A 144,179-nucleotide genomic window follows, 5' to 3' on the forward strand; every position below is an offset into this window, starting at 1 on the left:
TAGAAGTCGCACATGCATTAATGGCTGAAAAGAATATGCCCAAACATTTTTGGTCTGAGACTATCCATACTGTTGTCTACATTATTAACAAAACTCCCACAGTTGCAGTTCATGATGGGATGACTCCAGAAGAATGCTTTACTAGCAAGAAGCTTGATGTATCACACTTGAAGTTATTTGGTTGCATTGCATATGTTCATGTGCCAGATGAGCTACAGAAGAAGCTTGATCCAAAGGTAGAAAAATGTATTTTAGAGTAGAAGGAGTATCACTGTTATAACCCTATCACATGTGAGTTCAAAGTGAGCAGGGATGTTATCTTTAATGAGACGAGTAGCTGGTATGAACTTACTGTGGTGATGTATTATATAATGATAATGATCAGGATAGCTATGTGTAGAAATAAAAACAATAATCAAGGAGTCTTAGAGTACCAAAAATATCATCAAAGCATTGGATGGTGTATCTACCATCCATTTGGGATTTGATGGAGATTGTAGTGATTTATAGAGTTTGGATGATGAGCTTGGTATTCCTTCAGTCAGGACACCAGGTGTAAAGAGAGCTCATAGTAATGTAAAGGCTCCATTGAGTGATCCGGTGGTATGCAGATCTAGCAGGGTCGGATACCCTGTTAAAAGATTTAGTTTTGAAGGTTATGCACCTCACCATTATTCTTATATGGTAAAACTAGTTGAGGATGTTGAGCGCACTTGTTTTGAGGATGCTGTTCGTCATGCTCATTGGGATGCAGTAATGGATGAGGAGATGGCTGCATTATAAGCCAAAAGGACTTGGGATTTGATACCCTTACCTAAGGGTAAGAAAGCTATTGGATGTAAGTGGATTTACAAAGTCAAGCATAATGCAGATGGTTCAGTTAGCAGGTATAAAGCTAGTTGCAAAAGGCTATGCTCAAACATATGGCATAGATTATGAAGAGACATTCAGTCCAGTTGCTAGGATGGCAACTGTTAGATGTGTGATTGCCTTGGCAGTATCCAAAGGTTGGAGTTTGCAGCAAATGGATATTAAGAATGCCTTCTTGCATGGTGAATTGCAAGAAGAAGCGTATATGGAGCAGCCAGCCAGGTGATGAGGATTTAGAGCATCCCACATATGTGTGCAGGTTAAAGAAGGAGCTCTATGGACTGAAGCAAGCACCTAGAGCATGGTCTGACAAGATTGGAGAGTATCTTATCAATATTGGATTTTGTATTTCTGATGTTGATCACTCACTTTATGTGAGAAAGGGAGATGCAGGTTTGGTCATCATAGGCATCTATGTGGATGACTTGATTATTACAGGTGACAATGACAATGGGATTGCTGAAGTTAAGGAATTATTGAAGAAGAAGTTTGAGATGTAAGATTTGGGTGAGCTGAGATACTTTCTTGGTATTGAGGTGATCAGATGTGATGATGGTATATGGCTATCCCAAAGGCAGTATGACTTGGATATGGATAGCATGTAAGCCTCTTTTAGTACCATTGGAGCAAAATGTGAAGTTGTGTGCCGACTTTGGGGATGAGATAGAAGACCCTACTATGTTTAGGAGGATAGTAGGGAGTTTGTTTTACATAACTACCACAAGGCCAGACTTGAGCTATGCTGTTGGCCTTGTCAGTCAGTTTATGTAGATGCCTAGAAAGCCTCATTTGGATGCAGTTAGACGGATATTGAGGTATCTGAAGTCCACTTTACATTATGGACATTTTTATGAGGCAGGTAAGGACATATAGATCTTTGGATACACTGATGCAGATTGGGTTGGTAGTATGTCAGACAGAAGATCTACTAGTGGATTCATATTTTCCCTTGGTAGTGCAACAATTACATGGAGCAGCAAAAAGCAACCTACAACTGCTTTATCGAGTATAGAGGCTGAGTATAGAGGCGTTCATAGGGTAGCATGTGAGGCAGTATGGCTGCAAAAGTGATTATGCGATTTGGATGTACAAGGAGATGGTCCAATTTTCAATCATTGTGACAACATGAGCAGCATATAGCTACCTAGGAATCCAGTGTTCCATGGTAGGATAAAACATATTAAGGTACACTACCACTTTCCGAGAGAGAAGGTACTTGCAGGAGAGATTGACTTGGTATATGTCAGCACATAGGATCAAATAGCTGACATTTTCACAAAGGCATTAGGTCCAGAGAAGCTTCGAAAGTTCTGAAGCTTACTTGGAGTTGCAGAGATAGAGTTGAGCTTGAGAGGGAGTGTTGAGATGGCAAGCTCAACACATGCGAACATTGATGATCGACCGCCTGGCTAGATGGGTCTGCATGTCTATACTTAGCATGTTGGTGGTCATTATGATACTCACATGGCCATTGACTTATCACTTATTATATTTAGGTTGTTACACCTACCTACAGCTAGCAAAGGTATAGCGCCAACCGATTAGTGTAGTCGGTTATGCACTGTTTGACTTAAAAGGCCACTTTCCTTTATGTTGTATCTTATCTATACTTTGTGTACATTGTATAGTGTGTGGAAGAAGAAGAAGAAATCAACAAGAAAACATTGTTTGCCTCTTTATTTCTTCTTGTGTTCCTGAGTGAGCTTCCTCTTGTGTATACAGTGTCCGTTTGGCACAGTAGCTCAAGCAAATCCCCCCATCACGCGATTATTGACATAAATTGCCCCGTGTATTTCTAGAGTAAGGCATCATGCGATCGCGATTGGTAGTACAAACTGCCACAAACGAGGAAGCATTATGAGCAATGACTACACTCCAAATAGCAAAATACGCATGCCACTTACAATCCATTCGTAGTACAAACCTAATATATATTATGCCAATCATGGGATTCTAGCCTTGATGATTAGTTGTCTTTAGAAAACGTGGACATGAGAGAATGCATTATACCCGTTGAAGTGTAGATAGACTTGACTGTTTACTTCACAATGTGCTCTTCTTTAGTGGACAAAACCCAAGGAGCGCAAGGTAGCTGCAAGTGACCATCAGCACTCGGTTGTGGCCAAAGCGCCTCCATCTTGCCTACCTCCTTCAAATCCATTTGTGCCCCTACAATGTCTCTCTTTCCTGTGATATGGTCCCATAGCAAGCTGCTCACATTCTTCAAAATATGCATGGGATCCAACAAGTGGTTGATCTATAAGTGGGTCCAATATGGCAACTCGTAGAAAACTGAGAACCGTTGCATTCCGTTTAGATGTGACTCCATGTGGACCATTTTTAGCTCGTACTGGCTTTGGGTATTCATATGTGCTGGAGTTTTTCCAATGAAAGCTTCCCTGAGTTCATGACCCTCTAGCAGGAAAGTAGTGTCTCCTTGATGTACCATCTTCTTCATGATTCATGACCTTCGGGAGTCTAATTGTGGCCCACACAATGGACATACATGATAACTTGAGGTAACCAGACCTGTCCCAACATATCTATCCAGTGAATACAAACTTGAACGAGCTATGATAGATATTACCAATGAGAACGGAAGCCTACTTTATATGAGCACTCTCCGAATCCCGAAAAGTCATGCATGGTCCACATGAGAATGGCTCGAATATTAGTAGACCGCCGTCGACCATCATGCTTGCTCATATCTTGCACGGTGACCCCTTCTTGCCACAAAATCTTAAGCTCATCAACTAATGGATGAAGAGACACCCATATCTTTGACTTTGTAGCGGCCAGGAACGAGCAAGCTAAGGATGAGATGTCCTTTTTTCATAGAAAGCCATGGATGGATATTGTAGTTGACAAGGACTATAGGCCACACACTGTAAGAAGTTGAGCACAGACTGAATGGGTTCACACCATCCATAACAATACTGAACCGAAGATTCCTTGGCTCTCGAGAAAAGCCTAGGAAGGTAGAGTCAATGTGGCTCCATACGCGTGAATCCGCTGATATTCGTTGAACTCCATCTATGGACCTATTCTGTGCATGCCATGTTGTCAAGCTCGCCATGTCAGATGTACGAAACATGTGGTTTATGTGGGGGATAAGTGGAAAGTGTCTAAGAACTTTTTGAGGGATGGTCCACATGTGAGCACCGCACTTTGGACATGTCTCTATAGTCTCGTATTCTCCTCGAAACAGTATGCAATCATTGATACATGCATGGATGCTATTGTAGTCCATGCCAAGCTTTCATAAAACATGTTGCATATCATCATGAGACTGAGGTACGGTATTTGCAAGTGGTAATATATGATACTTTAGTAACCTGAAAAAAAATCATAAAACACCTTGAAAAAGTGCAAATGTTTTTAATGATAGTGTTGAAAAAAAATCAACGAAGCATACGTACAAGGTATCTAAACAACTCAGTCACACTCATATTGCTCCATCCATATCTTGCTTGCACACTTAGGAGTGCAAGCAGTGTCTTCAGGTGAGATACACAACACCCATCATATAATGGTATTGATACTTCCTCTCTAAGCAGATCAAAAGTCTCGACATCCATGGGTATCAATGCATCAATCATTGCCTCCATCTCAAGCTCCAAGATTGTAGGTAAGTCTGGAAGGCTGTCTGTCTCCTCTAGTATTGATAGTATAGATTGGGTAGTACCTTCCAAGTGGTGTATTGGCTCAGGCACTCCATCCATTGCAAACCCACAAACTCTTCTAATTGGCCATGAAGGGTGCACTCCTCCTTGGGACAAGACGCCACCTCCTTGGATAAAAAATTTACCAACCACACCCAATGTTTTTGTATATGTTATTCAATTAGCTTGTGAATACAATGCATGATTAATATAGACTTTTCTTACTATTTGCTCAAAATCTGAGATCACCTGATCAATGATCTCAAATTGAAACTCACCAAAGCATCGTACGTATTCTATAGACAATTGACATTTTTGTCTAATTGCCAGCTTGCATTGAGAGCAAGGACATGGGACACGTTGATTAAGATATGCCTCGCGATCTTGAACATCACGACCTTCATCATTTTCTATTTGGTCTACGTTACGACAAACAATTTGTTTTTTTTATCATTTTTTTTTTCTTTCCTAAATTGTTTAAGAAGGGATTTCTTCTCTTGTAACTCAACAAAATTAACGTATGTAAAGTCTCCACCCACCCACAAATTAATGTATGTTAGAGTGTTTTCCATCTCGTGGTACTTCAGCGGACCTCGCCACCACTCTCTCTTTGTTTTTTATCCATTCATTCTCTTCTCTCCTTCCATCTCTCTCTCTTTTCTCTTTTTTTATTATGTTGTATGTTTATTCCCTCTCTCTCGTTCCTTTTTCATTTTTCTCTTCCTCTCCCTCTCTCATTTCCTTTCACAAAACATCTCTCTCTCTCTATTGCTATCACTACCACTACCACTACCACTACCACTACAATAAACAAGAAAGAAAAAACAACAACAACAACAACAACTACTACTAGTAGTACTACAATAACAACAACCAAGAAAAGAAGAAACAACAACTACTACTACCACTACTACAACAACAACAATAAACAAGAAAAGAAAAAAAACTACTACTACAACAATAACAACAACAACAAACAAGAAAACCACTACCACTACCACTACCACTACCACTACCACTACAATAAACAAGAAAAGAAGAAAAAATAACAACAACAACAACAACAACTACTACTACAATAACAACAAACAAGAAAATAAGAAAAAACTACTACTACTACTACTACTATTACAACAATAACAACAACAACAACAAACAAGAAAACTAAAAAACAATAAACAAGAAAATAAAAAAAACTACTACTACTACAACAACAACAAATAAGAAAAATGCTATTACTACTACTAGTACTACTACTACAATCATAATTACGATGACTACAACTACGACTACAACTACCATAACAACAACAAACAAGAAAAGAAGAAATTAAACAACAACTACTACTACTATCACTACCACTACCACTACTACTACTACGACTACCATAACAGCAACAAACAAGAAAATAAGAAATTAAACAACAACTACCATTACCGCTACCACTACCACTACTGTTATCGCTACCACTACCACTATTACCACTACCACAATAACAACAAATAAGAAAAAAAGAAAAACAGAAATAAAATAACAACAACAATAACAACAACCTCTCCCTCCCTCTCTCCCTCCCTTTCTCCCTCCCTCCCTTCCTCCCTCTCCCTCTCTTTCTCTCTTTTTCTATTATGTTTAATGTTTTCTCCCTCTCTCTCTCGTTCCTTCTTTCCTTTTCTCTCTTCCTCTCCCTCTCTCATTTCCTCTCTTTCTCTCTCAATATACATGTTTTTTAACAAAAACACGTAAAAGAAAAGGAGAAAAAAAAAACAAAGAAAGAAGGAACAATGCACTCACCGTAAAGGCCCGAGGATGGATTCGGTGGCTCCTCTTTACGACGGCGGTTCCTCTTCGCCCTCCATACACTTCGTCCTCTTCTTTGCAAATGGCAGTGGCGGCAATGAGAAGCTTTCCTTCTTTCTCTTTCTCTCTTTCTCTCCCTCTCCCTCTCAAATGCAAGATGGAGTTCCCTCTCCCTTTTTCTCTCTCTTTTGTTCGTTCGCGCAAAATAACATGCTCGGGTTTAGGCCCGCGTTTTTTCGTCTGAGCACCATTGCTATTTGTGTCGCATTTGCGATGCAAATAGTGATGCTTCTATTTTGCGTCGGAAAGCACCGTCGCTATGCATCCGTATCCTTGTAGTGAGAATTTGCATAGGACCTACATCCAATCCTTAGTCTAAGCCTAGTAACCAAGTCAATCGACTGTTCAAGAATCCATTGTTCTACAAGGGCCAATTCGATTTGGTTTTCAAAACCCGGATGGGAATAATCCTCGGCAAGCTCACATTTTGATGAGTGGTCTTTTTGGGTATTTCATGACTTTGATATTAATTTATTTTATTTAATTGACTTACAAGAAAAGTTGAAGCAGGAGGCCCAACCCTATCAAGGAGCTCATGGAAGGCAAGGAAGGACAAAGAATCAAAGATGAGGTCTTGATTACCATACAAAGCATCAAAGATGAAGTCCTAAAAGAGGAGGACCTCGCAAAGAGTAACCCTCAGCAAGAAGGCCACCACCCAAGAATAGCCCCCATAAAGCCGCCTCAAAATTTTCCTTGCCTAAAAAAGCCACCTTCGCCACCAACATCTCCACCAAACACTCCCTTCTGAAGTCAAAGGGACAGAAGCACCTACAAGAAGAAGACCCCCAATAGGGAAACAAGCCCCTTGCCATAGCGATAAAAAATCCCATAAGCCATAGCACCACCCTTATTACTACCCACAGCCCCTCCCCAATATCAGGCCTATATCCTTGATCCTCATCCTCTAAGAGTTCAATTAGGAAATGGCTCTCTAGTCATTGAAATTCATGAATCAGTTCTTTACTTGGTAGCAACACTAGTGGTAGGAGCTTGCCATGCACGTCGACCCCCTAAAAAAGGTGAACATTGCCCTCTTGGGGCAGCTTACTACTACCCTCCATGACCATCGGCAATGGCTGAAAGCATGCCAAATTTCCCAACTCACCTTTGTCAATGATGCTGGAGAGTAGAACCCAACAGTAGGAGAGAATGTGTTTCTCCAAGCTTGAATGGTTGGAGGGAAGAATTTGGATAGTGTGATCCCACTTGCCCTAGAGATCATTAAGGAAATCTAATAGAACTATGAGTGGGAGTGGATCGACCCACTCAAAGAAGCTAAAACATGAGGTCTACACTGCCATGACAGACTCTTACTCCAAGCTCCCATCTCTATCTTTATCAAAACCTTAGATTTTTTAGCTCTTGTGTTAGTTGAATCTTTGATACTTCATTGCCAAGTGTAGAAGCACCAAAACACTGAGGAAGAGCAGTGGATTCAAGTCCTACAACAAGTTGTCTAGACTTAAATCATGACTTGAAGGCAGAATTCAATCTTCTTTGGTGGAATATCCCAAAGGAATAGTGGGTTAGAGTAGCTTGGGAGATGAAGAAAGTCAATATCTATTGGCCTGCGGTCTGAATTCAACTAAGACTCTCGCCCTCCACCAAGCACCATCAGAGTGCTTACCTCTATCGCAAGCTTAGGATCAAGCACAAGCCACACTCTGATCAAGGGGGATAGATCCCCCTGATCATTAGGATTTGAAAATAAATCTCCAAATCCTAATGATCAAAGCTAGGGTCAAGGAGGTGGAGATTCTCACCTTAATGACTTGTTGTTTAAAAACACCTCTACTCCCACCCATGACATAATGAAATTAGCCTCTAATGCTTAGCTTTAGGCTTAATTGATCAAATTCAAAGCCATCTCCTTTAAGTGATCGCACCACATTCATGCCCTCCATAGTACCAAGACCATGCACAAGCAAGAGTTGAATGGCATGCATTCATGCCTTACTCGAGTGTCCTTTGAGGTACAGATGGCCAATTTGCAAAGAGTCTCATCATATTCTCTCTCTCTTGCAGGAGTCTTTTTTTTAAATTTCCTTGTTTGGTGTTTGGGGACGGCAAACTTCCCTCACTCCTAAACACTTTCTTGATAACATATAACGTTCCTTCACTACAAGTTATAGGCCTCATACCGACGTTCAAAGCAACAAAAATGTTTATAAAAAAATTTTCCCCCGTCGTCGCTAAAATTGTCAATATTAGCAATGCCATAGAATCCTCACTATAAGTGTCATTATGGGTGTCGCTATTTGCATTGCTATCAGTGTCGCAAATACGACGCTGATAGCAACGCAAATAAGGATGCCCATGTTGGAAATTGCGAGGAAAACGAGAGACGAAAGGAAGAGAGGAGAGAAGAGAGATATGTGACACCGGAAGTGGAACCCTAGAAGTGTGTCAACTGAGCACACATGATAGGAATATATAGAGGGGACCTGGGGCACTATATATAGACAGACTATATATAGTGGACCTGGGGCACTATATATAGACAGACTATATATAGCTAACAGCCCATAGCAATGATTTACGATACTAATAGCGATGCATGCAATAAATTTGTGACACTAATAGCGATAGTTATATAGGTTTTTTTTGTGGTAGGGTAGTAAGCTATCCTACCACAAATAGCACTATGTGCTTTATTTGGGCAATACCAAATATTTATAGTAAAGTATACAATGCTTGTCAAAATGAAGGTAAAGTGTACTTGAAACCATAAGACTCATACATAAATAAAGACAAGATCGCGTAATGAAAGCGAAGGTAGAATCATGGCAAGATATAAATGATGATAATAACATAGTGCATAGAAAATGCCTACATAAATCACATAACCAAAAAAGAAGAGGATGTGCACTCCACGAATCCAAGGGTGAGCTATAGATCCTTGCCATCCGAAAGCTCGTCCTACCGCAAAGGAGCATCGAATGGACTCTACAAAAAAAGAAACAACTACACATCAATCCACCATACAATAATGCATTTTAATTAAAATTAGTAACTATCGACAAGAAAGATGAGTAACTACACATCAATCCACCATAAAATAATGCATTTTAATTAAAATTAGTAACTATGGACAAGAAAGATGAGTGACTTACTGGGCGACCGTGTGCATACAATGGGTTGATCAATGGAGTGAGACCATGTCTCTCTGCATATCGAGTCTCTAGGCTAGTGGGATCGCGGTTTGTAATGAAGTGCTGCAAAGAAAATAAAATACAAGAGTTAGAAACAGGATTGTTAATACAAGGGATATTGCAAAAAAATAAGCGAGAAGAACAAAAGAAAATCTTACAAAGTCCTCTAGATAAGTCCTGTGGTCGCCACTTCCAAGATGATGGACCACTCTTACATCCACTCATACCCTCGCTACCTTACACTATTATCTTCAACGTCCTAGAGAATCTGTAGCCTCCTTCATGAGTTGGTACTATTCATCTACATCTAGCCACTTAGGCTTTGAGGCCCCACTCTTAAGTGCCTTCCGTGCATCCAATCGTCTGTGTGACATGTACGTACACATGCGCTCCATCATCCAGCCCTATGGAAAACCTATCTGCTGTGGTGGGTATCAGAAACTCCTCATGCAAGGATGTATTATGTAGTCCTTACTCCCCTTTGGTATGTTCTTCCAATGATCCAAGACATTGTGCCAAAAAACTTATTGGTACAACTCTCTCATACGAGCCATCACCCTTCTCCCCTCATCATTCATGATGATGGCTCCTATCCTATTATCTACAAGGTATCCATACCCCTCTAGGATATATCTAAGATGTGTCCTCTCGCACCTACGACTATGCTCTTGGGTATATCCAGGAGACCCCTTTATATTTGGTGTACCTACAAGGGTGGTATCTCTCAGAGTAGCACCCATAAGGGTGCCACCTTACGGACGGCTGAGTAGAAGCTGGAGTGACTAGAATAGACATTCCCATAGGTGTGACAAATCCCACAGGTGTCGCAACTCTAGCAGAATGACAAGACAAAGACATTGTCGGTACATCCACAACAACCACCTCAGCCACCCTCTCTCTAACCTGCACGAGAGCAAGGAGTAGCACCTATATCTCAAGTCAACCGTGAGCACACTGAATCCACGTCTCCGCAGCATCCCCCAGAACCACACTGATTCCTTGGCTCTCGAGAAAAGCCTAGGAAGGTAGAGTCAATGTGGCTCCATACGCGTGAATCCGCTGATATTCGTTGAACTCCATCTATGGACCTATTCTGTGCATGCCATGTTGTCAAGCTCGCCATGTCAGATGTACGAAACATGTGGTTTATGTGGGGGATAAGTGGAAAGTGTCTAAGAACTTTTTGAGGGATGGTCCACATGTGAGCACCGCACTTTGGACATGTCTCTATAGTCTCGTATTCTCCTCGAAACAGTATGCAATCATTGATACATGCATGGATGCTATTGTAGTCCATGCCAAGCTTTCATAAAACATGTTGCATATCATCACGAGACTGAGGTACGGTATTTGCAAGTGGTAATATATGATACTTTAGTAACCTGGAAAAAAATCATAAAACACCTTGAAAAAGTGCAAATGTTTTTAATGATAGTGTTGAAAAAAAATCAACGAAGCATACGTACAAGGTATCTAAACAACTCAGTCACACTCATATTGCTCCATCCATATCTTGCTTGCACACTTAGGAGTGCAAGCAGTGTCTTCAGGTGAGATACACAACACCCATCATATAATGGTATTGATACTTCCTCTCTAAGCAGATCAAAAGTCTCGACATCCATGGGTATCAATGCATCAATCATTGCCTCCATCTCAAGCTCCAAGATTGTAGGTAAGTCTGGAAGGCTGTCTGTCTCCTCTAGTATTGATAGTATAGATTGGGTAGTACCTTCCAAGTGGTGTATTGGCTCAGGCACTCCATCCATTGCAAACCCACAAACTCTTCTAATTGGCCATGAAGGGTGCACTCCTCCTTGGGACAAGACGCCACCTCCTTGGATAAAAAATTTACCAACCACACCCAATGTTTTTGTATATGTTATTCAATTAGCTTGTGAATACAATGCATGATTAATATAGACTTTTCTTACTATTTGCTCAAAATCTGAGATCACCTGATCAATGATCTCAAATTGAAACTCACCAAAGCATCGTACGTATTCTATAGACAATTGACATTTTTGTCTAATTGCCAGCTTGCATTGAGAGCAAGGACATGGGACACGTTGATTAAGATATGCCTCGCGATCTTGAACATCACGACCTTCATCATTTTCTATTTGGTCTACGTTACGACAAACAATTTGTTTTTTTTATCATTTTTTTTTTCTTTCCTAAATTGTTTAAGAAGGGATTTCTTCTCTTGTAACTCAACAAAATTAACGTATGTAAAGTCTCCACCCACCCACAAATTAATGTATGTTAGAGTGTTTTCCATCTCGTGGTACTTCAGCGGACCTCGCCACCACTCTCTCTTTGTTTTTTATCCATTCATTCTCTTCTCTCCTTCCATCTCTCTCTCTTTTCTCTTTTTTTATTATGTTGTATGTTTATTCCCTCTCTCTCGTTCCTTTTTCATTTTTCTCTTCCTCTCCCTCTCTCATTTCCTTTCACAAAACATCTCTCTCTCTCTACTGCTATCACTACCACTACCACTACCACTACCACTACAATAAACAAGAAAGAAAAAACAACAACAACAACAACAACTACTACTAGTAGTACTACAATAACAACAACCAAGAAAAGAAGAAACAACAACTACTACTACCACTACTACAACAACAACAATAAACAAGAAAAGAAAAAAAACTACTACTACAACAATAACAACAACAACAAACAAGAAAACCACTACCACTACCACTACCACTACCACTACCACTACAATAAACAAGAAAAGAAGAAAAAATAACAACAACAACAACAACAACTACTACTACAATAACAACAAACAAGAAAATAAGAAAAAACTACTACTACTACTACTACTATTACAACAATAACAACAACAACAACAAACAAGAAAACTAAAAAACAATAAACAAGAAAATAAAAAAAACTACTACTACTACAACAACAACAAATAAGAAAAATGCTATTACTACTACTAGTACTACTACTACAATCATAATTACGATGACTACAACTACGACTACAACTACCATAACAACAACAAACAAGAAAAGAAGAAATTAAACAACAACTACTACTACTATCACTACCACTACCACTACTACTACTACGACTACCATAACAGCAACAAACAAGAAAATAAGAAATTAAACAACAACTACCATTACCGCTACCACTACCACTACTGTTATCGCTACCACTACCACTATTACCACTACCACAATAACAACAAATAAGAAAAAAAGAAAAACAGAAATAAAATAACAACAACAATAACAACAACCTCTCCCTCCCTCTCTCCCTCCCTTTCTCCCTCCCTCCCTTCCTCCCTCTCCCTCTCTTTCTCTCTTTTTCTATTATGTTTAATGTTTTCTCCCTCTCTCTCTCGTTCCTTCTTTCCTTTTCTCTCTTCCTCTCCCTCTCTCATTTCCTCTCTTTCTCTCTCAATATACATGTTTTTTAACAAAAACACGTAAAAGAAAAGGAGAAAAAAAAAACAAAGAAAGAAGGAACAATGCACTCACCGTAAAGGCCCGAGGATGGATTCGGTGGCTCCTCTTTACGACGGCGGTTCCTCTTCGCCCTCCATACACTTCGTCCTCTTCTTTGCAAATGGCAGTGGCGGCAATGAGAAGCTTTCCTTCTTTCTCTTTCTCTCTTTCTCTCCCTCTCCCTCTCAAATGCAAGATGGAGTTCCCTCTCCCTTTTTCTCTCTCTTTTGTTCGTTCGCGCAAAATAACATGCTCGGGTTTAGGCCCGCGTTTTTTCGTCTGAGCACCATTGCTATTTGTGTCGCATTTGCGATGCAAATAGTGATGCTTCTATTTTGCGTCGGAAAGCACCGTCGCTATGCATCCGTATCCTTGTAGTGAGAATTTGCATAGGACCTACATCCAATCCTTAGTCTAAGCCTAGTAACCAAGTCAATCGACTGTTCAAGAATCCATTGTTCTACAAGGGCCAATTCGATTTGGTTTTCAAAACCCGGATGGGAATAATCCTCGGCAAGCTCACATTTTGATGAGTGGTCTTTTTGGGTATTTCATGACTTTGATATTAATTTATTTTATTTAATTGACTTACAAGAAAAGTTGAAGCAGGAGGCCCAACCCTATCAAGGAGCTCATGGAAGGCAAGGAAGGACAAAGAATCAAAGATGAGGTCTTGATTACCATACAAAGCATCAAAGATGAAGTCCTAAAAGAGGAGGACCTCGCAAAGAGTAACCCTCAGCAAGAAGGCCACCACCCAAGAATAGCCCCCATAAAGCCGCCTCAAAATTTTCCTTGCCTAAAAAAGCCACCTTCGCCACCAACATCTCCACCAAACACTCCCTTCTGAAGTCAAAGGGACAGAAGCACCTACAAGAAGAAGACCCCCAATAGGGAAACAAGCCCCTTGCCATAGCGATAAAAAATCCCATAAGCCATAGCACCACCCTTATTACTACCCACAGCCCCTCCCTAATATCAGGCCTATATCCTTGATCCTCATCCTCTAAGAGTTCAATTAGGAAATGGCTCTCTAGTCATTGAAATTCATGAATCAGTTCTTTACTTGGTAGCAACACTAGTGGTAGGAGCTTGCCATGCACGTCGACCCCCTAAAAAAGGTGAACATTGCCCTCTTGGGGCAGCTTACTACTACCCTCCATGACCATCGGCAATGGCTGAAAGCATGCCAAATTTCCCAACTCACCTTTGTCAATGATGCTGGAGAGTAGAACCCAACAGTAGGAGAGAATGTGTTTCTCCAAGCTTGAATGGTTGGAGGGAAGAATTTGGATAGTGTGATCCCACTTGCCCTAGAGATCATTAAGGAAATCTAATAGAACTATGAGTGGGAGTGGATCGACCCACTCAAAGAAGCTAAAACATGAGGTCTACACTGCCATGACAGACTCTTACTCCAAGCTCCCATCTCTATCTTTATCAAAACCTTAGATTTTTTAGCTCTTGTGTTAGTTGAATCTTTGATACTTCATTGCCAAGTGTAGAAGCACCAAAACACTGAGGAAGAGCAGTGGATTCAAGTCCTACAACAAGTTGTCTAGACTTAAATCATGACTTGAAGGCAGAATTCAATCTTCTTTGGTGGAATATCCCAAAGGAATAGTGGGTTAGAGTAGCTTGGGAGATGAAGAAAGTCAATATCTATTGGCCTGCGGTCTGAATTCAACTAAGACTCTCGCCCTCCACCAAGCACCATCAGAGTGCTTACCTCTATCGCAAGCTTAGGATCAAGCACAAGCCACACTCTGATCAAGGGGGATAGATCCCCCTGATCATTAGGATTTGAAAATAAATCTCCAAATCCTAATGATCAAAGCTAGGGTCAAGGAGGTGGAGATCCTCACCTTAATGACTTGTTGTTTAAAAACACCTCTACTCCCACCCATGACATAATGAAATTAGCCTCTAATGCTTAGCTTTAGGCTTAATTGATCAAATTCAAAGCCATCTCCTTTAAGTGATCGCACCACATTCATGCCCTCCATAGTACCAAGACCATGCACAAGCAAGAGTTGAATGGCATGCATTCATGCCTTACTTGAGTGTCCTTTGAGGTACAGATGGCCAATTTGCAAAGAGTCTCATCATATTCTCTCTCTCTTGCAGGAGTCTTTTTTTTAAATTTCCTTGTTTGGTGTTTGGGGACGGCAAACTTCCCTCACTCCTAAACACTTTCTTGATAACATATAACGTTCCTTCACTACAAGTTATAGGCCTCATACCGACGTTCAAAGCAACAAAAATGTTTATAAAAAAATTTTCCCCCGTCGTCGCTAAAATTGTCAATATTAGCAATGCCATAGAATCCTCACTATAAGTGTCATTATGGGTGTCGCTATTTGCATTGCTATGAGTGTCGCAAATACGACGCTGATAGCAACGCAAATAAGGATGCCCATGTTGGAAATTGCGAGGAAAACGAGAGACGAAAGGAAGAGAGGAGAGAAGAGAGATATGTGACACTGGAAGTGGAACCCTAGAAGTGTGTCAACTGAGCACACATGATAGGAATATATAGAGGGGACCTGGGGCACTATATATAGACAGACTATATATAGTGGACCTGGGGCACTATATATAGACAGACTATATATAGCTAACAGCCCATAGCAATGATTTACGATACTAATAGCGATGCATGCAATAAATTTGTGACACTAATAGCGATAGTTATATAGGTTTTTTTTGTGGTAGGGTAGTAAGCTATCCTACCACAAATAGCACTATGTGCTTTATTTGGGCAATACCAAATATTTATAGTAAAGCATACAATGCTTGTCAAAATGAAGGTAAAGTGTACTTGAAACCAAATAAAGACAAGATCGCGTAATGAAAGCGAAGGTAGAATCATGGCAAGATACAAATGATGATAATAACATAGTGCATAGAAAATGCCTACATAAATCACATAACCAAAAAAGAAGAGGATGTGCACTCCACGAATCCAAGGGTGAGCTATAGATCCTTGCCATCCGAAAGCTCGTCCTACCGCAAAGGAGCATCGAATGGACTCTACAAAAAAAGAAACAACTACACATCAATCCACCATACAATAATGCATTTTAATTAAAATTAGTAACTATCGACAAGAAAGATGAGTAACTACACATCAATCCACCATAAAATAATGCATTTTAATTAAAATTAGTAACTATGGACAAGAAAGATGAGTGACTTACTGGGCGACCGTGTGCATACAATGGGTTGATCAATGGAGTGAGACCATGTCTCTCTGCATATCGAGTCTCTAGGCTAGTGGGATCGCGGTTTGTAATGAAGTGCTGCAAAGAAAATAAAATACAAGAGTTAGAAACAGGATTGTTAATACAAGGGATATTGCAAAAAAATAAGCGAGAAGAACAAAAGAAAATCTTACAAAGTCCTCTAGATAAGTCCTGTGGTCGCCACTTCCAAGATGATGGACCACTCTTACATCCACTCATACCCTCGCTACCTTACACTATTATCTTCAACGTCCTAGAGAATCTGTAGCCTCCTTCATGAGTTGGTACTATTCATCTACATCTAGCCACTTAGGCTTTGAGGCCCCACTCTTAAGTGCCTTCCGTGCATCCAATCGTCTGTGTGACATGTACGTACACATGCGCTCCATCATCCAGCCCTATGGAAAACCTATCTGCTGTGGTGGGTATCAGAAACTCCTCATGCAAGGATGTATTATGTAGTCCTTACTCCCCTTTGGTATGTTCTTCCAATGATCCAAGACATTGTGCCAAAAAACTTATTGGTACAACTCTCTCATACGAGCCATCACCCTTCTCCCCTCATCATTCATGATGATGGCTCCTATCCTATTATCTACAAGGTATCCATACCCCTCTAGGATATATCTAAGATGTGTCCTCTCGCACCTACGACTATGCTCTTGGGTATATCCAGGAGACCCCTTTATATTTGGTGTACCTACAAGGGTGGTATCTCTCAGAGTAGCACCCATAAGGGTGCCACCTTACGGACGGCTGAGTAGAAGCTGGAGTGACTAGAATAGACATTCCCATAGGTGTGACAAATCCCACAGGTGTCGCAACTCTAGCAGAATGACAAGACAAAGACATTGTCGGTACATCCACAACAACCACCTCAGCCACCCTCTCTCTAACCTGCACGAGAGCAAGGAGTAGCACCTATATCTCAAGTCAACCGTGAGCACACTGAATCCACGTCTCCGCAGCATCCCCCAGAACCACTCCCTCCATCCGGCCTAGGTTTGGAATATCAATCTCGTCTATTGGAAACTGAAGCATCAGAGCGTACCAAAGTAGATCTAATAGAACAGCTTGATCATGTTCGAGACAGCTCTTGGTCTGCCATATCTCTGAATTGAGCCATCTGATTTGAAAAAATATGTGGGAAAATCTCATGTAGCTCATCATCGCTCATCCCTTGGCTCATAGTGCAGATCCAAGTATCCATAAAGATCACCTACACAAACAAAAATTGATGTTAGCATAATCATTATAAATAAAGAAAAATATGGTAATATAAATCTTTAAAAAATGATCTTACTTAAAATGCATATCTTATGTGCCCTTATAAGGGATTCATCAATGAATTGAGTGGGTGGATCCTCCAAGTATGACATACACTATGGTCCCATGTCAATCTCCTAACGCTACTCCACATACACTAGAAGGTCGATAGAAATGTCACCACAAAAGGATGAGTCCACCTCGTTCTCAAAGAATGGTCTCCTGTCTTTCCATCATTGGTAAGCGATTTTGGCTCCTCTACATGCTCCAAGATTTTGCGACTTCCACCCCTTGCAATATCCACCCCTCCATTTGCATATTGTCCTCATCTACGCTGGGAATATTGCTTTCATTATATACTCTCACACTTCAGGGACCTAAAGGTACAACATACCACCATCGAGGTTGTCGTGGGTTCGGATAGAAAATTACATGTTTAAAATCATGTATAAGAGAGATTTAACTTTTGTGACATGTACCATGTCATAATAAAATTAAAAATAACACGAGTTCATGCACATGTTCACAATGGGCCGTAATACAAACGTATTGTGCAAATCCATCCATCTTTTTTTTGGAATCTATTTCGAGAAATCAAGATTGACCTTGTCAAACTCTTGCCCTGGCTCCTTGTAGTATCACTTTGAACCACTACAGATCGAATAGGATCATGGAGAAGCAACGATAATTCCACAGTGATAAATACTTTGAAAATTTTCAAAATATTGCATCTCATCTATAACGGTGTTTGGATCCATTGCTCTCCTTGGTTCTCTTACTCAAACTTTGCCATGATACCACAATTTGTTGTGGAGCGCATTTTGTTTATATGCTCCACATGGAAATGTCATCCGCATGACCATGCCACACTATATATTTTATACTGTACACTGAAATAGATAATTAATTGTCACATATAAAATCTAGATATGATAGCGTATAAAACATGTCATTACCATTGGACTATATCCCCTTGAGAATTTCCACTCCTTAGTTGAGATATCCGCTCCTTTGCGAGAGGCTATGGTTAAAGCTCCATGCAACCATCGCATTGACATAAACCGCAGTATCTCCTCTATGCCCTCGGGCTATCAAATCAGTCGATGGCGTATACTACGTCAGAATTTAGATCGTGCTTCTTTTCGATCTTTCCTGGCTTCCTCGTACATAGCGAGCCACGTCTCCATGGAGTATTGGTGCAACATACAAAAATGATTCACTTTCTCCTCCATTGCAGCATCCATCATTTTTTCTACCAATCATAGGATTTTAGCCCTGAATTGATCTTATCTTAAGAAAATGCAGACCTAAGAGAATGCATCATACCCGTCACAGTGCAGAGAGACTTGATAATTTACTTCATAATGCGCTCTTCTTTAGTGGACGAAACCCAAGGATCATGAGATAATTATAAGCGACCATCAATACTCAATCACGGCCAAAATGCCTCCATCTTGCTCGCCTCCTTCAAATCCATTCGTGCCCCTGCAGTATCTCTCTTTCCTGTGATGTGGTCATATAGTAAGTTGCCCATATTCTTAAAAATATACATGGGGTTGATCTTTAAGTGGATCCAATATGGCAACTTGTTGAAAACTGAGAGCCATCACATTCCATTTGGATGGTACTCCGTGTGGACCATTTTTTAGCTCATACCAACTTTGGATGTTCATTTGTATTGGTGGTCATCTAAGAAAACCTTCCCTCAGTTCATGATCCTCCGGTAAGAAAGCGGCATGTCCTTGATATATCATCTTTTTCATGGTTCGTGACCTTCAAGAGTCTAACTGTGGCCCACACAATGGATATGCATGATAACCTCAGGCAACAAAACCTATCCCAATACTTCTATCGAGTGAATACAAACTTGAAGAAGCTATGATAGATATTACCAATGAGACCAGAAGCCTACTTACCTGAGCACTTCCCGAATCCCGAAAAGTCATACATGGTCCACATGAGAATGACTCGTATATTGGTGGACCGTCGATCATCATGCTTACTCATATCTTCCACGCCGACCCCCTTTTTCCACAAAATCTTAAGCTTATCGACTAATGGATGAAGATACATGTCCATATTGTTGACTTTGTAGTAGCTAGGAACGAGAAGCTAAGGATGAGGTCCAAGCAGTGTCTTCAGGTGAGATACTTGCCACCCATCATATAATGGTATGGATGCTTCCTCTTTAAGAAGATCAGATGTCTCGACATCCATGGGCATCAATGCATCGATCATTGCCTCCATCTGAAGCTCCAAGATTGTAGAAAAGTCTGAAAGGCTGCATGTCTCCTTTGGTATCGACGATATAGATTAGGTAGTGCCTTCCAAGTGGTGGATTGGCTCAAGCACTCCATCCATCGCACACCCACAAACTCTTCTAACTGGTTGCGAATGGTGCACTCCTCCATGCGATGAGATGTCACCTCCCTTTAGTAAATTTTACGGCCACATCCAATGTCTTTGTATATGGTATTTAATTAGTTTGTGAATACAATACATGATTGATATATGATGGGATCTCAAATGAGCCGACACTTTCTATGGCACTAACCGGACCCCATACTTATGACAGACAAACACACCCACACGGCCTCATGAGCCAGGAGTGTCTATTTGCTACTAAAGAACTAACTGCCCTAAAGCCTAATCTATGTGTTTATAGTTTTATAGTTTTATAGTTTTGTAGTTCAACGTTTCCCTTTCTATAAACTCCACAGAGGGAGAACCCTTACACATTGGCAATAAATGCCACGATAATCACATACATATACCATTCAAACATCCCAATCCCCTGCGTTTAGATATTGCTTTCGTTGCATAAGTGTAGAGGTTCATTTTGTCATGTTTTGATGTATAAAACACGGTAAATCATAAACTTTGACAAGGAGGTAGGGAAAACTGAGGCTAAACCTCATGCTTTAGCTCTACCACACATCCACAAATAATCATTATATTTTTTCTTATTTTTGTAACACTTATTCTATTTTTCAGCTTTTTTTTAATTTTCTTGATTTATTTATCAATAAAATATGTTATTTTTCTTGTTCCAATGACTTCAACATACTAACATTCAATTTATCTTCCATTTTTCTCCCATGGGAACACATTTTACCCACCTGAAACAAAAAAACTACTATTTTACCGCTTAAAAATCCCATTTCAGGTTTACGGGAATTAAATAGAGCATATAAATCATTGCAAAATCAAATTTTTTTGATACAAGTAATTACTCATGATGCAAACAACACACAAATAAATTTTCATCCAATAAGAACATAATTATCATCAGAAACTATAAAAAATCCTTCATTTTTCTTCATAAAAATGATCATACCGTGTTTTTACGTAACTCGAGATGCCTTGAATGACTGCATAACCATCAAACGGAGCCTCCATTTCTCTCAATCCAATGTTGTACATCAATCTTCAGCATCCCCATTAAACTTCATCACCATTTCCTTTATTCTCCCTTCTCGATTCCTCCTTCAAGATGGTACACATGAACAACCCACACAGAAGAGAGAGAGGGAGGAGAGAGAAAGACTAGATTCTGTTCTCTTCATCAGGACAGCCATTCCTTGCGTGAAGACCGGCAATATGATTAGCCAAGAGAGAGAAGTTGCCGGGTATCATCGGTAAGATAGGTTGCATTCAACCTCCATTCATGGGGGGAGATGATAGCGCATTTTTCGGCGCCTGTTGCTGTCGCCTTCCTCCACACCATCACGTTTTTTTTCCATAAAAAAATAAAGTGGAGGGGAGGTCAAGGTCCCAAAGGGCACCCCCCTTTAGTCTAAAATTTTATCCACCTCTTCGAATCTTGGCCAATTTTTGGCCTCTTTCTCGTCTGGGCTCCGTTTTGAGCTCTAAAAAATCTTGCACGTCCGTCTTGGAATCCCGCACTGACTGGCAGCTCCTGACATCCCTCACGTCAGTCAGAAAAATTATAAAAAATTCACAAATCTCGCTCGGATGCCTTTTAAAAGCCATCTTTCACTTGGTGCTTAAAATCGTCCTAGCTGCAGCAGCCGCCGCCTTCGATGTTGAATATTTTTTCCCTAAATTCCAGATGTTTTGGCAAATTTTAGGTACATCCTGGGCTCAAAACTCTACTCTCATTGGCAACCATGGGAAAGGGAGACTCCGTCCGTTGAATACCACAACAGATCTGCACAAAACAACCAAATGAAGCATCAAGCGGATACAAAATAGACACATATTAAAACAGAACACAATGCTCACCTACCCCCTGACAAAACCAAGGCATAAAATCCACAAGGAGTAGGCCTAGCATAATCTGACAAAAGGTCAGAAGCTAGTCACTAACTGACTGCTTCAACACGGCCAAACTAAAAAGAACTATCAAAGAGGTCGCCCTAAGTGGTGGTCTGAACTACCTGCCTAACTAAGGACAACACAACCAGGAGCTCCTATTAGGTGAGGACTCCTATAGCCTGATCAAGAAATATTTTCTTTTAGTGCATTTCTTCTTTTAGGTTTTTATTTTTCCATACTCGGGCATGCAAAAAGGAGGGAGCTAAGCGTAGTGACCCAAGGAGAACATGGCATCGGCCTCAGGTCCTGCCTCGGTACCCAAGAACCTACCAAGCCCTCACTAGGCGACACTTAATCCTTTTCTGACGCTCACTTTTATTTTTGCTCCAACCTTCCTTACTTTGTTCTTTTCCAGCAAGACGCCACCCCTAGGAAGACAAGGCATCGGCCTCGGGTCTGACTCATCCCCAAGAACCTACTTGGCCTTCACAAGGCCATGATCAACTGCTTATAAAATTTCCTTTCTTTCCTATTCTATTTTTATAGGGGTTAGAACCTCTTTTTACACACCTTTGTATATATCTATTTCTTTGTGATATTCAGGGTTTTTTTCCTCTACCACCATCATTTTCCTCCAGTAGGCTTCTCTAACTGCCTCACAACTAACAATAACTCCTAGAACGGCTGCCTAGCAAGACATTGCCAGGCATTGGAAGACCTATTTTAGAAGGCAGTCCTAGTGACCCTGTTCTGCTAGCCTGCCTAGAACGGCAGGCATTGGAAGACCTATTTTAGAAGGCAGTCCTAGTGACCCTGTTCTGCTAGCCTGCCTAGAACGGCTACCTAGCAGGCTAGCAGAACAGGGTCACTAGGACTGCCTTCTAAAATAGGTCTTCCAATGCCTGGCAATGTCTTTATAGGAGGCAACAACTACTCAGACCTCCCTCATACATACCTAACCTAAACTTGGGATTTCATGCCTCAGACCCTGGTCCTCAACAAGAAAATAAAATCCCCTACAAGTACATAGACGCATATAGCATAAAAACCATGGTACAAGAAGTCTCCACGCGACACAGGCTCCTTCCAAGCTCTTCTTTGAACATGTCTAGCACAGGACTAAAACAAGAAACCATTAACTGCACATGTACTAAACAAACGACTGGCCCTCTTGGCCTAATGAAATAAAGCATTTCACTACAAACACTGATCGGCCCTCTTGGCCTAATGAAACAAACCACTTAAAACCTCACAAAACTGGCCCTCTTGGCCTAACGAAATCAAACAGAATAGCATCTACACATTCCTCCCCGAAATAGTACAGATATACAATAATATGCTCCTTTCCAAGGAGGAAAAATAGGGCTCGCAGCCCTAAGCTAAATGCATAAGGTTATGACCCATCCCTCCTGCATATATAGCAACAGGCGTATGCATAACATGTTGTCTAATCATCCTATGGGTCCAGGATAATAACGGTAGATGGGTCTCGGCTACTCTTTGCATCACCTATATCAACCATTGCCTACCATATATTGCATGCTCCGATAACATTCCCCACAACCGACCGAGTCCTGTCTCATTATTGATAGCAATATCAAACTAGGACCACAGTTGAAGAAAAGGTCTTCTTCATAAGCAAGATTTGCTAGCGAATCCGCAAACTAATTCCAATGACGTGGAATCAATTGAAGAGATACTCTCTCAAACTCCTCAAGTAGGGTCATCACAGTTCGATGATACATACAAAAGATGGGATTCCGCACTGTGTATGTCCCATCTAGTTGATTCAAGATCAACTAAGAATCCCCTTTTACTAACAACCGCTGAATATCACCTTGTTTGGCAATATGTAGTCCCATAATCAAGGCTTTATACTCCGCCATATTGTTAGTGAATCGTACCCCGAGATAAGCAGCTAACTTCATTGTAACTCTACGTCAAGGATCTCGGATTACTACTCCAACACTCCCTTTTTTATTAGGGCCCCTAGATGCTCCATCAAAATATAATGTGTACGTCCACAATGGGTCTACACAGCCTACCATCACAAACTCCTCTATTCGTAATTATGATAGTCAAAATTTAACATGTTTAGAGGGTGAACTGACGGCTCCATCCCACCTTCTTCATTAAACTCAACAGGAATACTTGTCAACAGTCATAAGTAGTGATGGCAGAAGACTTTGATCTCCCATACAAAGGTTCCATCTTCTTGCTCAATCACTTTGTATCCTTTGCTCCACCAACTAAGTTTCCCCTGATGGTATCTCTGCTCCAGATATGGGTGCTCCAAATAAGCAATTAACCACCCCATTAACCAGCTTTAAGCTCTTTCGCAAGTCTCAAATAAGCCCTAGCATGGATCTACAATGCATTGCTCCGTGTTAGTATACTTAGAAATAATAAGGCTTAATCTTATTAAGATTAACCTTATTTTTAAATTCTACTCCATGCAGATCAGCTAGTAGAGCCGTAGACCTATTTTTTCCTATCCTGACAATCTTGTAGGGGCCATCCCATCTAGGTTCAAGCTTCCCTGGAAACAGCTCCCTACGCGCATCGTAGTACAAAACTAATTGCCCTTTTTTAAAGGTATACTTCTTTGCTTTAAGGTCGTGCAACTACTTCATCCAACATTTAGCTACCTCCTGGTGTAATAAGCTCTGCAATTTCAGCTCATCCAGGTGGGCTATGGTCATGAAATGTTCAAAGAGTGCATCCTCATCTCCCAACGAGTGGTTAATTGCAAACCGTATGGTTGGCAACTCAATTTCAAGGGATAACACACACTTTTTCCCATAAACTAATTTAAATGGAGTATGGCCAGTAGCTCGCTTGAACGTTGTATTGTATGCCCATACTGCCACATACAACTTCATGTCCCAGTCTCGTTTCTTCTCCGAGACTATTTTAGACAAGCTACCCACAAGTTGCTTATTAGTACTTTCGACTTGCCCGTTGGCTTACGGATTATAGGGGGTTGTTTTGTTTTGCTTGATTTGCCAAGCTTCAGTCAGGCTTTTGATCACTTTATTCAAAAAGTGGGTTCCATGGTCCAACACTAGTTCCTTTGGTGGACAGAAATGATAGATAATCTGCTCTAAAAGAAAACTTGCAGTATCTTTTGCATTGTCTTGCCTCGTCGCGCGCTTCTGACCATTTTGTAAAATAATCAGTTACTACTATAATGTACCTCTTCTGGGTCGTAGACGACGGCATAATAGGCATAAGTGGGCGTTTCCTATTCTCTCTGCTGTCATGTCTTTGATAGGTATCACATCTCTTAACGTACTCAAAGGAATCTTGGAAGATGGACGGCCACCAATATCTAGCTCTTAAAGCTTTTTGTGCCTTTAACCGTCCAACAAAGTGCCCTCTATATGCAGAGTCATGGCACTCTTCCAAGATGAAAGGAACCTCGTCAAGCATCACACATCGGTGATAGATATCATCAACACCCTGCTGATATAGTGTTCCTATGATCAAAGAAAACTTCAAAGCCTGTTGTCTGATTTTCCTCTTTTTAGATTTTGATAGACCAGCTCCAGTCTCTCCCATTGATAGATAATGCGTGATAGCAGCATATCAAGATGGGATACAAGCTGTATCAATTTCAAACATTTCTTCAATATCACTTCCTTTAGCCAAAGTCTCTTTCGACTCCCCGAAATCCACAAAGCATTCCACAATCCCCTGCAAACTTGGTGGCTTACTCTTAATCTCATAATCGAACTCCTGCAAAGTGATTAACCACTTTGCCAGATGATCAGGCGGTGGTAGCTTGTTCATAAGCAATCTAAGCCCTTTCGCCTTCGTATAGAAAACTACCTTCTTATAGAGGATGTAGTGCTTGAATTTTTTAGTCACAAAGACCATCTCAAGGCACAACTTCTCCATGTAGGTGTAGTTAATTTATGATATGCCCAATTTTTGACTAGCAAAAGCTATTGGATGATACCACTTTTCCTCTCGGATTTGGGCTAAACACCAGCTGATATTATGCATGGTGGCTGTTAAAAATATGTAAAATACCTCGCCTCTTTTAGGTGCTTTTAAAATTGGTGCTTTTACTAGCTCCTGTTTCACATCCTCGAAAGCTACCTTACAAGGGTCGCTCCATACAAATAGACAGCTAAAGGATAATAAGTTCATTAGTGGCAACGTCCTTTCTACCAAGGCTTTTATAAACCTCTGATAGTACCCTATCAATGACAGAAAGTTATGTACCTCTTTCGGAGTGCGTGGTAGACTCATAGCGACTATAACCTTGATCTATTCAGGGTCAGTTGCGATCCCTACTGAACTGACCACATGGCCTAGCAATAGCCCATATGGCACTCCAAAGACACACTTCCGTGGGTTAAGAGCGATACAAAATTGTCTGCAGCACTCAAAGCACTTTCTTAAAATAATCAACATCCTTTCCCTTACAGTGGCTGCCCCCCCCAAGTTATCGATAAATACTTTCAACTCATCTGGGGAGATGTCACCAAAGGTCTTGTCTGCTGTTTGTTGCCATGATCCAGGTGCATTGCACAATCCAAAGGCCATCACATGGTACGTAAAAGTACCAACGACAGTAATGAAAGTCGTTTTCAACTTTTTCTCTTTTGCAATTGCCATTTGGTTATATCCTGCAAAGCAATCCATAAACAAATATATTTCGCTACCCACTAATTGATCCAAAATTTGGTCAATAAATAGCAATGGGTAGAAATCCTTAACCATCTGCTTATTTAGCTCTCTAAAATCTACACATAGTCGGATCTGGTTGTTTTTCTTCTTTCTGATGACAACTGGTGAACATCATTCTATGTGTTGTACAGGGAAAATTAAACCAGCTTTCCATAACTTCTGTAACTCCTCAAACAGCCTGTCCCTCAATTCAAAAGGCATATGCCGTACTTTTTGACGCACAGGACGAGTTCCTTCTTTTACATGAATAGTATGAATAGCCAGGCTGGGAGGAATGCCTCTCAGCTCGTCATAACTCCAAGCAAAGATGTCGCGGAATTCTTGGATTAGGGACACATAGTCCTCCCTTTCTGCTGAACTGAGCATGGAACCTAATTTAATTGGCTGCAAATCATTCGGCGTGCCAATTTCCAACTCAATCACATCCGCGTCTCTTATCCTATCTTGCAGCTCTATCGGCTCATTTAGAGTTATTTGATAAATATCCTCTGTAGTGGACCCCTCTTTAGATTCATCGCTGGATGATGTCTCACTACCAGATGGATCATCTGATGTCTCTAATTCAGTGGAGGATAAAGGAGCTCTCTCACTCTGAGGAGACTCAGGGTAAGCATCGACTATTACTCGATTAGCACCTCTACCTAGAACCACTCGACCGGTAGGTATATCGACTTGGCGGTCGGTTCATAAGATCCAAGGCCTACCTAGCATGACTCGATAGCTAGGACGTCCAGCAAATCTTATTACCCTAAAGTCCAAGAAGCATTCTACACTTGCAACTGTAACATGGGCTTTAGTAACGCAACCTTCTGGTTACCCTAGACTATCATCAGCCATTCTAAGAAGGGTGGAGCTATCTTTTTGGATGCCTAGACCCAACCTCTCCATCAACTAGAGAACGCATGATATTGTCGGAGGACCCAGTGCCTACGATAGCATGCTCTACTAATATTCCATCCATGTATGCTGGAACCTAGGGCAATTCTTTTCAGCATGATCAAACCAATCTTTCCCTACTCGTGCTATGCCCAAAGGTTCTACAATATAGCCAATATGCAGGATCTTCTTGAATTCCTTGCGTACTCCTGGAGATAATTTAATCAACTGTAAGAGGTTTACATCTAGTTTGACTTCACAAAGAGAACTTGCTAAATCAAAATCATGATAGGTAGCCAAAGCTCTCTTTTCTCGCCAAACCATTCTCTCTTTCGGTCTCGGGACCGGCTTTGGTGCTTCTTTTTTAGCTCTTGCCTTCTTTCTTGGCACTTTCTCATCCTTCTTAGGATTGACTCTTTTGTCAACAGGCCTTAGAGGTCCACCTTCCACGCCAGGATTCAGGACTTGCGTCCCATTATCCCCTTGCGTAGGGTTTTCCTCAGGGTTTTCCTCGACCGGTTTTGCATTATCTTTATCACCCTCTTTAGCCTTTTGGCCTCTTGTCACGGCTCGTAAGTTAGAGGTTTTAGCCATTGACGTGTACAGCCTCGATAAGGCTGACTCCATTGCCTTGTGGCAACTCTTCTAGAGAGGTCTTTCTCCTTTGCAATATTTGCCTTGGTCCATCATTTTGCTGGAGGTTATTACCTTGCACTCTATGATTAAGTGGACCTGGCTATTTACTCCCTTGTTTAAGGGAACTAATCTTATTCCAACAAGTAGCAGCTAAGTGGCCTGACTTCCCATAAATATCACATTTAACATTTAGACAGTTTCTAGGGAAATGTTGTCCACCACACCACTTACAGCTGAATCTTGAGGGACCACCCTCTTCAGGGCGTCGACTCCCTATCATATTCTGCTGCTTCTTCAGGAAATTGACATCAACAGCTATTTGCCGATATTGTTCAGAAATCATATCAGTGTAGTGCTTCATCATATCCTTAACTTCGCCAAGGACATTAGATGCACTCAACTCATAGCCTTGATTGTCTATCCGTCGTTCCATTGGCCTAACAATTCGATTGGGCACTGGTTTTTGACTCACAGGAACAACATTAGGGTTCGAAACTTGGCCTCCAACATTTGGTGGAGCCAACTGACTAGCCATAGGCATAGTCACAGTGGGAGAAGTTGGCAGCAAAGGTACATTTTGAACCATGCTTCCTCTCCCATTAGGGTTATTCATAGACATCCCTTGACTTCCATTTATCAATGGTAAATTGCCTCGAGATACTAAACCTGGATTAAGATTTATCCGAGAGGAGTAGGCTATTTGTAATCATGACTCTACTCCTTCTGCCTGCGCAATGGCGATGTCTATATCAGCTAAAGCCACACTGCTCAATTGTACCTGAATATTGAAATCCAATCCATGCAAGAAGTATTGCAATTGGGTAGCCACGGCGGAATGGGAATGTAAGTTTGTAACTTACGAAACACTTTCCTAAGCTTCTTGGCATAGGCTTTCACATTCTCATGGGGGTCTTGGCGTGTTACATTCAAAACACCCAACCAGTATTGGCCACCTCTTTCAGGGGCATATTCTCCTCGGAAAACTGCATAAAATTGGTCGATTGTAGTGATGGTTCCAGTCTCTATGCTATGATACCATACTGCAGCCCTTTCTTTTAACATCATGTTAAAGAACATCATGAGATGTTCCTCATCTTGGATGCGGTAATTAAACATTAATCTTTGGAATTCACAAATGTGAAACTCCCCGTCTTCTTCGGCTAACCCATTAAAAATGGACAAAGGAACTCCTAAAGCTGGCAAATTTGGTGTCCCTGAAGGAATTGCAATGGGTTGTGCCATGACAACAATCATATTGACAATAGGAGTTTGGACTGATGGAATCACTCCCCCACTTGAAGTGGGTTCACTTTTGCTGGAAGAGAGAAATAACTTGCGCTTCCTCCTGCACCTGAAGGACTATGTGCAGCAAATGGGTTACTAAGACTACTGCCTTTTATGCGTATCGGGCTACTTCTTTGAGGAGAATAGCGACTTACAATCTCCGACTGCCGTCTAGCCCTCTCAGCATGTTCTTCTTTTTGTATTTTTGCTTGACGGTCCTTGTTAGAGGACATAAATCAACTTTTTGGTCCCTAAAAACCCTAGATTCGAAAACCACCACTTGTTGGCAGTTCCCCGACTATGCACCACTGATGGAACCTCAAATGGGCCGGCACTGACTATGGCACTAGCCGGACCTCATACTCATGATAGAAAAACACACCCACATGGCCTCGCGGGCCATGAGCGTCTATCTATTGGTAAAGGATGAACTGCCCTAAAGCCTAATCTATGTGTTTATAGTTTTATAGTTTTATAGTTTCGTAGTTCAACGTTTCCCTTTCTATAAACTCCACAGAGGGAGAACCCTTATACATTGGCAATAAATGCCATGATAATAACATACATGAGAGGCACCCTCTCGGTGGAAATCACCGTGGCCTCATTGTAGCTCTCCTACACCGCAGGGATTAGCCCCTTGATGCACTACTCAACATATAGAACAAACGAACAAACTCCACTCTCTCATCTTGAACACATTCCAGGAGATACCATGTTTCCTTACCAAATAATCCCCCAAGAAACCAACATCTATCCTACGGCTTAGGATACCTTTCCACGCTCAAGCGTGGGTCATTGTAATCGAAAATAGGTGCTATGCATCCAGTCTTTTGTATTCTGATACCATAGTTGACATGCACATGCAAAGTGAATGATCCTAAAGTGCTCAAACATAATTTTCAAATTAGAAACATGTGGTGTACAACCAGGCTTTCCAATGCATTTACTAACCCATTGCGGCGATGTAAGGATAGCACCGAGACAATACTCGTGCTACTATCCTTTTAATTAAAATACCACAAACTCTATGTCATGATATGCATAAAAAAATCAGCAACAATCATCATGCAAATCACACCATTCAAACATCCCAACCCCCTATGTTTAGGTATTGCTTTCGTTGCATAGATGTAGAGGTTCATTTTGTCATGTTTTGATGTATAAAAATTGGTAAATCACAAACTTTGACAAGGAGGTAGGGCAAACTAAGGCTAAACCTCATGCTTTACCACTACCACACATCCACAAACAATCATTATATATTTTCTTATTTTTGTAAGACGTATTTCTATTTTTTCCATTTTTTGATTTATTTATTAATAAAATATGCTATTTTTTGATTTTTCTTGTTTCAATCACTTCAGCATACTAACATTCAATCTATCTTCCATTTTCCCCCCATAGGAACACATTTTACCCACCCGAAACGGAAAAACTACCATTTTACCGCTTAAAAATCCCATTTCGGGTTTACGAGAATTAAATGAAGCATGTAAATCATTGCAAAATCAAAATTTTTTGATACATAGCAATTACTCATGATGCAAACAGTACACAAACATATTTTCATCCAATAAGAACATAATTATCATCATAAACTATAAAAAATTCTTTATTTTCTTTCATAAAAATGGTCATACCGTATTTTTACGTAACCCTAGACGCCTTGAATGACTACATAACCAGTAGACGGAGCCTCCATTACTCTCAATCCAATGCTGTACATCAATCTTTAGCATCTCTATCAATCTTCATCACCATTTCCTTTATTCTCCCTTCCTGATTCCTCCTTCAAGATGGTACACATGAACAGCCCATAGGGAAGAGAGAGAGGGAGGAGAGAGAAAGACTAGATTTTGTTCTCTTCATCCAGACAGCCACTCCTCGTGCGAAGACTGGCGATATGATCAGCCAAGAGGGAGAAGTTGCCTGGTATTATCAGTTAGATAGGTTGCATTCAGCCTCCATTCATGGGGGGGGAGGGGGGGATGATGGCGCATTTTTCGGTGCTTGTTGCTGCCGCCTTCCTCCACGCCATCAAGTTTTTTTTCCATCAAAAAATTAAGGGGGGGGGGGGGGGGGGGTCGAGGTCCCAAAGTGCACCCCCCTTTAGTCTAAAATCTTGTCCACCTCTTGGAATCTTGTCCAATTTTTGGCCTCTTCCTCGTCCGGGCTCCGTTTCGAGCTCTGAAAAATCCTGCACGTCCGTCTTGGCATCGCGCACTGATTGGCATCTCTTGACATCCCTCACATCAGTTGAAAAAATTATCAAAAATCCACAAGTGTCACTCGGGCGCCTTTTAAAAGCCGTCTTTCACTTGGTGCTTAAAATCGTCCTAGCTGCAACCGCCGCCTTCGTTGTCGAATATTTTTTCCCTAAATTTCAAAATTTTTGGCAAATTTTAGGCACATCGCGGGCTCTAAACTCCGCTCTCAATATACACTTTTCTTATCGTTTGCTCAAAATCTGAGATCGTGTGATTAACGATCTCTGATTAAAACTCGCCGAAGCGTTGTACGTGTTTTATAGACAATCGACATTCTCGTCTAATTGCCAACTTACATTGAGATCAAAGACATGGGACACGTTGATTGATATATGCCTCTCGATCCTAAACATCATGGCCTTCATCGTTTTCCATTTGGTCTATGTTACGACAAACAATTTCTTTTTGTTATCATTCTTTTTTTCTTTCTTAAATTATTTGAGAAGGGATTTTTCTCTTGTAACTCAACAAAATTAACATATGTAAAGTCTCAACCCACCTACGGATGGGCTGACAGTATATAAAGTCTAATATGCTATGTATAGGGGTGAGGGACTAGCTATCCCATGTCGAAGTGTTCCCCGTCTCATAGTATTGCACTAGACCTCGCCACCCTTTTTCCTTTGTATGCGACTTGATATGTAGAGCATAGGAGGAGGTAGCGCAAAGCATGTCAATAAAACTATCCGTTCACCTCTGAGTTGTGGCTTCCCAAAGCATTGAGCACACCTAAGGTACACCCTTAACTATATATATATATATATATATATATATATATATATATATATATATATCTACTACTATACTACTACTACTACTACTACTACTACTACTAGTGCTTGCCTTTCCAAAGCGTCGAGCACACCCAAGGTGCACCTTTAACAAAACCTCTCTCTCTCTCTCTCTACTACTACCACTACTACTATTAGTACTCGCCTTCCCAAAGCGTCGAATACACCAAAGGTGCACCTTTAACAAAACCTCTCTCTCTCTCTCTCTCTTCTACTACTACTACTACTGCTACTACTATTGCTACTGCTATTGCTACTGCTACTGCTACTGCTACTGCTACTATTGCTAATGCTACTGCTACTGCTACTGCTACTACAACTACAACTACTACTACTGCTACTACTACTACTACTACTACTACTCACCTTCGTGAAGTGTCAAACACACCCAAGGTGCACCTTTAACAAAATGTCTCTTTCTCTCTCTCTCTACTACTACTACTACTACTACTACTACTACAAATAAGAAAAGAAGAAATTAAAGAACAAGATCTTCCCCTCGCTTTGTTTTTCATCCATCCCTTCTTCTCTCTCCCTCCCTCCCTCTCTCTCTCTTTCTCTCTTTCTTTATTATGTTTCATGTTCATTCCCTCTCTCTCTCATTCTTTCTTTCTTTTTCTCTCTTCCTCTCGCTCAGGCTCATTTTCTCTCTTTCTCCCTCAATACACATCATTCCTAAAAAAAACAAACAAAAGAAAAACAAACTTAGAGGGAGAAATGTAGTCACCGCAAAAGATCTGAGGATGGATTCGGTAGCTCCTCTTCGCTACGGTGGCTTCTTTTCATCATTCGTGCACTTCCTCCTCTTCTTCGCAAATGGTAGTGGCACTGATGAGAAGCTATCCTTCTCCCTCTTTCTCTCTTTCTCCCCATCTCTCTCCCAAACACACGATGTAGTTTGCTCTCTCTTTCACTCTTTTGCTCAAAATGCAGCGCTTGGGTTTTGTCCCGCTTTTTTTCGTCTGAGTACCATCGCCATTTGTGTCACAAATGCATTGCAAATAGCAACAACCATTTGCGACGCGAATAGCGACACAAATAGCGACGCCGCTAATTTGTGTCACAAATTATGACCGTCGCTATTCCCCTTATATCCTTGTAGTGCTTTGACCTTTTAAGATACAGTCCATGGTGTTGTCCTCGATGCCTTGTCATAGTAGAATGGCAGTGCTCCCTACTATTGTCTTCTTCCTCATTGTTGCTTTTATCAAATGCCACTGAGGATGGTTTTGGCCTTATTCCACTCTATTCATATGCCCTTTTGGAGGCGGTTCACTTGCACCTCTTTGCTCATCAATCTTGTTATAGGCCTTCTACACAGTAGTCTATGTCATTGTGTGGGATGCTAATGGTTGAGAAAATCTCTCTCCTTTACCTTACGTACTGTCTTCAACACATCATGCATTTTGTACTATGACCAAGATGTGAGTTGAAGCAAGGAGAAGTTGTCTCCCACTTGAGTGTGGTTGAAAGTTGGGACCTTGGTCCAGAGTCTTTGGGTAGTCTAGAGGCAACTAGCTAGATTTCACGTTTCCCACTAATCCAGATCTTGACTTCCAATCATTCAGAATCTGAAATCCAAAATCTAGATTGTGTAATGTGACTTTGGACTTTTCGCTAGTTCAGAATTTGGAATTCCATTGACCAGTCTGCATTTTCAACCAATCTGAAATCTCAAATTTTAACCTATTTGAATTCATTTTTGGATTCTTCCTCCTCCACTCCTTTCCCATTACCATGGCTTCGGGAAAAATTCTCAAATTCATGAATTTATCAAGATGAAGACTTGTAGTAGTTGTTGTGTGGCCAATGATGGAATATCATATAGAAGAAATGGGTGTATAGGGAGGTGCAAGGCCAAAAGATGCCTAAGGAGAGTGACCCTAGCCAACAACATGCCCACAGATGAAGGGCTATACTAGTGCCAAGATATTGTTCACCTGCTTTACCTTTATCTCTTTCGGATGTTGTATTTGAACATTATATTTGGCTTAGTGATGCATTGTAACTCACTACAAATTTTTTTGCACTTGGAATTTTCACTATAGAATGGATAAGACATTTGATCTTTATCAAGGAACACCATTGTAGGGTTCAAGCCCTTTGTGCATGCCATGTGTAGGAGGCAAGGAAAAGCGGATGTGAAAAAGCTCTAAGAATTCGAGGTGTGGCATTAGGGTTTTGTGACTATAAAATGTAAGGTACGAAAAACCCTAAGAATACATATTAATCATCTTTTGTTTTGAGTCTCTTCATGTTCTCTCTTTCACACTCAAGTCTCACTTTCTATATTTCCTTGTTTGGGGATGGGGGAGGGTAAACCCTTTCCTCACCCCTAAACAATGTGTAAAATGACTTTTTTCAACGTTATCATAAATCAATACTCTCAATAATCCAAAAAAAAACCCATCAAGTACTAACCACTCACAAAAATATTTTAGGGTTCATAACACAATGCCCCCTATTCCACATTACAATATACGTAGGAGATCACGTGGTTGATGTGTCCTTGGTCCCTAGAAAGGAATTAAAATGTTATGCTATACCAGCTCAATATAATGGGACATTGGACATATCCTTATTCCTTCAAGAACTTCAATACACAAGAATGAGAAACTACCTCCCCCATAGTCTGTTGCACATGAATGCAAGCATTCATTTATAGTGAGTGACATGGCCTTCCTTCAATCTCATGAAGGATATGCTTTATACACTCCACCATCCAAGTGAGTGGTCCTTCAACTCTCAACCCTCTATGACTTCCACATACAAAAGAGAAGCATGGGCATGGCAAGAGAGAGTGCTTGGAGAGAAGATGAGTAGAGGCTCATCCTCTTGGCCCCTCACCCTCACTCACTCTCTTGCTCTCAATATCTCACTCTCACCATTACACACACTCTCACAACGAAAGTAGAAAAAAAAGTGCACAAAGTTTACACACACATGAATTGTTTGTTCTATTCATTCTCATCATTTTTATGTATGATTTTTAGGGTTAGGGTTTCCCCATCCCTCTTGGGTATCCAACCCACTTTTGGGTCTTAAGATTGGTTACCTCTCATTGCATTCTTTTCCTATGGTGAGGATATACTAGAACCTTTGAGGTTTTTCCACAGGAGCCTATGCTATCATTACAACTTGCATGGGATCATGCCCAACTTGGGGATTTATATAATACATAAATAAAATTTTTGCAACCATTTGGCAATTCAAATATGCATATGATTCATACACATTATATTGTGGTTAATAATCCAAAGATTGTTTACAAAAAATTAGGCTCTTTCTTGTGGTTGCTTGCATGTTATATGCTTCTAACTCCTTGTAATTAACATTATTATAAATATTAATATATATAATTACCATAAATAAAGTGGAAAAATAATGGAGTGCTAAAAGTATAATTTAGAAATATTTTAAATATTTTTAATTACTTTTTAAAATTTATTTTCAAATCATTTTATGTAATATGTATATTTGGGAAACACGTGATCCATGTCTAAGAGGATAGCAAGCTTGGACAACATGAATAATAGAGATTTGACCCCTTGAGAGGGTGATATCATTTCTATTTTTTTAAATTTGTAATCATTGATATGATTTTTTTCTCTTGTTGATGTATAATAGATGGATGTATGCACAGATAGGTTTTAATATAAATTCCATTACTTTTTTAATGCATATAAACTAGTGAATATAACAACTTACTCCCTCCAACAAACATACCAACAAATATGTTGATATTTGGGCTTAGAATTTGAAACCATTTTCCTATGTAATTTTGTGTAAGGTTTGTTTAGTGTATTCCTTATATGCTGTAGTGAAAGTAATGTGGCTATAGGTGTGTGCTACAAAAATGCTTTTATGGGCATGCCTATAATCATGTTTATACATATGTTTCATCGATGTTTTTACCCCACCCTTACACTTGCTTATAAGAATACTCTTAAGTTTATTTTCACATTTAACAAGGTGCACATTTAACGTGATAATAGATATAGATCTATTAATGCAATAGTTTTCTTTTTCTTAATACATAAAATGTATGTATTTACTTATGAACATGCTTCTTTTCTTGATGTGCACAAATGCATTAGGCATAAAACTAACAACCACTAATATGATAAGTAGGTAATGGAGATGGTTTTTTTAAACGTATAATTGATGTTGAAAGGTCTAAGTACCCATGTTTCTTGTACAATGTGAAATTTGTGGAATGCTGTCACTAAGTGATAAAGAACATCACTTATACAATGTAAGCATCACATATAATATGACAAGTATTGCATAAGCAATTTCTACAACTAATGTGTCTCATGAGCAATGGTACTAGTATGGTTGTTTTCTAGAAAACCCTACTGCATTTACTTTTGCTCATAGTCTAGCTCTCTCTCTCTCTCTCTCTCTCTCTCTCATCCTTGCTTGTACAAACACACACTACTAAATAGGTACAACAGGAGAGCCACATCATGCACTTGGCTAGTTGGAGAATGCATGCACAATAGGTTATTGACAATTCACATACTTTTGTATTATTTCAGTGCATTTTAAAACTAATGATCATGAACCATATAATTGTATCAAATGTGACTACTATGAAATATTTGCTATTATTTTAATGTATATTGAAAAACCAATGTTTATGGACTATATAATTGGATGAAGAAAAATTTCAAGTGCATCTTTTTTGCACCTAGTTTAAGTACATCTCTTCTACATGAGTAAGACAAAGGCACTTAGCTACCCTTAAATCTTAGATCCAATATCCCTTAGATTATTTCCATTATCATTGAGGTTGCAAGCACACCTCTATTAGGATCTCACCCTTGTGAGAGCTAGGACATGTACACATGCACCTTATATATTGGTGTAAAACCCATTACAATTTGTGACACCTTATCCATGTCTCATAGGAAATCCACCATAAACACATCCACATCAACCTTAGAATAGATCCATAGCATCTATTGTAGGTCAAAACCCTTGCATATACCAATGTATGCATACACATCTATATAAACTACATAACCCCAGGCAAGACATACCCATTCCATCCAATTCTACTAGCATCTAGAACATCTTGTACATTTGCTTTGATTGCAGTATGTTTGCCTTTGTAGCATGGATAGGTTTAGGCCACAACTTAAGAACCCTTGGATTTTGTCACTTTCACATTGGATTCTTAAATATTTTAGGGCACTCACCACCATATCCTAGAGTCCTAAGGCCATGCTGCACCACAATGGAAATCAACCATTGGCACAAGGAAACTAGGTCCACCCTAGTTGGTCTTGCCCACAACTTGTAGGATCATCTAATTCACACTATGGCTCTTAGTAGTTTCTCAAGTACATAACTTGTAGGATCTTCTAATTCACAACTTGTAGGATCTTCTAATTCACACCATGGCTTTTAGTAGTTCCTTAAGCACATAATAATGTTTTAGGAAATCTAGTCTTCACCACCTTAGGAGGACAAGGACAATCCGTTCAACATGCATCTCCCTTAAACCTATGCTTGGAAACATAGACCCTTATGAACCACAAAAACATTATTAGATCCGTCTATAACAACATTATCCTAAAAGGTTTACATCTAGCCTATGCCAATACCATCCACTACATATTAATGTAGCTCATAGGATAAGAACCCCACCTTAGGTCACAAGAGTCATTGGCCAGTATTGCAATAAAATCCTTGTAGTGTGAGAAAATCTCATGCCAAGGATCTTTAACTGGAACTCTTAACAAATGTCACTTTATAGTCACAAATGTCACTTTGAAAGGTTGGTTTGTACTTGAGACACCAATCATAACAAGCATAATAGATCTACCTATAATTAAATGAATATATCAAGTTAATGATGCTCATTGGGGGAGATTGAATATTGAAAATTTAAACTAAAAAGTCCATCTATTTATTCATCTAGTAATGATCTATTGATGACATGCACAGCTATACTCACTACCTCAGCCCAAAAGCTATGTGTCGTAGGCCTACATGGCTAAGAATACTACATACACACTCCTAGATGGTTCTATTCATCCGCTCAACCAAACCAATCTGGGTTGTGGTATAGGGGGCAGTCAATTGACGCTTAATACCCCTCTTGTCACATTGTTGCTCAAGGGAACATGACACATATTCTCCCCCATTGTTAGTCCTAATGTATTTTAGCCTATGCCCACTCTAGTTCTCAACCAATACAAACCATCTCTGAAACACAACCAAGACATCTAACTTAAGCTTAATGGGGTAAGCCCGGACTTGACGCCAAAAATCGTCAATGAACATCACAAAATACTTTGCTCCACCCATATACTGACAGGGCATGGGCCCACAGACATTCGAATGTACCAATTCTAGGGGCTCACTCATGCATGTCCTACTAGACTTCTTATGTGTATTCCTAGTCTTTCTACCATAAAGACAATGCTCACATGAATCAAAACATGCACAGTCAAGGGGCAGTAAGTACTGCAAACCAGAAAGCATTTTCATTCCCTTCAAGGACATATGGACCAATCGAGCATGCCAAAGAGCTACATGTGGGATGGAACTGATTGATAAAACATGGTCAACAGTGGACCCATCAACTATAAGAGGATAGAGGCTTCTAGCCTTGTCACCTCTAGTAAGCACAAGTCTGCCACGGGTAATCTTCGAGGTAGAATCCCCAAAAGAAACATGAAACCCAATATCATCAAGTTTTCCTACAGACATAAGATTGCATGTAAGCACAGGTACATGATGTACATCTTGTAACACAAAAGTACTACCAGTAGAGAAGTGCAATCGTACATTCCCAATGCCAACAATAGCAAGTGACTTATCATCACCTAAGCAAACTGAACCAGAGACAATGCGGTAGGAGAGAAACACCTCAAGACATGGTGTGACATGAATTGAAGCACGCGAATCCAAAATCCAATACTGTGCATACATAGAGTGAACCTCAATCAATGGCGTAGCATCACAAGAACTAGCTGCAGGTATGTACTCCCCATCAGTGTCATCAGTGTGCATAACATTTATCTCCTCGATTTTCACACTGGATTTCGCAAGTACCAAGCTACAATCAGAGGACTTTTCCTGTACTTTGTCTTTCCCCTTCTCTTTGTGCTTCTCATTGTCCAATTCATGACATTGTGGGCGTATATGACCCTTCTTACCACAATGTTGACATGTCACATTAGCATTTCTTCCACGAGACTTGCAGTGCGACTTACCATGCAACTTAGACCTAGACTTATGCGAGTCTCTACCACGTCTATACCCACAATCATTTCTTTCTATTACCATCTCTGCCTCTAACAGCCAAAGCATGTGACACACGAGAGGCATCCAAATTCTTACAGTTGATCTCTTCCTACAGAAGAGTACTCTCTACATCAAGCAAGTTCAAAATAGTAGCAAGAGCACATAAGGCTTTGCGGAATACATCCCATGACTCACTTAGAGTCCCAAGAAAAAACAATGGAGTAACCTCATCATTAAAGATAATATCCTGCAAATTCAAGTTTTGGAGAATAGCATGGAACTGGCTCAAATGAGCAGGCATTGTCATATTCTTCTTCATGCGCAGGTCCATAAGCTAATTCAGCCAATATATTTGACTTGCTCAACTTTTCTTGTCATAGAGGTTCTTAATTTTATCCAAAAAGTACCAAGCACAATGTGCTTCCTCAATTATATTGTAATACACCTATTCAATGAGAGATAAGATGAGGGTGGACTTGCATAACTCATTAAGCTCATCCCATTCGTCATCATTAGTCATAGTATCAGGCTGCTTGCCATGCATCCTTAGTGCCTTTATCTGTGATTTCGACACCAATACCTTCCAAACTTGGCTTTTCCAATAGGCATAATTTGCACCATCAAGCTTACTGATGTTGAAGATAGCACTATTAGTGGAAGAAGATGCCATACTGTAGTCCAAAATGGTGCAAAGAGTTCAAAACTACTTGTTGTTTTCTACTGTAAACAACCAAAATACCACCAAAACCAAGGCAAAATGATAATGAATTGATAGATAATGATACTACCCACCAAGTACCATCAAAATTACATAAAATTAGGATGATTCAGCATGAAAATTCCACATCAGTCCATGCAAAAATACTTGCTATAATAAATTACAACCAAGTACAATGAGAGCAAACTATAGGCAAAATGAATATACCATGTTAACCACTGACTATCAAAGCATAATATGCATCAGGAGGGCATAAATCAACACTAGCAAGACCTGACACTAAGAGGTATATGCTTAGGGAGTACAAAGCCCAAATCGCCCAAGTACATTTGTGAGGATCATCGCATATCAACCATGCAACATCCAAGTGAAGATCCCAGTCTCAAGTATCCAAATGCTTAAGTAGCATAAAACGCCTACTCAATGTCTGTCAAGTGTATCAAGACGCTCCCACTAGCACAAAAGCCACAAATATCAAGCAAAGAATCTCAACAAGGGCATATGATAGCACCAGTGCCAAAACATCCAAGATCAAGCATCAGTAAGACCCCATGAGCATATAGGCAGTGTAGCATCGATACATAGCATCCATAGACATAAAGTATATCCAAACTGTAACTATGGAAAGCCGAGGAATAGACACTGTAATCTCTAAGCAATCAAATGTCAATTCAAAGTAAGGCTCAATAGCATCCAACTCCAAACAATGCAACTAGCATATAGTAGTGGCATAGGCCACCAAGCATATCAAGACCGGTCAAATATAAGCAAAGTACATGCCATAAGTACATCAAAGATGAGGATCCAATGCTATACAAAGTGAGCTCAAGCTCAACCAACGATTCAAGAGCAAATCGAAGCTCTATGTCGATCTCTAAGAGTCACTACATCCATGTATACATCCAAGACATAGCCTCAATCCAATAGGCATATCCAAACATAAGCAAATATGCTTCAGCCCTGAATATTCTAGCAACAAATAAATGTCCAAAGCTGAGAAAAAAGTGGCTCAATCCAATCTCAAAACCATAGGCATACTTTCCCATATATATAGAAACCAACCAGGCATAATTAGGCGTCAAATGACTATGTAGCATGAGCAGAAAGTGTAATGATAGGGGGCTTCCCTCCTTTGGGCTACCTATGGATTGTGTAAAATAGTCAATGGCTGAGAAAATTGAGTCCCAAAAGCATCTCACATCATACGAATACACTCCCCTAGCATTCGGGGCGCATTCGAGACCAACCAAGCAACCAATGTGAGTGCTGCATAAACATAAAGTGATGATGTAACACTATTTGTGGCTGCTTGTGGACTATGAAAAATAGTCTTTGACTGAGGTAAATCAGTCCACAAATCAATACCAATGATAATCACCAATGTCGAGCATCAAGGGGGTGTTTTCAAGTGACAAATGAAGTGTTTTCAAGTTGCTAATGAGTACCAAGGGAGGGCTGAAGTAAAAAATGAAAATTTTTATGGTCTTTAAGCTCGTTCAAACTGATCTAGGACTTGTGGAATGGCTAGGCAAGGTCAAGACAAGGTTGGGGGAGTAGTCAAGGACCCCCAAGAGTTCCCTCTTGAAGGGAAAAGTCACCGGTAGAGAGTAGCCATCACAAGAGGCAAGAGGACATGGCTACCCTGCTTCACAAAACTTATGGACTGAAGTAAAATAACAAAAGAGAGCTCCAATATCTCTAATAAAAATTCCCTGAGGGTGCCCAGATGGAGGTGCTTTGGCCGTAGTCAATGATGATGGTCGCTTGCAGCTATCTCGCACTCCTTGGGTTTTATCCACTAAAGAAGAGCGCATTGTGAAGTAAATTATCAAGTCTATCCGTACTTGGACCGGGTATGATACATTTTCTTAGGTCCGCATTTTCTAAAGATGACCAATTATTAGGGCTAAAATCCCATGATTGGTATAAGATATGTAAAGTTTCTACTATGAATGGATTGTAAGTGACATGCGTATTTTGTTATTTGGAGTGTAGTCATTGTTTGTAATGTCTTACTCCAGAAATACGATCGCAATCGCATGATCCTTACTCCAAAAATATATGGGGCTATTTACAAGTTGTCAAATTTAGTGCAATGGATCTCACAAAAGGAGATTAAGACGTCCTCTATTGAATTCGCAAGGCAGGGACTAGTGGAGAAAGTTTATCTCTTTGAGAAATATTTACCCACTACCATGCTCACGATACAAATCCACTTCTTGTGCATCTTGTAGATGAAGTGAAGATTTTTGGACCTATCCATACGCGCTGTATGTTCTTCTTGGAGCGCTTCATGAAAACCTTGAAACGCTTTGTGCAACAACAAGCTTGGCTAGAAGGTAACATGGTTGAAGATTGGTTGGTGTTTGAGGTGTTAGTGTATATTTCACAGTGGCTACCAATGGTGGATTCAGACAACAGTATGCTATGGTCACTGAAGGACGATGCTATATATTGATTCAGACAACAATATGTTTGATTTATATTGATTATGCTAACATCAATTTTTGTATATACAGGTGACCTTTGTGGATATTTAGATCAGCACGATGATTCAAGGGATGAGCTGAGAGATACTACCCCCGTAGATACAACAGATGTACAAGGGTCTCCTGGATATGCCTAGGAGTGTGGTCGTAGGTGGGAGAGGACACATCTTAGGCATACCCCAAAGGGGTATGGATACCTTGTAGATGATAATACAAGAGCCATCATCATGAATGATGAGGGGAGGAGGGTGATGGCTCATATGAGAGACTTGTGCCAACAGGTTTTTCGGCATAACGTCTTGGATAATTGAAAGAACATATCCGGAGGGGAGCAATGACTATATAGTACCATCCTTGCATGAGGAGTTTCTGATACCTGCCACAATATATAGGTTTTCCACAGGCTTGATGATGGAGTATATGCGTGCGTACATGTCACATAGACGATTGGACGCACACAAGGCACTTAAGAGTGGGGCGTAAAAGCTTGAGTGGCTAGACGCGGATGACTAGTGCCGACTCAGGGAGGAGGCTACAGATTCACAAGGACGTTAGAGACAACACTTCGAGGCGGCGAGGGCACGATTGAGATAGGCTCCTCCTTGGATCCATGCAGCGCACATGCTCTTCTTTTTTTGTCATGTGATTTATGTAGGCATTTTCTATGTACCATGTTATTATCATCCTTTGTATCTTGCCATGATTGTACCATCCCTTTCATTACACAATCTTGTATTTATTTTATGTATCAGTCTTATGGATTCAAGTACACTTTGCCTTCATTCAGACGAGCATTGTATATATTATTGAAACTCTTTTGTATGGCCCAAATAAACCACATAGTGCTATTTATGATAGGGCTACTTGCTGCCCTGCCACAATTTATTTTTCCCTATTATTATCTCTATTAGCATCACAAATTTACTACACATATCGCTATTAGCATCGGAAATTTACTGCACGCATTGCTATTACTACTCTATGGCATCACTAATAGCGATGTTTTTTGTGACAAAGGGGGAGATTTTCTTTACGAACATTTTTATCACTTTGAACATGTATATAGGGCCTATATCTTGTAGTAAATTGGAGGTAGGGGCCATACATCATCTATGGAGTGGTAGCCATAAGGCTTATTTGGAGGACTTTGTAAGCTTTTCTTTTTTTCTTCTCACTTTCTTTATTTGCAATATCACTTGTATTAACAATCGTGTTTCTAACATTTTTATTCTGTTTTCTTTGTAGCACTCTAGTACAAACCCCAATCCCACTAGCTTGGAGACTCGATATGTCTCTAGAGAGACACGATCTCACTGCAGTGATTGATAGACTGTATGTACAGGATGGCCCAATAAGTCAATCATCTTTATTATCCGTAGTTACTTTTTTTTAATGCATTATATCTGGTGGATTGATGTGTAGTGGTTCATTTTGCAAAGTCCATTCGATGCTCCTTTGCGTCGAGACGTGCTTTCTAATGGTGAGGATCTATACCTCGTGCTTGGATTAATAGAGCACACACCCTCTTTCTTTTTGGTCATGTGATCTGTGCATGTATCTTCCATGTACCATTTCTTAGATGTACTTATCATCCTTTGTATCTTGCCATATTTCCATGAGTTTTTGTCAGCGAACTTGTACTTATTCTATGTATGTGTCTTGTGTGTTCAAGTAAATTTTGTGCTCATCTTGATGACCATTGCGTCCCTGCCACACTTTTTTTTTCTCTGTAACCGTCGCTATTAGCATCACAAATTCATTGCATGTGCCAGTATTGGCATTGCAATATATATCACAAACCATCACTTTATGTGTCACTTTTTGCATCACAAAAGTGACAAAAATAGTGATAGCTTTGTAGAGATGTTGATACCGATATGTTTAGCAATGACAAGGACCATTTTTTTAATGAACGTTTATGTCACTTTGGGCATTGGTATAAGGCTTGTATCTTGTAGTATATAGCATGAATGAACTTCTGTATGTTTATCTCCTTTCTCTCCGCCCTATCCCTCCCTCTCTTTGTCTCGTGCCACTCCTCTCATGGGCAAAGAACTAGAACTGTGATCCTCAAGGTTTCCTTGGCAAAAATTCAATACAAAATCATAACGAGCTCGAGTAACCCTTGTGCCCACATAATCATAATCTTCCAAGTCAAAAAGGCTTCCATTATGTACCTCAATGTATTGAGTCGGTTTCCATTCATAGTTTTCGAAAAAACTTCAAATTCATACAATGGCAGAGAGGGCAAAGGGGGCTCCCAAGAAACTAGCCTCTAGTCTATTCGTAACTAGCTAAAATGGATTTTTTTGGTAAGAAATGTACTTCAAACTTAAGAGAACTAGCAAAGATTGTACACTTTTAGTTATAAAGCTAGCTAGTAGCAAAATTTGCATTCATCGCGAGGACTGGCTAGGCTTCAAGTTGTTGGTTGGTGAGAGAAAATCCATCTTCTTCCTATTGGAAAAAGTAAAGTGGGCCTCATGCAATACCAAAGAGAGGAATATAATCATGGGACCCCAAAGATCCCTACAAGAAGGTGGTGGGTGGAGTGAGAGTGAATGCATGCGAGAATTGAAGGACAACCCAAAGCTTTACTTTCTAGGGCAGGAGTATAACCTCAATTTCTTTGTGAAGAATCGGAAGTATGCCCTTCTTTCAAAAGAGAAAATTTATCATTATCAAGGAATAGACGTCTCATCTTGTCTAGAAATTTTTTCTCAACCATACATGAATCCATCTAATTTTATAGTGTAATTTTTAGAACTATTTTTCAATTTTGAAATGCGTTTTTGAAATATAAACTAGCTCTCGTCTTTTCTTGACTCATTTGATCGATGTCATGCTTGCTTTGGCTATGTTGCCCATCAAAACAAGTAAAAAAAGTACTATGTTTGTCAAACAACACATCTTGTTTTTTTTTTTAACATTACTTATAACATACCATAATTTGTAGATAGTTTGAGTTTTAAAATGTAGATCAATGGAAGGTACTTCAATAAACTTAAACTATCACATGAAATGATGGAAAAATCTTGTCAAATGTAGGCCTTGGAGGAGCACAGGTTCAAGAGCGTGATATTGATAGTCCCCGGTAGAATCCACAACACGACGCTTGATGCATGTGTGGATGGCTATGTATGCAAGCCTCAAGGCCAGTGTTTATTTTTGAAAGTCCCCTATGTTTATTCCATTGAAGGGCTCATGAACAAGTGCCTTTCTCGTGGAAGGGCTTTTTCAAAATTTTGACCTCCAATCCCATGTATTCCAAAATTTACATTTCTAGCTAATAGAATAGTATTTGAGAAAAAAAAAACTATGACATTTATATAAGTCATCTTGTTGGTTTTTCGTGTCCATTAATTTACAAAAATCTAATATCGACATGATATGATGATAGAATATTTATAACTTAGTACATCATATGAGTAATTATTTAAGCATTTAAAAAATTATAATGCTATCACCAAAAATAAAATTGCAATGCCCGGTTGAGGCTAAAGCTCAATCAATTAAGATAGTCTAGAAAGGCAACAAGATAGCTTTGCAATCATCCATAGTCTCAAATGAAATAGCAATACAATCAAAGCACACCATTACTTATACTTTCTTATATCAACTTTGTTGCTACCACATGAACATTGCAATGAGCTTTTAATTCATCCCACGTTGTATATATGGCATCCCAATCAACATCTGTAGGATCCTTAGCACCATTGTATAAAAGGAACATGAGTTGATTCAAGGTCTAGAGTGACAATCTATTGCGATCATTGGACTTAATATGATTCATTCTGGAGAAACCTCTCTCATAATCAATCGTGCTTGCAACAATGACCAAGCACGCATGCCATAACTACCCTTCTATAACAAGGTTTGTAAAATCATACCCTTCTCTAGGAAGGTCAATTTTTTTTACTTGCCCTTGGATAACAAGGTTTTAAAAGTATTTGCCTTCTCTTGAAGGTCAAAATGCCTCTAGAAGGGCTCTCCAACCCTTAAAAAGAGTCAAGGCTCCCTCGTGTTCTAAGGCCCGTTCCCGATGGACACGTTTTTGTGTTATTGAGGAGCAGACAGGCACGCTGAGGTGAATTGGGCTTACAAAAAGGCACACGAGAGCACGTCGTGAGACGTGTTTATTCGACGGATGCTTCGGGGGACTCGAGACACAGACAGAGAGAGAAAGAGATAGAGGTTTCTAAAAACTCTAGAGAGCTTTTCACCGTCGGAGACGTAGTACTGGTGGGAGCGACACCTTTTAGTATAAATGGTAAGCACAGGCCTGGCGCCAGAGGCAGCACACACAAAAAACACAAGCACACGCACAAAGAGCGCCCTTTATACCTTAAATACAGCAATATTGTCTATGGCAGCCATAGTTGGGCCGTGGAGGGGCTTCGCGGGCAGTAGCCCCTTCGATGACGGTTGGAGCAATGGTGGGGTGTGCAACCTCACCATCTACTACGCGTCCAACAATATCAATGGCCTGGCGCCAGAGGCAGCACACACAAAAAACACAGGCACACGCACAAACAGCGCCCTTTATACCTTAAATACAGCAATATTGTCTATGGCAGTCATAGTTGGGCCGTGGGGGGGCTTCGCGGGCAGTAGCCTCTTCGACGATGGTTGGAGCAACGGTGCAACCCCACCATCTACTACGCGTCCGACAATATCAATGGCTTTCGAGTCGTGTATGGCAAGGGCACCACCGTGTTGCATGGCAGTGCCAACGGTACCGCCGCGGAGGTATGTACGTCGTAAAATTACTAGCCAAGGCGTGGCGCATTATTGCTTTGATATTGCTATACGTTAATAGTGCGTAGTAGTACATCGACTATACGTTCGTTCACTAACGACGTGGACGTGGACGGCTTTGGATATTATAGGTCGACTTTGGCTCCAACGGGGTCGCAGCCGCTGACATCTCTTCGACCGTGGGTGAGAACAAGAGCATCTTCCATCTCGACTCCAACTACAAGGGAGTGCTAGCGATGGGCATCTCCTCCGCACATGCGTCTCAACTGAAACCCTCTGGCATGAACGGTCACATTGTTCGCCCACAAATCCTTGGCTTCTTTGGCTGTCAGGATGTAATGTTTCCGCTCGAAATATTAAGGAGCTTTGATTACCGCACGCCCGTGCAAAAACCAGTGCAAGGTTATCTCCCACATCGTAAATATTGGCGGCTAAATCCTTACCCCGCACGTGCAACAATGAGCCCATCCACATTGTGCAATTGAGGCCGGCGTTTAAGATCACAAAGCCGCGGAGGAAGAACACCCTTTTTGAAGGGGCAATTGGATAATGATGAAATCTAGGCAATTTTGTTTACTAATTATCCCTTCCCCCAGCCGATGCATGGCTGGAGGAGAGGGATTATGAGAAGAGTAAGTGAGGTGTGTGGGATGCATGAGGGGGAAGGCATGCACCAGCCACGTATGTGGCCACCTCTTCCCCCCCTCCCCCCCCCCTCCTTAGCACTATATAATCTCCCCCCTAGGCATTGGGGGGAGGGATGATCAAGGAGAAGAAGCAATAGGCTGACGTGTTGCCTAGAGATGCCGCCGCCATGAGGATGCCGCTAGTTACCACCGATTGCAACGCTGCTGCCGCCTCTCCTCTGCCATCACCATCATCATTATCACCTCTCTCTTCATCATTAGCATCTCTTCCTCTAAACGACTTCTTCTCTCTCCATGTAGCTTCTACCTAGAAGCATAGAAGCTTCTAGAAAGAAGCCTTCTATAAGCCTTGTTCACCCTCACCACTGCAGGTCTAGTGAAAAACCACATTTTGCAAGGGCCGTGTCCCACGCAGAATTGAAAGTCCAAGGCAGAAAGGAGGTCGATACGCGGGAGAGTCAAAGAAGAGTCGCTGGACCTGAATTCTATGGCTCCCAAGAGAATGCAAGGTGCACCCGCGGGAGGTTCTTCCCTGAACTTACACGTGGACATCCCCATGAGCCTTCAAGCCCAGGTTCCACGAATTTAATTCCACATAAAGAAATGCTTTAAGCATGCTTAATTCCATAGGGAGAATGCATTTTATGCTTATCATTAATTCATGTAGTAGTGATAAAAGTACATTTGAGAAATTATCTCTTTGAACGATGGACAAGGGTTGGTGCATGTCATGCAATTGGATCGTATGCATTTCCAAATTTGTGAACATAAACTACTTGTCCGTCTTAGGAGCTTAGCTGCATGTTGCTTTTTCGTGCACTTCGAAAGTAACAAGCCTAAGCGCATATTGCTTAGAGTTAAAAGTTGAAATTGTTAAGTGCATCCTTGATTGGCCGTGAAAGAACAAGCGTATCTTGCATTTAGTCAAAAACTTCCTTGTTATGACTCGCATGGAAAGAATTGTTAACGCCCGTTGCACGGCATGAAAATGAAACAATGGACATTGCATGTTGCATGCGAGGACACTTGTGGAATGGATTAAGGTTGCATGGTACATAATCGTCTTGCATGAACTTCATTAACAATGTTATATCTAGAAAAGGGTTGCATGTTACATATTCGTCATGCAAAAAATTCATTTCATCAAGAGTTGCATTTAGGAAAGGTTGCATGGCTTATCAAAAGCATGAAATTCAAATGCTTAGACAAAAGGGTTGTAGGCATAGTTCCTTGATGTAAATCCTCGTAGGTTTCATGCAAGTTATTCTCCAAATTATCATGCGTAATGACTTTAGTAAGAAAAGTTAGGGTTATTGCAAACCTTTTGGTGCGTAGAAGTAATGAATCGCATGTTTACATGTATTGTGACGTCTTGAAACTATTTACATCCTTAGAACAAGTTTAGCATCTCTAGGAAAGGATCATCCTTATCGCAAGACAAGTAGAACAATTTACCCAAATCACTTGTAATATTATAACCATTAGGGATTCGTATAGGCATAACTAGTCAATACGATAAACACCTCAAGTAATAGCTAGGGCTTAGCACATTAGAAATGCAGCCTAGTATCGTACTTGGACACCAAGTCGAGACCTTCAAATCCAAAGGTCCTACCCACATTTATGGAATGTTTGGGTCAATTTGGATGCCCATGCAAACAATGATCTAGGGTCTCTACCCTAAGGATCAACCGACCTAATGTTAAAACTCGGATTGAGTTGGAAACCCTAGGACCGAATGTTGTCGGCCTAGTACAATTAGGGTTGGGTTCGGTAAGAAAACACCCTAAACCCTACATCTTGACTAAACATACTCCTTGACAAGAAATGCCATTGATGGGTGAAATGATCCCATGAGTTAGATGCGACGCTTGTGCATTAAGTTGCAACGTCGCATGGCTTTGTGGTTTAACCGCAAGATAAATTTGCTACTCCTTGGACTAAGTTTGGCAGGTTCTAGCGCAAGTCTAAATTGCAAGAGGATGAGTAGAGAATCCTATTACATCACCTTTCTTGGGCTGGTTTGCCAAGTTAAGGGAAGTTATCTATTGCCGGTAAGCAAAGGATCAATCAAGTTAGAGCGACATGACCGCCAGGATTTACTGTTAATTTAAGAAACCTAAGGTGTTAGTTGATTTGGGTTGACATGGTATGACCCTAACCCAAGGATAAAAGGGTAAACAAACAAACCCTTGGGGATCTTGCCAAGTCGCAATCGATCCCGGATTGAATGCTAGATGCATTCCGAGATAAGGATTCACTCCTTAGCAGTTGGCCAAATAAAACGACCACTGAATCGATTGTGTTTGTAACAGTTTAGGAGCACTATTTGCATTGTTTTCTTAAGAAACTAAAGATGGAAAGATAATTAATGCTTCAGGTTGAATGCCTGAAGGCAGAGGCAGCATTAGTTACCCCCGACTGTCTGCCTGACCCTAACCAAGGGGTTTGTTAGCCGCGCCGGGAACGTGGACCGAACCCACTGCAAGAGGTCTCTCCGTTGGGCGCGACTTGGAGCAGGAGGACGCTTGGGTGTGAGGGGGGCTCTGGTCGTAAATCCCTTGCCTTGGGGGCCCTGCACAAGAGGCCAACGCGACTCGGGATTGGATCTCGAGGCCCGCCGCATACTAGTCTAAGGGCAGAATCTTGGATTAGTAATCCCTATGGATTGCTAGATAGCCTTCGCGCAGATTATGGATTGCCTTCGGACGGATTATGGATTAGCCTTCGGGCTGGATGTTTTCCAAAGATAAATAAGATCAATTGATGTAAAGAAACTTGTTTGAAACTGCTTTTCTATATCAAGTGCTAAGATTACGTGAAGGAACCCGGTGTCTAATTGGCTAATTAAGGAAGCTGTTTTATGCGTGTCCAATTAAATGTGGTAGGTAATTAGACAACTAAGAGGAAAGTGCAGTGGATGTGGCCAAGGGTCCGTCCTACAGAAGGGTGGTCCTAGTTGGCCGGGAACTTTTCTCAAACGAAATCAACAGCAAGGAATTCTTTTCACGAAGGAAATGAACATCAAGGAGGTTGACCTAGAGTCTAGGATACTAGATCCCTGATTTATACTGTTCTAGGGGAACAAAATGGGACTATGCCTTATGGAAAGAGAGGTCAAGCTTTGCATTCTCTCTCGTTTTCCATTCTCCCTGAACCAAGTGCAGCATGAATCCACTTCGACTCTGACATTTCTACATAAACTAGTTCTCCTGGGGTTCGACGCTAGTCACTCTCTAGGAATTTGACCACTAGAGGAATCTCTGATCTAGGTTGGTCCTAAGTGCGAATGGCCAGAATACTTCCGCCACGTGGCAGACTCGGAAAGACCTAGATCGCAAACCCCGTAACATTCCATGGGAGTGCTAGGCGGAGCTTTCTAGACCCTCTTTCCGATGGGCTACTAAGACGTTTTCTATAAGCGAACAGGTGGACACGTTACACAGGGTACCCATATCGATAGCCTGGGCTTCTACATCTCCGATCCTTGCTTCAACTAATTTATAAGAAGCCGGCCTGCCTCTTTGTATAAGTATACCCTGGTGGAGGCATGCATGAATAAATAACTTCCGTTGCCGTCTTGTGAATGCTAAATATGAATATCTTCGTTGAGAAATCCTCAATGTTTGAGCCACCGCAACGTGTAGAACATGACAGTTGTCTTTTCACGGTTTAGCGTACTAGAAACTTCTAGAGGAATTAGAGACTGGTCACGCCCAAGGCCAGTGCAAGGAGTGGGACCGCACTCCCCCCTATTGCCCCCACTCCTTTGAGGGTTGCACTTAGTGAAAAAAATGGGAGTGGCGGTTCCTTACCCCTCTCTTCCTACCACTTACACTTGCCAAAAACTAAGTGCTAACACATGATTACTAGGGTTATCGCATTTCATTGGGGGATGACATGTTTGCACGGACTAGCAACCAGTCAACAGTGCACTTCTGATAGAAAACGTGGGACTAATTTTGTCATTTCTCATGACTAGTATATAGCTGGGACATGGTGCGACCCCTATGTGATACTAAGATCTCAAAAGCCCCGTTTTCGCCCCATTGCCCCTGGGTGTGCTGGGGCCCTTAGAATGGAACCCAAAGATCACATATACTTCAGCTTGCTTTCTCTCACTCACGCTCTCATTTGCACCAACACACACCCACGCATGCACACACATACACACATGAAGAAGTACTAAGAACCCTTAAAAGAGATCATGTGGTCTCCTAGTCCTAAAAGTTTTACAAGTCTAACAAACTAATGATTTACAAATGGAAAATCAAATGTCTTCTTCCTCTTCTTCAAAGGAATTGGCTCATCAAGCACATCACAAATTTGAATGGTGTCAACTATAATCAATGGCTATCCTTAATTTTTCCAAAAGCAACATGCCAATCAAGAAAGATCAAATGTTCTTAAAAACGAGGGTTTTACATTGATACACCATGTCTTCTATGGAAGAAACGAAAGACACTTCATTTTTTCAATCTTTTCACATTGAGAACATTATTGGCAATACCTCACTCCACGTTTCCACAAGTAGCGATATACTTACGTATAAATTAGATATTATTGTGTGTTACAGGGGTTTAGTATATGTAAACCCTCTATATCACATGCATTCAAGGTCTTTTTAATAATACCCTAATCTATGAATTTTCTTAAAATAAAACACACCCTTTTTTATTCAATCAATAAATTGCCCCTCTATATGGCACCCTTTTGTATGTAAACATTTTATAAAAATAGTGTATGATCAATACCTTCTTTTGAGCCCGCATGATGTGCTTACATATTTTTGAGCGACACCCTTGAGATCGTGTGTTAGATTAAGGAGTTTGCATGACCGACCTTAAGTATCTTGAAATATATTCATCACATTTGATTTGCAGCATTTGATTACCGTCTCCATTGGCTATCAAGGCCTTTGAATAAGTGTGTTATGAATTGTAATGTGCATTATAGGGTAATGCATACTATACCACCAGTCAAAGGCATGTTCCATGATGTGGCCTTTGCAGAATAGGATTTTAATTGAGCAAATAGCAATGCACATCATCCCCTCATCCCTATAGAGTATACCTAGTTTATTGATTCCTTTTGTCTACCTAATAAAGGTGAGATTTACATCCTATAGTGCATTGAAACCCTCTAAATTGCTACTATCTCTTAGAATATTGGAGGGACCCATCGTGTGTAAAGTGCATATATTTTTGTGGAAAGAATCGAGGGCATTCCTACATTATATCATGGAGTTCAAATTAGGGAGCACCATGTTACCCTCTTCAGCTTGTAGGCAGTATATTAGTTCTTAAAGCAACCTCAATTTCTCACTATGCCACTTGATTTGTGAGCTTGTAGCCAACATTCGTTGCATGCATGCGTTTCAACCCTACTTTATAGCTCATCTGGTATTTGCCATAAATAAAATGCCTAGATATTGGGTGATGGAGATGGTAGGAAGGGTGTGCTACTCAATAGTACTTCCTTGTACCCTCTTCCAAGCTCCTAGGGTCCACTTAAGAGAACTTTTCCAACTTTAGGTCTTTGTGCACTATTCCAATTTAGATTTGCCTCCCATCCAATTAGAGAAGTCTATGCTTCCCTATTCTATAATACAAAAGTTGCTATAGGTCGAGAGGAGCATTTCTAGGGCATTTGTTTGAGACCTACCATTAAAGCCTAAGACTACCCATTCTATTCCTTATATTATTATTCCTTTAAAATAGTATCATTTTAAAGTATAATGAAATATTATGTTGAAGTAAATCAATGCATTTTATATACTAAGAGAATTGAGTCTATTTATAAGCATATTTCTACATGTATTCATGGATATCTATGTATAAATATGTCCAATGTGTAGGTGCTTGGATGTGAAAATAAGTTCTGGAACATGTTTATTCGTATAACTGGGGAAAAAATACAAATGAGACGCACGTGTATAAAATCACCTATAAACACAGATATAGAGATGACCTTAAAAATGTTTATATAATCTACATCTATAGCAAGAATGGATTCACTACGACATATGAGGGATACATCAGTGAAAACTCAAAAATGGAATTACATGTAAAAAGGGATTAAAATGTCAAGTCTCATGATCAAAATGTTCATTTATTTATCCATTGGAGAACTTAATATTTTTATGGTACAGGCATGGAAATAAGCATTGGAAAATACGCCAAGGTATATTCATGCTTACATTGATGCATATATTGACAAGTATAGAAAATTATACTACCTATAACAAAGATATACGAGGATCTATCCCCTTTGTCCACATTTGTTATCTTGTCAGAGATGGACCACTTGTTTTGTAAATATATATAATGCACAATATGATTTCATAACATATTCTCTATGCAATTCAATTTGTACTAATATATATTGGCAAGATGCATACAAAAAATTATACTACATATACATAATGCCAAATGTTGCATGTGCCTTGCTAGCACCTATGAAGGTCATACTATAGGAAGAGTCGACTATTGTGGAACATGAGAATCCCCTCATGAAGATGTACATGTTTTTTGCGAATTAATAAGAAGACCCTCTAGGTCCTAGATTCTCTTGATAACTCCTTATATGAATTGGCTTACAAAACATGACAAGTTGGCACAAATGAGAATCGTACCAATGATAATATACACTATCACATAGGCCTCCATGTATATATGTAAGCACCTCATAATTTAAAATACCTCAATCCTAATAAATAACATATTAAACCCTAACTAGAATACGGTTTTAGTATTATTGACTTACTAGTCTACATTTATAATATTGTTATTAATTTTCTACTCTATACATATTTGTTCATTCATTAGTTCATAAGTCATTAGGTATATTCAATAATGTATATTTTAATTATTCTTAGTTGTATTGAATCTTATGTATTCTGTTTATTATTAGAAATCATTTGACATATTCAATTTCGTATTAATAGGATCAATTTTAGAGTTTGACTTAATTGATTTACAAGCATGAGCTAATATTATTACTCTAATCAATCAAATATAATATAACGTAGACAAGGAGACATAGAACTACTTGACTTATAATTGTCCTATGATTAATGAGTTGAGGTTTATATGATAATCGACATTCCAAATTTTTATGCTTTTTCTGAGTGCATGCAATCATCAAGAGCGCCTGATCAATGATCTCAGATTGAAACTCGCCGAAGCGTCGTATGTGTTCTATAGACAATCGACGTTTTTGTCTAATTACCAGCTTGCATTGAGAGCAAGGACTTGGGACACACTGATTAAGATACGCCTCGTGATTTTGAATAACAAGACCTTCATCATTTTCCATTTTGTCTACATTATGACAAATAATTTGTTTTTGTTATCATTTCTTTTTTTCTTAAATTGTTTGAGAACGGATTTCTTCTCTTGTAACTCTTGTTTGAGAAGGGATTTTTTTCTCTTGTTGTTGTTCCTTCTTCTTTTTTCTCTTCCTCTCCCTCTCTCATTTTCTTTAGCAAAATATATATCTCTCTCTACTACAACAACAATAACTACTACTACTACTGCTACTACTACTACTATGTCAACAACAACAACAAACAAGAAAAGAAAAAAAAACTACTATTACTACCACTACTACAACAACAACAACAAATAAGAAAAATAGACAACAATAAATAAGAAAAAAAAACCATTACTATTACTACAACAACAACAACAACAAATAAGAAAACCACTACTACTACTACTACAACCATGACTACGACGACTACAACTATGACCATGACTACGACTACGACTACGACCATGATCACCACGCGACCATGACCATGACCATGACCACGACCACGACCACGACCTCAACCACGACCATGACCACGACTACGACCACGACTATGACTACGACTAGAACCATGACCACGACCATGACTACGACCACAACCACGACTACAACGACGACCATGACCAGGACTACGACTACAACTACGACCACGACCATGACAAGGACTACAACTACAACCATGACCACGACCACAACTACGACCATGACCACGACTATGACTACGACTACGACTACAACCATGACCACGACCATGACCACAACCATGACCACGACTACCACTACTACTACCATTACCAGTATAATAAATAAGAAAATAAGAAAAAATAATAACAACAACAACTACTACTACTACAGCTACCACAACCACAACCATGACCATGACTACCACTACCACTACCACTACCACTATAATAAACAAGAAAACAAGAAAAAAAAAACCAACAACAACAATAACTACTACTACTACAATAAACAAGAAAAGAAGAAAAAACTACTACTACTACTACTACTACTACTACTACAACAAAAAACAAGAAAACTAAACAACAATAAATAAGAAAAGAAAAAAAAAACTACTACTATTGCTACTACTACAAACAAGAAAACCACAACCTCTCCCTCCTCTCTCTCCCTCCCTCTCCCTCTCCCTCTCTTTCTCTCTTTCCCTATTATGTTTAATGTTTTCTCCCTCTCTCTCTCTCGTTCTTTCTTTCCTTTTCTCTCTTCCTCTCCCTCTCTCATTTCCTCTCCCTCCCTCACCCTCTCCCTCTCTTCCTCTCCCTCCCTCACCCTCACCCTCTCTTTCTCTCTTTCCCTATTATGTTTAATGTTTCCCTCTCCCTCCCTCCTTCTCCCTCCCTCTCCCTCTCTCATTTCCTCTCCCTCTCCCTCTCTCATTTCCTCTCCCTCTCCCTCTCTTTCTCTCTTTCCCTATTATGTTTAATGTTTCCCTTTCTCCCCTCCCTCCCTTTCCCTTTCCCTTTCCCTCTTCCTCTCCCTCTCCCTCTCCCTCTTCCTCTCTCTCTCTCTCATTTCCTCTCCCTCTCTCTCTCATTTCCTCTCCCTCCCTCTCCCCCTCCCTCTCCCTCTCCCTCTCTCATTTTCTCTCCCTCCCTCTCCCTCTCCCTCTCTCAATACACACGAATTATACCAAAAACAAGTAAAAGAGAGAGAGAAAACACAAAAGCAAAGCAAGAATGGACAATGCACTCACCGCAAAGGCTCGAAGAAGGGTTTGGCGGCTCCTCTTCGTGACAACAACTCCTCTTTGCCCTCTGTACACCTCCTCAGTGGCATTGAGAAGCCTTCTTATCTCTACAAAAAATTCCAATGGGCTTCCAAGGATATATCTGATAGCATGACCTGATGTAATTTCAATGGGTGTCCCTATGAAGGCTACTAGTTGACACTTGTATTATATTTTGTACAATGGACACTATGCCAAAATGTTTGTGCATGGCTCAACTTCTCTTTCCAATAAATTGAATTTAGGCTTTAGATAAATATAATTTCACACTAGTTTTTGCATACATAAGATGAAAAGTGCAATTATTTCTCTATACCTGTATTGATATTCATTAAGGATCAACTACCTATTAACATGAGATCATTAGAAATTGGCTTTTATGCTTTACCGATTGGATAGTTGCATCGCAAAAATAATGTAAAGCTTATCACACAAAGTTAGTCATGAAAGCTAAATAATTATTTTTCACACCATTTAATGATGAAACTTATAGACATGATTCTATTATGCATGCATTTTTCAATAAAAATATAATATCAAGGTGATTCTTATCATAGGGCCATATTGCACTTACCAATATAGTGTTCAAAAACCATTCACTACAGGAATTACTTCCCCTCAACAACCTACCATTTTTATGTTTCAATTTCTAGTTACCATCAAGCTCATGTCACCTAAGCTACCATCCTAATTGAAATCAAGTTCTAACTATCACTTGATACCATTGAATTTGAGTCACTTGCCAAATATAGGTCACATCACACATGCTTTGTTGTTGCCATGGCCCAAGAACCTCAAGTTCTTCCATGCCCTCATGAATAGAAATGGCCATAGTGCCACCTAGTCTTCATCTTCTTGTCGCTTTCCCTCAGTGAAATCCTCTATTTAAGACCCTACTACATCATCACCCTCCTACTTGGTGCCTATACCTTTCACCCCCTCACATCCACAACTAGACCCCTAGCAAAGAAAGGTTTTATCATTAACAAAAAAAGAATCCTACCCCTCTTACCTCCTCCTAATAATAACCAAAACTTTGTCTATTTTCTTACATGGTCAATCTTAATAGATTTTACATTAGAGAATTTTGGATCTGAATTGGAAAAGTATAGGTTAGTGTCAAGAGTATTAGCTTGAAATGGAAAACATTCAAAGAGATTACACTCTTTTGCACAAAAACTTGCACAACAACTCAAGAAATTCTAAAATTGGGTACTCTTAGAAATTATCATGATGGCGGTTGATACACTTGGTGGAATACCCATGTACGATAATCATTGTGTCTTGAATTTAACTCTTTGAAATTGAACTAGATGAATAAATAGACGCACTTTTGAGTTTGAATTTTTGATATGCAATCTTCCCCAATGAGCGTCATTAACTTGATATATTCATTTAATCATAGATAGATCTATTATGCTTGTTTATATGATTGTTGTCTCAAGTACAAACCAACATTTCAAAGCAACATTTGTAACTATTAAGTGACATTTGTTAAGAGTTCCACTTAAAGATCCTTGGCATGAGCTTTTCTCACACTACAAGGATTTTATTGCAATACTAGCCTATGACTCTTGTGACCTAAGGTGAGGTTCTTGTCCTATGAGCTACATTAATATGTAGTGGATGGTATTGACCTAGGCTAGATGTAAACCTTTTAGGATAATGTTGTTATAGACAGATCTAATAATGATTTGGTGGTTCTTAAGGGCCTATGTTTCCAAGGATAGGTTCAAGGGAGATGCATGTTGAAGGGATTGTCCTTGACCTCTTAGGGTGAAGACTAGATTTCATACAAAATTGTTATGTGCTTGAGGAACTACTAAGAGCCATTGTGTGAATTAGAAGATCCTACAAGTTGTGGGCAAGACCAACTAGGGTGGACCTAGTTTCCTTGTGCAACATGGCCTTAAGACTCTAGGATATGGTGGCGAGTGTCCTAAAGTATTTAGGAATCTAGTGTGAAAGTGACAAAATCCAAGGGTTCCTAAGTTGTGGCCTAAACCTGTCCAAGTTACAATGCCAAAATTAGTGCAATCTAAGGAAGTGTACAAGATGTTCTAGATGCTAGTAGAATTGGATGGAATGGGTATGTCTTGCCTCGGGCTATGTGGTTTATATATATGTGTATGCATACATTGGTATATGCAAGGGTTTTGACGAACAATAGATGTTATGGATCTATTCCAAGGTTGATGTGGATGCATTTATGGTGGATTTCCTATCAAACATGGATAAGGTGTCACAAATTGTAATGGGTTTTACACGTATATATAAGGTGCATGTGTACATGTCCTATCTCTCACAAGGCTGAGATCCTAATAGAGGTGCACTTGCAACCTCAATGATAATGGAAATAATATAAGGGATATTGGGTCTAAGATTTAAGGGTAGCTAATCTACTTGCCTTTGTCGTAATCATGTAGAAGAGATGTACTTAAGCTAGGTGCAAAAAAGATGCACTTGAAATTGTCCTTCACACAATTATATGCTCCATAAACATTGGCTTTGAATCTACATTAAAATAATAGAAAATATTTCATAGTAGTCACATTTGATACAATTATATGGTTTATGATCATTAGTTTTAAAATGTACTAAAATAATAGAAAAGTACGTGAATTGTCAATAACCTATAGTGCATGCATTCTCCAACTATCCAAGTGCATGATGTGGCTCTCCTGTTGTACCTATTTAGTAGTGTGTGTTTGTACAAGCAAGGATGAGAGAGGGAAAGAAAGAGAGAGAGAGCAAGGATGGGAGAGAGAGAGAGAGAGAGAGAGAGAGAGAGAGAGAGAGAGAGAGAGAGAGAGAGAGAGAGAGAGAGAGAGAGAGAGAGAGAGAGAGAGAGAGACTATGAGCAAAAGTAAATGTAGTAGGGTTTTCTAGAAAAAAACCATACTAGTACCATTGCTTATGTGATACTTTAGTTGTAGAAATTACTAATGCAATACTTGTCCTAGTATATGTGATGCTTACATTGTATAAGTGATGTTCTTTATCACTAAGTGACAACATTCCACAAATTTCACTTTGTAGAAGAAACATGAGTAGTTAGACCTTTCAACATCAATTATACGTATAAAAAAACCATCTCCATGACCTACTTATCATACTAGTGGTTGTTAATTGTATGCCTAATGCATATGTGCACATCAAGAAAAGAAGCATGTTCATAAGTAAATACATGCATTTTATGTATTAAGGAAAAAAAACTCTTGCATCTACCCATAGATGATTTTATATGTGCATTAATAGATCTATATCTATTATCATGTTAAATGTGCACCTTGTTAAATGTGAAAATAAACTTAAGAGTATTCTTATAAGCAAGTGTAAGGGTGGGGTGAAAACATCGATGAAACATATGCATAAACATATCTATTGACATGATTATAGGCATGCCCATAAAAGCATTTTTGTAGCACACACCTATAGCCACATTACTTTCACTACAACATATAAGGAATAAACTAGACAAAATTACATAGGAAAATGGTTTCAAATACTAAGCCCCAATATCAATATATTTGTTAGTATGTTTGTTGGAGGGAGTAAGCCGTTATATTCACTAGTTTATATGCATCAAAAAAGCAATGGAATCTATATTAAAACCTATCTGTGCATACCTCCATCTATACATCAACAAGAGAAAATAATCATATCAATGATAACAAATAAAACAAAATTAGTAATGATATCACCCTCCTAAGGGGTCAGATCTCTATTATTCATGTTGTCGAAGTTTGCTGTCCTATCAGATATGGATTGAATGTTTCCAAAAAATACATAATACATAAATTGATTTGACAGTAAATTTTAAAAAGTAATTAAAATATTTATAAATTATATTTTTAACACTCCATTGTTTCCCTAATTTATTTATGGTAATTATATATATTAATTTTTATAATAATGTTAATTGCAAGAAGTTAGAAGGATACAACATGCAATCAAGCACAATAAACAGCCTAATTTTTTGTAAACTATTTTTGGATTATTAACCACAGTATAATGTGTATGAATCATATGCATATTTGAATTGCCAAACGATTGCAATAACTTTATTGATTTATATATAAATCCCAAATGTGGGCATGATCCCATGCAAGTTGTAATGATAGCATAGGCTCCTGTGGAAAAACCTCAAAGGTTCTAGTATATCCTTACCATAGGAAAAGCATGCAATGAGAGGTAACCAACCTTAAGGATCGAAAGTGGGTTGGATGCCCAAGAGGGATGGGGAAACCTTAACCGTAGAAATCATACATAAAAAGGATGAGAATGAATAGAACAAGCTATTTATGTGTGTGAAAACTTTGTGCACTTCTTTTTCTACTTTCGTTGTGAGAGAATGTGTAATGGTGAGAGTGAGAGATTAAGAGCAAGAAAGTGAGTGAGGGTGAGGGGCCAAGAGGATGAAGCTCTACTCATCTTCTCTCCAAGCACTCTCTCTTGCCATGCCTATGCTTCTCTTTTGCATTTGGAAATCATAGAGGGTTGAGAGTTGAAGGAGCACTCACTTGGATCATGGAGTGTATAAAGCATATCCTTAATGAGATTGAAGGAAGGACATGTCACTCACTACAAATGAATGCTTGCATTCATGTGCAACAGACTATGGGAGAGTGCTAATTCTTGTGTATTGAAGTGCTTGAAGGAATAAGGATATGTCCAATGTCCCACTACATTGAGCTGGTAAAGCATAACATTTTAATTCCTTTCTTGGGACCAAGGACACGTCAACCACATGATCTAGTACACATATTGCAATGTGGAATAGGGGGCATTGTGTTAGGAACCCTAAAATATTTTTGCGAGTGGTTAGTATTTGATGGGTTTTGTTTTGGATTATTGAAAGTATTGATATATGATAACATTGAAAAAAATCATTTTACACATTGTTTAGGGGTGAGGGAAGGGTTTACCCTCCCCCATCCCCAAACAAGGAAATATAGAAAGTGAGACTTGAGCATGAGAGAGAGAACATGAAGAGACTCAAAACAAAAGATGATTAATATGTATATTTAGGGTTTTTCCTACCTTACATTTTATAGCCACAAACCCTAATTCCACACCTCGAATTCTTAGAGCTTTTTCACATCCCATTTTCCTTGCCTCCTACACATGGCATGCACAAAGGACTTGAATCCTACAATGGTGTCCCTTGATAAAGATCAAATGTCTTATCCATTTTATAGTACAAATCCCAAGTGCAAAAAAATTTGTAGTGAGTTACAGTGCATCAGAAGTACAATTATCCCAAAGGGATAAAGGTAAAACAGGTGAACAATAGCTTGGAACTGGTATAGCCCTTCATCGGTGGGCATGTTGTTGGCTAAGGTCACTTTCCTTAGGTATCTTTTGGCCTTGCACCTCCCTATACACCCATTTCTCCTATATGATCTTCCATCATCGGCCACACAGCAACTGCTCCAAGTCTTCATCTTGATAAATTTGTGAATTTAAGAACTTTTCCCAAAGAGATTGGAGTTATGCCATGGTAATGGGAAAGGAGTGGAGGAGGAAAAACCCAAAAATGAATGCAAATACGTTAGAAGTCGAGATTCTGGATTGGTAAATAATGCAGACTAGTTAATGAAATTCTAAATTCTGAACTAGTCAAAAGTCAGAAGTCACATTACAGAATCTAGATTTTGGATTTCAGATCCTGAATGGTTGGAAGTCAAGATTTTGGATTGGTGGGAAATGTGGAATCTAGCCAGTTGTCTCTAGACTACCCAAAGGCTCTGGAGCAAGGTCCTAGCTTTCAGCCACACTCAAGTGGGAGGCAACTTCTCCTTGCTTCAACTCATATCTTGGTCATAGTACAAAATGCATGATGTGTTGAAGCCAACACGTAAGGTAAAGGAGAGAGATTTTCTCAACTGTTTGTATCCCAAACAATGACATAGACTATTGTGTAGAAGGCTTATAACAAGATTGATGAGCCAAGAGGTGCAAGTGAACCTACCTCCAAAAGGGCATATGGATAGAGTGGAATAATGTAACGTGTCCACCTGTTCTCTTCAGGAAACGTCTTAGCAGTCCATCAAAAAGGAGATCTAGAAAGCTCCGCCCGACACTCCCATGGAATGTTACGGGGTTTGCAATCCAAGACTTTCCGCGTGTGCCACCTAGAGAAAGTATTCTGGCCATTCCCGCTTAGGACCGCGACTTGAATCAGGGTTTCCCCTAAAGGTCATTTCCTAAACGACAACTAGCGTCGAACCCCGAGCGAACTACTTTACGTAGAAACGCCAGGGCCGAAGCGAATTTACGCTGCACTTGGTTTAAGGAGAATGGGAAACGAGAGGGATACAAATATCGACTTCCCTGCCCCATAAGGCATAGCCCCATTCCGTTCCCCTAAAACAACGTAAACCGGGATTATTATAGCCTAGAGTCTAGGTCAGCGCCTTTGCTATTCATTTCCTTTGAGATGATCTTCTTGCTGTCCATTATGATTGAGAAAAGTTCCCAGCCAACCGGGACCACCCATCCGTAGGATGGACCCATGGCCACATCCACCGCACTTTCCTCAGGTTGTTTTAGTTATCTAATTATCTACCACATTTAGTTGGACATGCATCAATCAGCTTCCTTAAATAGCCCGTTAGGTACTGGTTCCTTCACATAATCATAGCACTTGACATAGAAAAGCAATGTTAAACAAGTTCATTTTCAACAACTTATCATATTTATCTTTGGAACACATTTATAAAGTCCAGTCCGTAGGCTTATGCATAATCCGCCCGAAGGCTATCCAGTAATCCAGAGGGATTACTAATCCAAGATTCCGCCCGTAGACTAGTAAGCGAGCCTCGAGATCCAATCGCGAGTCACGCTAGCCTCTTGTGCAGGGACCGGAACGCAAGGGATTTACGGCCAAAGCCCCCCTGGCACCCAAGCATCCTCCTGGTCCAAGTAGTGCTCAACGGAGAGACCTCTCGCGGTGGGTTCGATCCACCTTCCCTGCGCGGTTAAAAACCCCCTTGGTTAGGGTCAAGCAGACAGTCGGGGGTAACTGAGGCTGCCTCTCCCTTCAGGCCTTCAACCTGAAGTATTAGATATCTTTTCATTTTTTAATTCCTTGAGCAAACAAAGCAAATAGTGCTCTCTAAACTGTTACTAGCACAATCATTTCCAGTGGTCGTTATTTTGGCCAACTCCTAAGGAGTGAATCCTTCTTTCCGAATGCATCTAGTACTCGTTTCGGGATCAATTGCGACTCAGCAAGATTCCCAAGGGTTTGTTTGTTAACCCTTATATCCTTGGGTTAGGGCCGTACCCTATTAACCCAACTTACCCAATACCTTAAGCTCCATTAGCAGTAAATATGTTATTCCAATTTACTGATTGGTCTTTTGCTTCCAAGAAATTATCTAATCCCCTTATCTTGGTCACTTTACCCAAGAAAGATGCTATGTCAGGATGACTACTTATCCTCTTGCAAGATAAACTTGTGCAAGAATCTGCCAATCTCATTTCGAGGAATTGGCCATTCCCTTGTGATCAAATCACAAGACCATGCGACTCTGCAACTTGTTGCACAAGTGTCGCACCTAATCCATGGGACTATTTTACCCACCGAACAGCATCTTCTAATCATGGAATCATGATTAGATAGGAAATAGGGTTAGGGTGTCTTCATAACAATCCGTTCCTAATTGCACTAGGCCGACATTGTCGGTCCTAGGGTTCCAAATTCGAATTGAGTTTCATCTTTTTAACGAGCGATCCTTAGGATAGAAACCTTAGATCGTTTCGCGCAAATATGTCCTATTGTCCCTGCATTCCGTGAATGTGGACATGTTTTTTTTTAGGGTCTGAGAGTTTCAACTTGGCAATAAGTGCGACTAGGTCATATCCTCAACGTGCTAAACCCTAGTTAGCACTTTGGGATATGTTGCATCGATTTAACCCTTCCTAAGCGATTCCTTCACGGTTTAGGTGTTTAGGCTAAACCAATTTACTTGTCTATTCTTGAAGATATTTACGATACCATTCTTGTAATCAAATGATTCATTGCCTACGTATGATTAGATTTACAAACCCTAACTTTTCTCGTTAAGATCAAAGCATATGTTAAGTTATGGCATAATTCCTATTGATCCTTCTTAAACATGGTTCACGATTCATGCTGCTAGGCTTTTAGGGTTTTATGTAAACCATGCAACTTTTTTCTAATTTCATTTTTGAATGAATTATTCGTATGCTGAATTTACACAACCTTTCGTAACTACTTACATAATTGATTCAGATTTATGCCAATTTCCTAGAGGTTAATCTACTTCATGCAGCCCTAGAGTCATTTCCATGCCTTGCAAATTCATACAGTTTGTTAGCAATCTTCTTTAATGAATCCTTGCAAAGAAAGAGATGTCTAACATTGCAACATGCGATTTTTATCTTTCCAAGCATAATCGAAGTGTACAACTATCATATTAACTTTGTAATAATGATCATTAGTTAATCTAAATTTGTTACTTTGCAATGCTTATAAACAATTTGCTAAGAATGCATAGACGTCTTATGTCCTTCTTCCATTTGTTCCTTTGAAGAATACTAGTGACCGATTCTTTGATTATTTTTCCTAAGATAGCCAATGTTTTTCAATCGTAAAAGTGCATCTTACTTTCGTGAATTAACCATGCATAATTACGATATTTCGATGTAAATAGGAGTTGTGGGAGTTGCAATAGGAAATATGGTTTTTGAATTCGGCGGTTAGGGTGAACTCGAGGAGAACCAATGAAAGGAGGGTTTAAAACTTGCTAATACGGCTTGAGTGGGAATGTCATAGGAGTTTCTAAAGAACTTCTGTGGGGGGGGAAATCCACGGAAGGGTTGAAATTGGCTTTGCGGAATACAAGGGGAGGATTTAAAAGGAAACAGGGATTAAATAGCCTTGTGGAAATGGTATGAAAAAGGCTTAAAAATCCGGGCTAGGTGACTTTTGGGGAAACCAAGGGCTAAAAGGGTTTAATTCCCGGGGATGCAAGGAAAAAGGGGTTTTGAAGAGCCCCAAGGTAAATGGCCCAAAAAGGAACTTGTATAGGAAATCCCGCGGGAAGGGTTGCTTTAAACCTCAGGGCAAGGTGAGCTTATAGGACTTTAGTGGAACCCCACAGGAAGGGGGGTTTAAATGGACCACGGGAAGGGTCTTTAAAACCCGGCCTAAGGTGGGTTTTTGGGGGCAATGGGAAAAACAACTTAAATTCCAAGGGGAAAGGGGTGTAAAGATCGCTTGGAAAGTGCGTAAATCCCGAGGGAGGCAAGGGAAATGCTTGATTTCACCGGGGTTTAAAAAAAACCCCTTGTGTAATAATGCAAGGGGAAAACGGGGGCTTAAAGAGCCCCCCCCCCCTTAAAAGCTTCTAACAAGCTTCTAAGGCTTCTAGTTACACCATGTGGCAGGGATAGGAGATCGATGGAGGCCACTATCTCAGGCGGTAGAAATTTGAGACGGCGCTTGCCGGCGTGTACAGCTTCAGGCGACGACAGTGGACGCATCAGCTGGCAACTCTTCTGTGGAATTCCTCCTCCACCCCATGACGGTCTTCAGTAGCTCAGGACCTCTCTGCTTCTCCATGTTGGTCTTCAACAGCCTCACGACCTCTCTCAGCTTCTCCACGACTCCCTCCCTTCTCACCCCTTAGAGGGGGTATTTATAAGAAGGGGGGTAAGGCCTCCCTCCCCCACATGGTGCTTGCATGCGGCCACTCCCGTCCACCTCTACATTGTCCCATTTTAGCCCCATCCTCTTCCCTCAGCCACTCTTCGGCTGGGGGAAAGAGGATTTAAAAAATTTGCAATAAATGTAAGATTATCGCCTTGACCTCCTCCCAAGAGGAGGTTCATATGAAGATATGCGGGTTTTCTTAGTCGTTAGTCTTGATTGGCTAGTGGGGAGTGTACTATTAAAGACCACACCATCCGTGACCACAATCCCGGCATTGTTATTTGCCTGAGCCTTCACACGGCCTCGTAATATTTTCAGCAGAAATATTACATTCTCTCCCCCTTGGAGGAATCGAGATGTCCTCATCTCGAGATAAGCTGGGGATATTGATGGTGGTTGAGAGTGCTTTCATCTATCCAAGTGGCATCCTCCTCAGGATAATCTTTCCACTGGACGAGGCATTCTCTCAAGGTTCTGGATCTTAGTTATCTCTCCCTAACATCTAAGATCCTGTCAGGTCGTAGCTCAAGGACTCCTTGGCTAGGCATTACAACTTGTTGGTCATCAAGTACATGGCTAGGATTAGGTACATACTTCTTCAATAGGATGATATGGAATACATTATGAACCTTTAGGTTCTCAGGGAGTTGCAGTCTATAAGCATTAGGTCCTAGGCACTTGAGGATCTTGTATGGTCCACAATACCTTGGACTTAGCTTCTTGCAATCTCCTAAGGATAGAGAACTCTTCTTTGGGCATACGCGAATGAAGACCATGTCCCCTTCCTCGAAGATTCTATCTTGACGCTTCAAATCCGCATATGCTTTCTGTCTATCCTTGGCGGCTTGGATGTCCTATCTTATTGACTTTACTTGGTCATCCATCTCTTCCAACATCTGCCTTGAAGCTTCAACCCTCAAGGTTGGATCTGAGAAGTTTAGGGGACTTCAATAGTCATGACCATACAATGCTTGAAAAGGGGTCATCTGAATGCTTTGTTGATAAGAAGCATTGTAGGAAAATTCAACCAAAGGCAAGTATTGAATCCACCTTTTTTGCTCACGACAGCAGTGTGCCCTTAGCATATCCTCAATGACTTGATTGACTTGCTCCATTTGGCCACTAGTTTGGGGATGGTAAGCTGTACTAAAACAGAGTTGAGTCCCAATGGCTTCAAAGATAGCTCTCCAGAAGTGTGATGTGAAGAGAGAATCCCGATCACCAATGATTCTTCTGGGTAGCCCATGTAGCTTGAATATCTCCTTAATAAACAACCTTGCAATGTCTGAGGCTTTATAGTTTGTCTTTACTGGAATAAGGTGTGCAATCTTAGTAAGCATGTCAACCACAACCATGATGGAGTTGTATCCTCCCTGAACTTGGAATAGGCCAACAACAAAGTCCATACTGATGAACTCCCATTTCATTTGGGTAATGTCAAGTGGTTTTAACTTTCCTGCCATTTTGACATGTTTGGCTTTGATACGTTGACCAGACAAACACTCAGTGACATATTTGAGAACGTCACCTTTAAGCCTCTCCCAGTAATAGGTCTTCCTAACTGCATTAACAGTCTTAGCATAGCCAGGATGTCCTGAGAAAGGGGAATCATGAGCTTCCCACAATATCTTCTGCTTAAGTGACTGGCTTGCCGATATACATAACCTCGTTCTATAGTAGAAAAGTCCACTATTGATAGATAATTCATGATACTTAGCTGTAGCTTTTGGTCCTGGTCCTTGATAAAGATCTCCCTTAGCATCTTTTGATAGGCTGGATCATGGCATCCTTCTTCTCTAGCCAGCTCAAGTATTGGATTGTTTGGCATGGACACCTTTGTGGCTAGGGATCTAGCTGTTGATGGATTTTGCAAGATTAATGAGTTAAGGAATGCCTTGCGACTGAATGCATCAACAACTACATTCTCCTTTCCCAGTTAGTACATGATTTTAAAGTCATACTCCTCCAACACTTCAATCCACCGACGTTGCCTCATGTTGAGCTCGTTCTGGGTAAAGATCCACTTAAGACTTTTATGATCAGTCACTAGAGTAAACTTGTTACCCAACAGGTAGTGTCTCCAAAGCTTTAGAGCATGGATGACAGCTAACAATTCAAGATCATGGGTAGCATAATTCTTCTCACGGCTCTTTTGTTTCCTTGAAGAGTAAGCTACACGATGACCTTCCTGCATGAGCACACATCCTAAGGCAAGCGTGCTAGCATTAGTTACTACCTCAAACTCCTTACTGAGGTCTAGAAGTTCTAGGATAAGTATTGATACCAAACTTTGCTTCAATCTATCAAAGCTGGTTTGTTCAACAGTTGACCATGCAATGGATGTTTGCTTCTTCAGTAAGTCCATTAGAGGTGTTGCAATCACAAGGCATAATTTTTTATAAAGACCATATACCATCCTATCAATCCAAGAAAACTGTGTATTTCTTTGAGAGTTGTTCGTATTGGCCATTCTAGAACATCTCTGATTTTGGTCGGATCCACTGAGATTCCTTCTGCTGATACAATGAATCCTAGATATTCAATCTGATGTTTGAAGAATGCACATTTCTTCATCTTAGCATACAACTTATGTGACCTCATTGTCTCAAGGACAATCCGAAGTTGGGGTTCATGATCTTCCTCCTATTTGGAATAGACCAAAGTGTCATCGAAGAAGACGAATAGGAAGTCATCAAGATATGGCCTAAAGATATCCTGCATTAACCTGTTGAAGGTGGCAGGTGTATTCGTAAGCTCGAATGACATAACTAGAAACTCAAAGTGCCATATCTTGTGTTGAAGGCCGTCTTTGGGATATCTTCATCCTTGATCCTTATCTAATAGTCACCAGACCTGAGATCAATCTTGGAGAAGATCTTCACATCTTGAAGACGATCAAGAAGATCATCTATTCTAGGAATAGGGTACTTATTCTTGACAGTTGATTGATTCAACCCTATGTAATCAATACATAGTCGAAGCATTCTATCTTTCTTTTTCTGGAACAGTATTGGAGCTCCCCATAGTGAACTGCTAGGACGGATGGAGCCCTGATCTAGCAATTGCTTGAGTTGTTTCTTCAACTCAATTGCTTCCGGGATGGACATTCTATAAGGTCTCTTTGCAATTGGCGCAGCTCCTACTGGCACTAGCTTGATCTCATGAATCACTTCTCTTTGAGACAGGAGTTCTGTTAACTCTTCAGGAAATACGTCCGCGTATTCCTTTAGCCAAGAAGGTCCTTCACTAGGCTCCTACTTCTGTTCTAACTTGTTGAGCTTAATTAAGTAGACAGGTAGTCCCTTTCTGACTCCCTTTATAATCCGATATGCTTTGGCCAATTGAATTTTTGGCATTCAAGCCTCACCTTGAGTTGTGACTAAATCCCCTTCAGAGTTCCGAAAGGAAATTTGGCCCTTTCCACAATGAATGTGGGCATCATTAGGTTTAAGCCAATCCATTCTGAGAAGACACTCATGGATGCCTAAGTTCATGACTCTGAATTTGACTGAAGTCGTCTTTCCTCCCAGAAAGAATTCTACCTTAGCAGTTTGCATGGTACAAGTAACCTCATGACCATTTGCTAATTCCACAAGCAAGGTAAGAGCTTCTATTTTGGCTATTCCTAATGTTTTTGCACAAGCTGGTGAGATAAAGGAATGTGTACTACCACAATCAATCAAGGTCTTGAAACCTTTACCTTGATAGTCCGACGGTGTCTGAATCACTGAGAACTAGCGATTCGGCCCTTTCTTGTGAAGAGCGGCATGGATTGTTGCCCTTTCAAACTCTGCTTCCATGGTCGGATCTTCTTCTTCACACATTTCCCTATTGGCAACACAGGTGATTCTTCCTTTGCCTCGAGTAGCGGCTCCCTAGCCACAGACCGTTCCTTGGAAAGATGCCTAGTGCTGTCCTTCTCCAAGCTTGGGACATTGCCTCTTGAAATGTCCTGGCTCATTGCAATGGAAACAACGGATGTTCCAGCCATTGCTTTGGGTAGGGACAAAGCTGTTGGCATTATTAGTTCTTGCTTTCTTTCTTTGTCCCTGATTTTGACCTTGAACTCTCTTCATTTGAGGCCTAAATGCTCCTTTGTTTGGGTCATGATAAGACCAAGTTTTGTTACTTCTTGGCTTAGCCTGCATCTCCTGAATTATAGGTGCTGGTGCGCAGATCGGACGCAGTATGCTCCCATAGTGAATCCCAGAAGGTCCGCAAGAACAATGAACTCTACCTTTTTGCACAAAAAACAATGTAAAAGCATGAATGACAAGAAGCAAGAGTCCAATTGGGTTCAATCTCCCCCCATGCCTTGTGTGAGCACTTCACAAAGCATGTATTTTATGTATATTTCCATCTTCATGCTCAATAATAGCCCAATTTACAAAAATATAACAAGCTTTTAGCTTTTGAGTTTGCTTTCTACAAAAATAGGAAATAAAGCTAATGGACGGTACCCATAGAGTCTGGCACGCCCAACACAATGTCCAAATAGAAATAACATATCCGTGTGCAAAGGCGCATACAAAATAATAATAAATAATCGATGTCTCAATAGACATAACAAAATATAGGCATGGCGCCTATCAAAATATAATCCAAAGGTCAAATACTCGCTAAACTCCAATGCTTTCCTCCGCCACTGCTGCTATATCTACACATCAACTGAAGCATTCACAATCGTTAGTAAAATAATACAATTAAACCGACAAAAGTGAATACCTAGCAGTCTTCAGCTACATAAATAAATCAACTGGTTAGAAATAAATCCTAACCTTAATTTATTACGAGTGCGCACTCTAAACTCATAAACGTTTATTAATTTAATATGCATTTTGCGGAATCACCCGCTATGGAATCACCCACGTACACACTAAATTAATGAAACGCCCGAAAAGGACAGGCGTCCCCATCAACTTCTCGCACAAAGAATCCTCTTTGTGTATGAGCCCCGGTCATCTAAGTTTACGGAATCCACCGTAAAACCTCACGGAATCCACCGTGGCACGGAATCCACCATGGAATATGCCTCCTGGCATCATACCCCCGGGGTGGGATAGCAATTGACCTCAATTGCTATTAGCTCAATGTGGAGCTAACAGAGTGGGGAAAGCATTTAAGTCTCTAGCGTGCATCCATTGTGCTTCCTCTACAGGATGGTTCTTAAATTTTACTAGATATCTAGAATACCTTCGGCCAGTTCTAGTGGTCATGTAGTCAGTGTCTATGATGGCTTCTGGTTCAAGTATTTCAGTCTCTTCTTCTAATAAAGGTGGGTTTAGGCCAATTCTTGCGGAAAGATGGTGATGAGAAACGACCTGGATTAAACCTTCTAAAATTGGAATTGAATTGTTTAGATCCATAATTACCGTTGGCTTGGAATTGCTGTGGTCGTCTGTCTCTTCCGCGTAACTTATCTTCAGTGTCGTGAGCTAGTGAGATGGCGTCTTCAAGGGTAGCAGGCTTGAACATGTTCACTTCAGCGTAGTAATGTCCAAGAAGTCCAGACATATACTTCCGCTTATGTGTCGCCTCTGGTACGTCTTCAAGCATGCGTAGCTGTAGGAGTGCATTCCAAAAACGCTCTGATACCACTGATGCACAGATCGGATGCAGTATGCTCACGTAGTGAATCCCGGAAGGTCCCCAAGAACAATGAACTCTACCTTTTTGCACAAAAAATAATGTAAAAGCATGAACGACAAGAAGCAAGAGTCCAATTGGGTTCAATCTCCCCCCATGCCTTGTGTGAGCGCTTCACAAAGTATGTATTTTATGTATATTTCCATCTTCATGCTCAATAATAGCCCAATTTACAAAAATATGACAAGCTTTTAGCTTTTGAGTTTGCTTTCTACAAAAATAGGAAATAAAGCTAATGGACGGTGCCCATAGAGTCTGGCACGCCCAACACAATGTCCAAATAGAAATAACATATGCGTGCGCATAGGCGCATACAAAATAATAATAAATAATCGATGTCTCAATAGACATAACAAAATATAGGCGTGGCGCCTATCAAAATATAATCCAAAGGTCGAATACTCGCTAAACTCCAATGCTTTCCTCCGCCACTGCTGCTATCTCTACACATCAACTGAAGCATTCACAATCGTTAGTTAAATAAAACAATTAAACCGACAAAAGTGAATACCTAGCAGTCTTCAGCTACATAAATAAATCAACTGGTTAGAAATAAATCCTAACCTTAATTTATTACGAGTGCGCACTCTAAACTCATAAATGTTTATTAATTTAATATGCATTTTGTGGAATCACCCGCTATGGAATCACCCACGTACACACTAAATTAATGAAACGCCCAAAAAGGACAGGTGTCCCCATTAACTTCTCGCACAAAGAATCCTCTTTGTGTATGAGCCCCGGTCATCTAAGTTTACGGAATCCACCGTAAAACCTCACGGAATCCACCGTGGCATGGAATCCACCATGGAATATGCCTCCTGGCATCATACCCCCAGGGTGGGATAGCAATTGATCTCAATTGCTATTAGCTCAATGTGGAGCTAACAGAGTGGGGAAAGCATTTAAGTCTCTAGCGTGCATCCATTGTGCTTCCTCTACAGGATGGTTCTTAAATTTTACTAGATATCTAGAATACCTTCGGCCAGTTCTAGTGGTCATGTAGTCAGTGTCTATGATGGCTTCTGGTTCAAGTATTTTAGTCTCTTCTTCTAATAAAGGTGGGTTTAGGCCAATTCTTGCGGAAAGATGGTGATGAGAAACGACCTGGATTAAACCTTCTAAAATTGGAATTGAATTGTTTAGATCCATAATTACCGTTGGCTTGGAATTGCTGTGGTCGTCTGTCTCTTCCACGTAACTTATCTTCAGTGTCGTGAGCTAGTGAGATGGCGTCTTCAAGGGTAGCAGGCTTGAACATGTTCACTTCAGCGTAGTAATGTCCAAGAAGTCCAGACATATACTTCCGCTTATGTGTCGCCTCTGGTACGTCTTCAAGCATGCGTAGCTATAGGAGTGCATTCCAAAAACGCTCTGATACCACTGGTGCGCAGATCGGACGCAGTATGCTCACGTAGTGAATCCCAAAAGGTCCCCAAGAACAATGAACTCTACCTTTTTGCACAAAAACAATGTAAAAGCATGAACGACAAGAAGCAAGAGTCCAATTGGGTTCAATCTCCCCCCATGCCTTGTGTGAGCGCTTCACAAAGCATGTATTTTTTGTATATTTCCATCTTCATGCTCAATAATAGCCCAATTTACAAAAATATGACAAGCTTTTAGCTTTTGAGTTTGCTTTCTACAAAAATAGGAAATAAAGCTAATGGACGGTGCCCATAGAGTCTGGCACGTCCAACACAATGTCCAAATAGAAATAACATATGCGTGCGCATAGGCGCATACAAAATAATAATAAATAATGGATGTCTCAATAGACATAACAAAATATAGGCGTGGCGCCTATCAAAATATAATCCAAAGGTCGAATACTCGCTAAACTCCAATGCTTTCCTCCGCCACTGGTGGTATCTCTACACATCAACTGAAGCATTCACAATCGTTAGTAAAATAATACAATTAAACCGACAAAAGTGAATACCTGGCAGTCTTCAGCTACATAAATAAATCAACTAGTTAGAAATAAATCCTAACCTTAATTTATTACGAGTGCGCACTCTAAACTCATAAACATTTATTAATTTAATATGCATTTTGTGGAATCACCCCCTATGGAATCACCCACGTACACACTAAATTAATGAAACGCTCGAAAAGGACAGGCATCCCCATCAACTTCTCGCACAAAGAATCCTCTTTTCTATGAGCCCCGGTCATCTAAGTTTACGGAATCCACCGTAAAAGCTCACGGAATCCACCGTGGAATATGCCTCCTGGCATCAGGTGCAGCTCGAATGAGTGCGTCCTGAAGATCTGATGAGCGCATAGATTTGAGACGGGTATTCACTGGTGGGTTTAAACCACCACAAAATTTTGACACCTGCTGTGTCATGTCCATCTCTGGTGCATACTTAAGAAGTGAGACGAATTTAGAGTAGTATGTGTCAAGAGTGAGTCCCAACTGTTTTAGTTCGTAGAACTCATTCATTTTCTGCGTGCGATACGCAGGTGGTAAGTATCTTCCTTGCACGAATTTCTTCAGTTTTTCCCAGGTAACGGATCCTTTTGCGATCCCTTGATCTCTGTACCATTGCTTCCACCAAAGCTTGGCTTCGCCGGTGAGCTTCAACTTGGCGAGCATAGCCTAGTTGGTGAGGGCAGTACCGGCTGCTTCAAAGTAATTCTCATAGACTCTATCCAAATTTCAGCATCCGCTTGGACAATCCTACCTTTCTTATCAAATTCGGGTGGCTTAATCCGCTTAAGAAGAAACTTCTTATCCTGGATTACAGCAGTACTGGATGTGGGAGGTGAATTGGGAATCTGTACCTGGGGTTGTGCTTGGATAAATGTTTCTTAACGTTATTACTCGTTAATCGTTATGATTTATATTTCATCTCCATTTCAACTATCAATCAAGAAATCTAGCCACTTAACTTTTTATCAATTCTCATAGACAAAACAGACATTGATAAAAAGAAGTCTTATTCCATTTATATGGGTCTAGCCCTTTCGGAGTACAACATTTCCTGATATGATAGAGCAATCATTACATTTAGTTTGGGGAGAATAATGTTGTATTATATTTATCTACGGGAACTAGATAATAGTATGATTTTGGGTCATGGATCTTCAGGAATCGGTAAGTCATCGAAAGATTAGGGTATCCTTTCCTTTGGAACCCATTCTTCTCATAGCGCTCCAACACCTTGATCCTGTCGGCGGGGATTACACGGGTCACTTCCTCATATATATATGAGTTCAGCTCAACCCTTCGATCTCGAATATGTAAAGTTGAGTTTACGTTAGCCTCCACAAAAATAAACAGCTTCATGATCTTCAGGTCTTCCAACCACTTGATCCTCTTTAGGTTAGTTTGAAGGTATGCAAACTAGTGGGTAGCTATATAGTAGATTCCTGAGTCACCCGTCTATCTTCATTCCATGTATAAAGGCGATGGATTATAGATACGATCTAGGATGCTCATCATCTCAACCCTTTGTCGATAATCCGGGGAATGCATTGCAGTCATAAACATGACTCGGAACACTAAGAACCTGTTCCATGCTTCATAATTCTGCAAGACAGCATCGAAAGTAAGAAAATGTTCAAAAAAGTAACATTTTCTTTACTTTTTCTTATTAAGATTTCTTAAAAACAAATCCTTTGTTGGTTTGCTCTGATACCAACTGTAACGTGTCCACCTGTTCTCTTTAGGACATGTCTTAATGGTCCATGGAAAAGGAGATCTAGAAAGCTTTGCCCAGCACTCCCATGGAATGTTACAGGGTTTGCGATCTAGGACTTTCTGCGTCTACCATGTAGCGGAAGTATTCTTGTCGTTACCACTTAGGACCGACTTGAATCAGGGTTTCCCCTGAAGGTCATTTTCTAAACGGCAACTAGCATCGAACCCCGAGCGAATTACTTTACGCAGAAACGCCAGGGCCGAAGTGAATTCACGCTACACTTGGTTCAAGGAGAATGGGAAACGAGAGGGATGCAAAGCTCGATCTCCCTGCCATAAGGCATAGTCCCATTCCATTCCCCTAAAATAGTGTAAACCAGGATATTTATAACCTAGAGTCTAGGTCTGTGCCTTTGCTATTCATTTCCTTTGAGATGATCTTCTTGCTGTCCATTATGATTGAGAAAAGTTCCTGGCCAACTGGGACCACCCATCCGTAGGACGGACCCATGACCACATCCACCGCACTTTCCCGAGATTGTTTTAGTTATCTAATTACCTATCACATTTAGTTGGACATGCATCAATCAACTTCCTTAATTAGCCCGTTAGGTACTAGTTCCTTCACGTAATCATAGAACTTGACATAGAAAAGCAATGTCAAACAAGTTCCTTTTCAACAGCTTATCATATTTATCTTTGGAATACATTTAAAAAGTCCAACCCATAGGCTTATCCATAATCCTCCAAAAGGCTATCCAGTAATCCAGAGGGATTACTAATCCAAGATTTCGCCCATAGCCTAGTATGCGGGCCTTGAGATCTAATCTCGAGTCACGTTAGCCTCTTGTGTAGGGCTCGGAAGTCGAGGGATTTACAGCTAGCGCCCCCCTAGCACCCAAGCATCCTCCTGCTCCAAGTAGCGCTCAACGGAGAGACCTCTCGTGGTGGTTCAGTCCACCTTCCTGGCGTGTTTAACAACCCCCTTGGTTAGGGTGAGGCACACAGTCGGGGGTCACTGAAGCTACCTCTCCCTTCAGGCCTTCAATCTGAATCATTAAATATCTTTTTATTTTTTAATTCCTTGAGCAAACGAAGCAAATAGTGCTCTCTAAACTGTTACCACCACAATCATTTCCAGTGGTCGTTATTTTGGCCAACTGCTAAGGAGAGAATCCTTCTTTCCGAATGAATCCAGCACTCGTTCCAGGATCAATTGCGACTCCGCAAGTTTCCCAAGGGTTTGTTTGTTAACCCTTATATCCTTGGGTTAGGGCCGTACCCTATTAACCCAACTTACCCAATACCTTAAGTTCCATTAGCAGTAAATATGTTATTCCAATTTATTGATTGGTCTTTTGCTTCCAAGCAATTATCTAATCCCCTTATCTTGGTCACTTTTCCCAAGAAAGGTGCTATGTCAGGATGACTACTCATCCTCTTGCAACATAAACTTGCGCAAGAATCTGCCAATCTCATTCCAAGGAATTGGCCACTCCCTTGTGATCAAATCACAAGATCATGCGACTCTGCAACTTGTTGCAGAAGTGTCGCACCTAATCCATGGGACTATTTTACCCACCGAACCGCATCTTCTAATCATGGAATCATGATTAGATAGGAAACAGGGTTAGGGTGTCTTCATAACAATCCGTTCCTGATTGCACTAGACCGACATTGTCGGTCCCAGGGTTTCAAATTCAAACCAAGTTTCATATTTTTAACGAGCGATCCTAAGGGTAGAGACCCTAGATCGTTTCTCGCAAATATGTCCTATTGTCCCTATATTCCGTAAATGTGGACAGGATTTTTTTTAGGGTATGGGAGTTTCAACTTGGCAATAAATGCGAGTAGGTCATGTCCTCAACGTGCTAAACTCTAGTTAGCACTTTGAGATATGTTGCATTGATTTAACCCTTCCTAAGCGATTCCTTCACGGTTTACGTGTTTAGGGTAAACCAATTTACTTGTCTATTCTTGAAGATATTTACGATACCATTCTCGTAATCACATGATTCATTGTCTACGTATGATTAGATTTACAAACCCTAACTTTTCTGGTTAAGATCAAAGCGTATGTTAAGTTATGGCATAATTCCTATTGATCCTTCTAAAACATGCATTCACGATTCATGCTGCTAGGCTTTTAGGGTTTTATGTGAACCGTGCTGCTTTTTCCTAATTTCATTTCTGAATGAATTATTCGTATGTTGAATTTACACAACCTTTCGTAACTACTTACGTAATTGATTCAGATTTATGCCAATTTCCTAGAGGTTAATCTACTTCATGCAGCCCTAGAGTCATTTCCATGCCTTGCAAATTCATACAGTTTGTTAGCAATCTTCTTTAATGAATCCTTGCGAAGAAAGAGATGTCTAACATTGCAACATGCGATTTTTTTCTTTCCAAGCATAATCGAAGTGTACAACCATCATTTCAACTTTGTAAGAATGGTCATTAGTTGATCTAAATTTGTTACTTTGCAATGCTTATAAACAATTTGCTAAGAATGCATAGACGTCTTATGTCCTTCTTCCATTCATTCCTTTGAAGAATACTAATGACCGATTCCTTGATTATGAGTTATTTTTCCTAAGATAGCCAATGTTTTTCAATTGTAAAAGTGCATCTTACTTTCCTGAATTAACCATGCATAATTACGATATTCCGACGTAAATTAAAAAAAAAAGGAAGAAAACCTGGACTTGTGGATTCGGTGAAATGTCCACATGGATGTTAGGAGATGATCCTCCTACAGTTGCGCCTTGTGCCTTTTTAGGGGACATTAGGATTTTGACCTTCTTGCCTTGGCCATACACTTATGATCTTGGCTCGTCTCCCTCACACACGCAATTCCCTTTTAGATTCGGCTTCCTTGGTCGATGCTTCGTCTTGTGGACTTGGGCTTTGGAAGACCTTATAGGCTTGTGGGAGTTGCAATAGGAAAGATGGTTTTTGAATTCGGCGGTTAGGGTGAACTTGAGGAGAACCAATGAAAGGAGGGTTTAAAACTTGCTAATACGGCTTGAGTGGGAATGTCATGGGAGTCTCTAAAGAACTTGTGTGGGGGGCAAAATCCACGGAAGGGTTAAAATTGGCTTTGTGGAATACAAGGGGAGGATTTAAAAGGAAACGGGGATTAAATAGCCTTGTAGAAAGGGTATGAAAAAGGCTAAAAAATTCGGGCTAGGTGACTTTTGGGGAAACCAAGGGCTGAAAGGGTTTAATTCCCGGGGATGCAAGGAAAAAGGGGTTTTAAAGAGCCCTGGGGTAAATGGCCCAGAAAGGGACTTGTATAGGAAATCCCACGGGAAGGGTTGCTTTAAACCTCAGGGCAAGGTGAGCTTATAGGGTTTAGTGGAACCCCACGGGAAGGGGGGTTTAAATGGACCACGAGAAGGGTCTTTAAAACCCGGCCTAAGGTGGGTTTTTGGGGGCAAGGGGGAAAATGGCTTAAATTCCAAGGGGAAAGGGGTGTAAAGATCACTTGGAAAGGGCTTAGATCTCGGGGGAGGATGATGCCAAGAGGCATATTTCACGGTGGATTCGGTGCCACGGTGGATTCCGTGAGGTTTTTATGGTGGATTCCGTAAACTTTGTTTGCCGGGGCTCATACACAAAGTGGATTCTTTGTGCGAGAAGTCGATGGGGATGCCTATCCTTTTCGGGTGTTTCGTTCATTTAGTGTGTACATGGGTGATTCCATAGCCGGTGATTTCGCAAAATACATATTAAATTGATAAACGTTTATGAGTTTAGAGTACGCACTCGTGATAAATTAAGGTTAGGATTGATTTCTAACCAATTGATTTATTTATGTAGCTGAAGATTGCTAGGTATTCACTTTTGTCGGTTTAATTGTATTATTTTACTAACGATTGTGAATGCTTCAGTTGATGTGTAGAGATAGCAGCAGTGGTGGAGAAAAGCATTGGAGGATAACGTGTATTCGAGTTGTCACTTATATTTTGATGGGTGCATACCTTAGGCATGGTGCCTATATTTTGTCATGCCTATTTATTAAAGTGTTGGATATTTATTTATTATTTTTGTATGCGCATGGGTGCACGATTATGACATTTGTATTTGGACATTGTATTGGGTATGCTTGACTTCTTGGGCCTCTGCCCATTAGCATTATTTCTATTTAGCACTAAAGCAAACTCAAAAGCCAAAAGCGTGCTATTTTGTAATTCGGGCTATTATTTGAGCTTGAAGATGAATAATACATAAAATACATGCTTTGTGGAGCACTCACACAAGGCATGGGGGGAGATTGCACCCAATTGGTCTCTTGTTCATATCGTGCATGCTTTCTACCTTGAGTTTTGTGCAAAAAGTAGACTTCTTTTGTTCTTGGGGACCTTCCGACGCTCACTACGCGCGCTTATGACATCCAATCTGTGCACCAATGGTATCAGAGCGAAGCTGAGATCGAGAGCTTCCAATCGCTATCCATCTTGCACAAAGGCGAAGCTCCTAGAACGATTGAGATCTACAGTCAGTTTCATTGCAAGCGGTCGATACGGGTGGATTCCTGGCGATCAAGAACCTCTATCAACAGCCTCTGATTGCGAAGGACGGGCCTGAGGAAGTGGAGGACCACATCAATATTTCCTTCAACAAGTCGTTTGAAATAGTATACTAAGCTTTATTTCCATAGCCAAGAAGCTTACAAGCTTTAGCTAAAAGCTTAAAAAGCTTATTATAAAGCTTAAGCTCATAAAATCGACGACTTCTGAACGGGCGGCATCTCAGCGTGATTTTCGGCACAGAAAAACGCCCCCCCTCAAAATCGTCGAGTGGTCAACTCAAGCTTAGTCATCTAAGCTATTCATAAATCCTCCTAATCATTCAAGTTTTACAAGTCTTGTGATTACAGCAAGTCACGAAGGTCAATCAAGTTCTCAGAAGTCAAAACTGACTTATTCCAATAACTCCCATAAGGACTGTTCCTGCATAGAAGCATAGAACTACAAAGTTATTCCCTGGAAGACTCTGTTCGCATACGCGGACTTGCTGAACCAGTTTCAGCACACGCAGAAGGTCATACACAGATTTTACGAAGACTACAAATTCCGCAACCGCAAAAGACGAAGACTGTGAAAGCCAAACAAAAATCTATAAGCCTTGTATACTCGACTTTGAGCTACGCTCATCTAGCTAATTGGATTTTGAGAGAGTGAGGTCTTTTGGATTGTTACAGGATGAAGGAACAAAATATGGATGATTTAATGGCTAAAGGTGACCTTCCTGAACCTACGATGGAACAAAAATTGGATTTAATTATGATGCAGCTAGATGAAGAACAAAGAACCTGACAAGCTTTGCAAGTTCAATTGGCCAATTAACAATGATCGACCATTGACAAAGATGGACCACAATCCGAAGATCTTATTCGACGAACCATTGATGCGACGCTCCAAGCTCAATCCATCTGCAAAGAAACAAAGATAAGTAAAAGAAATTTCAAATTCCGTACTTTCAATGGAACTCGAGATGAAAAGATTGTCCTTGCATTCATCAGTCAGTTTGATGATTACTTTCATGATGAGACATACGCTGAAAAAGACAAAATTAAATGTGTCACTAATCACTTAGTCGATCGAGCATCTCTTTGGTGGACCGTGGTTCATAAGAGCATAGATTGTCCCACTAGTTGGGAGAGTTTCAAAAAGAAGTTTATGCAGAATTTCCTTTCTCCTCAATTCCATGAAAAAGCCATAAAGCAATGGGATCTTCTTTAGCAAAGAGATCGTGAGCCTATTTCCCAGTATACCAAACGTTTTTGGAATGCCTTACTGCAACTCTGAATGCTTGAAGATGTACTTGAAGCGACTCACAAGCGCAAGTTTATGTCTGGATTACTTGAGCATTACTATGCTGAAGTCAATATGTTCAAGCTTGCAACCCTTGAAGATGCAATTTCTCTGGCTCATGACACTAAAGACAAGATTCGAGGAAGAGACAAGCGTCCACAACAATTTCAAGCAAATGGTAACTATGGTTCCAAGAAATTCAATTCAAATTTTAGAAGATTCAATCAAAGTCATTTTTCTTCATCATCTTTTTGTAAGTCTTAGACAAAACCACCTGCTTTGCTATCAAATACCAATCAAAACCCTAAGCCATCCTCAAGCCAAATCCTAATATTCCTAGACTTCCTGCCATTACCAACAATGTATCTAATGCCAAACCTATAGTGTGTTACAAATGCCATCAACCCGGACATCTAGCAACCAATTTCCAATTGAAGAAACCACCTGTCCATATCAATTATCTTGGAGCAATGGAAGATGAAGAACATGAAGAAATGCCTGACTTTACGGAAGATGAGGACGACATTGCTACTCCTTCAGATATTTTACCAGGTATGCCAACTCCACATTCTTTGTTGACAATGAAATGTTTAGTGTATGGAAAAGAAAAGATTATTTTGCATGATGATGAAAGTATACATGATTTTATTTCTGCAAAGTTAGTGAAAGAATTAAAATTAAAAACTGTTTCTATGCATTATCGCATTAAAGCAGCATTCTTAGGCACAAGGTATAATGGAACACAAGAGATGCATGACTTAGAAATTCAAATTGGTGAATACACTGAAAGAAGGAATTTCCTAGTTATGCCTTTATAGTCAAGTGATATTATGCTAGGTATGCCTTGGTGTCATCAACATAATCGTGACATAGATTATTCCATGCATTCAATTAAAATTCATTTTCAAGGAAAACAAATTATATTGAATGGTATGCACGCATCTAATAATTTTCCACTGCTTACTCATACTCAAACTAAACGTGCATTACATAAAAGTAGTAAATCTTATCTAATTTGGGTCAATGAACTTCAAGCTAAAGAAAAACATATGCATCCTAGGCATAAAGAATTCCTTGCACAATTTAAAGATTGTTTTGCTGAAGATTTACCACATGGACTACCACCTTCACGTCCTGAAGATCACAAAATAGATTTAATTCCTAGTACACAACCACCATGTAAAGCACCATATAGGCATAACCAGATTGAACAGAAAGAAATTCAAAATCAAGTAGAGGAATTATTAAATCGAGGATTAATTAGACCTAGTAGTTCTCCATTTGGCGCACCTGTTTTATTGGTAAAGAAGAAGAATAATACTTATCGCATGTGCATTGATTATCGTGCCCTAAATAAAATTACTGTAAAGAATAGATATCCAATTCCTAGGGTAGATGATATTATGGATAAACTACAAGGTTCTGCCATATTCAATAAAATAAATCTTAAATCTAGTTATCACCAAGTGAGATTAGATAAATCTGATATATTCAAAACTGCATTTAGAACACAATTTGGACATTATGAATTTCTAGTGATGCCTTTTGGATTGACTAATGCACCTGCTACATTTAGTCGAATGATGAATCGCATATTTTTGAAATATCAGCATTGTGTTATAGTATTCTTTGATGATATCTTGAGTTTCGGTAAAAATGAGAAAGAGCATTATGAACATCTATCTTTGGTTTTCAAGTTGTTGAAAGATAATCAATTGTATGCTAATCTAGAAAAGAGTGAGTTCTTTCAAATAGAAGCTACTAACAGTACTATCTTAGATCTTTTACATGCTTACACTATTTCAAAACCACAAACATGGGATACACATCTACATTTACTTCAATTTGCATATAACAATACACCACACACAGCTACAAAGAAAGCACCGTTTGAAGTGATTTATGGTTATAGATTGTCTACACCTGTTGCATATTTATCAAATAAGATTCAAAGTGCTGATGCTATTGCTAACATGCACGCTACTATTTTTTATGAAGTTAAAGATATGATTGCCAAAGCCCAGCAATCATATACAAAACAAGACAATAAGAAAAGACAGGCCATGAATTTCAAAGTTGATGACTATGTTTGGTTAAGAATAGAGAAACGTAGATTACAAAGTGTAGATAAACACCCAGTTGTGAAATTAGCACCTAGATTCTATGGACCATTTAAGATCATTCACAAAATCAATGAGAATGCATTTAAGTTGGAACTACCACCACATTGAAAAATTCACAACACCTTTCACATTAGTTTATTACGACCCTTTAGAGGCCAATTACTTGTACACCCTGTTTATGAAAACGCACCTTTGCTAGATGAAGAAACTAAAATCCTTGAGCTTGAAGCTATCATAGATAGTGACTTTATGACCACTAGAACTGGCCGTAGATATTCTAGCTATTTGGTCAAGTTTAAAAACCATCCTGTTGAAGAGGCCCAATGGATGCACACTAGAGACTTAAATGCTTTCCCCACTCTGTTAGCTCCACATTGAGCTAATAGCAATTGAGGAAAATTGCTATCCCACCCCCAAGGTATGATTCCAGGAGGCATATTTCACTGTGGATTCCATGCCACGGTGGATTCCGTGAGGTTTTACAGTGGATTCCGTAAACTTTGTTTACTAGGGTTCATACACATAGTGGATTCTTTGTGCGAGAAGTCGATGGGGATGCCTATCCTTTTCAGGTGTTTCGTTAATTTAGTGTGTACATGGGTGATTCCATAGCGGCTGATTCCGCAAAATACATATTAAATTGATGAACGTTTATGAGTTTAGAGTGCGCACTTGTGATAAATTAAGGTTAGGATTGATTTCTAACCAATTGATTTATTTATATAGCTAAAGACTGCTAGGTATTCACTTTTGTCGGTTTAATTGTATTATTTTACTAACGATTGCGAATGCTTCAGTTGATGTGTAGAGATAGCAGCAGTGGTGGAGGAAAGCATTAGAGGATAACGTGTATTCGAGTTATCACTTATATTTTGATGGGCGCATACCTTAGGCATGGCGCCTATATTTTGTTGTGCCTATTTATTAAGGCATTGGATATTTATTTATTATTTTTGTATGCGCATGGGCACATGATTATGATATTTGTATTTGGACATTGTATTGGGTATGCCTGACTTCTTGGGCGCCCGCCCATTAGCTTTATTTCTATTTAGCACTAAAGCAAACTCAAAAGCCAAAAGCATGCTATTTTGTAATTTGGGCTATTATTTGAGCTTGAAGATGATTAATACATAAAATACATACTTTGTGGATCGCTCACACAAGGCATGGGGGGAGATTACACCCAATTGGTCTCTTGTTCATGTCATACATGCTTTCTACCTTGAGTTTTGTGCAAAAAGTAGAGTTCTTTTGTTCTTCGGGACCTTCCGACGCTCACTATGTGCGCTTACGGCATCCGATCTATGCACCAGAGGCAAGGGAAACACTTAATTTCCCCGGGGTTTTAAAAAAACCCCTTGTGTACTAATACAAGGGGAAAAAGGGGGCTTAAAGAGGCTCCCCCTTAGAAGCTTCTAAGGCTTCTAGTTACACCACGTGGTAGGGATAGGAGATCAATGGTGGAGGCCACTATCTCCAGCAGCAGCAATTTGAGACAGCGCTTGGCGGCGTGCACAGCTTTAGGCGGCGGCAAGCTGACGCAGTAGTTGATGGCTCTTCTGCGGAATTCCTTCTCCACCCCACAATGGTCTTCAGCAGCTCACGACCTCTCTGCTTCTCAACGTTGGTCTTCAACAGCCTCATGATCTCTCTCAGCTTCTCCACAACTCCCTCCCTTCTCACCCCTTAGAGGGGGTATTTATAGGAAGGGGGGTAAGGCCTCCCTCCCCCACATGGTGCCTGCATGCAATCACTCCCCTTCACCTCTACACTCTCTCGTTTTAGCCCCATCCTCTTCCCTCAGCCATTCTTCGACTGGGGGAAAGAGGAGTAAATTTTTTTTCAATAAATGTAAGATTATCCCCTTGACCTCCTCCCAAGAGGAGGTTCATACGAAGATATGCAGGTTTTCTCAGTCCTTAGTCTCGATTGGCCAGTGGGGAGTGTACTATTAAAGACCGCATTGTCCGTGACCACAATGCTGGCATTGTCATTTGCCCGAGACTTCACACGGCCTAATAATATTTTCAACAAAAATATTACAAATAAGGCCAGAACCACTCTCAGTGGAATTTGACAATAGTAACAATGAGGAAGAAGACAATAGTAGGGAGCGCTGCCATACTGCCTATGACAAGGCATCAAGGACAACGCCATGGACTGTACCTTGAAAGGTTAAAGGAATGTTATATGTGATCACCAAAGTGTTTAGGGGTGAGGGAAGTTTACCATCCCCAAACCCCAAATTGGGAAATAAAAAAAGAAAGACTCATGCAAGAGAGAGAATATGAAGAGACTCTTTGCTAATTGGCCATCGGTACCTCAAAGGACACTCGAGTAAGGTGGGCATGCATGCCATTCAACTCCTACTTGTGCATGGTCTTGGCACTATGGAGGGCATGAATGTGGTGCGATCACTTGAGAGAGAGGGCCTTGAATTTGATCAATTAAGCCTGAAGCTGAGCATTAGTGGCTAATTTCATTATGTCATGGGTGGGAGCAAAGCTGTTTTTAAACAACAAGTCATCAATGTTAGGTTCTCCACCTCCTTGACCCTAGCTTGGATCATTAGGATTTGAGGATTTATCCCCAAATCCAAATGATCAGGGGGGATCTATCCCCCTTGATCAGAGTGTGGCTCATGCTTGATCCTAAGCTTGGGATAGAGGTGAGCACTCTGATGGTGCTTGGTTGAGGGCAAGAGTCCCGACTCAATCCAAGATTGCCAGCCAAGGGACATCAACTTTCTTCATCTCCCAAGCTACTCTGACTCACTATTCCTCTGGGATGTTCCACCAAAGAAGATCAATTTCTACCTTTGACTCTTGATTTAAGTCTAGACAACCTACTATAGGACTTGAATCCACTCATTTTCCTCAGTGTTTTGGTGCTCCTACACTTGGAAATGAAGTATCAAAGATTCAACTAACAGAAGAGCTAAATAATCTAAGGTTTTGATAAAGATAGAGAATAGCCATCATACATGATGGTATTCCAAAAGGTATTCCAAAAGATAAGAAATAGTTTGGGAGGAAGGAACTTAGCAAAGTCCACCGCCTCATCTAGATTGTCATGACAGAGATGGGAGTTTGGAGCAAGAGCCTATCATGGCAGCCTAGTGTTCATGTTTTAGCTTCTTCGAGTGGGTCGTTCTACTCTTGCTCGTAGTTTTACTAGATTTCCTTAATGATCTCTAGGGCAAGTGAGGTCACACTATCCAAATTCTTCACTCCAGCCACTCAAGCTTGGAGAAACACATTCTCTCCTACTTCTGGGTTTTACTCTTAGGCATCATTGACAAAGGTGAGGTGGGCATTTTGATATGCTTTCAACCATTGCCGATGGTCGTGGAGGATGGCATCTCTCTAGTAAGTTGCTCGAAGAAGGAAGTGCTCACCTTTTTTAGGGGGTTGACATGCATGGAGAGATCCCACCACTAGTGCTGCTACAAAGTGAAGAACCAATTGATGAATTTCAATGACTAGAGAGCCATTTCCTAGTTGAACTCTTAGAGGATGACGATCAAGGGTGTAGGCTTGATATTGCGGAGGGGCTATGTGTAACGTGTCCTCTTAGTATCATCCAGGACACGTCTTAGCAGTCCATCGAAAAGGATGTCTAGAAAGCTCCGCCCAGCACTCCCATGGAATGTTACGTAAATTGCGATCTAGGTCTTCCCGCGTTTGCCATGTAGCAGAAGTATCCTAGCCGTTCCCACTTAGGATCGACCGGAATTAGGGTTTTTGTGACTGGTCATTAACTAACAACAACTGGCATCGGACCCAAGCAAACTTTTTTACGCAGAAACGCCAGGTTCGAAGTGAATTCACGCTACACTTGGTTCAAGGAGAATGGGAAACGAGAGGGATGCAAAGCTCAACCTCTCTGACATAAGGCATAATCCCATTCGGTTCCCCTAAAACAACGTAAATTGGTTAAGACATAACTCTAGGTCATCGCTTTCATTATTCCTTTTCTTTGACGATCATCGCGTTGTTCTTTGAGAAAAGTTCCCGGCTAATCGGGACCACCCAACCGCAGGATGGGCCTATAGCCCATCCTCCGCACTTTCCTCGGTTTGTTTTAGTTATGTAATTATCTAACACATTAATTTGACATGTAACAACCAACTTCTTTAATTAAACCGTTAAGCACTAGTTCCTTCACGTAATCTTATCATGTGACATAGAAAAACAATATCGAACAAGTTCTTTATTACATAACATTATTTTTATCTTTGAAATAAAAGGAGTTCTGCCCGTAGGCTTGTCCATAATCTGCCCAAAGGCTATCCAGTAATCCACAGTGATCACTATTCCAAGCTTCTGCCCTAGACTAGTATACAGGCCTCGAGGTCCAATCCCGAGTCACGTTAGCCTCTTATGCAGGACCCGAAAGGCGAGGGATTTACGGCCAGAGCCCCCCCTAGCACCCAAGCACCCTCCTGCTCCAAGTAGAGCTCAACGGAGAGACCTCTCGCGGCGGGTTCGGTCCACATTCCCGACGCGGTCAACAACCCCCTTGGTTAAAGTCAGGCAGGCAGTCGGGGGTAACTGAAACTGCCTCTCCCTTCAGGCCTTCAACCTGAAGTATAGGTATTCATTTAATTTGTAATTCATAAATCAAACAGTGCTCTAAAATCTCTAGCAAGCACAAACATTTCCATTAATTGACAGTGTTGTTTGGCAAACTGCTAAGGAATTATTCTTTCCTTTTTAAGTGTATCGGCACTCGTTCCAAGGTGTCTTGCAACTTGGTGAGATCCTTTATATTCCGGGTTAGGGCGTACCCAACTTGGTCAACCCTAAAGTTCATTAGATACATTAGTTTCCGGTTTATAACTTTCCTTATTTAGAAGGATATCCAAGAATACGTCCTTTTCAAGATAACTTGCGTAAGGATCTGCCAATCCTTATTGAGGGTATTTACCCTTTCTTCTTATGAATCAATCACAAGACTATATGACTTTGTACTTGTTGCGCAAGTCCTGCGATGAAATAATCTGTTTTAGATTCTTTAAAAGCTGCTGACGTATGTTGGACCTAGGGTCTCTTTTTCAGAACCTCAGGGACAACCCTAGTTCTTTTACCTTACGAATTTATTGACCCTACAATCAGGGAAGGTAGTCAAGTGCTTAAGGTATAAATGTTTCTTTGGTCTTTAAATCATTCCCAAGGAATATTTTGCAGCATGGTATTTCTAATTTTAGATTGATTTGGTTATCTTTTGGAAGGTAATATTGAGATCACCTCGGCACGATTTGTTATCCTTGTGACAATTGATTTTTCAGTCCTAAACATTAATGCTTTGAGGTAGATAAATTCAATTTAATCTTCATTTTTCCTTGCAAATGAAACTCATGCCAAATAACAATCTTTTCCTTCCTAAGATATGCAATTAGCAATGCTAACTTCCTAGTAATTTGAGCAACGTAAAAAAAAACCTTCCATGAATTTCATGATAATTCGTTGCTAAAAAGAATAGGGTTAATGGTGCAAGATGCAGTTTTTATACCTTCCGGATTTAACTGAAATATACTACTATAGTAAGTAGATAATCTTGTTTGTAATTCGTTATAATGCATGATGCGATTCGAAGGAAACTATGTCCTATACATTATCATTTATTCAATTAAACTAAACTCCTTCATTGTAAATAACTCGGAAAAATATATCCTATTCCGAACAATTCATATTTGCTTGATTGACTTAAAATCGATAAAAAACCAAGTAGGAAAAACCTCGTTTTGGGGTGAAATATCCACATGGATACCGGGAGACGACCCTTCCGCAGCTACTCCTTGGACTTTCTTAGACGGCATCGCAATTGTAACCCTTCGGATGTGAAGGCAGCTTTTACTCTCCTTTTCTGATTTCCACCGTCTCTCTTTCGAGGCAAGGATCCGTTTAAATGATTGACCTTGAGAAGCGATAATAAGACCTTTAGGTTCTTAGCTTCTTCAGAAAGGAAAAGGTTTATAGTAGGGAGGAGAGGGAAAATGGAACACGGGGTTAGAAAGGGCTTAGGGGTGTATTAAAGGAATATAGGGTGAAATACGGGCTCACAAGAGGGGACTTATAGATTTAGGCACGGGGGAAAAGGAAATTTGCGGTTTACAAGGCCAAAGAATGTGGAAATTTAATGGCCCATGGGAAAAGGTTAAGGGATTTAAGACTGGCCAGGGTGAAAGGATTTTTAAGGGGTAAAAATCGGGAGGGGTGAAAAGGGTTCTAAGAAAAACCGGGGAGGGGGTTTTAGTGTAAAAAGGGATATGGGGGGTGAAAGGAAAAGCACGGGAAGTGGGCTTGAGGGTTTTTTTTAAAAAACTCGGGGTAGGGGGAATTTTTTTTTTTGAGTGGAACGGATATGAGGGGGTGAATGGGGGCTTGATTAGCCCCCCCTTAGGAAGCTTCTACGAGGAAGCTTCCTTTATAACGTGGCAGGAGGGGGGGGGAACAATTTGGTGGGGGGGAAATGAGAAGTCTGACGGTGGCATTGTGGAGAGGGAAACTGGAGGTGATAGACGGCAGCAGCGCGGCTGGTGACGGCAGCATCAGGCGGCAACAATCGAGCAGGGCGGCGTGTATATTCCTCTCCTCTTCCTCCCCCTTCAACCGTGCGGCCCTCCCTCTTTAAATAGGGGAGGGGAGGGAATCCTCCCCCCCTTGCGGGTCAGCTTGCATGGTGAGGGACCTGAGCAAGCTCCAGCGAGGAGCTTGCTGGCCCCTCCATCCCCCCTCTCATGCTCTAGCTCAATATGCCACCGTGAAGGTGAAAATCTTTTCTTTTATATATTTAATATATTACATTCTCTCCCCCTTAGAAGAATCGAGATGTCCTCATCTCGAGATAAACTGGGAATATTGATGGTTGAGAGTGTCTTCATCTACCCAGGTGGCATTCTCTTCGGAATAATCTTTCCACTGGACGAGCCATTCTCTCAAGGTTCTAGATCTTAACTGTCTCTCCCTAACACCTAAGATTCTATACGGCCTTAGTTCAAGGACTCCTTGACTAGGCATTACAATTTGTTGGTCATCAAGTACATGGTTAGGGTTGGGTTCATATTTTTTTAATAGGCTGATATGGAATATATTGTGAACCTTTAGTTTGTTAGGGAGTTGCAATCTATAAGCACTGGGTCCTAGGCATTTGAGGATTTTGTACGGCCCACAATACCTTGGACTTAGCTTCTTGCAATCTCCTAGGGATAGAGAACTCTTTTTAGGGCATACTCGAATGAAGACCATGTCTCCTTCTTCGAAGACTCTTTCTTGACGCTTCAAATCTGCGTATGCCTTTTGTCTATCCTTGGCCGCTTGTATGTCTTGTCTTATTGACTTTATTTGATCATCCATGTCTTCCAACATCTGTCTTGATGCTTCAACCCTTAGGGTTGGATCACAAAAGTTTAGAGGACTTCGACAATCATGACCATACAATGCTTGGAAAGGGGTCATCTGAATGCTTTGTTGGTAAGAAGCATTGTAGGCAAACTCTACCAAAGGCAAGTATTGAATCCACTTCTTGGGTTCTCGAGAGCAGTATGCCCTAAGCATATCCTGGATGACTTGATTTACTCGCTCTATTTGGCCATCGGTTTGGGGATGGTAGGCAATGCTAAAACAGAGTTGAGTCCCAATAGCTTCAAAGATAGCTCTCCAGAAGTATGATGTGAAGAGAGAATCTCGATCACTAATGATTCTTCTGGGTAACCTATGTAGCTTGAATATCTCCTTGATAAACAATCTTGTAATGTCGGAGGCTTTATAGTTTGTCTTTACTGGAATCAGGTGTGCAACCTTGGTAAGCATGTCAACCACAACCATAATGGAATTGTATCCTCCTTAGACTTGGGGTAAGCCTACAACAAAATCCATACTGATGAATTCCCATTTCATTTGGGGAATGTCAAGCGGTTGCAGTTTCCCTGGCATCATGACATGTTCGGCTTTGATACATTGGCAAGACAAACACTCAGTGACATATTTGAGAACGTCACCTTTAAGCCTCTCCCAATGGTAGCTCTTCCTAATAATTGAATTAAGAGTCTTAGCATAGCTAGGATGTCCTGCGAAAGGGAAATCATGAGCTTCCCACATTATCTTCTGCTTAAGTGACTGGCTTGCTGGTATACACAGCCTGGTTCTGTAGTAGACAAGTCCATTATCAATGGAAAATTCCTGATGCTTAGCTTGCAACTTTTGATTTTGTTCCTTGGTAGATATTTCCTTTAGCATTGTTTGGTAGGCCAAATCATGGCATGCTTCCTCTCTAGCTAATTCAAGTATAGGGTTGTTTGGCATAGATACTTTTGTAGCCAGAGATCTGGCCGTTGATGGATTCTGCAAGATTAAGGAAAATAGGAATGCCTTGCGACTGAGTGCATCGGCAACTACATTCTCTTTCCCTGGTCGGTACTTGATTTCAAAATCATATTCCTCCAATACTTCAATCCACTGACGTTGCCTCATGTTGAGCTCGTTCTGGGTAAAAATCCATTTGAGACTCTTATGATCGGTTACTAGAGTAAACTTGTTACCCAACAGGTAGTGTCTCCAAAGCTTTAGAGCATGGATGACACCTAGTAATTCCAGATCATGCGTGGCATAATTCTTTTCATGACTCTTCAATTTTCTTGAAGAGTATGCTACTAGATGACCTTCCTGCATAAGTACACACCCCAAGGCAAGAATGCTAGCATCAGTTACTACCTCGAACTCTTTATTGAGGTCTAGAAGTTTTAGAATAGGTACTGATACCAAACTTTTCTTCAATCTATCGAAGCTATTTTGTTCTGAAGTTGACCATGTAATGGAAGTCTTCTTCTTTAGTAAGTCTGTAAGAGGTGCTGCAATCAAAGCATAGTTTTTGATGAAGACCCTATACCATCCTGTCAATCCAAGAAAGCTACGTATCTCTTTAACGGATACTGGTATTGGCCATTCAAACACATCTCTAACCTTGGCTGGGTCTACTGATATTCCTTCTGATGATACTATGAATTCCAGATATTCAATCTGACACTTAAAGAATGCACACTTCTTCATTTTTGCATACGGCTTATGTGACCTCATTGTCTCAAGGACAATTCGAAGTTGAGGTTCATGATCTTCTTCCTGTTTAGAATAGACTAAAGTGTCATCGAAGAAGACAAGCACGAAATCATCAAGATATGGTCTAAAGATATCCTGCATTAATCTATTGAAGGTGGCAGGTGCATTTGTAAGCCCGAATGACATAACCAGGAACTCAAAGTGTCCATATCTTGTATTGAAGGCCGTCTTTGGGATATCTTCTTTCTTGATCCTTATCTGATAGTAACCTGACCTGAGATCAATCTTGGAAAAGATCTTTGCACCTTGAAGACGATCAAGAAGCTCATCTACTCTAGGAATGGGATACTTGTTCTTGACTGTTGATTGGTTCAACCCTCAGTAATCAATACATAGTCGAAGTGTCCCATCTTTCTTTTTCTGAAATAGTACTGGAGCTCCCCATGGTGAATTGCTAGGCCGGATGTAGCCCTGATCTAAGAGTTGCTTGAGTTGTTCCTTCATCTCAATTCCTTCTAGTATGGACATTCTATGAGGTCTCTTTGCAATTGGTGCAGCTCCAGGCACTAACCTAATCTCATGATCTACTTCTCTTTGAGGCGGAAGTTCGGTCAATTCTTTAGGGAATATGTCAGCGTATTCCTTTAGCCAAGAAGGTCCTTCATGAGACTCTTGCTTTTGATCTAACTTTTTGAGTTTGATCAAGTAAACGGATAATCCTTTTCTGACTCCTTTTATGATGTGAGATACTTTGGCCAATTGGATTCTTGGCACTCCTGCCTCACCTTGAGTTATGACAAATTCCCTTTCAGAGTTTCGAAAGGAAACATGACCCTTTCCACAGTGAATGTGGACGTCGTTGGGCTTAAGCCAATCCCTTCCGAGTAGACACTCATGGATACCTAAATTCATGACTCTGAATTTGACCGAAGTCTTCTTTCCTCCCAGAAAGAATTCCACCGGAGCAGTTTGCCTGGTACAAGTTACCTCATGACCATTTGCCAATTCCACAAGCAAGGTAGGTGCTTCTACTGTGGCTATTCCTAATCTTTTTGCACATGCTGGTGAGATAAAGGAATGTGTACTGCCACAATCAATCAAGGTTTTGAAACCTTTACCTTGATAGTCCGACGGTGTCTGAATCACCAAGAACTGGCGATTCGGCCCTTTCTTGTGTAAAGCGGCATGGACTGTCGCTATTTTGAATTCTGCTTCCATGGTCGGATCTTCCTCTTCTTCTTCTTCACATCTTTGCCTATTAGCAATGCAGGCGGTTCTTCCTCTTCCTCAGGTAGCGGCTCCTTGACCACGGCTTGCTCCTTGGAAAGGTGCTTGGCGATGTCCTCTGCTGAGCTTGGGACATTGCCTCTTGAAGTGACCAGGTTCATTGCAGTGGAAACAATGGAGGTTTTGGCCATTAGTTTGAGTAGGAACAAATTTGTTGACGTTATTTCTCCTTGCTTTCTTTCTTTGTCCCTGATTATGACCTTGAACTCTCTTCATTTGAGGTCTGAATGCTCCTTTATTCGGGTCATTATAAGACCAAGTTTTGTTACTCCTTGGTCTAGCTTGCACCTCCTGAATTATAGGTGCCGCTCGAATGAGTACATCCTAAAGATCTGATGGACACATAGATTCGAGACGGGTATTTACTGGTGGATTTAAGGTCGCACAAAATTTGGACACCTGCTGTGTCATGTCCATCTGTGGTGCATACTTTAAAAGTAAGATGAATTTAGAGTAGTATGCGTCAAGAGTGAGCCCTAGCTGTTTTAGCTCGTAGAACTCGTTCATTTTCTGCGTGCGATATGCAGGTGGTAAGTATCTTCTCTACATGGCTTTGTTTAGCTTCTCCCACGTAACGGATCCCTCTGAAATCCCTTGATCCCTGCACCATTGCTTCCACCAAAGTCTGGCTTCGCCGGTGAGCTTTAACTTAGCGAGCATAGCCTGATTGGCGGGTGCAGTACCGGCTGCTTCGAAGTAATCCTCCATGGATTCAATCCAAATTTCAGCATAAGCCTGAACAAACCTACCTCTCCTGTCAAACTCGGGTGGCTTTATCTACTTGAGCAGGAACTTCTTCTCCTGGATCACAACAATACTTGATGTAGGAGGTGAATTTGGAACCTGTACCTAGGGTTGTGCCTGAATAAAGGTTTTCTTAACGTTATTATATGATAATGGACGTTAGCTTATCTTTCATTTTTATTTCAGCTATCTCATAAACAATGTAGCTACTTAACTTTTTAATAACTCTTATGCACAGCCAGATATTGATAAAAAGAAGTCTTTATTTGTATTTACATGGGCATAGCCCTTTCGAATACAACATTTCATGCAATGATAAGCCAATCGTTACATTCAGTTTGGGGAGAACAACGTTGTATTGCATTTGTCTACAGGAACTGTGTAATAGTAGGGTTTTGGGTCATGGATCTTTAGGAATCGATAAGTCATTGGAAGTTCAAGATACCCTTTCCGTTGGAATCCATACTTCTCATGGCGGCCCAACACTTTAATCCTATCGGCGGGGATTACACGGGTTACTTCCTCATAAACATATGAGTTCATTTCAACCCTCTGACCTTGAATATGTAAAGTCAAATTTACGTGAGCTTCCACAAAAATGAATAGCTTTACAACTTTCAAGTCTTCCAACCACTTGATCCTCTTTAGGTTGGTTTGTAGATAAGCAAACCGGTGGGTGGCTATATAGTAGATTCTTGAAGTCCCCGTCCATCTTCGTTCTATGTATAAATGTGATGGATTATAAATCTGCTCCAGGATGTTCATTATCCCAATTCTTTGTCTGTAAAGCGGAGAATGCATTGCAGTCATAAACATGACCCGAAATACCAAAAACTTGTTCCACTCTTCCTAACTCTGCAAGACAGCATTCAAGGTAAGGAAATGTTTGGACAGCAACAATTTCTTTACTTCATTTTATTGAGACTTTCTAAAAGCAATTCTGTGATTGGTCGGCTCTGATACCAACTGTAACGTGTCCTCTTAGTATCATCCAGGACATGTCTTAGCAGTCCATCGGAAAGGATGTCTAGAAAGCTCCACCCAGCACTCCCATGGAATGTTATGGGATTTGCGATCTAGGTCTTCCCACGTCTGCCACGTAGCGGAAGTATCCTGGCCGTTCCCACTTAGGATCGACCAGAATTAGGGTTTTCCTGACTGGTCATTAACTAACAACAACTAGCATTGGACCCAAGCGAACTACTTTATGCAGAAACACCAGGTCCGAAGCGGATTCACGCTGCACTTGGTTCAAGGAGAATGGGAAACGAGAGGGATGCAAAGCTCAACCTCTCTGCCATAAGGCATAGTCCCATTCTATTCCCCTAAAACAACGTAAATCGGTTAAGACATAACTCTAGGTCATCGCTTTCGTTATTCCTTTTCTTTGATGATCATCCCGCTGTTCTTTGAGAAAAGTTCCCGGCTAATTGGAACCACCCAACCGTAGGACGGGCCTATGGCCCATCCTCCACACTTTCCTCGGTTTGTTTTAGTTATGTAATTACCTAACACATTAATTTGAAATGTAACAACCAGCTTCTTTAATTAAATCGTTAAGCACTAGTTCCTTCACGTAATCTTATCATGTGACATAGAAAAACAATATCAAACAAGTTCTTTATTACATAACATTATTTTTACCTTTCAAATACAAGGAGTTCTGCCCGTAGGCTTGTCCATAATCTGCCCGGAGGCTATCCAGTAATCCACAGTGATCACTATTCCAAGCTTCTACCGGTAGACTAGTATATGGGCCTCGAGATCCAATCCCGAGTCACGTTAGCCTCTCGTGCAGGACTCGGAAGGCGAGGGATTTACGGGCAGAGCCCCCCCTGGCACCCAAGCGTCCACCTGCTCCAAGTAGAGCTCAACGGAGAGACCTCTCGCGGCGGGATCGATCCATGTTCCCGGCGTGGTCAACAACCCCCTTGGTTAGGGTCAGGCAGGCAGTCGGGGGTAACTGAAACTGCCTCTCCCTTCAGGCCTTCAACCTGAAGTATAGGTATTCATTTAATTTGTAATTCATAAATCAAACAATGCTCTAAAATCTCTAGCAAGCACAAACATTTCCATTAATCGACCGTGTTGTTTGGCAAACTGCTAAGGAATTATTCTTTCCTTTTTGAGTGTATCAGCACTCGTTCCAAGGTGTCTTGCAACTTGGCGAGATCCTGTATATTCCGGGTTAGGGCGTACCCAACTTGGTCAACCCTAAAGTTCATTAGATACTTTAGTTTTCGGTTTATAACTTTCCTTATTTAGAAGGATATCCAAGAATACATCCTTCTGCATGATAACTTACGTAAGGATCTGCCATCCTTGTTGAGAGTATTTACCCTTTCTTCTTGTGAATCAATCACAAGACTATATGACTTCGTACTTGCTGCGCAAGTCCTGCGATAAAATAATCTGTTTTAGATTCTTTAAGCTGACGTATGTCCGACCTAGGGTCTCTTTTTCAGAACCTCAGGGATAACCCTAGTTCTTTTACCTTACAAATTTATTGACCCTACAATCAAGGAAGGTAGTCAAGTGCTTAAGGTATAAATGTTTCTTTGGTCTTTAAATCATTCCCAAGGCATATTTTGTAGCATGGTATTTCTAAGTTTAGATTGATTTGGTTATCTTTTGGAAGGTAATATTGAGATCACCTTGGCACGATTTGTTATCCTTGTGACAATTGATTTTTTAGTCCTAAACTTTAATGCTTTGAGGTAGGTAAATTCAATTTAATCTTCCTTTTTCCTTGCAAACGAAACTCATGCCAAATAACAATCTTTTCCTTCCTAAGATATGCAATTAGCAATGATAACTTCCTAGTAATTCGAGCAACGTAAAAAAAAAACCTTCCATGAATTTCATGATAATTCGTTGCTAAAAAGAATAGGGTTAATGGTGCAAGATGCAGTTTTTGTACCTTCCGGATTTAACTGAAATATACTACTATAGTAAGTAGATAATCTTGTTTGTAATTCGTTATAATGCATGATGCTATTCGAAGGAAACTATGTCCTATACATTATCATTTATTCAATTAAACTAAAATCCTTCATTGTAAATAGCTCGGAAAAATATATCCTATTCCGAACAATTCATCTTTGCATGATTGACTTAAAATCGATAAAAACCAAGTAGGAAGAACCTAGTTTTGGGGTGAAATATCCACATGGATACCGGGAGACGACCCTCCCGCAGCTACTCCTTGGACTTTCTTAGGCGGCATCGCAATTGTAACCCTTCGGATGTGAAGGCAGCTTTTACTCTCCTTTTCCGATTTCCACCATCTCTCTTTCGAGGCAAGGAGCCATTTAAATGATTGACCTCGAGAAGGGATAATAAGACCTTTAGGTTCTTAGCTTCTTCGGAGAGGGAAAGGTTTATAGTAGGGAGGAGAGGGAAAAGGGAACACGGGGTTAGAAAGGGCTTAGGGGTGTATTAAAGGAATATAGGGTGAAATACGGGCTCACAAGAGGGAACTTATAGATTTAAGCATGGGGGAAAAGGAAATTTGCAGTTTATGAGGCCAAAGGATGTGGAAGTTTAATGGCCCATGGGAAAAGTTTAAGGGATTTAAGACTGGGCGGGGTGAAAGGATTTTTAAGGGGTAAAAATCGGGAGGGGTGAAAAGGGTTCTAAGAAAAACCAGGGAGGGGGTTTTAGTGTAAAAAGGGATATGGGGGGTGAAAGGAAAAACACGGAAGGGGACTTGAGGGTTTTTAAAAAAAACTCGGGGTAGGGGGAAATTTTTTTTTTTAGTGGAACGGATATGAGGGGGTGAATGGGGGCTTGATTAGCCCTCCCTTACGAAGCTTTTACAAGGAATCTTCCTTTATCACGTGGCAGGAGGGAGGGGGAACAATCTGGGGGGGGGGGGGGGAAATGAGAAGTCTGATGGTGGCGTTGTGGAGAGGGAAACAAGAGGTGATAGGCGGCAGCGGCGGCATCAGGCGGCAGCAATCGAGCAGGGCAGCACGTATATTCTTCTCCTCTTCCTCCCCCTTCAACCGTGCGGCCCTCCCTTTTTAAATAGGGGAGGGGAGGGAATCCTCCCCCCCTTGTGTGTCAGCTTGCATGGCGAGGGACCTGAGAAAGCTCCAGCGAGGAGCTTGCTGGCCCCTCCATCCCCCCTCTCACGCTCCAGCTCAATACGCTGCCGTAAAGGCGAAAATATTTTCTTTTATATATTTAATATATTACACTGTGGGTAGTAATAAGGGTGGTGCTATGGCCAATGGGATATTCAATAAATTTGCATGGTACACAAGTACCAAATTCTTAGGATTTCACAAATTAAGCTCATTGGGTCTTTCCATTACTACAACACCTACTTAACGAATGACTTTTCAATACCTCGTTAGATAAAACTCCCATAACAAGCTCATCACTATTTTTAATGTAGAAATAAAATTTAAAATGAATTGATATATTTTGTTTTTAATAGAACATTATATATATATAGTATCCTTCAATGTGTATAAAATATGTAGAAACTTAATTGCTATAATCATTTTTTGGAACTCATGTGATATACTTACATATTTATGAGATGCCCTTGCAAAGTATTATAAATATCCTTTAAATGCATGAGATGTGGATGGCTTCTTATATGTGCACCCCGCAAAGGAAGGTATTATGAAAAGGGGATAGAGGTGTTTGAGAATCAGAGTGAGAGGAAGGGAAGAGATAGAGATAAGAAAACCATATACACCAGGAGCAACAATGAAAGAAATGGCCGCACTACAATTCTTTAATTCTTATTTCACATAAAAAGAATGGACCCCTAAGGCCACTCACTCTCCTAATACAAAATAGCTTCAATAGTGGTCATAGGCATGTACAATAAGTGCAAAATAGCTTACAAAATGGTTTCAAAGTAGATGGTCATTGGACCAATGAGATTGGTCCTACTTGATGCATGGGTGGTCAAAAAGATTGGTAAGCATGTAGCTACATATAAGTGCATGTCTATCTATATGTATGAATTCTTGTATATGCATATGCACACATATATACACATACACATACAAATAATCATAGGGTTTCCTTATATTGCAATATACCAAGAAAAGAAAAAACAATAATGGCATGCATACTACAAGGAATAGGTGTTAAATGGCATGATCATAAGCAACCAAAAGTTGTATTGCTACATCCCATGATGGTTATGAAAAGTACATAAAAAGTAATAATATTGATAAAAATTACTATATGTAGGTGAATATGTATACAAAACTACAACCACTATAATATATGAGGGATATTGTGATGCAAAATTCGAGCACAATTTACATACAATTTCATGTCATGGGTATATATGTCTAAGTGTCGATGAATCTATTGCAATGCACATCAATACGTAGCCCTCGTATATAGTAAAGTGCATATTGATGCTATTGAGAAAAACTATTGATATATATCAATGCTTTTATTGATGCATATTTTGGCATTAGTTAAAAATATCTAAACTTGAAACTTATCCTACCTTGCTCATTCTTGTTTGTAATAATTTCGATTCCTAAAAACCGCATTCTTCAAATGAACCTCCTCTTAGGAGGCCAAAAGGATAAATTTTGGGAATAATGGCAATTTTTTTAAATTATCCCTCTCTCCCCCAGCCAATGGTCGTGCTGGAGGAGAGGGAGGGGAGGCGAGATGACTGAGCATCCTTGCTGGAGCTCAAGGGAAGGCTATAGCCATGTGTCTGGCCGCGTGGAGGGAGAGAGGTACCTCTCCCTCTCCCTATAAAACCCATCGCCATGGGAGCTGGAAGGTGGGAGCTAGGAGCCGTGATGCCGCCAGTTTGAGGGAGAAATTGGATGCCGCCAAGCTTAAAGGAGAGAGGGGATTGTGAGAAGGGTAGACTGCGCTAGCTGATGCCATTAAACGAGATAGGGAGGAGGTTGTGAGATTCGAACGTGGCCAGACACATGGCTATAGCCTTCCCTTAAACAAGATAGGGAGGAGGTTGTGTGAATCTCTCCTTAAAGTCACTTAACCCCTTCACAAGCAGTTTTTTGTCATGTCCTTTCCCCTCCTTGTGTTCTTACACAAAGGGAGTCTCACCCCGGTATTTTTACATCCATTCCCTTGCAAATTTCCATCGAAGTCCCCTTAAAGTTTGACTTATCTTGAGAATTAAACCTTTTTCCCCCTTTTAGCATTTCACAAAGCCCATTTAAAACTACTCCCTTGGACTTCCGTGAGCCTTCCCAAATTGGTCCTTATAACCCTGGTCTCCTTTTAAAATCCTTCCCTCTCAAATCCATTCCCTACTTCATGGAGGCAGCCTTTAAGGCCTTCTAAAGCCGCTTCCAAAAGACAGAGAAATTATTCAAGGAAGACGGATCACAAAGGAAGTTTCGCGTGCGAAGGAGACGGCCAAGATCATAAATTTGCGTCCAAGTTGAAAAGGCCGAATTCGCCATGGCTCCTAAGAAGGCACAAGGCGCAAATGCAGGAGGATCATCTCCTAACATCCATGTGGACATTTCACCACAAGTCCAGGTTTTCTTCCTAATTTATTTTTACATCATCATATTTCAATTGTTCATGATTCACTTACAAAAATTAGGATGCATTTTTTTTCGATTGAAATACCTTGGCTAAATTAAAGGAAATAACTTCCATCAAGGAATGGATCATTTGTATTTTTCCAATGGAACAAGTGAAAGGACATAAGACGTCTATGCATCCTTAGCAATTTGTTATATGTATTACAGTAACGAATTTAGATTAATTAAAGATCATCTTTTCGAAGTTATTATTGTACACTTCGATTAGGCATGGAAAGTATAAATCGCATGTTACATTATTAGACATCTCTTCTTCCCAATGATTTGTTATAGAAAGTTGCTAATAATACGTAGGAATTTGCAAGGCATGAAATGGTTCTTGAGCTGCATAACTCTAGTCAATTGGTATAAATATCATTTCAACTGCATAATTGTTAGAAAAGGCTGCATGGTTCAAACATAAAACCCTAAAGCTTAGTAGCATGAAACTTGATTGCATGTTATAGAAGGATCACTAGGAATTATGCCATAACTTAACTTACGCTTTAAACTTAGACGGAAAAGTTAGGGATTGTAAAACTACTCATACCTAGGCAATACATTATGTGGTTACGAGCATGGTATCGTAAATATCTTCAAGAATAGACAAGTAAATTGGTTTAAACCTAAACACCTAAAACCGCGAGGTACTCATTTAGGAAAGGTTGATTCAATGCAACATATCCCAAAGAGTTAACTAGGGTTTAGCATGTTGAGGTCGTAACGTAATCACTCTTATTGCCAAAGCTGAAACTCTTATACCCTAAAGACTTGTCCAAATTCACGGAATGTCGAGACAATAGGATGTACTTGCGAGAGACGATCTAGGGTTTTCACCCTAAGGATCGCTCGCTAAAAGGATGAAACTCGATTTGAATTTGGAACCCTAAGACCGACAATGTCGGCCTAGTGCAATCAGGATCGGATTGTTATGAACACACCCTAACCATGTTTCCTATCTAATCACAATAGTGTGATTAAAAGACGCCGTTGATGGGTAAATTAGCCCATGGATTAGATGCGACACTCGTGCAACAAGTTGCAAAGTCTCATGATCTTGTGATTTGATCATAAGGGAATGGCCGATTCTTCGGAATACGATTGGCAGACTCTCACGCAAGTTTATCTTGCAAGAGGATGAATAATCATCCGAATATGGTACCTTTCTTGGGTAAAGTGACCAAGATACGAGGATTAGATATTTGCTTGGAAGTAAAGGACCAATCAGTAAATTGGAATAACATATATACTGCTAATTGAACTTAAGGTATTAATTAAGTCGAGTTAATAGGGTACAGCCCTAACCCAAGGATATAGGGTTAACAAACAAACCCTTAGGAATCTTGCCAAGTCGCAATTGATCCCGAATTGAATGCTGAATGCATTCTGAAAGAAGGATTCACTCCTTAGCAGTTGGCCAAAATAACGACCAATGGAACTGATTGTGCTTGTAACAGTTTTTAGAGCACTGTTTTGCTTTGTTTGCTCAAAGAATTAAAGGATGAAAAGATATCTAATGCTTTAGGTTGAAGGCCTGAAGGGAGAGGCAGGTTCAGTTACCCCCGACTGCCTGCCTGACCCTAACCAAGGGGGTTGTTAACCACGTCCGGAAGGTGGACCGAACCCACTGCGAGAGGTCTCTCCGTTGAGCGCTACTTGGAGCAAGAGGATGCTTGGGTGCCAGGGGGCTCTGGTCGTAAATCCCTCGCCTTTAGGGCCTTGCACAAGAGGCTAACTGACTCGGGATTGGATCTTGAGGCCCGCATACTAGTCTATGGGCGGAATCTTGGATTAGTAATCCCTGTGGATCTGGATAGCCTTCGGGCGGATTATGGATAAGTCGACGGCCTGGATGTTATAAATGTATTCCAAAGATAAATATGATAAGCTATTGAAAATGAATTTATTTGACATTGTTTTTCTATGTCAAGTGCTATGATTACATAAAGGAACTAGTGCCTAACGGACTAATTAAGGAAGCGCATGCATGTCCAACTAAACGTGGTATGTAATTAGATAACTAAAACAACCTGAGGAAAGTGCGGTGGATGTGGCCATGGGTTCGTCCTACGGATGGGTGGTCCCGGTTGGTCAGGCACTTTTCTCAATCATGATGGACAGCAAGAAGATCGTTTTCAAAGGACACGAACAGCAAGGGCGCTGACCTAGAGTCTAAGTTATAATAATCCTGATTTACACTGTTTTAGGGGGATGGAATGGGACTATGCCTTATGGTAGAGAGGTCGAGCCTTGCATCCCTCTCGTTTCCCATTCTCCTTGAACCAAGTGCAACATGAATCGGCTTCGACCCTGGCATTTCTGCATAAAGTAGTTTGCTTGGGGTTGGACGCTAGTTGCATTTTAGAAAATGACCATTCGGTCCTAAGTGGGAACGATAAGAATACTTCCACTACGTGCCAGACATGCAAAGTCCTAGATCGCAAACCCCGTGACATTCCATGGGAGTACTGGGCGGAGCTTTCTAGACATCCTTTCCGATGGACTGCCAAGACGTGTCTTGAAGATTACAGGCGGGCACCTTACAATTGGTATCAGAGCGAACCAACAAAGGATTTGTTTTTAAGAAATCTTAATAAGATGAAGTAAAGCAAATGTTATTGTTTCGAACATTTCCTTACTTTCGATGCTGTCTTGCAGAATTACGAAACATGGAACAAGTTCTTAGTATTTCAAGTCATGTTTATGACTGCAATGCATTCCCCGGATTATCGACAAAGGGTTGAGATGATGAATATCTTCAATCGTATCTATAACCCATCGCCTTTTTACGTGGAATGAAGATGGATGAGTGCCTCAGGAATCTACTACATAGCTGCCCACCAGTTTGTATACCTCCAAACCAACCTCAAGAGGATCAAGTGGTTGGAAGACCTGAAGATCATAAAGCTCTTCATTTTTGTGGAGGCTCACGTAAACTCAACTTTACATATTCAATGTTGAAGGGTTGAGTTGAACTCATATGTATATGAGGAAGTGACCCATGTAATCCCTACTGACAGGATCAAAGTGTTGGGGCGCTATGAGAAGAATGGTTTCCAAAGAAAAGGATACCCTGATCTTCCAATGACTTACCAATTCTTGAAGATCCATGACCCAAAACCATACTATTATCCAGTTCCCGTAGATAAATGTAAAACAACACTATTCTCCCTAAACTAAATGTATCAGCCGCCTTGCCATACCAGGAGATGTTGTACTCCGAAAGGGCTAGACCCATATAAATGCGATAAGACTTCTTTTTATCAATATATGTTTTGTTTAGGAAAATTGATAAGAAAAGCGGTTAGATTTCTTGGTTGATAGCTAAAATGGAGATGAAATATAAATCGTAATGATTAACGAGTAATAACGTTAAGAAACCTTTATCTAGGCACAACCCCAGGTACAGATTCCCAGTTCGCCTTCTACATCAAGTACTGTTGTAATCCAGGAGAAGAAGTTTCTTCTCAAGTAGTTTAAGCCGCCCGAATTTGATGGGAGAGGCAGGTCCATCCAAGTAGATGCTGAAATTTGGATTGAATCCATTGAGGATTACTTTGAAGCAGCTAATACTACACCCGCCAACCAGGCAATGCTCGCCAAGCTGAAGCTCACCGGCGAAGCCAGGCTTTGGTGGAAGCAATGGTGCAGAGATCAAGGGATCGCGGAAGGATCTATTACCTAGGAGAAGCTGAAGAAAGACATGCAAGCAAGATACTTACCACCTGCATATCGCACGCAGAAAATGAATGAGTTCTACGAGATAAAAGAGCTGGGACTCACTCTTGACGCATACTACTCTAAATTCGTCTCACTTCTTAAGTATGCACCACTGATGGACATGACACAGCAGGTGTCAAAATTTTGTGCTGGTTTAAATCCACCAGTGAATACCCATCTCGAATCTATGTGCCCATCAGATCTACAGGACGCACTCATTTGAGATGCCCCTATAATTCAGGAGGTGCAGGCTAGACCAAGAGGTAACAAAACATGGTCTTATAATAAACCGAATAGAGGAGAATATAGGCCTCAAATTAAGAGAGTTCAAGGTGAGAATCGGGGACAAAGAAAGAAAGCAAGGACTAATAATGCCAATAGCTTTGTCCCTACCCAAAGCAATGGCTGAAACCTTCGTTGTTTCAACTGCAATGAGCCTGGTCATTTCAAGAGGCAATGTCCCAAGCTTGGAGGAGGACATTGCCAGGCACCTTTCCAAGGAATGGACCATGGATAAGGAGCCACTACCCGAGGCAGAGGAAGAACCACCTACGTTGCCAATAGGAAAATGTGCGAAGAAGAAGAAGATCCGACCATGGAAGCAAAGTTTGAAAGGGCGACAGTGCATGCTGCTCTACACAAGAAAGGCCCAAATCACCAGTTCTCCGTGATTCACACACCGTCGGGGACTATCAAGGTAAGGGTTTCAAGACCTTGATTGATTGTGGCAGTACACATTCCTTTATCTCACCAACTTGTGCAAAAAGATTAGGCATAGCCACAGTAGAAGCACCTACCTTGCTTGTGGAATTAGCAAATGGTCGTGGAGTCACTTGTACCAGGCAAACTGCTAAGGCGAAATTCTTTCTAGGAGGAAAGACGACTTCCGTCAAATTCAGAGTCATGAGCCTAGGCATCCATGAGTGTCTACTAGGAATGGATTGGCTTAAACATAATGACGCCCACATTCATTGTGGAAAGGGCCAAATTTCCTTTAGGAACTCTAAAGGGGAATTGGTCACAACTCAAGGTGAGGCTAGAAAGCCGAAAATTCAACTAGCCAAAGTATCTCGAATTATAAAGGGAGTCAAAAAAGGATTACGTGTCTACTTGATTAAGCTCAACAAGTTAGATCAGAAGCAGGAGTCTAGTGAAGGACCTTCATGGCTAAAGGAATACGCGGACATATTTCCTAAAGAATTAACAGAACTCCCGCCTCAAAGAGAAGTGGATCATGAGATCAAGCTGGTACCAAGAGCTGCGCCAATTGCGAAGAGACCCTATAGAATGTCCATACCGGAAGCAATTGAGCTAAAGGAACAACTCAAGCAACTGCTAGATCAGGGCCACATCCATCCTAGCAATTCACCATGGGGAGCTCCAATACTGTTCCAAAAAAAGAAAGATGGAACGCTTCGACTCTGTATTGATTACAAAGGGTTGAGTCAATCAACTGTCAAGAACAAGTACCCTATTCCTAGAATAGATGAGCTTCTTGATCGTCTTCAGGGTGCGAAGATCTTCTCCAAGATTGATCTCAGGTCTCGTTACTATCAGATAAGGATCAAGGAAGAATATATCCCAAAGACGGCCTTCAACACAAGATATGGGCACTTTGAGTTCCTAGTTATGTCATTCAGGCTTACGAATGCGCCTGCCACCTTCAACAGGTTAATGCAGGATATTTTCAGGCCATATCTTGATGACTTTATACTCATCTTCTTCGACGACACTCTAGTCTATTCCAAACAGGAAGAAGATCATGAACCCCAACTTCGAATTGTCCTTGAGACAAAGAGGCACACAAGCTGTATGCTAAGATAAAGAAATGTGCATTCTTCAAGCGTCAGATTGAGTATCTGGGATTCCTCGTATCAGTGGAAGGAATCTCAGTGGATCCAGCCAAAGCCAGAGATATGCTAGAATGGCCAATACCAACAACTGTCAAAGAAATACACATTTTTCTTGGATTTACAGGATGGTATAGGGTCTTCATCAAAAACTATGCTTTGATTGCAGCACCTCTGACGGACTTACTAAAGAAAAAAGCATTCATTGCATGGTCAACTGCCAAACAAACTAGCTTTGATAGATTGAAGAAAATTTTGGTATTAGCACCTATCCTAAAACTTCTAGACCTCAGTAAGGAGTTTGAGGTAGTACGTGATGCTAACGCACTTGCCTTAGGATGTGTGCTCATGCAGGAAGGTCATCCAGTAGCATACACTTCAAGAAAACTGAAGAGTCATGAGAAGAATTATGCTGCCCATGATCTAGAATTATTAGCTCTCATCCATGCTCTAAAGCTTTGGAGACACCACTTGTTGGGTAACAAGTTTACTCTAGTGATTGATCATAAGAGTCTCAAGTGGTTCTTTACCGAGAACGAACTCAACATGAGGCAACGTCGGTGGATTGAAGTGCTTGAGGAGTATGACTTTGAAATCAAATACCAACCTAGAAAGGAGAATGTAGTTGCTGATGCACTCAATCGCAAGGCATTCCTTAATTCTCTAATCTTGCAAAATCCATCAATAGCTAGATCCCTAGCTACAAAGGTATCTATGCCAAACAATCCAATGCTTGAGCTGGCTAGAGAAGAAGCATGCCATGATCTAGCCTATCAAAAGATGCTAAGGGAGATCCCTATCAAGGACCAGGAGCAAAAGCTATAGGCTAAGTATCATGAATTCTCTATCAATAGTGGACTTGTCTACTATAGAACAAGAGTATGTATACCAGCAAGCTAGTCACTTAAGCAGAAGATATTGTGGGAAGCTCATGATTCCCCTTTCTCAGGACATCCTGGCTATGCCAAGACTCTCAATGCAATTACGAAGAGCTACCATTAGGAGAGGCTTAAAGGTGACGTTCTCAAATATGTCACTAAGGTTTGTCTTGTCAACGTATCAAAGCCCAACATGTCAAAATGCCAGGAAAGTTGCAACCACTTGACATTCCCCAAATGAAATGGGAATTCATCAGTATGGACTTTATTGTTGGCCTACCCCAAGTTCAGGGAGGATACAACTCCATCATGGTTGACATGCTTACTAAGGTTGCACACCTTATTCTAGTAAAGACAAACTATAAAGCCTCAGACATTGCAAGGTTGTTTATCAAGGAGATATTCAAGCTACATTGGTTACCCAGAAGAATCATTAGTGATCATGATTTTGTCTTCACATCACACTTCTGGAGAGCTATCTTTGAAGCCATTGAGACTCAACTCCGTTTTAGTACAGCCTACTATCCCCAAATTGATGGTCAAATGGAACAAGTCAATCAAATCATTGAGGATATGCTTAGGGCACACTGCTATCGTAAACCAAAAAGGTGGATTCAATACTTGCCTTTGGTTGAATTTGCCTACAATGCTTCTTACCAACAAAGCATTCAGATGACCCCTTTTCAAGCATTGTATGGTCATGACTGTCGAAGTTCCCTAAACTTCTCAGATCAACCTTAAGGGTTGAAGCTTCAAGGCAGATGTTGGAAGAGATGGATAACCAAATAAAGTCAATAAGACAGGACATCCAAGCCACCAAGGATAGACAAAAGGCATACGCAGATTTGAAGCGTCAAGATAGAATCTTCGAGGAAGGAGACATGGTCTTCATTCGCGTACGCCCAAAAAAGAGTTCTCTATCCTAAGGGGATTGCAAGAAGCTAAGTCCAAGGTATTGTGGACCATACAAGATCCTCAAGTGCCTAGGACCTAATGCTTATAGACTGCAACTACCTGAGAACCTAAAGGTTCATAATGTATTCCATATCAGCCTATTGAAGAAGTATGTACCTAATCCTAACCATGTACTTGATGACCAACAAGTTGTAATGCCTAGTCAAGGAGTCCTTGAACTAAGGCCTGATAGGATCCTAGATGTTAGGGAGAGACAATTGAGATCCAAAACCTTGAGAGAATGCCTCGTGTAGTGGAAAGATTATTCCAAGGAGGATGCCAGTTGGGTAGATGAAAGCACTCTCAACCATCAATATCCCCAGTTTATCTCGAGATGAGGACACCTTGATTCCTCCAAGGGGGAGAGAATGTAATAATTCCGATTCCTAAAAACCGCATTCTTCAAATGAACCTCCTCTTAGGAGGTCAAAAGGATAAATTTTGGGAATAATGGAAATTTTTTTAAATTATCCCTCTCTCCCCCAACCAACGGTAGTGCTGGAGGAGAGGGAGGGGAGGCGGGATGACTGAGTATCCTTGTTGGAGCTCAAGGGAAGGCTATAGCCATGCGTCTGGCTGTGTGGAGGGAGGGAGGTACCTCTCTCTCTCCCTATAAAACCCATCGCCATGGGAGCTAGAAGGTGGGAGCCAGGAGCCATAATGCCGCTAGTTTGAGGGAGAAATCGGACTCCGCCAAGCTTAAAGGAGAGAGGGGATTCTGAGAAGGGTAGACTACACCAGCTACTACCGCCATTAAATGAGATAGGGAGGAGGTTGTGAGGTTCGGACGTAGCTGTGTGAGAGAGGGAAAGCTGGGAGAGTGTAACATCGCCGCGTCGTGAGGGAGGACCACTGCCGAGACCCGCCACGGCCCCCATTTTGCCTTGGTTTGCCAATAAGCCGCCATAAGCAAATTGTCTCTTCTTCTTTTTTCCCCCACATGGTTACTGTGACCACATAAGCTTCTTTGGAAGCTTCTAAGGGGAGGGATTTAAGCCCCCTTTCATATTGCAAGTCCCACAAGGGTTCATTTTAACCCCGGGGTCCCTTAGAACCCTTTTTCTATTGGTCTTCACAAGCACCCTCTTTCCCCCTTTTTTCATTTCACCCAAGGCCCTTTAAAAGGCTCATTTACCTCGGGAGCAAAGCCCTTTTTCCCCCCTTGGGTTCCCCACAAGGAATCTCTCCTTAAAGTCATTTAACCCCTTCACAAGGAGTTTTTTTTCACGTCCCTTCCCCCCCTTGCGTTCTTACACAAATGGAGTCTCACCCCGGGATTTTTACATCCATTCCCTTGCAAATCTCCACCTAACCCCCTTTTCGGGAAATTTCCATCCAAGTCCCCTTAAAGTTTGACTTATCCCGGGAATTAAACCTTTTTCCCCCTTTTAGCATTTCACAAAGCCCATTTAAAGCTACTCCCTTGGACTTCCATGAGCCTTCCCAAATTGGTCCTTATAACCCTGGTCTCCTTTTAAAAGCTTACCCTCTCAAATCCATTCCCTACTTCATGGAGGCAGCCTTTAAGGCCTTCTAAAGCCGGTTCCAAAAGATGGAGAAATTATTCAAGGAAGCCGAATCACAAAGGAAGTTTGGCATGCGAAGGAGACGGCCAAGATCATCAATCTATGTCCAAGTCAAAAAGGCCAAATTCGCGATGGCTCCTAAGAAGGCACAAGGCGCAAACGCAGGAGGATCATCTCCTAAGATCCATGTGGATATTTCACCACCAGTCCAGGTTTTCTTCCTAATTTTGTTTAATGTCGTAATATTTCAATTGTGCATGATTCATTTACGAAAATTAGGATGCTTTTTTTTTTCAATTGAAATACCTTGGCTAAATTAAAGGAAATAACTTCGATCAAGGAATCGATCATTTGTATTTTTCCAATGGAATGAATGAAAGGACATAAGACGTCTATCCATCTTTAGCAATTTGTTATATGCAGTACAGTAACGAATTTAGATGAATTAAAGATCATCTTTTTGAAGTTATTATTGTACACTTCGATTAGGCATGGAAAGTATAAATCGCATGTCGCATTATTAGACATCTCTTCTTCACAATGATTTGTTATAGAAAGTTACTAATAATCCGTAGGAATTTTCAAGGCATGAAATGGTTCTTGAGCTGCATAACTCTAGTAAATTGGTATAAATATCGTTTCAATTGCATAATTGTTAGAAAAGGCTGCATGATACAAACATAAAACCCTAAAGCTTAGTAACATGAAGCTTGATTGCATGTTATAGAAGGATCACTAGGAAATATGCCATAACTTAACTTATGCTTTGAACTTAGTTAGAAAAGTTAGGGATTGTAAAACTACTCATACATAGGCAATACATTATGTGAATATGAAAATGGTATCGTAAATATATTCAAGAATAGACAAGTAAATTGGTTTAAACCTAAACACCTTAAACCGCAAGGTACTCGTTTAGGAAGGGTTGATTCAATGCAACATATCCCAAAGAGATAACTAGGGTTTAGCACGTTGAGGTCATAACCTAATTGCTCTTCAAAGCTAAAACTCCCTAAGGATCGGTCGCTAAAAGGATGAAACTCGATTTGAATTTGGAACCCTAAGACCGACAATGTGAGCCTAGTGTAATCACGATCGGATTGTTATGAAAACACCCGAACCCTATTTCCTATCTAATCATGATACCGTGATTAGAAGATGCCGTTGATGGGTAAATTAGCCCATGGATTAGATGTGACACTCGTGCAACAAGTTACAGAGTCACATGATCTTGTGATTTGATCACAAGGGAATGGCCAATTCCTCGGAATAAGATTGGCAGATTCTCACGCAAGTTTATCTTGCAAGAGGATGAATAATCGTCCTGATATAGTACCTTTCTTGGGTAAAGTGACCAAGATATGGGGATTAGATATTTACTTGGAAGCAAAGGACGAATCAGTAAATTGGAATAACATATGTACCGCTAATTGAACTTAAGGTATTGATTAAGTCGGGTTAATAGGGTACAGCCCTAACCCAAGGATATAGGGTTAACAAACAAACCCTTGGGAATCTTACCAAGTCGCAATTGATCCCGAATTGAATGCTGAATGCATTCTGAAAGAAGGATTCACTTCTTAGCAGTTGGCCAAAATAACAACCAATGGAAATGATTGTGCTTGTAACAATTTTTAGAGCACTGTTTTGCTTTGTTTGCTCAAAGAATTAAAGGATGAAAAGATATCTAATGCTTCAGGTTGAAGGCTTGAAGGGAGAGGCAACTTCAGTTACCCCCGACTGCCTGCCTGACCCTAACGAAGGGGGTTGTTAACCACGCCAGGAAGGTAGACCAAACCCGCTACGAGAGGTCTCTCTGTTGAGCGCTACTTGGAGCAGGAGGACGCTTGGGTGCCAGGGGGGGCTTTGGCGGTAATCCCTTGCCTTCAGGGCCCTGTACAAGAGGCCAACGTAACTCAGGATTGGATCTCGTGGCCCGCATAATAGTCTATGGGCGGAATCTTGGATTAGTAATCCCTGTGGATTGGTGGATAGCCTTCGGGCGGATTATGGATAAGCGTACGGGTTGGATGTTATAAATGTATTCCAAAGATAAATATGATAAGCTGTTGAAAAGGAACTTGTTTGACATTGGTTTTCTATGTCAAGTGCTATAATTACGTAAAGGAACCAGTGCCTAACGGACTAATTAAGGAAGCTGTATGATGCATGTCCAACTAAACGTGGTAGGTAATTAGATAACTAAAACAACCTGAGAAAAGTGTGATGGATGTGGCCATGGGTCCGTCCTACGGATGGGTGGTCTCGGTTGGCCGGGAACTTTTCTCAATTACGATGGATAGCAAGAAGATCATTTTCAAAGGACACAAACAACAAGGGCACTGACCTAGAGTCTAAGTTATAATAATCCTGATTTACGTTGTTTTAGGGGAACGGAATGGGACTATGCCTTATGGCAGAGAGGTCGAGCCTTGCATCCCTCACGTTTCCTATTCTCCTTGAACCAAGTGCAACATGAATCCACTTCGACCCTAGCGTTTTTGCGTAAAGTAGTTCGCTTGGGGTTCGATGCTAGTTGCCATTTAGAAAATGACCATTAGGAAAAAACCCTAATTCGGGTGGTCGGGTCCTAAGTGGGAACAGCCAGAATACTTCCACTATGTGGCAGACACGGAAAGTCCTAGATCGCAAACCCTGTGAAATTCCATGGGAGTACCGGGTAGAGCTTTCTAGACATCCTTTCATATGGACTGCCAAGACGTGTCCTGAAGATTACAGGCGAACATGTTACATTGTTGGTGACATCGAGCTCGAGTAATAGGTACATCACTCACGTTCATTTCTTCTTCTTTCTTATTTTATGCTTTTGTATTACTTATTGACAATATCATTATTCAATGTAGCTATGTTTAACTTGTTTTCTTTCCAGTTTTTGCAACTATTAATGCATGTGTTCTTATACACACACACACTGATGGGACCTAAAATGGGCCGGCACTGGCTCATGCAGTAGCTAGACCTCTATCATGCGCTCAACAACCCCACGGCCTCGCAGCCAGGAGCGTGGATGACACATACATCATCTTCCTAAACATCTAATTTCATTTGTATCACGTCTCGTAGTCCAACTCTAACCCAATTAACAGTCCTCAGAGGGAGTCCCTAGCACATTGCCAAATAGCACGAAGTACAAACATAGGAGGTCCTCCCACTGCTGACTACCACTACCTCACTGCGACTCTCCTACATCTTGGGGATTGGCCCCTCGATGCGTCGCTAAACATATATAACACTTCGCACACATTTCCACTCAAGGTACCAATTGATCATATCCAAGAATGTACCTTACCTCACTTTCTTTCCCCTTAGACCCAACTCTTAGCCTACAGCTTGGACAATCTTACTCACTCAATGTCGGTCACAATCTTCTAGAAAGCAATTGCCATGCATCCAGGAGGTATTGTCTGATACATTTTAAATTTCTTTATGATTTATGCAAATAGTGAATGCCCACGTACTCAAACAATTAAGAAAATCAGCATTTGTGCTTAGTGTAAAAGCATTCTTTCAATGACTTTGACTATCGCTCATATGCGGCGTTGCATGAACCTAGCACCGAGAAACCCTCGTGCTACTAGGTTCTTAATTTTTAATTATCGACCAACCTAAATGGTGTGCATAAAAAACCAGCAAGCTTTCCATCATTCCATTCAACATTTAAACATTTTTTATACACTCTACCCCCTCACCCGTTTAGGTTGTGCATTGTGCATAGGTTTAGGGTTCATTTTTCACATTTTTATTGTATAAAAAGCCATAAAAACTCACTAGAACATAAAGGTAGGGTTGAACTGAGGCTAAACCTCATACTTCAAACCCCCCATACATCCAAAAATATGGTTCTTATTTTTTCTTAATTTTCGACACTCAAAATCCATTTTTTCCCTATTTTTCTTCATTTTCTCTATTTTTGGTATTTTTTCACAATATTAAATAACTGAAAATTCAAAATGAATTGTGGGCTGTGGCCCTTAGGCTCATTTGCAGCAAAAACATAAATTTAGTTGGTGTGTCTTATTAGATTTTCCATTGATATATCAAAAATGCCCAATTTTCCCATATTTCATGTATTTACGGGTTTTATACTATTAATTTCATCCACAACACTTATCATTTTTTGATTTTTTGATTATAAACAGTTGGAAGACATTGCAAACAACATTATAATGCATAATCTCCCATGGGAACAATTATTCATGAAGCAAATTGCATAAAATATCAATTTTCTTTGAAAAATGAGATTACCGTTCTTTGCGGGTTGCGGGTTTTTATTTGCCATATCTCGGGACTGATTTCTAGCCACCATTAATGCTCATGACAGTCCACAATCAGCAATCTTCCTTCCTCTTGCACCACGGAGCAATCCGGTCTTCATTGGACAAGCATCCGTCATCCATTCTTCTTCACCACATGAATCTGCCCTTAGGGGAGAGAGAGGGAGGAGAGAGAAAGACTCAAATGAGAGATCTTCATAGAGACCGCCATCTCTCGGGCGAGAGGCAGCAATACAATTGGCATCCAGGAGGGAAGCAAGGGCAATGATCAGTTATAGTGGTTGTTTGCAGGCAGGGAGAAGCCCCATCCATCCATGGCGTGATTTTCGGCGCCCTCTATTGGCCACGTTTTCTTCATCTCTCTCATCCCATGATTTGTCATGTTGCATGCCTTTTGGTTGGGGGGTTAAAATTTCCCCAAAGGGCACCCCCCCCTTTGGTCCATGTTGTGGCCACTCTTTCAAATCTTGACCATTTCTTGGCCATTTCCCCGTCCAGACTCCGAATTGAGCTCTGGAAAATCCTGGGTGTGCAGCTTGGCATCCCGCATTGGTTGATAACTCTTGTCAACCCGCATGACAGTCTAAAAAATTATGAAAAATCAACAAGTGTCACTTGGACGCCTTTAAAGTACTTTGGCACTTAAAATCGTCCTAGATCGAGCCGTCGCCTTCTACGTTGAATATTTTTCCCTTGATATTCATAAATTTTAGCTATTTTTAAGCACTTCTCGGTACCAAAATTCCGCTCTCATTGGTGACCACCACGGGATGTTGCACAAAAACAACCAAAGGAAGCATCAAGCTTATACAAAATAGATACATATTAAACACAGCACAATGCTCACCCTACCCCCTGACAGAACCAAGGCATGACATCCACAAGGAGTAGACCTAGCATAATCTGATAAAAGGTTTCGAAGCTAGTCACTAACCAACTGCTCCAACACGGCCAAACTAAAAAGAACTATCAAAGAGGTTGCCCTAAGTGGTGGTCTAACTACCTACCGAACTAAGGACAACACAACTAGGAGCTCTTATTAGGCGAGGAGTCCTATAGCCTGATCAAGAAGTGATTTCTTTCAGCACATTTCTTCTTTTAGGGTTTTTATGTTTCATACTCGAGTATGTAAAAAGGAGGGAGCTGAGCATAGTGACCCAAAGAGAATAGGGCATCGGCCTCAGGTCCTGTCTCGGTACCCAAGGACCTACCAAGCCCTTGCAAGGCGACACTTGATCCTTTCCTAACGCTCACTTTTATTTTTTCTCCAACCTTCCTTAATTTCTTCTTTTTCAGCAAGATGCCACCCCTAGGAAGACAAGGCATTGGCCCCTCGTCCCCAGGAACCTACCAAGCCTTCGCTAGGCAATGATCAACTGCGTATAAAGTTTTATTTCTTCTTTTTGATAGGGGTTAGAACCCCTTTTTACACACCTTTGTATTTATTTTTTTTCCTTTAAGATATTCAGGGGTTTTTCCTTTATCATCTTTATTTTTCTTTCTGTAGGCTTCGCTAACTGCCTCACAACTAACAAGAACTCCTAGAGGGCTGCCTAGTAGGCTAGCAGAATAGGGTCACTAGGATTCCCTTCTAAAATAGGTCTTCCAATGCCTGACAATGTCTTTATAGGAGGCAACAACTACTCATACCTCCCTCAAACATACCAAACCGAAACCTCGGAACTTTATGCCTTGGACGTCGGCCCCCAACAAGAAATGAAAAACCCCTTTACAAGTACTCAAACACATATATCATAAAAACCACAGTACTCATAAAGGAAAGATATCACCTAGATAGGGCCACGAGAAGCTTCCATGCAACAAAAGGCTCCTTCCAAGCTCTTCTTCAAAACTATCTAGCACAGAACTCAAACAAGAAACCATTAACCGCACCTGCACTAAACAGACAATGGGCCCTCTTGGCCTAATGAAATAAAACATTTCACCACAAAACTTAATCGGCCCTCTTGGCCTAATGAAATAAAACAATAAAACCTCGCAAAACGGGCCCTCTTGGCCTAATGAGATCAAACAGAATAGCACCTACACATCCCTCCCTGGAAGAATCCAAATACACAATAATAAGCTCCTTTCCAAGGAGGAAAAACAGGCTCGTAGCCCTAAACTAAATGCATAAGGTTATGACCCATCCCTCCTACATAAATAGCAAGAGGCGTACGCATAACATGTCGTCTAATTAACCTATGGGTCCTAGATAATAACAATAAATTGGTCTCGGCTACTCTTTGCATCACCCATATCAACCATCATCTGCCATATATTGCATGTTCTGATAACATACTCCACAAGCGACCGGATCCTGTTTCATCATTGATCACAATATCCAAACTAGGACCACAATTAAAGAAGAGGTCTTCTTCATAAGCAAGATTTGCTAATGAATTTGCAAACTAATTCCAGTAACGTGGAATCAGCTGAAAAGACGCTCTCTCAAACTCCTCAAGTAGGGTCATAGCAGTCCGATGATACATACAGAGAATAGGATTCCGCACTGTATATGTTCCATCTAGCTAATTCAGGATCAACTGAGAATCCCCTTTTACTAACAACCGACGAATACCACCTTGTTTGGCGATATACAGCCCCATAATGAAGGCTTTATACTCTGCCATATTGTTAGTGAATCCTACCCCGAGATAAGCAGCTAACTTCATCGTCACTCTACGTCGGGGGTCTCGGATTACTATTCCCACACTCCCTTTTTTATTAGGGCCCCTGGACGCTCCGTCAAAGTATAATGTATACGTCCACAATGTATACATCCACAATGGGTTTACTCCTCTATTCGTAATTATGGTAATCAAAGTTTAGCATGTTGAGAGGATGAACTGACGGCTCCATCCCACCTTCTTCATTGAACTCAACAGGGATACTCGTCAACAGTCATAAATAGTGATGGCAAAAGACTTTGATCTCCCACACAAAGGTTCCGTCCTCTTGCTCAATCACCTTATATCCTTTTCTCCACTAGATGAGTTTCCCCTGATGGTATCTTTGCTCCAAATATGGGTGCTCCAAATAAGGGATTAACCGACCCATCAACCGTCTTTAAGCTTTTTCCCGCAAGTCTCAAATCATCCCCAGCATGGACCTGCAATGCATTTCTCTATATATTAGCATACTTAGAAATAATAAGGTTTAATCTTATTAAGATTAACCTTATTCTTAAACTCTACTCCCTCTAGATCAGCTAATAGGGCTGTAGACCTGTTCTTCCCTAACCTGACGATTTTGTAGGGGCCATCCCATTTAGGTTCCAGCTTCCCTGGAAACAGTTCCCTACGTGCATCATAATATAAAACTAGTTGTCCTTTCTTAAAGGCATACTTCTTTGCTTTTAGGTCATGCAACTGTTTCATGCGACGTTTAGCCACCTCTTGGTGTAATAGGCTTTGCAGCTTAATTTCATCTAGGTGCGATAAGGTCGTAAAACGTTCTAATAGGGCATCCTCATTACCCAACTAATGGTTTATTGCGAATCTAATGGTCGGCAACTCAATTTCTAAGGGTAAAACGCACTCTTCACCATAAACTAGTTTGAATGGCATGTGGCCAGTGGCTCGCTTAAACGTGGTATTATATGCCCATACTGCCACGTACAGCTTCTTGTCTCAGTCTTGTTTCTTTTCAGATACAACTTTCGATAGGATACCCACAAGTTGCTTGTTGGTACTTTCAACCTGCCCATTTGCATGTGGATTATAAGGGGTCGTTTTATTGTGCTTGATTTGCCAAGCCTTAGTCAAGCTTTTGATCACCTTATTCAGGAAATGGGTTCCACGCTCCGACACTAATTCTTTCAGGGGAACAAAACAGCATATTATCTGCTCTAAAAGGAAACTAGCAATTTCTTTAGCATCATCTTTCCTTGTTGCACGTGCTTCTGACCACTTCGTGAAGTAGTCAGTTGCTACAATATTTACCTCTTTTGTGCAGTCCACGACGGAGTAATAGGACCCACAAAGTCTATTCCCCACTTCTCAAATGGAAGTATCGCCATAATAGGGGTGAGTGGTCTTTTCCTATTCTCTCGACTATCATGTCATTGACAAATATCGCATCTCTGAACATACGCAAATGCATCGTGGAAGATGGCAGGCCACCAATAACCTACTCGTAAAGCCTTTTGTGCTAGAATGAATGGGACTCTTCCAAAATGAATGGCACCTCGTTAGGCATCACACATCGGCAATAGATGTCATCAACCCCTTGCCGATATAATTGTTGAGAATCAGCAATCACACTCAAACAGCCTCTTTGTATGGAATCTCAGGGTCAAGGATATGCAGGCTAACTTATCCCATATGCACAATAGTGCCTACTGCAGTTTCCTACTTTCCTATAAAGCATTGTACTTGCTTCCTTTCTTAATGCAATGATAGTACTCTTTTCATTTCAGTAAAGTGTCAATGTCATTGTCCACATACACAAGATTGTGTTTATGAGTCCAAGTCTCAGTCTTGGAACCTAATTCACTTGTGTAACAAACAGTGTCCATTCCATCATGAGTCTACACTTCTCCTTCCATCCTCCATAGCTTCCGGTTATGTCATGCTCTAGATCCCTCATTTCTAACATGGTATCAGAGCGGGTTGAGCATGGCTAAGCTCTCCTCTGCTCTCTCTCAGTCCCTCTTCAACTCTAGGTAGCTCAGCTTGGGTACATGACTTCATCTTCAACTTCATTCTCATCTTGGACTGCTTGGCAGCCATAGCCACCCTGCACCCTGCCTGCTTCAAGCTCCTGGATCCCTGTCCACAGGTCATATCTTGCTGTGACTCCTTCTGGGAAAGTATTCCTATGCTTCCATATCTCCTCTGTGTCAACTCAGAACTCAACATTGCCCTAACCACAGCTCAGCATTGCTCAAATTCTTAATCTCTGTTTTTTGGTCCACCATAGCCAGATTTGACCTGCCCACCTTTGAGCACTCCAATCTCATCATAGAAGCTGAATCAGCTTTCGATTCCTTCTGGGGGATTGCTCTACACCTCAAGGCGCTGCAGCGTGGCACCATACACGACGACATTGGAGTCCATACACGACGGCATTGAAGAAATCGACAGATCTGGCCGAAATCTGCGCCCGTCTCTGATTTTCGATTCTGCCCGCCTGCACGCGACGTGATCTGGTCGATTTCTATGGGGCTTTGGTAGAGCATCATGAGAGCTACATTTTCATAAAAAAAGTTTTGAAAATGGTCAACCACAGCTCCCATAATCTGTAAAAAACCAGGGCTGCCTCAGAAACCCTAAAATTCAGCCATAGCCAAAAGCTTCAAAATCTTGACATTTTTCACTGTTTCTCTCACTGAAGTTATCAACAGTGATTTTAATCACTGAGCAATACTCTCTGAAGTTCGTTAAAGTACTGTCACTCAGATCTGAAGACATCAGCATCAAATCAAGAAGGGGAAGATCACTTGGAGAAAAAGACTTTTGCAGATTTGGTATTCATTGACACTCAGTTAGTGCTTTTTAGCACTTGTGTCTCTCAATCAATTCTTCTGTTGCTCAAATCTAATAAAGTCTGAAGTTGATTTGCTACTGTTCCCGTAAATCCAACATGGGCAAAGACTCGCCAAATGCTCGATTCAAAGGAGTCGGATTCCACACTTGGCAAACCCGCATCAAGCTCATTCTGATGAAGAAGGGTCTTTGGGCCATCACAAATGGCAAAGAGAAGAAACCGCGGGACGCGGACCTTGCAACTACTTGGCAAAAGAATGATGACAGAGCCCAGGCCATTATCAAATTGGAGCTGGACGACAGTTATATCCATCATGTGGATAACTGTGAGACCTCACAGGATACATGGAAAAGACTTGACACCCTGTTCGGTGCACAATCTAAATCATCAAAGTATGGTCTCCTAATTGAATTCTTCAGGCTTGAAATGAAGTCCAGCACATCACTTGCCACACATCTTAATTACATGGAAGGACTCCTAACCCAACTTGCAGGAATCAACATTAAAATGGATGAAGATGTTTGCATCGGTGTTCTACTTAAGAGCTTGCCTCCTGAATATAATAACGTATCAACAACTTTAATCAACATGCCAAATCCTGAACTTGTTGATATCCAGGCATCACTGTTAGAAGAAGAAAAGAAGCTAAAAACTAAGGAAGAACCAAGTACCTCTAGAGATGAGCATGCATTATATGTTGGCAACAGGTACAAAGGCAAGAAAGATCAGCTCTTTTGTGACTTCTGCAAAAGGACCGGACACACCGAGAAGTTCTGCCACGCAAGAAAGAGATCCCAAAAGGCCTATCTAGTCGCAGTCAAAGAAGAAGAAGAAAATGAAGCAAAGGAAGAAGAAGATCAAGATCACCAGGATCGGAAGGACAAGACTCATCAGTCCTTGTACTCTCATAATTCTGATAGACTGTTTTAATAGCCTTGTATTTTTCCTTGCCCTAATGCTTCCTGCCATAAGCTATGTAAACTCCTTATGTAACTTGGCATTACAGTCCCTGTACACTTTGTGAGGCCCCTGTTACAGTCTCTGGATGTCCACCATGTTTATGGTACCCACACTTAGTTTTTTCTGCGACAGCCTCTGGTGTTTTTGCCATGTCTGTGGTATACCCACACTTTGCAGGTGGTTCTCATTACAGCCTCTACACACTTTGTGCCTTTCCTAGTTGTGATTGAGGAGGGGTGTTGAGAATCAGCAATCACACTCAAATAGCCTCTTTGTATGGAATCTCAGGGTCAAGGATATGCAAGCTAACTTATCCCATATGCACAATAGTGCCTACTGCAGTTTCCTACTTTCCTATAAAGCATTGTACTTGCTTCCTTTCTTAATGCAATGATAGTACTCTTTTCATTTCAGTAAAGTGTCAATGTCATTGTCCACATACACAAGATTGTGTTTATGAGTCCAAGTCTCAATCTTGGAACCTAATTCACTTGTGTAACAAACAGTGTCCATTCCATCATGAGTCTACACTTCTCCTTCCATCCTCCATAGCTTCCGGTTATGTCATGGTCTAGATCCCTCATTTCTAACAATAATGTACCTGCGGCGATCAAGGCACTCTACCAAAATGAATGGCACCTCGTCAGGCATTACACATCGGCGATAGATGTCATCAACCCCTTGCCGATATAATGTACCTGCGATCAAGGCAAACTTTAACTCCTGCTGCTTAATTTTCCTTCTCTCAGCTTTAGATAGTTCGGATCCAGCCTCTCCTGTCGATAAATAATGCATTATTGCAGCATACCACAAGGGAATAGATACCGTATCTATCTCAAATAATGATTCCATGTCCGGTGACAACTAGGATTTTGGCACATACCAGAGGATGTGCAGTTTCAGACGGGGTGGATGTTGTGATGTTATGAGGACATAGTGTGAAAATGTATGGAATGCATCATCATTCGACTTCTCTATTGATCTAGAGATTCAATGTGATCTGAGCCATTAGTACTAGTGCGAGTTGCATGAATTATCCAAAAATACTAGATTTTTGGATAATTTTAGTCTATTTTTTATATTATTTATTGTAAAAATCTAAAAAAGTTAGAAAAAGCATCTAGATTAGGATGGCATGCAAAAGATAGTTTCTTTTTCAGCCAGTTAGGGGATTTTCACAAGAAGGACAATTTGACGAAATCGTGCGCGTTGCGATCGCTGTAAACAAGTTGAAAACTACAAATTGAACTGAAAGAAGAAGAAGGAGTGATCTGGGAGATCCGTGACTAGGTGTATTGGGGTTTTACCCCCCCTTTCGGAGCCAACGGAGCCATCAGATTTGGGTTCCGAATAGCAAAGAAAGAGCTAATTTTTCTTATCCATGTTTTTGGCCTATGAAGGAGCTCTAGGAGAACTAATGCCTGGAGATTGCTTCTGAGTAGAGCAAAGATTCCACGTTCTTTCAATACATATTGTTTCAATTCATTGTGATTTGTTTTTGTCGTATTTATCACTTGGGTATTCTCTATCTTCTCTTCCATCTCCTATCTCTACTTACTTCTACTTCTCATCCCCGGTGGATTCGACCTTTCAACAAAAACCCCTCCGACAGCGTGTGCGATGCGTGTGCACGTGCGTGTGTGTGTTTCCCCCTCAAAAAAAATATGTGCTTTGCTCTATATTGAAAGGAAAAGGTAAAGACCAACAATTCTCCTTCCCCCCTTCAAAGTTTTCCTCCCTCCCCCCTCCCCAACATGCCACCCTCCAACTAATGGCCACCTAGGTGGAATGCCTCTAGCATCTTTAATGAAGAGACTTTTTAGCTCTATTCGGGTCTGAACGATGTACCATTTGAATATTATAGATCACTAATAATGTCAGTACGAAGAGGAGATGCTATTATTGGTGTTGCTATTGTTGTTGTGCAATTAGCTACTCTACTATGGTACATGCATGCCTCATCTTTGTCCATGGGGGTGAAAACATGTGTGGAAGTCCCAAACTGGATGGTGATGAGTGTATGGATGTTATTGAGAACCGTTTTGGGAAAATTTTGGGAGTATCCTCTTAATGAAGAACATCATCTAGATTCATAGAATAGGTGTAAATAACACTCATGAACTTGAACTATCGATGACACAAACTGTATTGGTAAGTGCAATAGTGGCCCTATGATAGAAATCACATTAGTATTATATTATAATTGAAAATTCATGCATAAGATAACAATCTCTATAATTTTCATAATTGATTGGTGTGCAAAATACACAATAGCTACCTATGATTACTATGTGATATCCTAATAGAAAAACAAAAGTGGGATACACACTAAACTTGTGTTGGAAAGCTTGGAAAGTTGGCAATTTGTGTTTTATCTATACACAATTTGTGTTTTATCTCTACAAAAACTTCCAAAGGGCTTTCAAGGACATATCTAATAGCATGACCTTATGTAATCTCAATGGGTGTCCCTATGAAGGCTACTAGTTGACACTTGTATTATATTTTGTACAATGGACACTAGGCCAAAATATTTACGCATGGCTCAACTTCTCATTCCCATAAATTCAATTTAGGCTTTAAATAAATATAATTTCACACTAGTTTTTGTATACATAAGATGAAAAGTGCAATTATTTCTCTATGCATGTATTCATATTCATTTAGGATCAACTACCTATTAACATGCGATCATTAGAAATTGGCTTTTGTGCTTTACCAATTTGATAGTTGCATCGCAAAGATAATGTAAATTTTTTAATAAAAATATAATATCAAGGTTGTTAGAATAAAGATAAGAAATAGTTTGGGAGGAAGGAACTTAGCAAAGTCCACTGACTCATATAGTTTGTCATGATAGAGATGGGAGCTTGGAGCAAGAGTCTATCATGGTAGCCTAGAGTTCATGTTTTAGCTTCTTCTAGTGGGTTGATCCACTCTTGCTCATAGTTCTACAAGATTTCCTTAATGATCTCTAGGGCAAGTGGGGTCACACTATCCAAATTCTTCACTCGAGCCACTCAAGCTTGGAGAAACACATTCTCTCCTACTTCTGGGTTTTACTCTCGGGCATCATTGACAAAGGTGAGGTGCTCATTTTGACATTCTTTCAACCATTTCTGATGGTCGTGGAGGGTGGCATCTCTCTAGTAAGCTGCTCGAAGAGGGCAATGCTCACCTTTTTTAGGGGGTTGACGTGCATGGAGAGCTCCTACCACTAGTGCTGCTATCAAGTAAGAACCAATTGATGAATTTCAATGACTAGAGAGCCATTTCCTAGTTGAATTCTTAGAGGATGAGGATCAACGGTCTAGGCCTAATATCGGGGAGGGGCTGTGAGTAGTAATAAGGGTGGTGCTATGGCCTATGGGACTTTTGATCGCTATGGCAAGGGACTTGTTCTCCTATTGAGGGTCTTCTTCTTGTAGGCATTTCTAGCCCTTTGACTTTAGAAGGGCGTATTTGGTGGAGAGGTTGGTGGTGAAGGTGGCCTTCTTAGGCAATGAAAATTTTGAGATGGCTTTATGGGGGTTGTTCTTGGGTGGTGGCTTGCTTGTTGAGGGTTACTCTTTGAGATGGCATCCTTTTTTAAGACTTCGTCTTTGATTCTTTGCATGGAAATCAGGACCTCATCTTTGATTCTTTGTCCTTCCTTGCCTTTCATGAGCTCCTTGATAGGGTTGGGGAGGACACGCACTGTAGTGGTTACCATTTAGGGGGTGTCAACCCGCTGTTGGTGAGGCAAGAAGGTAGTCAAGGTCAACTAGGGTAGGGGGAAATAGAAGAGTGAAGTATTGCCCACACATCACCTTCATGGCCTTGACAATGGATGACTGGTGGGCAATATGTCTAGCCTAAAAAAAAAGATGCTCTCAAAGAATATGGATGCAAGAAAAAATAGGAGAAGAAGGGAAAAAGAAGAGAGAGCCTACCTTCCTCGAAATACTGAAGGAGTTTGGCCTACAAGTATAGAGGCTTGAATAAGAACTTGAGGGCCTCCTGCTTTGACTTGTCTCATAAGTTAATTAGATTTAAAAAATTAGTATCAAAGTCATGAAATACGTAAAATGGCCACTGCACAAAAATGTGAGCTTGCCGAGGATTCTTGGATAGTTGATCGACTTGGTATTTTTACTATGCTTCAACTGAGGATTGGATGTAGGTCCTATGTGGATTCTTGGATAGTTGATTGACTTGGTATTTCTATCGGGCTTGGAATTTGGATTAGATGTAGGTGTTGTATATCCAAACTTCTTTGAGCTAGGTGATGACTTCCATCTAGAATGGGATTCATTCCTCTAGAATGAGGCGATCTTGTATCACCAATAAAAATTTAGGGACTGTAAATTCTAGTGGTATAATGGCTTCCAACCTAAAGGCTAACTTGTAGGGAGTCATACTGGTTGCAATCTTCAAGGATGTTTGGAAGGCCCAAAGTGTAGTGGGAAGCTTAATATCCCAATCTTCTCAATTCTAATCTACCAATTTGGTTAAAATCTTGCATAGAACTTTGTTGGTGGATCTGCTAAACCATTGACTTGAAGATAGTAAGGATACAGTTTTAATGTATAATTAGAAAGAATGAGGTGAGCTCTTTGATGAATTTATTTGCAAAGTGTGTACCTTGATCACTAAACAAATTTAGGCATGCCATACCTCATGAAGATATCCCATAATGAACATTTAGCTATTGACTTGGTGGTATTGTGTAGCTTCTATCCATCAGCTTCTACCCATTTGGTAAAGTAGTCAATTGCCATTAGTATGTGCTTTTTGTGGGTGTAGGTAGCAACTGGAGAGATGGGACCACAACAAAGTCCAATCCCCACTTCTCAAAAGGTTAGAGGGGTAGGGTTGGTTGGAATGGTAAGAGATCTCTAGCTCAACCCCATTGATAGGAATCACAATATTGGATCCACTTGCAAACATCATCATGCATAGTTGGCCACCATAGATTGGCTTGCTAAATTTTTTAGATTCACATACATGTGCATCCGTGTGAGCATTCAACTACACATGTGTGCATTCATGCACCGGAACTGAAACTCTCTAGCATGAACGGTCATGTTGTTCGCCCACAAATCCTTGGCTTCTTCCGCCGTCAGGGTACCCATATCAATAGCCTAGGCTTCTACATCTCCGATCCCTGCTTCAACTAATTTATAAGAAGCCGGCCCGCCTCTTTGTATAACTATGCCCTTGTGGAGGCATGCATGAATAAATAACTTCCGTTGTCATCTTGTGAATGATAATTTGGAATTTCTTCGTTGAGAAATCCTCAATGTCTACGCCACTACAACGGGTAGAACATGAGAGTTGTCTTTTCACGGTTCAGCGTACTAGAACTTTCTAGAGGAATTAGAGACCAGTCACGCCCAAGGCTAGTGCAGGGAGTGGGACTGCACTCCCCCCCCCCCCCCCCCCCATTGCCCCCACTCCTCTGAGGGTTGCACTTAGTGCAAACAAGGGGAGTGGAGGTTCCTTACCCCTCTGTTCCTACCACTTACACTTGCCAAAAATTGAGTGCTAACACTAGGTTACTAGGGTTATCACATTTCATTGGGGGATGACATGTTTGCATGGATTAGCAACCAATCAATGCTACACTTCTAATAGAAAACGTGGGACTGGTTTTGTCACTTCTTATGACCAGTATATAGCTGGGACATGGTGTGACCCCTATGTGATACTAAGATCCAACAAGACCTATTCGCCCCATTTTCCCTCGATGTGCTAGGGCCCTTAGAATGGAATCCAAAGATCACATATACTTCAGCTTGCTTTCTCTCACTCACGCTCTCATTCCCATCAACACACACCCACACATGCACACACATACATGTATGAAGAAGTACTAAGAACCCTTAAAAGAGATCATGTGGTCTACTAGTCCTAAAAGTTTTACAAGTCTAATAAACTAGTGATTTACAAATGGAAAATCAAATGTCTTCTTCTTCCTCTCCTTCGGAGGAATTGGTTCATCAAGCACATCACAAATTCGAATGGTGTCAACTATAATCAATAGCTATCTTTAATTTCTCTAAAAGCAACATGGCAATCAAGAAAGATCAAATGTTCTTCAAAACGAGGGTTTTACATCCTAGAAGATACACCACGTCTTCTCTCGAAGAAACCCCACATCAATTCAATATCCAAAGACAATCATTTTTTCAATCTTTTCACATTGAGAACATTATTGGCAATACCTCACTTCATGTTTCCACAAGTAGTGATATACTTACGTACCTTTTGTATGTAGCCTATAAATTATATATTATTATGTGTTATGGGGGTTCAGTATATGTAAACCCTCTATATCACATGCATTCAAGGTCCTTTTAAGAATACCCTCATCTATGACCTTTCTTGAAATAAAACACACCCTTTTTATTCAATCAATAAATTGCCCCTCTATATGGCACCCTTTTATATGTAAACATTTTATAAAAATAGTGTATAATCAATACCTTATTTTGAGCCTGCATGATGTGCTCAAATATTTTTGAGCCACACCCTCGAGATCGTGTGTTAGATTAAGGATTTTGCATGACCCACCTTAAGTGTATCTTGAAATACATTCATCGCATTTGATTTACAACATTTGATTATTGCCTCCATTGACTAACAAGGCCTTTGAAAAAATGTGTTATGACTTGTAATGTGCATTAAAGGGTAATGCATACTATACCACCACTCATAGGCATGTTCCATGATGTGGCCTTTGCATAATAGGATTTTAACTAAGCAAATAGCAATGCAGATCATCCCCTCATCCCTCTATATTATACCTAGTTTATTGATTCCTTTTGTCTACCTCATAAAGGTGAGATTTACATCCTATAGTGCATTGAAACCCTCTAAAATGCTACTATCTGTTAGAATATTGGAGGGACCCATCATGTGTAAAGTGCATATATTTTTGAGGAAAGAATCGAGGGCATTCCTACATTATATCATGGAGTTCAAATTAGGGAGCACCAGGGTACCCTCTTGAGCTTGTAGGTGGTAGATTAGTTCTTAAAGTGACCTCAATTTCTCACTATGCCACTTGATTTGTTAGCTTGTAGCCAACATTTGTTACATGCATGTGTTTCAACCCTGCTTTATAGCTCATCTGATATTTTCCATAAATAAAATGCCTAGATATTGGGTGATGGAGATGGTAGGAAGGGTGTGCTACTCAATAGTACTTCCTTGTACCATCTTCCGAGCTCCTAGGGTCCACTTAAGACAACTTTTCCAACTTTAGGTCTTTGTGCACTATTCCAATTTAGATTTACCTCCCATCCAACTAGAGAAGTCTATGCTTCCCTATTCTATAATACAAAAGTTGTTATAGCTCGAGAGGAGCATTTGTTTGACACCTACTAGTAAAGCCTAAGACTACCCATTGTATTCCTTATATTATTATTCCTTAAAACTAGTACCATTTTAAAGTACAAGGAAATAGTGGAAATAGTATGTTGAAGTAAATCAATGAATTTTATACACTAAGAAAATCGAGTCTATTTATAAGCATATTTCTACATGTATTCATGGATATCTGTGTATAATTATGTCCAATGTGTAGGTGCTTAGATGTGCGAATAAAGTCTAGAACATGTTTATGCATATAACTGGGGTTAAAATACATATGAGACACACGTGTATAAATTCACCTATAAACACGAATATACACGTGACCTTAAAAATGTTTATATAATCTACATCTATAGCAAGAATGCATTCACTATGACATATGAGGGATACATAAGTGAACACTCAAAAATGGAATTACATGTAAAAAGGGATTAGAATGTCAAGTCTGATGATCAAAATGTTCATTTATTTATCTATTGGAGAGAGTACCTTAATATATTTGCTGGTATAGGCATGGAAATAAGCATTGGAAAATACGCCAAGGTATATTCATGCTTGCATTGATGCATACATTGACAAGTATAGAAAATTATACTATTTATAACAAAGATATATGAGGATCTATCCCCATTGTCCACATTTGTTATCTTGTCAGAGATGTACCACATTTTTTGCAAATATACATAATGCACAATGTGATTTGATATTGTCTATGTAATTCAATTTGTACTAATATATATTGGCAAGATACATAAAGAAAATTATACTATTGCCCGTATGCATATAAATAATGCCAAATGTTGCACATGCCTTGCTGGCACCTATGAAGGTCATACTATAGGAAGATGTACATGTTTTTTGTGATTTAACAAGAAGACCTTGTAGGTCCTAGATTCTCTTGATAGCTCCTTATATGAACTTGCTTACAAAACATTACAAGTTGGCACAAATGAGAATCGTACCAATGATAATATACTGTAACATTCTGATCTTTCACTCGTGAATTTCCTTTATAAGTCGTAAGGATAATTTTTGAATTAGATAATGGCAACTTTTTTTAATTAATTATCCCCCTCTACTCCAGCCGACTGTCGTGCTGGAGGAAGAGGGGAATAGCATGTATGAGCAAGCTCCTTGTTGGAGCTTGCTGAAGGTTGAAGGCATGCGAGATGCCACGCAGGGGAGGGAGGATCCCCTCCCCTCACCTATTTAAATTGAGGATGGTGGGAGGATTAAGGGGGTCGCCGCTGCCATAGAGCAAGGGAGACTGCTGTGCTGTCGTGGTGCAAGAAGTGGCTGCCGCCATGAGAGAGAGGAGTGGACACTGATGCTGTAGTCGAGACACTGCCGATTTGTTGCCATGGAGCCAGAGGAGACACACCAGCAGTCGCTGTGCACTCTGCCCTCTTTGCCAACATTCGCCCGATCTGTCGCTCGCAGGTCGCCACATGGAGCTTCCACATTCCCTTCCAAAAGCTTAGAAGCTTCTTAGGAAGCTTCTAAAAGATTCCTAAGAAAGCCCCCCCTCACATGGACTACTTAAGCCCTTTCTTCCCCCACACAAAATCCACTGTTAAGGGTCTTTTACACCTTTCCCCCCCATAAATTGCCCTTGTCGGTTCTTGTTCATGTGGGCGTGGTAAAGCCTTTTTTTTCCCCCCATACAAAATTCCTTCATGTGCCTCATTTAAGCCCTTTTGTCCCCCCACCTAAAACTCCCTCTTCAAGGTTATACACCCCTTCCTTTCCCCCCCTTTTTTTTCCACCTAGTGCATCCTAAGACTACCCCCTCCCCTTCGGAATCAAAATAAACGCCCGTGGCTTTCATAAGCCTTACTTAAAAGAGGTTTTCCTACCCCCTTCATGGGAATTGAACTCCATTCCCGTAGGTTTCCCCCTCCCCCACGAAAAATCCCTCTAAGGCATTTTTTGCCCTAGCCATTCTTTTCAATCCCTCAAAAATCCATTTAGTACCTCTTATTCCGTGGGTCCTATCTGAGGCCCTTAAAAAGGCTCATTAAGCTTGTCCCCTTGGATTTCCTTCAATCTCTCAATTAGCCTGAGTTCTAAACCCCTTTCCGTGTATTCAATTTGCACCGAAGCTACTACGGAAGGAAGAAAAAAAAAACATTCATAAAGGATGGTGGAATTACAAAGGGAGTTTTGCAAAGCCACACCCAAGACGGAAAGGCCGCATTCGTGATGGCTCCTAAGAAAGCCCAAGGCGCAACCGCAGGAGGATTGTGTCCTAGCATCCATGTGGACATCTCACCACAAGTCCAGGTTTTCCTTCCTAATTTTTATTTTACGTTGTTATAATTCAATTGTGCCTGGATGATTTTTTTTGAGATAGGATGCATTTTTCGTCTTAAATACTTTGGTTAATTTTAAAAGATTTAGCTCACGATGGAAGAGTTCGGCCATTAGTATTTTTAATAAAACGAACAAAATAAAGTGACTAGAAGATTGATATGCGTTTCCAGCAAGTAGCTTTTGTGCATTTCAATGAATTGAACTTAGATTAATGTCCATATTTACAAAACGGAATTAAGATAGTGCACTCCATTTAGGCATGGGAGTATAAATTGCATGTCGCATTATTAGGACATATCTTCTTCGCAATGAGTCATTATGGGAAGTGCTAATAATCCATAGGAAATTACAAGGCATGAAATGATTCTTAAGTTGCATAACTCTAGTCAATTGGTATAAATATCATTTTTCAACTGCATAATTATTAGTAAAAGGTTGCATGTTTTAGCATGAATCTTATTCGCATGTTATAGAATGATTAATTGGAATTAGGCTATAACCTAGCCTATGCTTGATCTTAAACCAAAAAGTTAGGATTTAAAAATCAACTTACGCGTAGACAATAAGTCATGTGGTTATGGAAATGATAGCGTAATTATCTTCAAGAATAGATAGGTTAAATTGGCATAAACCTAAACACCTAAAACCGCGGAGTACTCATTTCGAAAAGGGTTAATTCAATGCGATGTATCCCAAGGAACTAACTAAGGTTAGCCCTGTGAAGACATTTACCTAGTCGCATGTATTGCCAAAAGCAGAAACTCCTATACCCTAAATACTTACCCACATTCATGGAATGTAGGGACAGTAGGACCTACTTGCGAGAAGTGATCTAGGGTTTTCCTATGAATCTCTTGCTAAAAAGATGAAACTCAAAACCCTAGGACTGACAAGTCGGCCTAATGCAGTCAGGAACGGATTGTTATATCTAATCATGACACCGTGATTAGAAGACACCATTGATGGATAGAATAGTCCCATAATTTGATATGAATCTTGTGCAACAAGTTGCAGAGTCGCATGATCTTGTGATTAGATCACAAGGGAATGTCCAATACCTTGGAATGAGATTGGCAGATTCTTACGCAAGTTATCTTGCGGAAGGATGAATAATCGTCCTAAAATAATATCTTTCTTCGGTAAAGATAATTTCTTGGAAGCAAAAAACCAACCAATAAATTGGAATAACATATGAACTTAAGGTATTAATTAAGTCGGGTTAATAGGGTACGCCCTAAATAAGGATATAGGGTTAACAAACAAACCCTTCAGGATCTTGCCAAGTCGCAATTGATCCCGGATCGAGTGCTGGATGCATTCAGAAAGAAGGATTCACTCGTTAGCAGTTGGCCAACAATGACGACCAATGGAAATGATTGTGCTTGTTACAGATTTAAGAGCACTATTTTGCTTTGTTTCATCAGAGAATTAAAGGATAAATGAATATCTAATGCTTCACATTGAAGGCCTGAAGGTAGAGGCAGCTTCAGTTACTCCCGACTGCCTGCCTGACCCTAACCAAGGGGGTTGTTAATCGCATTGGGAAGGTGGACCGAACCCACCGCGAGAGATCTCTCTGTTGAGCACTACTTGGAGCAGGAGGATGCTTGGGTGCCAGGGGGGGCTCTGGCTGTAAATCCCTTGCCTTCCGGGCCTTGCGCAAGAGGCTAACATGACTCAGGATTGGATCTTGAGGCCCGCATACTAGTCTACTCCCTTGCAGAATCTTGGATTAGTGATCCCTATGGATTGCTGGATAGCTTTCGGGCAGATTGTAGATAAGCCTACGGGCTGGACTTTATGTATTTCAAAGATAAATATGATAACGTGTTAACAAGGAACTTGTTTGACATTGCTTTTCTATGTCAAGTGCTATGATTACATAAAGGAACCAGTGCCTAACGGGCTAATTAAGGAAGCTGATTGATACATGTCTAACTAAATGTGTTAGGTAATTAAATAACTAAAACTACCTAAGGAATGTGCGGTGGATGTGGTCCTACGGATGGGTGGTCCTGTCAAGATTGTGGGAGAGAAGGAAGGAGTCTCGCTTGAAGCTTTCTTGCTTGCACAATGGGGGAAGACACACAAGGGTGGAGGCTGAAAACAGTTTTCCTCTTCTTAGTTGTGTAAGCCAAAAGAACTCAAGTACAAAGAAATAGAAGAACCCTATATATGGGTCTCAAACCAAACTCAACTAACTAAGGTGGCATACTAACCGAGCCACGAACTAGAGTAGATAAGGATAGCTATCATGTAGCTATTATTCATGGGCGGTGTACCAACCGCGTCTGCAACTGACAAGTCGGTGACATAAATACACAACGGTCACCCTGGCGTATCACGAGTGGAGCTCGATATCTCGACACTCCCCCTCGAGCTCAATCTCAATTCCTGCACACCAAGCAGGTCTCTGAACTTGCGCAGCTTCTCTGCGCCCAATGCCTTCATGAATATGTCAGCTACCTGATCCTTTGTGCTGACATAAACTAGATCAATAAGACCTAGTAAAACCCTCTCTCGCACATAGTGATAATGCACCTCAATGTGCTTTGTTCTAGCATGATAGACTGGGTTATTTGCCAAGTGTATACTACTCATGTTGTCACAATAAATGACAACTGGTCCATCTGTAGACTGATGCATATCATAAAGTAGCTTATGCAACCAAGCTACTTCACATGCAGCCATTGCTGCACCCCTGTACTCAGCCTCTATTCTCAACAAGGCAACTGTAGGCTGTTTCTTGCTGCTCCAAGTGACTGCAGCACTCCCAAAAGAGAACACATATCCATTGGTAGATCGTCTATCAGAAATACTACCAGCCCAATCAGCATTAGTGTATCCATGCAACTGTATCTGAATCCCAGTCTCATAAAATAGTCCATACTGTAATGTGGACTTCACATACCTAAGTATGCGTCTAGCCGCATCCAAATGTAGTTTCCTTGGAGCCTGCATAAACTGACTTACCAATCCAACAGCATAGCTCAAATCTGGCTTGGTAATAGTCATATAAATCAAACTTCCTACTATGCATCTGTACATAGTAGGGTCTTCTAGAAGCTCACCTGCATCTATGCTCAGCTTCACATTCTGCTCCAAAGGAACTGAAATAGGCTTACAGCCTGTCATCCCATATTTGGACAGCATGTCCAATCCATACTGCCTCTGCAAGAGCTGTATCCCACTTGGTGATCTAATCACCTCAATGCCCAATAAATAACGCAGCTCTCCCAAATCCTTCATCTCAAACTTCTGCTTCAATAGCATTTTCACATAAAGGATATCTTCATCACTGTCACCTGTCATAATCAAATCATCAACATAAATGACAAGTAGCATAATACCTTTCTCTGTTTTTCTCACATAAAGTGAGAAATCTGCCTTGGAAATTCGAAAGCCAATAGTGACAAGATACTGTCCTATCTTGTTAGACCATGATCTAGGTGCTTGCTTCAAGCCATACAAGGCTTTCTTCAACCTGCAAACAAACTCAGGATGAACAGCATGCACATAACCTGGTGGTTGCTCCATATAGACCTCTTCTTGCAAATCACCATGCAAGAAGGCATTCTTTACATCCATCTGATGTAAAGACCATCCCTTTGATGTAGCCATAGCAATGACTGCTCTTACGGTTGCCATCCTTGCAACCGGACTGAATGTTTCTTCATAGTCAATGCCATATGTTTGTGCATACCCCTTGACTACTAATCTTGCCTTGTATCTATTCACAGAACCATCTGCATTGTGCTTCACCTTATAAACCCACTTACAACCAATTGCATTTTTACCTTTAGGCAAAGGTACCAATTCCCATGTAGCATTTGCTTCCAAGGCATCCATTTCTTCATCCATGGCTTTCTCCCATTTTTCTTTTCCCATGGCTTCCTCAAAAGAAGTGGGTTCTGGTTCCTGTATCACTTTAACCATATATGCATAGTGAATGGCTGTAAATCCATCATATTTCAGCCTATCCACAGGATACCTAGCTCTCGTAGACCTGCGCAAAGTAGGTTCACTCCCATGTGCTCTCAAAACATCCCTGGTCTTCCTTACTCCAGGTGTAACAATAGAAGGAATACCCAACTCATCATCAATGCTCTGTTCTGAGCCACTGGATTCACCATCCACATAAGACTGACCTGCATTCACATCAACCATGGGCTGATCTACCTTCTCTTTTCCTTTTCGTGACACCTGCATACCACTATTTGCACTACCTTGAGAAGATTCTCCTGATCTCAATCTGCCTGTTCATGGCGAAGAATGTGAACCACTGCTAGAGGACGCTCCAGGTCCACTAATATCTGGTGACTACTGTTGAGAATTCTGTGCAGCATTACCATTTTGTGCATCTACATCATCTATCATATTTACTGGTTTATACCAGCTACTCATCTCATCAAAAACAATATCTCTGCTCACTGTAAACTTACGAGTAGAAGGGTTATAGCATCTATACCCTTTTTGCTGCAGAGAGTAACCAATAAAGATGCACTTCTCAGCTTTTGGATCCAACTTGGATCTCAACTCATCTGGCACATGTATATAGGCAATGCAACCAAAAATTTTCAAATGAGAAATATCTGGTTTCCTACCAATATATCTCTCCTCTGGAGTCATCCCATGTATTGCTGCAGTGGGAGTCATATTCATTATATAGACTGCTGTAGCAACTGCTTCAGCCCAATAAAAATCTGGCAGGTCTTTTTCATTGAGCATGACACGAGATACCTCTCTAATATGCATGTTTTTCCTTTCTGCAATTCCATTTTGTTGTGGGGTATGACTGCATGAATATTGCTGCTTTATGCCATGCTCCTGCAGGAACCTTGCAAACTCATTTGAGAGGTACTCTCCCCCTCCATCTGACCTTAGGCATTTTATTTGCAGGCCTGTTTCTTTTTCAACCATAGCTTTAAGAGTTTTGAAATGCCCAAAAACTTCACTTTTCTTTTTCATAAAATACACCCAAACTTTTCTGCTATAGTCATCAATGAAAGTGACAAAATAATGACAGCCTCCAAGAGATGCAGCCTTAGTAGTCCACACATCAGAGTGGATTAATTCCAATGGCTTCTTACTCTCTTGAACATGTCTAGGAAATGGTTTCCTTGCCTGTTTTCCAAACTGATAGGCTTCACATACCTTATGCATTTCTGCAACCTTGAATTTGGGCAATCCTGCAACAATATTTTGGGCCTGCATTGATTTAAGTCGCTGTACATTAACATGACCAATGCGTTTATGCCAGATATCAATATCTGCAACTACACCGGTCCCATGTGCAAACATTGCTGCACTCAATTCAGACATGTCTGCATCCAATGTAAACATTCTTCCCTTCTTCTTTCCTTTTGCTATCAAGCGACCTTTATTTTTCATATCCTCAACAAAGCATCCATGAGGATTAAATCTGACCTGCAAGCCCTGCTCAACCATTTGACCAACAGAAACCATATTCTTGGTGATATTCGAGACATGAAATACATCCGACATGTATTTCTTTTTCCCATCTTGCATAGACAAATGAATTTTTCCAATCTGCACAATAGGATGTGCAGTATCATCACCAGTCTCCACAAATCCTGGTTTTTTCATTTTCCTTGCATCCTCCATCCATTCTGCATGACCTCTCATGTGGTTTGATGCACCTGAGTCAACATACCATACATCATTGCTTTCTTCTGCACTTGTCACAGAATTGTTCATGTGCTGCACCATGAACAAATGCTCATTTCTGTCATCACCCTGTCTACTAGAAGATGCATAATTCCCTTGTTGCAGTTTTCCATTCATAATGTCATTTTGCTTTTTATAGCAGTCTTTAGCCATATGACCCATTTTACCATAGTAGTAGCATTCAACATTACTGTTTGCATTTTGACCTCTTTGCCATCCACCACGACCTCTTTGGCTCCCCCTGCCTCTAGAGTTACCACGTCCTCCTCCATAGGACTGGTTTTCTTGAGTTTGCTGCATATTCTGATTTCTACCACGGCCTCCAAATCGGCCTCCTCTACCTCTGCCTCTACCTCTTCCAGCATTTGAGTAGAAGACAGCTTCTTTTGAAGTTCCTCCTGAAGAAGATGCACCACCATTTCTTTGCTCCTCAGAAATTAGAAGAGCAATCAGCTCCTCAAAATCAGGAAATCTTTCACGAACTGAAATGGATGTCCGAAACTGTGCATAATCCTTTCCTAGACCATTCAAGGTCACAGAAACTAAATCATCATCTTCCACTGGCGACCCGATGGAAGCAAGTGCATCTGCAATCTTCTTCACTTTCATGTGGTAGTCATTAATGCTCATATTTTCTCTTTGCACATTATGCAACTCTTGCTTGAGCTGCATTTTCCTAGCTTGCGTATTTGTGCTATACATTTTTGACAAAGTATCCCATGCCTCCTTTGGCGTACTTGCATCCTGAATATGCACAATCATAGAGTCTGAAATGCTGATAGATAGCCAGTACATAACTTTCCTGGCTCTCTCATGCCATGTTTTAAATGCCTGCATTTGCTGTTGATTGGGAACATCAGGAAGAACTGGTTCTTCTTCATTTCCTGCAACAAATTCCCAATATCCTTTTCCCATAAGGAAATTCGTCATTCTAAACTTCCATGCCTGGAAGTTGTTCTTGTCAAGCTTTTCAGTGACAATCTATGAAAGAGAATCAGACGCCATTACAGAATACTGCAAAAAATTCTGTCACTGCAAAAAACACAGCTTCACCCTCACAAGGGCAAATCTGCAAAACTGGCGAAAGTGGTATTTGACCACACAGTCACTTCCTAGTGACGATTTTGCATAAACAGGAACCAAGGATGATTCCGAAACTCCCAATGTCTCTGCGCACAAGCATACGATGCAATTTCTACAGTAACTTTTCACCGACCTGTAGAACAGTGGCTGCACAGCATAAAACTGAGCCTTTTCCTGAGTGCGTGCAGAGAACTTCCGCCTCCAAAACAGGCCCCGAAATGGCCTCAAATCAAAAAAACAAGGTTGCCAAGGCCTAAAGCCCTCTCCCGTAGCATATACTGCCCTCTTGCTTCACCACGAAGGGCATCTCAACCTGAGACAATGCACTCTTGCAATTTCCAGTTGTGCTACCCGCAAAGATCTGCTCCCAAAACAGAAAATGAAAGCAACACTACTCCTCTTACCAAAACACCGCGAGCTTGGCTTGCTTTCTTGAGCTCCTTACCATGAACAAGGCTCTGATACCATATCAAGATTGTGGGAGAGAAGGAAGGAGTCTCGCTTGAAGCTTTCTTGCTTGCACAATGGGGGAAGACACACAAGGGTGGAGGCTGAAAACAGTTTTCCTCTTCTTAGTTGTGTAAGCCAAAAGAACTCAAGTACAAAGAAATAGAAGAACCCTATATATGGGTCTCAAACCAAACTCAACTAACTAAGGTGGCATACTAACTGAGCCATGAACTAGAGTAGATAAGGATAGCTATCGTGTAGCTATTATTCATGGGCGGTGTACCAACCGCGTCTGCAACTGACAAGTCGGTGACATAAATACACAACGATCACCCTGGCGTATCACGAGTGGAGCTCGATATCTCAACAGGTCCCGATTGGCCGGAAACTTTTCTCAAATCATGATGGATAGCAGGAAGGTTTTTCAAAGGATTCGAACAGCAAGAGCGTTGACCTAGAGTCTATGTTATAAATCATCCCGATTTATGCTGTTTTAGGGGAACGGAATGGGACTATGCTTTATGGCACAAAGGTTGAGCTTTGCATCCCTCTCATTTCCCATTCTCCTTGAACCAAGTGCAGTGTGAATCTATATCTGACCTAGCGTTTTTGCGTAAAGTAGTTTGCTCGGGTTCGACGCTAGTTGCCGTTAGAAAATGACCAATAGGAAAAACCCTAATACAGGTCAGTCCTAAGTGGAAACAGTCGGAATACTTCCACTACGTGGCAGATGCGGAAAGTCCTAGATTGCAAACCCCGTAACATTCCATGGGAGTGCCGAGCGGAGCTTTCTAGATATCCTTTTCGATGGACTGCTACGACATGTTCTGAAGATAACAGGTGGATACGTTACAGTTGGTATCAGAGCCGAATTGTTTTTATGAAATCTTAATAAGATGAAGTAAAGAAAATGTGGCTGTTCCAAACATTTCCTTACTTTCAATGTTGTCTTGCAGAATTACAAAGCATGGAATAGGTTCTTAGTGTTCCGTGTCATGTTTATGACTGCGATGCATTCCTCGGATTATCAACAAAGAATTGGGATAATGAACATCCTAGAGCGAATCTATAATGCATCGCCTTTGTACATGGAACCACTACAAGGGTACACACATATAGCAATGATAAGTAGCGACATTTTTTTTTCGGTGTCGGTATTAGCATCGCTATCTGCATCGCTAAAAACGTCGTTATTAGCGTCGCTATTTAGCGATGCTAATAGCGACGACTTACTGCGGTAACATTTCACGCAAACCCAAACATTTCTTTCAAACGAGCGTGCAAATGCGGAGAGAAAGAGAAAGGGAGGTGAGCAAGAGAGGGAGGTGAGCAAGGAAGCAAGCCGCGAGCCGCACGCGAGGAGAGGAGCGTCGCCCACACGAAGATGTCGTGGAAGAAGAAGAGAGCACGACGGTATGCCCTATTTTGGTTTCTTTATAATCTTTGTTTTGCTTTGCAATGTAGGTTAGAAAGTGTTGGTTTCTCTTCAATCTTTGTGTTGCTTTGCAATGTAGGTTAGGAAGTGTTGAAAGAGAGAGAAATGAAAGCGAGTGTTTTCAAAAATTTTCTTGTGTTGGTTTTTATTCTTTGCAATGTAGGTACGAAAATGTATGTGTGTGAGCATAGTTTAGAGCCGACCTCAAAGATAGATAAGTTAGAGCCGAACTCAAAGAGATAGGTACGAAAATTAAAAAAAAGAGACCTGAAATATATATAATGGAATGGTCCCAATATACAATATAGAATCGTTATTAAATTATCATTCCATTACATCGCAGTCAAGATGTCTAGCACTCACGACCAACATGGTGGTGATCGTGAGGCTTGGCTCAATCAACGTGTCCCCTGTCCATGCATGCAATGCAAATTGGCCATTTGTCAAAAACGTCGTTTTTCCATAGAGCATGTGCAATGGTATGGAGAGTTTCGAGTTGAGATAATCGACCAAGCAGTCTTGAATTACAAGATTGCGGTAAGTTCTCTCTCATTACTATATAACATGTAATTGATTTAAGTATAACAGTTTGGGGTTATCTTAGAAGTTAGCTCCTGAACATCCTTTACAAGGTCAAGGCCATGTCGATACATTGCAGTCTGCACATCTCTTGTGTCCAGTAAGATGGGTTCATCCGCACTCTATGCCGTCTGAGATAACTAACTATCTCATAGAAGGTGATAACTCTCAATCCCCTTCTATGGGTGAGAATGCTGGAGACATGGACAATCCTCTTGCTTTTTTGGAGCTCGAGTTAGAGGACATGATCAAATCATTGCTTCTGACGGACTCGGAATCCCAAGATCCTTTAATTGCGGAGGCTTCCATTCCATTGTATGATGGGAGTTAGGTATCCCGTTTGAAGACACTTCTTGCATTGTTGAGCATACAAACCAAGTATGGATGGAGCGATGCGAGTGTGACAGAGCTATTCAGGTATATTATGATGTGTATGATTCTTTATTGAAAGCCATTAAAATGTGCTATGTAGTACTCTAATAACGTGCTTCATTGCAATTTGTAGAACGTTGAAATCTTACATTTTGCCTACCCAAAACACGATGCCTGCGTCTCATGATGATGCAAGACAAGTGCTGCGAAAGCTAGGCATAGATTATAATTGCATTCATGCTTGCCCCAATGATTGTGTTTTCTTCTGGGGAGAGTTCGAATTGTTGGCCACATGTCCCAAGTGCGGTGCCGAAAGGTATCGAAATGACTTGCAAGGACAGACTATTCCGCAGAAGGTTTTGAGGCACTTTCCGCTGATACCGCGTGTTTGTCACATTTTTCGAACCAAGAGTTTTGCAAAGTTGACTACATGGCATGCGGAAAATCGATCCACTGATGGTGTACAGTGTACACCAGCTGACTCTGAAGCATGGCATCACATTGACGAGACTTTCCCTGACTTTGCAAAGGAGGCGAGGAATCTACGATTCGTCTTGCCATGGATGGGGTAAATCCTTTTGGTTTACATTTTTCCTCCTATAGTGTATGGCCCGTGGTCCTTGTTAACTACAATATGCCACCATGGCTTTCCACCAAGAAAGGACACCTTTTGCTTAGCTTGCTTGTGCCTGGACGATACAAAGTCTAGAATATGGATGTCTACCTCTCTCCACTGATTGATGAGCTAAAGGAGTTGTGGGAGGGAATTGTAGTGGAGGACATGAGCAAACATATTGGTAGGCGATCCGCAACTATAAGGACAATTCTTATGTGGACCATGCATGACTTTCCAGGTTATGGAGAATGCTCTGGTAAAGCGTGTTTTCTTATTTTGCTAGTTTTCTTTGAGTGATGTTGGTGTTATGACATGCCTCATTGTACATGTGTGTTCTGCAGGGCTAGTCACGTCAGGTTACCATGCATGTCCTCTGTGTGGACCAAGGTTGGATTCTCGTATATCAAAATCTATGAAGAAGATGGTATTTGAGGGACATCGAGCTTTTTTGCCAGAGGGTCATGTCATGAGAGAAGGATTTCTTCAGTCGCCCTCCTGCGAGAATGAATGCATTGAGCTAGTTTGATTGCAGGATGGTGGACCAAGACTCGCTTCCCAGCGGAATTCGACGCTTCTCAATTTTCTATGAGCTGACTTATTGGAAAGAACTGAAAATTAACCACCTTTTAGATCCCATGCACATTTTTAAGAATGTGGGTAGCTTGCTATGGGACCATCTCACTGGGCAGCGAGACACACTAGGAGCGAGGATGGATTTGAAAGCAGTGGGAAAGATGGAACCATATTGGGCCTGTAAGTGGCGTCGACGGTCAAGTGCAATTGTCGCGCGCTCCTTGGGTTTTGTCTGGCAATGAGGTGCGACAAGTAAAGGAAAACATCAAGTCCTTTCACACGCTGACTGGCCTAATGCGTTCTCTCAAGACATCATTCACAAAGGATGACCAACTGAAAGGACTCAAATCCCATGATTGGCATAAGATGTGTCAGGTATGTACGGTATGAGGCTGCGTATGGCATGATTCTGCATATTAGATTTCAGAATCTCTGTTTGTTTATACACAATATTAATTACATGGTTTTCACAGTTCGTATTGCCGATGGCAATTCGGGGTCTCTGACAACGGAGATACAGACAACCATTTACAAATTGTCCGAGTTGGTTTAGTTTGTCTCCCAAAAAGAGATTCACACATTGTCAATTGAATGTGTGAAATGCATGGTAGTAGAGACTGCTTGTCTTTTAGAGAAGTATCTTCCCACTAGCATGCTCACGATACAAACCCATCTTCTAGTGCATATTGTAGATGAATTGCAGGTTGCAGGTCTAGTCCATAGTCGATGGATGTTTTTCCTTGAACGGTTCATGAAGACCTTAAAGGGATTTGTGCGACAACGGGCTCATCCTGAGGATAGCATGGCTGAAGGTTGGTTTTAGTGTCGGAGACCTTGGTGTACATTTTTGAGTGGTTTTCCACTGTGGACCGGGACAAAGGCTTGATATGGTCACTTAAGGAGGATGATCGTCTGAATGGAGATGTCCTAGTGGGAAATGGAATAGAGAAGAAGATGGATGCATCCATGGAGTCCAAGGTGAATCGATTTTGTATGCTGCATAGCGCTACGATGGAGAAGTGGTTGCAACGGTATGAGGATGCTTGATCTGAGTGAGAGTCTGCAAGATCTGACTTTCGACAGAGTACGCGGCAACGGCCCATTCGATATCCGAAGGGCTTAGAAGGTAAGAGTCCCTAATACTTGACGCGCTTTAGCAATCTCAAAGTGGACTTTTATACTAATTGTAATATGGATCAGGTCGTGTTTTTCCCTAATCTGCAACAACCTCAATGGTGGTATGTCATTCCCATGACATCTAGTAGTATCCCTGTGTTTGCCAGAACCCTAGTACCAATCGTAGAAGAGACACCTTTAATAGCGGCAATGATAGAAGGCATACAAGAAACTAGGATGAACCGCTCGGAGGACCTAGACATGTCACCTATGGAGATAGAGGATGGGTTTTTTGAAAATGAAGCAGAGTCCTCATTTTGTGGAGAATTTTGTATAGATCTCCCGGTGTATACTGAGATATGTCAAGATGAGATTGTGGAACCCTAAACAAAAGTGACTCAATCAAAATGTTCCTCCCACTACAACAATGCCAATTTTTGCAAATCGGTTAGGACAGTTTGTATGTTTTTGGAGTATGGTGTTTTGTATTATCTAAAATTTTTAATTATTTTAAAATGAAGTCTTGCTAATTAAGTCTTAGTTTTATTATTTCTTGTGATTCATTATCTAATATTATTAGTTTTCCTTATATGTGCAGGTTTAGGATTTGGACATGGACAACAGGATGAGTCACGATTTTACAGATGAAGACATTGACGTGATGCTAGCACATTTCTCATCAGAGCAGCTAGCACGGGTCAGAGATAGAGCCGATGCACAGCTTTCCCATTCCACCTCAACACGATCAGCAGACCCTAGACGGTCCGATGCTTCGGTCTCCAATAGACGCAGTCGTAGGTCTCACTTTGCTTCAGAGCCACGTAGTCGAGCAAGAGGTAGCTCCTATTGTGGGGATACAGATGCAGTCTCTCCCACTCACACTACCACCAGGGAGTTGACACCATCTTTCACTGGTGGTGGTGGGCAGACCTCTACTGCTTCCACTCCTTCACGCACCCCACCAATCACTCCCAGGGCCGACAAGAAGTACATGAAACCCACTCCTCCAAGTATGTATTTTCGCATCCTTTTTTGCAGTAGCACTTATCAATTCAAGTTGTG

The sequence above is a fragment of the Lygodium microphyllum genome, chromosome 1 (assembly GCF_053477565.2).
Source record: "Lygodium microphyllum isolate KBCC chromosome 1, Lygodium_microphyllum_v1.1.10, whole genome shotgun sequence".
NCBI classification, from domain to species: domain Eukaryota; kingdom Viridiplantae; phylum Streptophyta; class Polypodiopsida; order Schizaeales; family Lygodiaceae; genus Lygodium; species Lygodium microphyllum.